This window comes from Pinus tabuliformis, chromosome J (genome assembly GCF_031772625.1).
Source record: "Pinus tabuliformis cultivar Carrire ecotype Pingquan chromosome J, CPIR1, whole genome shotgun sequence".
NCBI classification, from domain to species: domain Eukaryota; kingdom Viridiplantae; phylum Streptophyta; class Pinopsida; order Pinales; family Pinaceae; genus Pinus; species Pinus tabuliformis.
In genome coordinates this window covers 1,611,006,212-1,611,150,390 of record NC_142295.1, presented here as the reverse complement: position 1 = coordinate 1,611,150,390, position 144,179 = coordinate 1,611,006,212, and the positions used below count along the sequence as shown (strand labels likewise).

The 144,179-nt window shown below is 38.5% G+C and overlaps 1 protein-coding gene across 3 annotated transcripts; it reads right to left on the bottom strand.

The window, feature by feature from the left end:
- Window positions 1–41,153: 41,153 nt before the first annotated feature.
- EDA30 (O-fucosyltransferase family protein) lies at window positions 41,154–132,823 on the bottom strand. Of its 3 annotated transcripts, none has more exons than XR_016248241.1 (11): window positions 131,846–132,823; window positions 131,614–131,698; window positions 118,781–118,851; window positions 118,574–118,662; window positions 117,503–117,746; window positions 43,828–43,940; window positions 43,497–43,587; window positions 43,092–43,220; window positions 42,387–42,946; window positions 41,594–42,140; window positions 41,154–41,459 (listed from the first exon to the last, which is right to left on the bottom strand). XR_016248241.1 is itself a non-coding variant. In XM_089379812.1 (11 exons), exons 2-11 carry the CDS (start codon window positions 132,035–132,037, stop codon window positions 41,672–41,674), a joined length of 2,043 nt encoding a protein of 680 aa, XP_089235938.1. In that variant the 5' UTR covers window positions 132,038–132,175; window positions 132,306–132,823; the 3' UTR covers window positions 41,154–41,671. The 3 variants fall into 3 exon arrangements, 2 of the variants coding, with proteins under 2 accessions (XP_089235938.1, XP_089235937.1); XM_089379812.1 differs by having other exon boundaries at window positions 41,154–42,140; window positions 131,846–132,175; window positions 132,306–132,823; XM_089379811.1 differs by having other exon boundaries at window positions 41,154–42,140.
- Between the last annotated feature and the right edge of the window lie 11,356 nt (window positions 132,824–144,179).

Below are 144,179 nucleotides of genomic sequence, written 5' to 3'. Positions count from 1 at the left end.
ATAGTTTTAAGAGTTGTTTGGCAAAGAAGAATGAAAAAATCAATGCTAAAAAGAAAGGATTTAAGAAACCTACATTTTCCAATACTTCTAGAAGTGTTTGGGGGGATTACAGTAGGAATAAATCAACAAAGAAATTTAAATCAAGGAAGTGGACTAGTAACAAGAACTAGGAATCAGTAAATTAATGAATCTTAGAGGCCAGCAATTAAATGTTGGGGTTGTAATGAAAATCATATGTGGAGGAATTGTCAAAAAAATCCTTTTAATAAGAAGGCAACAGTGTGTAATATACAGGAGGCATCTACGGTAAATGATATTTCCTGTAACATTTCAAGATTAATGTAGTGTTGGATGATAGGCAGACTGACCATCAATCCACCGTGGTAGAGATTCAAGGTAAAATATTTAGAAAAAATGTATCTGTGTTAACTAGTATTGTCTCTAGTTTGAGTTATATTTCTCCTTTTTGTAAATGAAAAATGTAGATTCAAGAAAGAAAAACAGACTCAACATTGGTTAGTGCAATTAGTTGCAACAACCAAAAGAAGGGTTACTAAGATTAGCAAATATTGTTCAATAGACTTAAAGTGATTTCACTATAAACTTAACTTGAATATTCTACCTTTGGGATCATATGATACTCTTATTGCAATGGATTGGATAGAACAACATAGGGTAGTCTTAAATTGTTTGGAAAAAATATTTATGTGTAAATGATGAGGAGTAACTTGTATAGTAAAATGGGTTCCAAAAGCTATTTTAGTAATGAAAATATTTTCCTTAGAGGTAAAGAAATGCGCTCAAAAAGGATGTAAATTGTATGCAGTTCAGATTGAAGATCACTCCAAAAGTAATCAAAAACATTCAATAAAATATTATACATCCTAGAAAGGTATAAAGACATTTTTCCGAAGGAAATCCCAAGGCTACCTCCACAAAGAGACATAGATTTCACCATATATTTTATACCTGGAGCAGTCCCAACATCTAAATCTCCATACAAAATGATTTTTCCATAATTTTGGAACTAAAAATGTAGTTATAAGAACTGTTAGACAAGAAATATATAATACCCAGCGTGTTATCACTCGAAGAAAACCCTAGTTGTGGGGGGGGGAACTCTAAGGTAACCTCTAACCACTTTGGGATTGAAGTTAACCCCTCAATCTAGAGGGGGATCTCTCCTGAAACTCAACTACCCTAGGTCATAATGGTAGCAGGTTTGTTAAACGCTCTATGGATAGATTAATGTGGAAATTGCTAAACTTGGTTGGAATATGGGAAGAAACCATTAAGAAATGAAGTTAAATAATCTAAGTTAATCATCTTTGGAGCTTGGTTTGTAAGGATTTTGTATTCCAAAGACATGTATTTCAACAACATGCTAGACATTAATCATCTATAGCATGAAAGGAAAAAGAGGAATACACTTGGAGCTTTAAAAACAGAGCATCATAATGAGATTTAACTCATGAATTGAAAGGTGAATATTTGAATATAAGATATAGAGCATTGTGACATGAATTCTACATCTACTTACTAATTCATATGAGAATCTTAAACACTCAATGAATAACAAAAAAAGAACACGACAGTAAGAAATAGACCAAAAATGTTGAAAAATGAATCTTTGGCACAAAACCCTTGTACTTTTGTCCAAAATTTCTTCTATTAATAAAATTCACATGGTTACAATAGGTCTTATCTTCAAATTCCAACCCTATACGTTATATAAATAACAATTTTTATAGACTACGTATAAATTGTTTAAGATACAGAAATATTAAATCTCAAACCTCTTTATCTATCTATAGCTTAATAAATCCCATAATAAAGGAGATAATGTCTTACCCCAAGCAGAATTGATAAGGTGTCTCTCCAACTAAAAGTAGATTAGTTTTTTTTCTAAATATAGAAAAAATCAATTATGGCGAATTCCTAAAAAATAGGCTTCAAAGATTCCTCTGAAACTCTCAAACCGTGACACTTGTGTAAAAACTGAGAGAAGTTTTTGTTAATGGTTCGTTGTCAAAACAATTCACTTTAATATTTGAAAAAATCTTTTTTAACTTCTCGAAAACCACACCAAAATTTGATGACTAAAACAGGAAATTATTTAATATTTAAATCTGAAAAAATGGGCTGCAAATAATCCTTCGAATCTTCCAAACCATTATAGTTGTGTAAAAACTGAAAGAGGTTTTTTTAAATGAGTCTATTACCAACAAAAAAAATCTTTTGGTTTTTAAAATTGTGTTTCCAATTGTTCAGAATATGAACCCAAAGTTATTGTGTTTTACAGTGAAAAACAAAGTAAAACAATTTTTTGTCGAGTGAAAACAAAACATGTTTTGGCACCCTTTCCCTTTGACTGCTGAGTTTGTGTCATTATGTTTGAGATAATAATGTTGGTGAATAACATAATATAATGGATTAACATTGCACTATTGTTAACTCTGTACAATATAACTTCCATTGTCCAGAAACACTTGAGATTAAACGTGACAATAAATTAATCATTCATAAAAATGATTAATTAGACCACTAATTTACCAAGATGATTACCTTCCGACGACGAAAATAATCCAATGTGAAATCATGACACAACAAGTCACCTTTTTTTTAGCCAACACTCTCTTGATCAAATGCCTGCTCCTTTCCTAACATGGAATCTTTCAACACTTTGCTTTTGACATAAAATATTTGAATTTTACATTTATCGATGATACTCCAACTGTCAACGTTTAATTGGACGTCTTCACATATTTGCGTTGCTACTTTGGTTTTCAATGCTTTTTTATTTTCAAATCTACAATAGTGTTGATATTTTATATGTCAGCGCTTTAACATTGTTTTTTTATAAATCAGCGATGACACTAAAACTGTTAGTGCTTTAACATTGTTTTTTACAAATTGGCATTGACACTGAAATTATCAGCGCCTCAAAACCAATAACTAAAATTGTGATAACAATTGGCTCCACGAGGATGTTGTTGATCATAGATGGAAGCAAGAACCCCTATAGACTAGAGGCATGATCCATTGGGTTGATCCCAACTCAACAACTACAACTTGCAACCTGCACTTATTCTACAACTAAAAACCAAACTGTAATCCAAACTAAATTGAAATTAGAATTATACATGTTGCAAACTAAAATTTGAAACTGTTGAAAACTGAAACTGAAAGATATTACAAAACATTCTCAAATTGATAAGCTTATTGGCACACCAATCTATCCTAAGCTGCTGGAAAACTTTTGAATCAAATGACACTAAAATGTCAATGCAACCAGTCAACTAGTTGCTCAGATAGTATGACTTTTTTATTGTGCTTGAATCTAATGAAGAATGGCCAATATAATGGAAAAGGTTATTGATTATGGATCTGCTTCTCACAGTGGAAAATAGTTGGAAATTCAAGCTAAAACAACTCTCCATATAAATAGCTATGGGATCATAAAAGTCATATTTTGTTTGATGATGTTCAATGTATTTTGTGACTAGAATATACTACTTCGATTGTTCATATGTGCTCTCTTTATCACACCATTTCTCTAGTTGTGAATTTTCAAACTCATCCTCAAAAACATAACATTCGTCAATCAAAAAATCATAAGGCAACATTATATCCTCTTTTTTCAGCAAAAAAAGAACAAAAAATCATTCAAAGGACTAATTCTGATATTGGGAATTATGGGGTTGTAATTGAACCTCTAAGACCTCAATAACCTTCTCAATTTCTCCAGCGAATGTTTCTAAAAATATATCTTATCCTTGAAAGAACATTTGCATGAATGTAAATACATAGGTAAAAACCTTGAGAAAGATGCATCAATATGATCATCATCAAAATTGTCTCAATATTCCTTAAAACCTTCAAAAGAAACAAGAATTTTAACATACCTTGTCATCTCGATTGACTAGGCAATTGGTTCTACAGTTCAAACTCTGAATTCTAAGGACAGTAGCGCTGCCATGAAAGTTACAACTTCTAGAATCTGACAATGGAGTCGCTAGGTGAATGATGCACAACCACTTTGCGTTTGACCTTTGTTCACAATCATAAGTAAAATATGATCATTATCATTCATTCGGGATATTTGCTTGAAGCTTTCACCTCCCCAAAAACGGAGCGAAAATGTTATCACTTAGAGAAAACCATGGTTGTGTGGAAAAAATCTAAGGTAATTGATGAAAAGAAATCTTGGGGTAAGCCCAAAATCCCTTTTCATGTAAAAATCTGATCCTGGGCTTGTGGGTTATGACCCACTAAGCCTCTGCTGCGGAAACGTCTTCGGCTTTAAGCCTTTTAATTTATTAACGTGGATCTTCATTTGAATCGAGCATCACTTTAATCACCACCGCAAGCATGCAATATAGGTAATACAATACATTGCAAATGATGGATTCTAATAAAACAATATGGCGCCTCTATATACGTCGGCAGATCCACCGATCCACCCAACTCCATCAATCTCGTGCATGCAAAAACATGCGCCTCAAACAGAGCTCCAATTATATTTCCATACACGGCAATTTCCAACAAATATGCAGAAGCTTGTAACCATTCCTTTATTATATAAAACAGCATTTGAATGCTTTTAAATAACCACCACAATATTACAAAATACTAAAGTTCCAATCTGACTGATCGGGGATCGGAACTCGGCAGGATTGAATGGTCCATTCTACAGCAAACCAGATCCTTGAAGCCGAGTGTCCTTCCATTACTGCTGGCATACATTGTAACGTCTATATCCAACAGCTGGAGGCGCTTAGCCTTTATCCGTTCTCTGAGAGCGTTAACCTTTGTCGTTGCCACTGCATGACGTTCCCTAAGCTCTGCCACCGACATAGCTCGATAATTTACAGGAGCAGGAGTGTTAGTGGAGAATGCATCGAAACCCTGATTTGAACCAGCACAATTAAAAAAACCAGAGATGTTCGGTATGCAAATCAGTAAACCGAGCTCCACGTCGTATGCGAAATAATTATTTTTTTAGGGAACATAAACTTCGCATAAGGGAAGGACTCGACCATGGATCGAAATCCAAAGACCCTGCGCCCTTTACATGGATTTTAACGGTAAACTTAAACTGTAAAAACTCATGACGCAATAGACAGAAAATTGACATAATCCATAGTTTTGATTATATAAAAAAAAAACTACTGGTCTAAGGCGTTGCAGCCTTAGCCAATAAATCCACACAGCCTACATTGTATCTTCACTAGCGCGCGCCCCATCTCAAGCATACAAACATGCTTATAAAGCATTTACAAAGGCGTGAATCTGTTACAAAAATCTCTCAAAAATACATGCACGTAGATAACAATCCATCAAATCCTCTTTAAATTTGTTTTAGAGCAGATTTTCCTCCTGTTTTCCAGCTTGACTGTCCAAGTCTTCATCGCTCCTCTTGGATTCCTCTTTAAATTAGAAAAAGGTCAGATGCTCCTGCATCAGACTCCCGAGGTAAAAAAAAATTTATGACCTCCTGGTCATATTCTTATCTTGGTCTTTAGCAATTCTATCCACTGCATTCCTTCAGTAGAACTGCTTTCATAATCTTCTGTGAGCTGCAACCAACCTCTGCAGTAACAGTCTCCTTCTGTTACACGATACCTCACCAAGCCCTCCGCACTCGGTCTTTTGGCATCCTTCTGGTTCTCTTCTCTGGAACCAATTGAGCACACCTTGCTCTAGGTTGCTGCAAATCTTCTCACCTTCCGTTGTCGCCATCTGCACGACATTAAGACCACAAACTCTCCAACTTAACCAACTGTACCTCCTGCTTCTTCTTCTTTCTCTAGAATCCTTCTCCTCGCAGGAAACTTTCCCTGCTCTGATACCACTTGATGAAAAGAAATCTTGGGGTAAGCCCAAAATCCCTTTTCATGTAAAATCCTGATCCTGGGCTTGTGGGTTATGACCCACTAATCCTCTGCTGCGGAAACGTCTTCGGCTTTAAGCCTTTTAATTTATTAACATGGATCTTCATTTGAATCGAGCATCACTTTAATCACCACCGCAAGCATGCAATATAGGTAATACAATACATTGCAAATGATGGATTCTAATAAAACAATATGGCGCCTCTATATACGTCGGCAGATCCACCGATCCACCCAACTCCATCAATCTCGTGCATGCAAAAACATGCGCCTCAAACAGAGCTCCAATTATATTTCCATACACGGCAATTTCCAACAAATATGCAGAAGCTTGTAACCATTCCTTTATTATATAAAACAGCGTTTGAATGCTTTTAAATAACCACCACAATATTACAAAATACCAAAGTTCCAATCTGACTGATCGGAGATCGGAACTCGGCAGGATTGAATGGTCGATTCTACAGCAAACCAGATCCGTGAAGCCGAAGCTGATTGGTGTCCTTCCATTACTGCTGGCATACATTGTAACGTCTATATCCAACAGCTGGAGGCGCTTAGCCTTTATCCGTTCTCTGAGAGCGTTAACCTTTGCCGTTGCCACTGCATGACGTTCCCTAAGCTCTGCCACCGACATAGCTCGATAATTTACAGGAGCAGGAGTGTTAGTGGAGAATGCATCGAAACCCTGATTTGAACCAGCACAATAAAAAAAACCAGAGATGTTCGGTATGCAAATCAGTAAACCGAGCTCCACGTCGTATGCCAAATAATTATTTTTTTAGGGAACATAAACTTCGCATAAGGGAAGGACTCGACCATGGATCGAAATCCAAAGACCCTGCGCCCTTTACATGGATTTTAACGGTAAACTTAAACTGTAAAAACTCATGACGCAATAGACAGAAAATTGACATAATCCATAGTTTTGATTATATAAAAAAAAAACTACTGGTCTAAGGCGTTGCAGCCTTAGCCAATAAATCCACACAGCCTACATTGTATCTTCACTAGCGCGCGCCCCATCTCAAGCATACAAACATGCTTATAAAGCATTTACAAAGGCGTGAATCTGTTACAAAAATCTCTCAAAAATACATGCACGTAGATAACAATCCATCAAATCCTCTTTAAATCTGTTTTAGAGGAGATTTTCCTCCTGTTTTCCAGCTTGACTGTCCAAGTCTTCATCGCTCCTCTTGGATTCCTCTTTAAATTAGAAAAAGGTCAGATGCTCCTGCATCAGTAACCTCTTACCACTTTGGGATTGAAGTTGGCCCCTCAATCCAGAGGGGGATCTCTCCTCAAAATCGACTACCCTAGGTCACGATGGTAGCAGGTCTATTAAATGCTTTATGGCCATATTAATGTGGAAGTTGCTAAAATTGGTTAGAATATGGAAAGAAACCACTGGGAAATTGAGTTAAATAATCTGAGTCAAGAATATTTGGAGCTTGGTTTGTAAGGATGTTGTGTTCCAAAGGCATGTATTTCAGCAATATCTAGACATTAATCATCTATAACATGAAATAAAGAAGAGGAATACTCTCAGAACTTTAAAAATAGAGCATCATAATGAGGAATTTTGTATTTAACTCATCAACTAAAAGGTGAATATCTGAATATAATATATAGAGCATTGTAAATTGAATTCTACATCTACTTACGAATTCAGATGAGAAGCTTAGACGCTCAATGAATAACAAAGAAAGAACACAACAATAAGAAACAAACCAAAAATGTTGAAAAACGAATCTTTGGAACAAAACCCTTGTAATTATGTCCAAAAGTTCTTCTATTAATCAAATTCACATGGTTACAATAGGTTTCTCTTCAACCAGCCTTGTACATTACAGAAATGATAATCTTTATAGACTGCTTATAAACGGTTCAAGATACAAAAGGAATGAATCTCAAACCTCTTCATCTATCTATAAATTACTAAATAAAATAATAAAGGATATAATATCTAACCCTAAGTCGAATTGATGAGGTGGCTCTCCAACTAAAAGTAGATTAGGTGGGTTTCTAAATATAAAAAAATTAATTCCAACGAATTCCTGAAACAAAAGCTTCAAATATCCATTCTAAACTCTCAAATTGTGACACCTGCATAAAACATGAGAGAGGTTTTTGTTAATGGGTATATTTTCGACAAAGGCCTCTTTCGTATTTGGAAAATTATTTTTTAATTCTAGAAAGCCGCGCCCAAAGTTGATGACTAAACAAGAAATTATTTTATATTTAAATCTGAAAAAATCTGTTGCAAATAATCTTTGTAATATTCCAAACCATTACATTTGTGTAAACACTAAAATATGATTTCTTAAATGAGCCTAGTACCAACAAAAACCTCTTCTTTTTTTAATTCTTTTTCAATTGTTCGTAATCTACGCCCAAAGTTACTGTTTTTTACAATAAAAAACAGAGTTTCGTCAAGTGAAAACAAAACATGTTTTGGCACCCTTTCCCTTTGATTGATGAGTTTGTGTCATTATGTTTGAGATGTTAACCTTGTTGAATAACATCATAAAATGGATTAACCATGTGTTACCACTCAAACTAGCAGGCATCCTATAGGGGCACTTGTTAGGTCAAGAGAAACAATGGAGTATAGCCCATTGTCACCACAGCTAGAGATCCCTATTGTTTAAGGACTTTCACCAATGGGAGGAGACCTAGTATATATGGAATCACCTATGAAGGGTAGATCAATGAAATGGATAGAAAGTGATTCCAATGACCCTTTCCTAGGAGAAACTCAAATTTAGGGCTTTCTTTCTTTTTAAGCAAGGTGTAGGGTTCTCTAGGAGGGGTTGACGAGGATTTGAGGGCTAGGTTTAAGGAATATGAATTGCAAAGGATATTCCTAATCCTTAAAATCCTTATGGAACTTGGTTTCTCAGGTGGTCTTTGAAGAAGAAACGTTGATAGGACACGGCACCAAGAGGACCCCTAGATAGGTCAAGGGAATGGGATTTAACAACCAATGATATAATTGACCTAATTAGGGAGGGGAAAGGGTTCAAGGAATGAATTTTCAATGAAAGGAAATGAAAGGATCCCAGTGAGGCTCTTAGCCTAAGGGAAACCAAAGGCAAGGATTGGTCTTCGAGCTAGGGCCTGCGAAATCTCAAGATCCCACCATCAAAATCTCATGAAATTTGGAGAGCTTCTTAAGGAAACACCAGCGTAGTTCTGGACCAAAAATTGATGTATTTGGATGGCTATATTGTGAGATAATTGATTCCCTATGTGATATTTGTAGGCTAGGATTATAAAAAGATGGGAAGGTGAAAGAAATAAGCTTTAAAGAGATCACCAGAGGAGAACCAGTGATTTGTATTTTGGGAGAGATGGAGTCATGGAATATTTAGAGTTTGGATTGATTTCCACTTGTCAAGGAGGCCTAGAAGATAACTTCGTTGGGCATAAGGGCTTAAGGGAAGTAGATTCAAGGTCTTTTATACTTCGTTCAACAATATTTGGTGACTTGTAAAGACAAGGATGTCTCTAGGAAAATTCATTCATTCAAACATGGCCCAATCATGATACGACACTATTTAGAGATTTAATTTCCACAATTTCGTTCCAAGAAAAGCATCAAATTAACCCTAGAATAGCGAAAATCCCAATATCATGAATGAAAAAAAAAAAAATCAAAATAGAATTAGCATAGCACATACATGTAAGAATAACATATCCAATGACCAAGATATGCCAATCATAGAAGCTCCAAGACAAAGAAGAATAACCAAACATCAAAATTCATCAATTCATCCAAAAAGTCTCAGCCTCAAAAGATAAAGAAAATATCACATGAAGATATGATCCAATCTAAGTGATCATGAAAGAATGAACCACCTCTCATATATTTATACAATCTCCAATGAGATCAATTTAGCTAATTTTTCCTAATTTAGCCCCTCAAATAAAATAATGTGAATAATAACAACTTTTAGGTGACAAACCCACCAAACTAGATCAATAATAAAAGAGTAAAGCCTATCAATAGGGTCGAATGATCAATAACATGTGTCATTGGGCCTTAGAGGAGGCCTAATGAAGTCCATAGGTTCCATAATGTGGGATAGGACTCCCAAAAGCAATGGACAAGGGTTTGGCCCCTTGTTCTCCAAGTAATAAACATGTGGTGCTCCCAATGGGTGTGGGGGAACATAAGTAACCTCATGGGTCTCCAAATCGATCGAAGATGCTTGTAGACTATCTGTAAGGGATCAAATGGTGGTGTATGTGATGCCACATCAGCATATAGGTCTTGGGTCATATTTTAAGTACATGGTACAATTATGGGGTTGGTTGGGCATGGTGACCAGGTGCATCTTCCTCGTCCAATAGATGAACCTTGAGAAATATCTGAACATCTTTGGGGATCCATGGATTTTTTTCTACTACTATTGAGGCCCATGGCTCTTTACACACACCATACATGTGCCAATGTAGCCCTCTGGAGGGTTAGGACCCCGTATAGGGAGACCAAACCCAAAATCGAGACCATCTGTAATCTTACATAAGATCCAATGTGTCCCCACACCTTTTGGCATATCAACTCATTAAAGTAATTAAGTAAAAGATTTTACAAATCATGGAAAATAAGTGAGCACTTCATAATGGCATGCCCTTCCATAGTGGGCTTCGGGATGAGCCAATGTCTCCAAGCTCCAAAAAGGGTTAACCAATCATCTTATTAGGTGGTTTCTACTTCTAAAGAGGGTGATGTGTTCATGTTATATCCTTCAAATGGTGGTTTCATGTGATAAAGTGATGGAACGAAGTAGGGGATGAAGGGGGACAACTTGGGTCACATGCCATGGTACAAGGGTAGCTAGTAAAAGGGAAGCCCACACTTGGGTAAATGGTGTGTAGGAGGGAGCAGTTGTGATACGTGAGTTACCCCAACCTTAATTTTTCCACCCTTCTTCATATGCCTTTTTCCTTTTATTATTTTCTTTGGATAACTGCTCGAGGCTCAAAGGAATGAGAGCATGATGTGCAAAGTATAGCAGTGGGTACCCCCTTTTAAGGTGGGATAGTTCATCGCCCACCAGGGGTTGGGAAAATCATGGGTTCCTAAATGATAAAGGAGACTCATCAAGGGCCTCTAAGAACCACGGTGATGGCCATGAAAGGGGAAGAGCTCATGTAATGGCTTTTCCCCATGGGCTAAATGTGTTGGTCGCAACCATATTTTTCATTTTGTGGTACAATTTCCTATTGAATGTGGCCAATTATTATTTTTCCTTTCTTTTTAGTTACATCAATTTTTGGGGAATCATTCCAAGACAAACCCAATATGTGGGGTAAGGGGTGGGGGTGGTTGACCCTATGTGGACCCGGTGGAGGAATGTGGACCCAAGTGGGAGAAGTGGCGAAAGGGAGTATAATGAGTGTAAGGGGGATGATATGTATGAATCAAGGAGTGGGACCACACACCCAAAATCGGGGTTTCCCATGAAATACCACCCCAAAGGCTCAAAGGTCAATAAAAGAGATCCCATGGGACAAGGATTTGAGATTAAGACCATAATAGAGATATAAGGGACAAGGGCATAGACCTAGTCCACTCTTTCAGCCAAAACCCTCCATTAATTGATACCCAATAATCTCCATGATAAGTAAGTTAAACTACTCAATCAAAAAATGACAAGACATACCTTTAGGTTTGGGAAGCCTACCTTCAAACATACAATCAATACAGATGCGTGAGGGACCACATGGATAGCTCAGGTGGCGGAGAAATGGCACAATGAGCTAACTGAGGTTGCAAGGGTTTGTTGGCTTTTGGCTAAGGACCATCATGGAGAAAAAAAATATCCTATGGATATCACCCAAAAAATGGTGGGTAACACCCTACATGACTCTTAACTATGCACAATATAACTTCCATCATCCATAAACACGATATTAAACGTGACAGTAAATCAATCATTTGTTGAAATTTGGTACCGGAGGACAGGTGGTTCCCTTAGGCTTTGATCTTTGGCCTAGGGAAAAGTGTCCAAAAGAATTTAATTTTTCTCCTAAAGTGACTTTATAATTTTATAAAGTTAAATCTAATTTAAAAGTGACTTTAAGTGATAAAGTTACTAAGTCTAATTTTAAAGTGACTTTTATAAAGTCAATGAAAAATTAGAAAGGAAAAGTGACTTTGGAAATAAATGACTAAGTGGGTCTTTATTAAAGTGGGGTGAATTAAAAAAATAAAAAGTGAGATTTAAATGAGCATTTAATCTCAGTCATTGATTTAAATCTATTTCAGCCATTGGATTTAGAGATCACCCAAAAGTCACTTGGGTCACCCAAAAGTCATTTGGAGTTATATTAAGGGAGGAAAAGGAGGAAAAGATCACATTCGATTCAATTCTTTCATGAGCAGATTGGGAGAAGGAGAGCAAGAGAGCAAGAGAGATTTATGAGCAGGGAGGAGAAGGAGACAGCAGCTTGGCACACATTCCAAGGCAGCAATTGAGCAGATTTGTACAGCTGATTCAACACACAGTGAAAGGCAGATTTTGGCACAATTTTCGAGGAGAGGTTTGCACAAAAATCAAGGAGCAGTTTGCTGGTTTTTCTGCACGCAAAATGAGGGCCATACAGCAGCATTTAATGCTGAAAGTGGGCACGAAAATCGAGGAGACCGTACAGCATTTATTGCTGTCCTGTTTGCTGTAATTTCCAGTTTGCTGTGAAGCATGGGAAAAGAGATAAGTAGTAAATTTGCTTGCTGATTTTTTGCTGAAAATTTCTCACTGTAAAAGGCAATTTTCAGAAATAAAGAAGAGCTCTCAAACTGGTTTTCCCCAAAAGTTGTAGGGGGTTTTTCCAGGGTCACATTGACCAAAAATCTCAGTGTTTAAATGTGTTTTAATGGCTGTTTATTACTGCTGATTTTTATTTCTGCAATTTCCAGCATTCTGTAAAATTTCCAGAATTTGTGTTTTCAGCAAATTTATTTTTTTCAGCTTGTTAAATGTATGGTTATGGGAAAGGGCATTTAACTATATGGGAGAAATAAGGAGAAACTGAAAACCGGGGTGGGAAAACAGAAATTTCTACATCATTCATAAAAATTATTAATTACACCACTAGTTTTCCATGATGATTACCTTCCGACGACAGAAATAATCCAATGTGAAATCATGACACAGCATGTCACCATTTGTTTATCCAATGCTCGCTTGATCAAATTCCCGCTCCTTTGCTGACGTGGAATCTGTTAGCGCTTTGTTTTTGACATAAAAAATTTTGAATTTTACATTTGTTGTTGATACTCCAACTGTTAGCGTTTAATTAGTCGTCTTCACAAACTTGCGTTGCTACTTTGGTTGTCAGCACATTTTTATTTTCAAATCTACAATAGCGTTGATATTTTATCTATCAACACTTCAACATTGGTTTTTTACAAATCGGCGTTGACATTGAAATTATCATCACTATTTTTTACAAATTGGCACTAAAATTATGATAACACAGTGTGTCACCATGGGGTGAACCAGACTTATTTGTGAAGATGGATGAAACCCTTAGACTCAACATAGACTACCAATAAATCAACAAAATGACACTCAAGAAGGAGTATCCATTACCCAGGATTGATGACATGTTTGATCAGGTCAAAGGAGCTACTATCTTTTCAAAGATTCATTTAAGATCTAAATATCATTATATTAGGATCAAGGATGAAGACATTCATAAGACAGTTTTCAAGGCACGCTATAGAGGAGTTCATCATACTTCTTTTCGGACTCGTTAATGTACTAACATCATTTATGTGTCTGATGAATATTGTACTCACGCTCTATTTTTATACGGATTTGTCATTGTGTTTATTGATGACATTTTTAGTCTATTCTAAGAACAAAGAGGAAATTTAGCATTTACAAATGGTTTTCCAAACACTTGAGAAAATGAATTGCATGCTAAGTTTATCAAATGTGCATTTTACCAAACACAGATTAATTATTTAGGGCATGTTATATATGATGATGGAATTTATGTAGATATAGAGAAGATAAAGGCCATTATGGAGTGACTAGTGCCTAAGGATGTGGCTGACATGAGGTCCTTCATGACAATCACAGGTTATTATAGGAGTTTCATAGTGGGGTTTTCCAAATTAGCTTACCCAATTACTTCTTTATAGAAGAATGGAAATAAATTTAAGTGGAATCAAAATTTTGAGATATATTTGAAAAACTAAAGTGATTATTGACTACAGCTGCAATTTTAAAGCTAGATGGCCCCAACAAAGACTTTTTAGTTTGTACCAATGCTTGTAAAAAAGGGATGGGGGAAGTATTAATGCAAGAAGGTCATGTAATAAGCTATGAATCTCAAAAACTTAAATAACATTTAAAAAATTATCCAACTCATGATCTAGAATTAGCATCTATTATTCATGTCTTGAAATGTGGATGCGCTGCCTTATAGGGAAGAGAATTCTGCTAAAAAATGACAATATCAATCTTAAGTATCTTTTTGACCGACCAAACTTAAATGCTAGGAAAGCCCGATGGTTGGCATTCCTTAGTGAGTATGATTTTGAAATAATGCACATTAAAGGAAAAGAAAGCAAAATAAAAGATGCTCTTAGTAGTTGTGTTATTTCTGCAAGTAGTTGGAAAACAAATTTCACTAAAAAAGTAAGGACAGTTGTAGATTTTGATGAAGAATATGTCACAATCAAGGAGAAAAATCAAAAATCAAATTCTAGAGATGAAGAAGAAAATGATTTTTCAATTAATGAAGAGGATTTGTTGATGTATAGAGATAGAATTTATAAACCCAACTATCAAAACATAAAACTCCTTATCCTTGATGAGTTTCATAAAAATCCTACAGTTGGACATCTTGACTACTAGAAGCTAATAACCATGTTGAGGAATGACTTCTATTAGCCTAATATGAAGTCAAAAATAGTAGAATATGTAGAAAAATGTTTATAATGTCAATAGGTTAAAGTTTCCCATCAACATTCGGTTGGATTACTATAGCCTTTACCCATACCAAAGTGGAAGTGGGAGGTAATATTCATGGATTTTATCACTATTTTTCCAAAAACAAAAAAACAACATGACTCTATAATGGTTGTGGTATAAAAACCTAGTAAGGCAGCACATTTCATACCTATAAAGTCAACTTTCAAATCGTCCATTGGGTCTTGGATAGATGGTGATCGGGTGCTCTATTAAGGCACTCCTTGATGTGAAGTCACTGGTTCAAATTCCCACCCCGATCGGGGTGATATATTGGACAAGATGAAAATGTAGTCTTGCCAAGCTTACAAAAAAAAAAAACTTTCAAAGCCATTAATATAGTAAAGATATTCATGAAGGAAATATTTAGACTACATGGTATGCCTAAGACTGTAATTTCAGATTGTGATGTGAAATTTACCTCTAAGTTTTGGAAAGGTTTGTTTGAAGGAATATGTACAAACTTGAATTTTAGTACAGCTTATCATCCCCAAACTGATGGTCAAATAGAACGGACCAATCAAATCCTAGAAGACATGTTGTGAATGTATGTTATGGATAGGGCCACTAAACGGGAAGATTATTTGCATTTAGATGAATTTGCCTACAACAATAGTTATCAAACTTCCCTGAGGATGAGTCCTTTTGAAATAATGTATGGGAGATGGTGTAAAGTGCCTTTAATTTGGGATCATCATGAAGATAGGTTGGTTTTAGGGCCAGATATGTTGAGAGAAATGGAGGAAATATTCAAACAGGTGAAACAGAATCTAAAGACAACTAAGGATAGAACAACTATGCAAATTTAAAGCGAGTTCACAAAGAGTTTAATTTTGGTGACCACGTTTATATGAAATTGAAACCTAAGAACAATACTCTTAGACTTAGTAGTTATGTCAAGTTGTCACCCAAATATGTGGACCCTTTGAAGTGTTAGAAAAGATAGGTCCAATTGCCTATCAACTTTCTCTACCAGCAAGCATAAAATTTCATGATGTGTTTCAAGTGTCTTTATTAAAAACATATGTACATTATCCAGAAAAAATATGTGCATGATCCAGCTCACATAATTGATCCTAATTTTGTACAGGTAGAATCGAAGGAAGGGTTCTTGGTAGAACCTCTATGCATACTAGACCAAAGGGAAGTCATGCTTTGGAATATAATCATAGCCCAAGTCAAAATTCAGTGGAAACACTTCAACCTGAAGGAGGAAACTTGGGAGTTTGAAGATTCTTTTAAAGAAGAATATCCATCCTTATTCAAATATTGTGTTGAAGTCTAGGGCCGACACCAGGATGGTGTCAAACTTAAGTGGGGGAGGATGTGATATCCCTTGAATTAGCTTTTATTTGTGAATATTGTAGATGTCAAGTGTGTTGATGTTCAAACTTTAAGACTTAATTGGGATTGGTTTATCAGTATTGTGTTACTGATAGTTATTTTATGTAAATATGTTTTGTTAATTATTAATAAAAATCTAGAAAATAACTCTAAGACTACAAATGGTTAAAGAGAAAACTATGGACTGCAAACTAGTGGTTGGATTTAATAACCCTTGGATGATGTAAGACCTAGGCATCTAATCTGAGGATTAGATTATTTAATTATGAAAAAATTATTGATCAATAACTCTACCAAGAATACAGGATGTTTTCTTAGGAAACAAGGGAGACTGGAGCTCATTAATTAGAAAGAAACTACTTTCCACTTAATGGATAAGGGAGGAGGTCGTTACCAACTACCAATAAAATATTGAAAAAGGGTCATTCTCTGCTATACTGCAGTTAGACTCATGTGGTGCATATCTAGAGTAGAGGAGGAATAGTGGACAAAAATGGAAAAAGAAAAGAGAACTGAATTTATGCTAGTTTGTAGTCCATTAAAGTTCAATGGACTCATCCAAGAAGAAGAGTCAAGGTTGGGTCTCTACACTTTGTTATTAGTTCTATGTTATGTGTTTTTATATATAGCATAAGTGTTATTATAATGTGTGAAACTATTCTGAATGTTTCATGCAAGCAAATGAAAAAGAAGATTGAAATATATTTCTTTGAGTATTATAGAGAGAAATCTGCAGACATGTGGTTAAATGACTGAATAGAATATATTTCATATTTATTGTAAGGGTTTTACTATACAATAATAAGATAAGTAACTATTTTCTATTTGCAATAAATAAAATAATAATTAGAATTTCTAGATACATGAAAAAATGAAAAATGAGACAGATAACCACATAATTGAAACAAAATAGTTGCATAAGGGCTTCTAGCTGTTGCTTGGGTTGACATCAATGATAGACAAATTTCAACACTTGCATAATTGCATCTTGTATTGATTCTACAATGAATTTTCTTATGCCCACAATTTCTGCAAGAGTAGCAAGACCAAGAAATGTATTTTCATACCTTGGAGAGTATGATGATCTTCTGAAGTTATTTTTCCTTGGATTAGGTTCAATCCATTGTTGATCTTATTCATAATGAATGTTCATGGGAATATCAGCAGAAGTTCCTCAATCAACAATATTTTTAAAATCATTTTTAATTTCTTCCTTCAGAGGCTTGGAGCTTGTGTACTCTTTGCTTGAAGAGGCACCTTCATATCCAAGACCTATTTTATTGCCTGGAGATCTTTGGCAATGGAGACTTTTATCCAAAACTATTGAATTGTTCAAGTTCTTATTGAGCTTATCAACTTCAACCCTTAATGATACAACTTCCTATTCAAGCTTATTACAATATTATTTCTTCTTTATCTATATCTTCATTACTTTGTAAACTTTTTTTTCTTCTTCAAGATGGACCTTTAAAGAGATATTTTCTTCATCACATCTTGCAAGTAGGTTTTTCAATTCTCTAGTTTTTTTCCTGAGCTTGGCATTTTCTTTTTCATTATTCTTCAATTTTTATTTAAGATCTTCATCTTCCTATTAGGTTTTTGAATCATTCCTGAGTCTCCAGAAAGGATCTATTTTCATGTTTGGTTCTCATGTTTCTTCATCTAAATCAATGACATCTTCATCATCATTACCATTATTTTGATTTTATTGTTTTATTAAGAGAACTTCTCTTGCATTCCCTTCTTTTGTATCACTCTTCATATTAAGAACTGTTGTCTTCTTTAGAATAAATATTTTTCTTATGGAAGCTTTTATTTTCCCCAAAAGGACATCTCTTAGGAAATGGCCTATTCTGCCAAATTGAAACGTTTAAAAGGTAACTTAACTTTTTGCTTTTCGGTTCCCCTTTTGAGATTCCTAATGAAATTTGCTTCTTCTAAATCTAATTCATTGTCTAGAGTTCCTTCGACCTTGAGTTATTTGTCTCTTCTCTTCTTTATGAATTTAAAGGTTGCTTCTCTGTTTGATTGTCTGTATTTTGTATCTATTCTCATTTTGTATGTTGTAAGAGTGTTATGTAATCTGTCCATTGTCAACTTGGTCAGGTCCTTGGTTTCTTCTATGGCATATACCTTGGCATCGTATCTCAAAGGAAGTGATCTCAATACCTTTTGTACTATCAAGGGATCTTTAATTTCTTCTCCTAATCCTCTGATAGAGTTGACAACTTCATCTACTTTAAGTAAATAAGTCACAATATCTTATTTTTCATCCATTTTCAGATTTTCAAACTGAGCTCTATATTTTTGAAGTTTAACTTGTTTGACCTTATCATCACCTTCATAAACAGTTTTAATTTTATCCCAAACCTCTTTGGTTGTGGTGCATGTCATCACCTTGGACTTAATGGTTCTTGATAATCCACATTAGAGAAATTTTGAGGTCTAAAATGGGCCTCTTAAGGAATATCATAAAGTAATAGCAAAAATAATAAAACAAGATTAGATTACATCATCAAATTTGAGAGAGAGAGAAAAATAAATAAATAAATAACAAAAATAATATATATATATATATATATATATATATATATATATATATATATATATGTATGTATGCAACATGTGTACTCCTTAGATGAGGAATTAAATTTTGCTTCCAACGAGTGCTCCAGTTTGAAATTTGAGTAAAATTGCATTATATATATATATATATATATATATATATATATATATATATATATATATATATATATATATATATATATATATATATATTATTTTTTTTATTTTATTTTTCCGAAGAAGAAAATTCATAATTTCTATTATAAGAAATTACATGTTGTTGATGCCCATAGGCATATGCTGTAATGTGGTTTTCACCACTGATCAAAAAGCAAAATTTACATATAGGTACCCGCAGGGATACAGTAATAGGATCAATGTCCATCATAGTAGTGCATATTCGCTATACAAAATAGATCAAGCTGGAATATACTGAGGTATATACAAAAATATATCATGATAGTGCAAAAATTTAGATGAGGCCATTGCCTCCCTGAAGGGGACCATCAATATATGGTCTATGATAGAAACTGTGCATCCCCTCTGGATTGTGTTCCTCGATCAGCCATTCTCCTAGAGGACGATCCGCCGCTTCTTTCGAGAGCCGGTCAGCAATTGCATTTCTTTCCCTGTAGATGTGAGAAACAGTTATCTGGTCAAAATGTGTTTTGAAAAAAACAATTTCTTCCAAGATATGCTTCAAAGAATATGCATGACAAATGGATTTGTTGTTAACCCAATCAACCACAGTCTTTGAGTCCCCAAAAATTTGTAATTGTTGACAGTTTTTGGACAAGGCAAAATATAGAAGATGCCTCAGGGTCATGAGTTCAGCATGGTTGTTTGTACCCGGACCGAGTCCCAATCTCATATGAAAGTAGTGTGAGTCTGAAAGATGTAGAAGAATGCCTCCCCCACATCCTTGTCTCTGAGCTGCCCCATCAAAATATGCCCACGGCATATCTTTGTTTATGAGTTCTGGGCTGATGATCTTAGGTTGTTTCTGTTTGATTTCAATTGGAATCTCAATATATGCCGCACATATGGTAGAGGGGAGTAGGTTCCAATTTACATTGCAATTCTCAAATATGATCGCATTCCTCCTATTCCAGATATACCAGGCCACCAAGAGTGGCAAATTCCTGGGCTTTTCTGATGCCACTGCAGTCCACCACTGATCCCATGCCGCTGGTATGTCTTCCCCCTGCCAGACCGCATTTATATTTAGAGCCTGGGTGATCTGTGTCCATAATTCCCTGGTGATCGTACAGGTAAGAAATAAATGGGGGGTAGTTTCTTCCTCTTTCCTGCATAAAACGCACCATGTTGGTCCAGCAAAGGCCCTTTTCCTAAGGTTGGATCCCGTAGGGATTTTGTCTGCAAGAATGTTCCACATGAGAAGTCTTGTTCGTGGTTGGGCTTGCAGGTGCCAGATAGCGGACCACCAGCTTTTATGAGTGTCCGGATTTTTTGCTTCAATCAGTTTGTAGTATCCAAGCTTCGGCACATATTGACCAGTTTTGGATACTGCCCAGATTAGCTCATCCTCTTCCTCCCTGAGTCTGATATGTGATTCGATTAAAGCCTGTATGTAATCTTTCCATATTGTGCTCCACTCTTCTGTCAGTTGCCATTGCTGATCTGTTATCCAAGCTTGTGAGAATATGGTGGAATGTTGTTGATCACCTATCTGCGAGAGATATTTGATGCCCCTGTTGTTTAGATGTAGAACCAGCCCTTCTGGTAATATGTGTGCATTACCTGAACCAGGCCATGGATCAAAACCAATGCGGACTGAAGAGCCATTACCAATGCGCCATAAAAGATTATCTCTGATAAGAGGCATGGCGTTTAGAGTGGCCTTCCAAATCGCCGATATGCCCTGTCGGTTCCAATGAGGCCTCCGGATCCAGTCAATGATGTTCAAAGGCCATATATACTTCTGGTGAATAACTTCTGCCCAGAGACTATTCTGTTTAAGTAATAACCAGCCCTGCTTGGCAGCCAACGCTTGCGCAAAATCCGGGAGTGCTTTAAGGCCCACCCCCCCCCCCCCCCATTTCTTTGGAGTAGTAATCAAGGACCATCGAGTCCAGGCAAAAATCTTCCCTTTTTTGTTTCCATTCCAAAGGAATCTGTTGCATGTTTGTTGAATTCTATTGAGAATACCCTTTGGGATCCATGAGAGTGACATCCAGTATACTGGAGTGGCCTCAAGGACAGATTTTATAAGCATAAGCCTGCCTGCTTTGGATAGGATCTGATGATGCCAGCAGTTGATCCTCTTTTCTATTTTGAAGATGAGCCAAGACCAGTTCTCTATTTTATATCCATCTGTTTTTAGTCTAAAGCCCAGGTATTTGATGCCATCCAGCAGATTTATTTCCGGGAATGGGAATTTCTGAGTTGCCAACTGAGATTCCTGATTTGTACACCCCGCGATGGACATAGTCGATTTCCTTCTGTTGATCTCCATTCCCATAGCCTTACAGAAAAGCTGGAGAATGTCATTTAGGGCATTGGTGTCCCGAACACTCCCATTAATGGAAATAAGGATATCATCTACAAAGAGTAGATGAGTGAGGAAATAATGCTCCATGATTTTGAGTCCACTGATATCGCCATTCCTTTTAGCAGTTGCAATGAGCCTGCTTAGCCCTTCCATGACAATTAGAAAGAGGAGTGGGGATAGAGGACATCCTTGTCTGATTCCTCTGTTGATGTTGAACCGAGCGGAGGCCGAGCCATTGATGAGGATAGCGAAGGAGGCAGAAGAGATGCAGCCCATAATCCAGTTGATAAGTGTGAGGGGGAAGCCCAAATGGGTGAGTATCATCTTCAGATAGAGCCAGTTGACTTTATCAAAAGCCTTTGCAAGATAAATCTTAAGAGATATGCCTTTAAGATTCTTATGCTTTATGGAGTGTAAAGCTTCCTGGGCGGTGCCAATGGCCTCTTGAATGTGTCGATTTTGGAGAAAGGTAAATTGTTCAGCAGAAATATGAGATGACAGAATGGGCTTGATGCGATTTTCTATGATCTTGGAAATGATTTTGTAGAGGCAATTGCATAAAGATATTGGACGGAAGTCATTAAAGGATGTAGGGTCATTTGATTTAGGAACCAGGGCTATGAAGGTGTAGTTCATAGGGGGATGTATGTGCCCTGTGATCTGGCTTTCTTCAATGACCTCCAATAAGTCCTCGCCCAGCAGATCGTAAAAAGCCAGATAGAACTCCACTGGCCACCCGTCCGGCCCCGGGCTCTTATCTTTCTTGAACCATTTGAGCGTGCTTTCCAATTCCTGTTTAGTGACTGGTTGAGTGAGGTCATCCATATCCTCCTGTCCAACAAATCTAGGGAAGTGACCAGCAAGATTGATGATATCTGGAAGATTGATGGCAGTCGGTGCAGTGAATTGCCGTTTGAAATGTGATACCCCCATTTTGGCAAGTTGCTGGTGCGTAGTAGCCCATCCTTCAGGTTCACAGGGCAGTTGCCAAATAGTGTTTGAGGCCTTTCTACCATTAGCAAGGTTGTGGAAGTATTTAGTATTACAGTCCCCTGCTTTGAGCCAAATGGCTCTACTTTTTAACCTCCACAACTCCTCTTTTTCTTGTAGGATCTTAGATTTTTGTGCAACCAGATTGTTCAGTAAAGATTTAGATACCTCAGATAGGTAGCCAGTCCCCCTTTCGTCCGTCAATTGAGCTATCTGGGTTTCTGTGTCAACAAGCAGCTGTTCATCTCTGAGTCGTTTCCTTCTTGCCCAGGTCTCAGTCAATTTCTTTAGCTCATTTAGTCTGTCACAAAAATCCGCAGCTTTTCTCTGATCTCTTAGTGGAGGTTGAGATCCCCAGTATTCTGAGACCATTTTAATAAAATCCAGGTCTTGTAGGAATCCAACAAAAAATTTGAAAGGGGAGCGGGGCTTGATTTTAGCATCACTGACTTGTAGGAGGATTGGGAGATGATCAGAGAGTCCACCTGAGCTGACCCATTGTCTATACAGGGGGAATAATGGAATCAGATCCTCATGCACCAGAAACCTGTCTAGCCGTCTTCCCAGAGCTGCCTCCCCAGTTCTCTGATTGTGCCATGTTGGAACTTTCTTATTCATAGGAATATCAACAAGCCTGTATGAATCAATTAGCATACTCATCTGTTCAGAGATGGGATCAATCTGTGCATGATGTCCCCAAGATTCTCCAACGCCCAGGGAGAAGTTGAAATCACCGCCCATAACAGTAGCTCGAGTAATGTGGTTGCTTCCCAGAAAGTTTTGCCAGAAGGTCAGCCTATTCAGATTAGGGCCATAGATGTTGATAATACGAATAGGGTAACCCAGCTCACCCAAGAAGATGTCCATTCCCAGGAATCCTCTGCCCCCCCATGAGGAAAGAGGCTTGCCCTTTCTAGGGTTTATGCCAATGGCCAGACCTCCTGACCGACCACTAGCATCCATACCCTGAAATATCCAACCAGGGAGAAGGGCCTGTAGGGTTCGCACCGCCACCTCCGAGGTGCATAGGGTCTCCTGTAGGAAGAGTATGTCACATCTGGATTCATGAATCAGTCGTTTTAGAGCCAATCGCTTTTTGGGGTTGGCTAATCCCCTACAATTGAAGGAGAGCCAAATCATGGGGAACCACTTGCCAGGGGCTCAATTGCTCTAAGTGCCCGTTCAATGGTGTATTGTCGCCCCTGGGCGACATCAGCTACAGCGCTTTGAATAGCCGAGTTGATTTTTGATGGACGGCCCCTCTTAGGCTTGCGGTATCGACCTGGGGAGGAACCAAGTCCTAGCAGTCTGGTACGGGCCCGAGGTCTGAGATGGTAGGGATGCGATCCGGAGCCGGCAGGGGAGGATGAGGGATCGGGGAGGCCCTGCTCCAACTTGTGAGAGGAGGGTGTGGTGGAGAAAGTAGGGGGAGGGGGGGCAATTGTGCAGAGGATGGAAGGAAACGGTGCCGGATCAATATGAGGGGACAACAAAGAGGTGTGCATAACAGAATGCAATACTTCAGATAAATTATGAGAACATATGGGAATAGATGCATTACCCGGATGAGATGATGCAGTCTCCGCTGTCTTGGACCGGGTGCGCGGCGGTGCAGGAGTGGATGTAGCCTTCCTTCTGTTGTTGGTCTTCTTGGTGCCTTCTGATACCACATTTGCTGGAGTCTCATTATGAGTCAGATCCCCTTCCGCAGGATTGTTTTCTCCTCTGTTTTGTTCCACTGTAGGCTGTTGTCTAGGCCCTTTTGTATCCTCAGATGTCACCCCCGAAAGCAGAGGGCAGTCTTTGTACAGATGGCCGATTTTGTGGCATCTACGACATCGAAACGGGACTCCTTCATAGTCCAGCAGTTGCTTGCGCGAGAAGTGTCTGCGATGCAGGGTGATTTTCTCCTCCAGTCCTGGCCTAGTGTCAAGATGAACCAGGATGCGAGCCATGGTCATGATTCCAGTTTGCTCATAGGATTTATCATGCTCCAGGTAGGTGCCCAACGCGTCACCTATTCTCTTGAAAACTTGCGGAGTCCAGAATTGCATGGGCAAACCTGGTAGTCGAACCCATATAGGTCCAGCACCCAATTGTTCTCGCTCCGGGTCAAAAAGAGGATCCCAGCGCTTCAGCAGGACAGGTGCCAATTCAATATGCCAGTATTGGGAAAGTATCCATTGGGTATATTCTGGTCTGTGAAAGTGCAATGCAAACCAGCCCCTCGCAAGGACCCTGATAACTGGTAATTCCTTGAGGAGAGAGCCCCAAATCTCCTCTGTCCATAGTTTTAATCTTTCAACAGAATAAGTACGACCTCTTACCCGGCCGACCAGTACCTTTCGGGCATTTTCCATAGCATCCGCCATCTGAACGTCTTCACCAAATGTAAGATTAATATCCGAGTCTATTGCCCGAAGGCACTTGCCTTTTTTCAGTTTCTCCGAGCGCTTTCCAATAGGGAAATCCTTGAGAAGTTTGCGGCACGGGTCAGAAGTGTTGTGCTGTGCAGAACCCGCCGAGCGGGCAGGTAGCAGCGGCGTGTTAAAACAACCCGAGCGGATAGGGGAGCGGGGGTCGATACTGCTGGTGCCCGGATGCAATGAACGGGGGGGTCGCTGAGCACCCTGGGGGTTCGTCGGCATCAATGAAACGGATGCAGGGTTTGAGGTCTGAGTGGGCGGAGGGGGTGAAGGCAAAGAGGGCAGAGTAGGGTTCTGGAGAGGCGAATCAAATGATGGAGAAGTCTGCAGACAGGTACCCAGAAGATGGAGCGTTGCCGGCGAGAGGGGCGGACATTCGAGAGCCGGGAGATCCGCCAGGTTAACATCAGGATGTTTCTTCTTCCCCGAGCGCGGCAGTTGGGGATGTAAGGAGGAGGCAGCTGTCTCGGATACTTGTTCTTTTCCCCAGGGTTCCATGGCAGGGCGATTATTATATGCCCAAATGTCCTGTAGTGGCATGGGGTCCTCCTCGTAGTCCACGAGGTCCTCTTCGACCATATTACCTGCCAAAACAGTGATGCCCTAGACTACCGACCAGGAAACCGACCGTCAGAGAGAAAGGAATACCTGCTCGCGGGGTTCGACGGAGAAATGTAAACCGCAGGGTAAACCAGGTGCTAGGAAAACCGGGAATGGATATGGTGCGCTTGTGCCGGTCAAAGGTCCGTGATACCTGCACACTGTCTGTATACCGCCATGAAAATTAGTGAGTGCCAGGGTCGCCGCTAGGGTTAGGGTTCCGCCATATTCGCCGATCTATATATATATATATATATATATATATATATATATATATATATATATATATATATATATATAGATAATGTAATTTTACTCTAATTTCAAACTAGAGTACTCGTTGGATGCAGAATTTAATTCCTCATCTAAGGAGTACAAATGTTGCATACTTTCGATGGACACTGCTACATGAAAAAAGAGAAATACACGAAAAAAATCATGTTTTTCATGTATTTTCCATTTTTTGTGTAACAGGGTTCATCGAAAGTATGCAGCATGGGTACTCCAAAGCTGAGGAATTAAATTATATGATGCAGGAGCATCCGAGTACCTTAATGAAAAAAAAAAAAAAAAAAAAAACTAGAGAAAGAAGACACGTGGACAACCAGGCCAACCGTGAACAAAATTCAGTTAGTGAACAAATTTCAGTTAAAAATTCAGTTAAAACTGCCATGTATGTATAACGAGATATTAAGGAAGAATTTGTTCGTGCATCAAAAAAGAAAGAACCTATGCGTGTGAGGAGAGTGTAAGTAAGAGGATACAATGTAGTTGCAGGAGAATTCGTGATTAAGGCTGAGATGCCTTAAATTGTAATCGAGTTTGTATATAATGGAAATGCGTCTTATGTGAATTTATGTCTGTGTGTGTATTGTTTATAGGTTCAGGTTTATGAGTTAATTCTGTGTTACGAGTTTACTGATCCAATGATATTATTAGATTATAGAAGAAACTGTTATATTATGGATTGTCGTGTGGAGCGGCAAGTAAAATGTGCAGGTCCATTTTAGAAGAACCAGAGATCGGAATTGAATTCAATTGAATTCAACTTGTGGATTTTAATTTGAGACAACAGTGATTATATCAGTTGAGGGACAGAGTGTTGGAAGAAGGGGCCATGGACCAGGAGGGTGTAGAAGTTAAACCCGATGGTGATTGGCAGGTAGTTGTACAAGTTGCGCAAGAGTTGGAAAGGAAGTCTATTCGAGGACAATTGGAGTAGCAACGATAAGAAGAAACGGCTAAAGCACGAGTGAGACAAGTCGACGAGAAAGGACGGGCATATGGAACAGGAAGAAGAAAGACCAGTGTTGCTCGAGTGTGGATCCAGTCAGGGATTGGCAGGTTCATTGTCAATGAAAAACCCTTTGTTGCATATTTTACCTAGCTGGCACACCGTGTTGATGTTCTTGCGCCATTTGATAAGACAAAGACTTTGGGCCTTTGGGATGTGTTTTTTCTACTGTAAAAGGAGGTGGTGTCTATCCACGATTTAAAGGCAAATGCCTAAAGAGAAGCGTTTCCGATAGGCTTTGTGGGCCATAACCCACAGGCCTCAAGATCGATTTATTAGGGAAATGGGATTTTGGATCACCCCCAAAATCGTGACCCCATCATTATACATCCAACGAGTACTCACGCTCGAAATTTGAGTAAAACTGTAGGGAGATAGGTTGAAAATATGAGTCAAAAAAGGTTTCTTTATTTTTTAATATTTTTACCTTTTTATTCCAAAAATGGTGAATCAACCCCCATTGTTGACATCATCATCTTGAATCATATTAGTTCTTATAAAGTTGATTTTGGCTGTACATTTTTCTTTTGAGACCCATTTTAGACCTCAAAAATTCTTTAATGTCTGTGATGACATGAAGAGCTCTCGAATTACAGTCAAACAACTTCTTCTCATCAAAATCAGTAGGAGGATTTTTAGGAGCTTTGTAGCCATCTACAATGGAGAGCCAAACATCCACTCCTAAGCCTTCAAGTAGTTTTCCATGCAATTGCTCCATAGTGGATAATCATTTCCATAAAATACCAGAATTGACCTTGAAGAGATGCTTTCCATAAGATCCATATTTGTTCACGATCTTCCCTCTAGTGATTTGACTATTAGAGAGTAACATGCTCTAATACCAATTGTTGGAAATATTGAGAGGAGATGAATCAATATTTCACTTTTTCTTACAATTTAGTATCATAAATCATTAACCAATAACATCACATTAAGGAACACAAGATATATATATATATATATATATATATATATATATATATATATATATATATATATATATATATATATATTTATATTTATATTTATATTTATATTTCTTGAGGGAAACTATAAATTTTGGTTTATAATCTACAATTGGAAGGGCTACAACCCCAGGTTTACCAGCTCCCATTGGAAGGAGATGACAACCTCCTAAAGGAAGCTACAACTTTCTTGCCTAACACTACTATGCCACCCTTACCGAAAACAAAAACAAAAAAACAAAAAAACCTCTTAGGCTCTCATACCAGGGACAATGACCCAATTACAATAACTTTCAAACATTATTATTTCTTCTGAGCCATGTACAACTTCAGGTATGCTCATTTGTCATGTTCAATTTCCATGCTACTATGTCTCTGACTTATAATAGGAAATCTGTAAATATCTTCAGGAATACAAAGGCCAATAGCAAAAGGAGTTTATTACATACCTCATATCATTAATACTATAGTGCCTCCCCACTCACTAATGTGTCCTCAAAAGGTGCCCTTAATCTACCTTTTTTATTCTACTCAAAGAATGATATTTAACATCTCTTACAAGTCCTTCCAAATACCTCTTCAATGGTTATTTGAATAGGCTTAAAACAAGATTTAATATGTCTCGGATAAGAACCTATTGTCATTGTGACAAACACCCTCCAAAATTTTGCATACACTCAGATTTTGGAACCTACGGTAGATATTGCGATCAGTCGTTTCGTAGTCATTTCTTGGTCAGTTGATGCTTTTGAGCTCCCTTCTTGGATCGGAAGTGTTGAATTCACTTGCCCACACATGCCCAATTCGTAACAAGTGCATGAGAGCATTCTTTTACACAATATTGAACAAACATAGCACAGTCCATCAATATTGTGTATGTGCGATGTCCAATCCATGTCAACAGTCAATGCCCACTGACAACGGCAATTTCTCACATTCTAACTATGTTTTTACTTCCATTTCGATGATTTTGCAAACTGTCACTTCCGTGCACCTTTGTTTTCTTGAGTGTCTTTTTCATGTTTTCAGTTGTCACTCTCTCTTTCTTTCACTTTAATTAGTGTCATTTTCATGTGGGACTTTCCCTGCCATGTGTTACTTTCACTGTCATTCGCATATCACAAGAGTTTTTCGCACTTTATCAATTGTCGTCTCTTCGCATGTTAAGTGTCACACAATGTACATAAGCTTGTTTTGGTGGTTTTAAGAGGTTATCTTTGTGCAAATGAGCTGATCTTACCATGAAGACATCTATCGCGCTCATTTCCAAAGTTTTAAGCACTTTCACACAAGTGTCGTCACAGTCGTCGCAAAGTGTATCTTTAGTGTTGCACTTGTCGTAAAATCATCGCAAAGTTGTCACATTGAGGGAAATATGTTGTTAACGTGTTCTGGATGATCTATGTTGTTGTATAGCCATAGTGTTTCAATTGTTTGATCACAGTCAAGTCATATCATTGTTCACATCAGTATCTTCCATCCCACACTTAGCCAATTTTCAGAAATTCCCAGCAACCTAGCCTCACCCGGCGTTCCTCAACTGTGCACTACGCAGTTCCAACCCTAAAGTGGCATCCTTGTCCCTTGACACTACACAATGCGTAATTCCTACTTCCCAGGATTGTGCACTGTGCAGTTCCAGTGCTCACGCCCGTCCTTTGGCTCCTAGAATTGTGCAATCCAACACTCCAGCCTAGCCCCAACTACACACTACACAGTCTCTAAGCTCAAGTTCAAACCCTGAGTTCTTGAACTATGTAACTACACAATCACCAGACCTACTTTTCCTCCCAGAACTACGCAGCTGGCTAAAATAATGCAAAATTCCTTCATCCTTGTTAGAAAAACTATATATTGCAGAGCAATGGAACACATAAAATATATTGCAGAAATATAAACACAAAAAATGCATAAAACAAGAGACACAGATATGCGTGGTTCACCGAATTTGGGCTACGTCCACAGAGAAACAGCCAATCCTTCCTTTTATATAATCCAGCAAAAATGAAGAGATACAACCTACAACATATCCATTGTAATTCTCTCTTCGCTCTCACACAATCTCCTCTCTCTTTCTCGCTCAGAATACAGATATACAGAGATGCAATTCAATTCCCTCATATATAGCGAGGGGTTTCCTTCTGGGGAAAAAAACCCTAAATTAAACATAACTTCTGTTGTGAGATCTCCGCCTAATGAACGGCCCAGATTGACTACAAAATTACAACATTTTACAAGGCAATTTTACATCTATTTTTAGCTTCGGGGCACTACCCTCGATCCCCCGCCAGGGGGGGCTCCCAAAGATTGCAGTCGCCCCCCTGGACCCCCTTTGCAGCATACATTTTACGAGCGACGTTTCTGCCACATTACGAACTGAGCTCCAATGTGGCGATACCTCTAAATAAATAAGATAATCAGGCTCCACACCCAACAATCTCCCACTTGGAGACTAATTATAGGAACTCCACCGCTGCTTCATTTGCTAGACAATGACTCCACTTTGGCCCTGATTGTTTCTCATATTCTTCATCATAGTTGACCAATTGAAACTGAGCAAAATCTCAATTTCTCCCTGGTTACAACTTTTGTTAACATATCTACAAGATTCTTGCTAGTGTGTATATTTTCCTGCTTCAACTGTCCATCTTCCAATGTTGACCGTATGAAATGGTACTTGAGTTGTATATGATTAGTCTTGGAATGAAATGCAGATTTCTTTGCAAGATGTATGGCACTCTAGTTGTCACTGTATAACCTACCCAACTCCTGCTTCTTACCCAATTCATACAAAAACCTTTGTAACCAAATCATTTCTTTACTAGCCTTTGTAGCGGCAACATACTCTACTTCCGTTGTTGAGAGTGCAACAACACTTTGCAGTTTTGAGACCCAACTGATAGTTGTTCCACCTACAGTAAACACATACCTTGTGGTGCTCCTCTTGTTATCTCTATCACCTGCCATATCTGCGTTAACATATCCCTGTAGAGAAATGTTTGAACCACCAAAGCATAATGTTTGATTTGTGGTACCTCTCAAATACCTGAGAATCCACTTCACTACCATCCAATGTTCTTTCCCTGGATTGTTCATATACCTACTTACAATTCCCACTGCATGTGCAATATCAGGCCTTGTGCAGACCATTGCATACATTAAGCTACCAACTGTTGATGCATATGGAACTTTATACATATAATCCATTTCTTCCTGAATCTTGGGACACATTTACTTACTTAGTTTGAAATAGCTAACCAAAGGTATGCTGACTAGTTTTTCATTCTGCATATTAAACATTTTCAACACCTTTTGTATGTACTCACTCTGAGACTGTTAATTTGTGATTCTTCCTGTCTCTAGTTATTCTCATACCAAGGATTTGTTTTGCAGCACCCAAATCCTTCATTGCAAATGAGTTTGCCAATTTTCTTTTGAGCACATTTATTTCCTACATGTTAGAACCTGCAACAAGAATTTCATCTACATACAATAACAATATAATATAGTTGTCATCATTTTTCCTTTTGAGATAAACACAATGATCAGAGTGACATCTAGTATAACCTTGTTCAAACATAAACCTGTCAAATTTTAGATACCACTTCCTTGGACTCTGTTTTAAGACATACAAGCTCTGCTTCAACCTACACACTAGTTTTTCCTTCCCTTTTACCTCATATCCTTGTGGTTGTTGCATATATCTCTCTTCCTTCAAATCCCCATGGAGAAAGGTTATCTTTACATCTAACTGCTCAAGATGCAAATCTTCCGCTGCTACTAGACTTAAAATAGTTCTGATTGAAGTCATTTTAACAACAAGAGAAAATATCTCATCAAAGTCTATACCCTTTTTCTGTGCAAACCCCTTCACCACAAGTCTAGCTTTATACCTTTTTCTACCTCCATCTTCTTCCTTCAACCTGTAAACCCATTTATTCTGCAATGTTGTTTAACCTGCAGGGAACCTAACTAAGTCCCAAGTCTGGTTATGTGCTAAGGAGTCCATCTCTTCTTTCATGGCTTGCTCCCACTTCTTCCTGGTTTCTACCTACACTGCTTCTTCATAACATTCTGGTTCACCAGAATCAGTCAAAAATACATAATATAATGAAGGAGAGGATTGTTCAGGGGGTCTACTTATCTTGGTAGATCTTCTAACACCACTTTCAGGCGTTTGAGGTGATTGTTGTTGTTGTGGTTGTTGTTGTTGTTTAGGCTGTTGATCATTATGATTTTCAGGCACCATCACTTTTTCTGTGATCTCATCAAGCATTGTGTATTCTCTATTTTCTTTTTCTTGTTTCTTCGCCCGCAATTAATCCTTATACAAAACCTTTTCATTGAATATGACATCTCTACTTCTAATGATTTTGTGTTTTTCATAATCATAAAAGCGATAACCAAAATCATTAACACCATATCCAATAAAGATACATTTCTTTGATTTTTCCTCAAGCTTTGTTCTATTTTCTTTATTAATGTGGACAAAGGCTTCACAACCAAAAGTCTTTAAAAATGAGTAATTTACCTTTTTACATGTCCATGCCTCCTTTGGAATACCACCATCCAAGGAACTTGAAATCCCTATGTCTATTAGATAAACAACAGTATCTACAGCATCTGCCCAAAATTGTAGAGGCAATCATGCATGCAATCTCATGCACCTTTCACGCTCCATGATTGTCAAGTTCATCATTTCTGACACACCATTTTCCTGTGGTGTTCCTGGAACTGTCTTCTCTCTATGAATTCCATTCTCTGAACAGTGCCTATTAAACTCTTTGTTGCAATATTCACCTCCATTGTCTTATTTGAGACACTTCAACCTTTTTCCTGTCTCATCTTCAACCAAAGCTTTTCATTTCTCGAAAGTATCAAATACATTACATTTATTTCGAATACAATAAATGCAGGTTTTTATGGTTGCACATCAATAAAAGTAACATAATAACGAGAGCCACCGAGAGATGATACCTGAGCAGGTTTCCATACATCTGTATGCACAAGCTCTAATTTTTCGCTCTTCTTTTCTTTCCCAACTCTAAGGAATCTGACTCTCTTCTGTTTTTCATAAACGCAATTCTCAGAGAATTTTAAATCAACATGCTTCAAACCTGGCAACAAATTTCTGGAGTGAAGAATCTGCATCCCCTTCTCACTCATGTGCCTGAGCCTATGATGCCACAATGTCGTATCTTCTCCTGTAGAGGTTAAAGCATTAACAGAATTAGAAATACCATTGCATAAATACAATGTGCCAACCTTTTCTCCTTTTGCTATTATCGGGGCTCCTTTAGTGACCTTCCAGGTTTTATCTGTAAAAGTAGTCACACAGCCTTCACCTCGCAACTGCGCTGTTGAAATCAGGTTTTTCTTCAGATCTGGAACATGCCTTACCTCCTTCAATAGCCATTGATTTCTGTTCTAGGGTTTATCATCACCCAATTGAACCTGTCCAAAATCTCTTTGAACATAATCATGAAAATGTTTCCTATCAGGTGTAGCATGGAATGAGGCCCCTGAATCTACCACCCAGGCATCAATAATATTTTCTAATGAAATAATCAAAGCATCTTGCAACACATCACCTGTCACATTGGCTTCATGATTGTTTTCTTGTTGCACGTCTCCTTCTTTTCCCTTCCGAGACTTGCAGTCTTTCTTCAAGTGTCCTTTCTTCCCGCATTTCCAGCACACTATTCCCGATTTGGACTTGGATCTGTCTTTTCTTGACTTATTGCGATATCCTGGGCTCTTTTTTCTTTCCATTTTTCTTCCCCTAGTCTTTGCAGTCAAAGCATTACATGATGTCTCACCGGAGCTTTTCTGTCGCATTTCCTCGCTAAGGATTGCACCAACAACATCATCAAACTTTAAAGTACTAGATCCAGAGACAGAGTTACCAATGGCCATAACTAAACCATTCCAACTTTCTGGTAATGAGCACAGAAATAACAAAGCCATAATTTCATCATCAAAAGTTATCCCTATAGAACTTAATTGGCTGATAACTGTATTAAATTTATTTAAATGATCAGCAACAGATCCACCTTCTGGCATCTTCATATTAACTAAACGCTTCATAAGAAATACCTTATTTGAGGCCGAGGGTTTTTCATATAATTTGGCCAATGCCGACAATAAACCCCATGTTGTCGTTTCCTTTGAAATATTAAAGGCTACTAACACCGCTAGGCATAGCTGTATTGTTCCAAGTGCCTTTTTGTCGAGAATATCCCATTCTATGTCTGTCATACTCGTCGGCGTCTTTGTCTTTCTGCCCAATGGTAGGTACAGATCTCTATTATACAGAGAAATTTCCATTTGCATCTTCCACAGCTGGTAGTTTTGGATGTTAAATTTTTTGACCCTAAACCTACCATCTTCCATCATTGCTCCCACTCGAACCAAGAACCCTTATCTCCTACAAGTTTATCAGCCAAATAGACCTTCGGCTTTGATACCAGTGGTTAGAAAAATTATATATTACAAAGCAATGGAACACATAAAATATATTGCATAAATATAAACACAGAAAAAGCATAAAACAAGAGAGACACAGATATACGTGGTTCACCCATTTTGGGTTACGTCCACAAAGAAACAGTCAGTCCTTCCTTTTATATATTCCAGCAAAATGAAGAGATACAACCTACAGCAGATCTGTTGTAATTCCCTCTTCGTTCTCACACAATCTCCTCTCTCTTTCTCGCTCAGAATACATATATACATAGACGCAATACAATTCCCTCATATATAGTGAGCGGTTGCCTTCTAGGGAAAAAAGCCTAAATTAAACATAACTTCTATCGTCAGATATTTGCCTAATGAACGACCCAAACTGACTACGAAATTACAACATTTTACAAGGCAATTTTACATCTATTTTTAGCTTCGGGGGTGCTACCCCCGATCCCCCGTCGGGGGGGGCGCTCCCAAAGATCGCAACCGCCCCCCCTGGTCCCCCCTTGTAGTGTACATTCTACGGGCGGCGTTGTCGCCACATTATGAACTGTGGTCCCATGTAGCAATACCTCTAAATAAAGAAGATAATCAGGCTCCACACTCAACAATCCTGGCTCACTGACTCCCAAAACTATGTAATTTCTCCATCTCGCCCATTCAATATTGTGCATTCCACAGTCTCAAGGCTCAAGCCTCAACCCCGAGCTCTTGTTATGCAATTGCACAATCACCTTGGCTCCTTTGTCCTCCAGAACTACGCAGTAGGCTAATCAAGTGCCCATCCCCTCAACCTGTCACATTGAGCTCCCAGATTGTGCAGTTTTCTTCCTTAGTCCAACTTGAATTGCGCATTACATAGTCTCAAGGCTCAAGCTTCACCCCTGACAGTCTGAGTTATGCAATTGTGCAGTTAGTAAGCCTATTTTCCAGCATGTCACTCGGTTCTGACTCAATCAGTGGATCAATATGCACCATCTTAGACTAGGGTTTATAGCACTGATGTCGCCTTGTTATGAGTGGATTGCAAATGCAAGTACTCTATCATGCTATGGAAAGATGATGAAGAAGGGGATGGAGAAGGAGGACATGCTATAAGACACAAATGGAGTTGAAAAGATAAGATGATCATCATGTGAGAAGACGAAGGAATAGCGGACTATAACAGAAGATCAAGATCAAGATCACATGGAAGACTCCTCATCTTCAAGTCATAAGGAGGAGGAGGAAGAAGAACATGTACCATATTTTCAAGAAGACAAAGAAAGAAGCAACAAGAACAGCTTGGCACTGTCACATCATCATGCAGTCCATGTCATTAGTGTCATGTCATGTCTTGTCACAAGTCATCATATGCCACATCATTGTTATGGATTATATATTACCTACCCAAAATTATTGTAAAGTGGAAGTCCAAAGGAGACATTCAGAATATGAAGACTCATGTAAAGTCAAGTAGTCATAGGAAGTTAAACAATCATGAGGGTAGTCAAAGGGCCACAAGGAAAGTGAAGCATCACCTCTTGGTTATATATACACATTCATTGTATGAGCAAAGGACTTTTCACCTTGGCTCCTCCCGCAAGGCATTAGAGAGACAGACTAGTACTTTTAGGGAGAAAAGAGTGGCTCCAATGCTCCACTATTGGAGCTAATGGTGTTCATTGTATACATGTGTCTTGGAACTTTTATTTAATATCAGAAGCCGCATGGCCAGCACGTTCTTCATGCATGGATTATGAATATTTGTAAGACTATTATGTGAATGTTTGTAATCCATGTTTGTTTTCATTTGTGTTAAAGTGGTTGAACTATTTTGGTTATTTTGGTATTTATCATGTTGAGAGTGTGTTGTAATAGTTATTATCGATGTCATATCCTCGTGGACTATTCTGCGAGATATTCGACAGATCTTTCTTATTGTAATGGTTGTAATGACCATCGCTTCTTTGTGGACTATTCCGCAGAAACTTAAACCGGTTTTTCTTGTTTATGTGTGTCTCTACTAGGGTGATACTATTACCTCTCTCTTAGAGGCTCACTTCTCTCCCCCCCTTCGCAGTAAAATAAATTTGACACAAGTACGACTGAACACTCACCAGGCACACCCCCTTGCTTTTCAAAGGCACATTTGGACTCTTGTCTCTTGTTGACAATTAGAGCCAAGGCAAATTTGTAAGAATACATAGCAGTCGGGCCAATACTCCAGATGGGGCTCCTATTACAAATGGTGTGAGGTCTAATTGGGACTTCACATCAGAGAGACCCTTGGTGGACAGATTTCCAACACCGTCAACAAAACCTCAACACAGGCTGAAATGCTTCAAGATATGGCCTAGTTCAGCTTCATATGAGGCTCGGATTCTACCTAGAGAATCAACTTGGAGTAGGCCAAAATATGCCTCAGACATCAACTTCAGAACTCAAGAAGGTCCAAAATCATGACATGGGGGACCTAAGATTCTGCGTCAGAATACACCGAATTTAATCCTTAGAAAATTGCCTTGGATAAGCCTTAGACTAGTGTGAAAAATAGACCTATGAATGGGCCTCATGAGGGTTGAAAGTAGCCTCAAAATGAGCTCTTGTTCAGGCCTTAGGAAGGGCAAAGCTTGTGCCTCATTGGAGGTTGAATTGTGCTACAAGTAGGACGAAAAACTCCTTAGAAATGTGCATCAAAAACATTGTCATACACAACTTCTCAAAACAATCTTGTCCTAAGCATCATGCAGAGAAGTAATCCTTAGATTTTTTGCCTCCTTTACCAAATCTTCAACACAACTCAAGCCTCAAACTACTCGTTAATGTTCTTGGTTCAGATCCACGAATTTCATTGCTCATAATGTCCACGACTAAGATATATATATATATATATATATATATATATATATATATATATATATATATATATATATATATATATATATATATATATATATATGCATTTTGGAGTAAGGCTTTATTAGGGCTGACCTAATCCCAAAATAAAAATTTGCCGATGAAAAGACACAACTATTTGTTGGGGTCGACTTAAAGTTGATTGGGCATAAGTTAATTATCCTAACCTTAATAAAAGAATTGTCTTAACTATGATGGAAGCCAATTTGTAAGAGGAGACTTAGACTTCTTTAAAAGTCTAATTTTGTCTTTCATAATAGCTCCTTTCAATGTTGACTTGGACACACGTAGTTAGGTCAATTTGAATTACAAATTTTGACCTCCTTTTAGGGGAAGCAATGAATTGTTAGGGCCGTGAATTTGTGGGGCAAGTGCTGATGATATGCCCATCAATTTGTGGCATCAAGCTTTAAACTTGAATATCTCTTCAACCAAAAGGACTCACAAGGTGTGACACCTATCAAACAAAATGACATGACAAGGGCTACCAATCTAGAGTGTTCTTACATCCAAATTCACTAACGTATGCACGCATATCATCCAACAAATGCTGGCCCATTCACTCTTTGACATCAATGACAATTTCTTCCAACAAAAATTTATGTTATCCAAATGAGTGGCCTCAACTTGGCCCTTACCAAGTTGTGGGTTTCCATGCAATTGATTATGAAATTAGGTGTACACAACCCCAAACGCACCTGTGATGGAAGGCCAAGGTTATGGTGTACTCTCATACTAATGGATTTATTTTAGTTCTTTAGAGATTTGATCGACAATCATTTTGATGATAATGGAGATGAAGGGAAGGATAAATATATGGTTCATCTATAGCACGGGAATGATGTGTGTCTTATGTGATCTTTCCTTTCCCACCTTGGAGGATTTGTATATGGAGATAGAGTTTGGGTTTAATGTTCACTCATGAGCCCTTACAAGAAGGTGACATCCTAAATCAAGAGTCATAGATCACTCATTGAGAGTTAGTGGTATTTTACAATCATGGCACAAAGTGATCACATAGCACAGCACATGAAATAACATGAGCTGAATCTGATTTTATTGGCCTCTCGTTGAGATATTTTTATCATCCATTATCATTTAGTGAATTAGGGCAATTAGATTCTACATGATGTCATTATGTTATCTATTGTTTCGATCTGTTGTTTATTTTGAGTCTCCTCTTCTGACCTTTTTGTAAGAAAAATAAGTGGTCACACCTACATAGTTAACAACTAGGTCTAGGTTAAGTTGTATTCTAGGATGTTTGCTTCTCTTACTTCTCAAATAGCATAGGAGGCTTATTGCAATGTCTAATTGCACTCACCTAAATAGGATGGATTAGAATCTTCAGCTCTTGTAGGAAGAGATGGTGTAGGTACAACTCAGGTGCAACAAGATTGCATCCAGTCTTACATCCTTCATGAAAATCCTTATAGAACACAAGTTAAAGTTGCAAGGGGTAGAGGATGAGATTAGCCACTTGCACAAATAATTGGAGGACATTTTTGCAAAATGAAATTAGATCCCAACCTTCTCATACCTCTAGTAATTTTGTAACATTCAACTCATTGCTTGTTCATGTAGTTTCAGGCTAGGAAACATTTGGTTTTGTTTTGTCCTAGACATCAAGCGTAGGATCAATACTGAAATCTCAAGACTGAACTCTTCACATTTTGACTCTCACAAGTATTGTTATACTTCAAGCACAAATTAATTATATATATATATTGCTGGTCTACATTTTCCTGCAATTTAATTTCATTTCCAGATAAGTAAAAAAGTAAATTAACTCGCACATTCACCATAGAATACCATATTTACACACTAGTCTAATTATTTTAGGTGAGGTTACTTGTGTAGATTAGGGAAGCCTCCCATAGCCTATAGTAAGAGTTAAGCTTAAATAGTGGTGATTTCTGTCGTGGTGAATGGCCATTTATCCTATGTGCTACCACTTAGAACCTTGAAAGGACCTTGTCAAGATTGCTAAATCAATCAGTAATAAACTTTATCAGGCAACATTGGAACCACAATTATACCAATTTATAGTAAGAGTTAAGCTTAAATAGTGGTGATTTCTGTCGTGGTGAATGGCCATTTATCCTATGTGCTACCACTTAGAACCTTGAAAGGACCTTGTCAAGATTGCTAAATCAATCAGTAATAAACTTTATCAGGCAACATTGGAACCACAATTATACCAATTTAAATGAGAAATGGGAAAGAATTACTTCAGTAAAGAATAAATTGTGATATATGTTAGTGATAAAATAGCTTTAAACCTTAAATGTTAAGTCAGCATTAAGAATTTATTGTTAAACAGCATATCTTTTCTTATTAATATTCAAAATCTAGTTAGAATCTGATTTTGCTATTACATAAAAACCTGGCCCATAAATGCAACCTCAAACCATATGCATAAGCATTCAAAAAAATTCAATGAAATTGCTGTCCTCTTGAATCTTATCAATCCCTCAATGAGTTTTTAGAGTTATACTGTTTTAAAGAAATCTAACTCCATGTTTACAACTGATTTTACAATTACGTAAGTTGCCCATAAAATCAACCTTACGTCATATAAACATTGTCAGAATTTCAACAAATTTGCTTTCAATTTCAATCTTCACATTCTCTCAATTAGTTTTTAGAACGAAGATGCTCTAAAGAAATCTGGTCTTAACTTTGGCCACATCCCGATATCATACAGGCAGAAACAATCAATGAAGGAAGATAAATTTATATAACTCGGCTTTAAAATTCCATTACAACCTACATAGGACATGCATTTATTATGCTTCTTTTTAAATGGTAAATAATATAAATTTTTTATAACATAAACTAATTTTATTGAAAAACTAAGAAGAAAACGTGAAGCCTTTTTGTTATGACCGTCCCTTATTTATTTTGAGATAGTTATTTTTGCTTCAGGTCTGTCTGTTGACAGATTAAGGGTACATGCTTGCCCATGCTATTTCATAAATAACGATTCCAAACATGTTAATTGCTGGATCAGTCATGCTCATCTTAATCAGCTTTCGGTAGATAATTATGTTTCTGGATTCTGGTCCTGTAGATAGGATATTTTAAGAGGAAAGTAGTTTACTGGATTCGGAAAACAGTAGAATGGGCAAAACCTCCGCTTCCCCATATTACAGTTAATTTACATTGACTTCAACAAGTACACAAAATTGAACTTCGCACTACTCAATTACAGTCTTTTTTAGAGTCACCATCTACTAGTTACAAATAGTGTGAAGCCTGCAAAATGTAAATAATAAATCTATGATGTATTAATATGGAAATATCTACCTTACTACATACTATTACAATCACCGCATAGCCATCCACCATTTTCTATCTTCGAAATCTTGATTCCACTCCTTGCAAATCTAGATTCTAGAATTTAACAGACTGCAGCTGAAAATTAAGCAAACATTTTTCTTCCTTCTGATAGTTTTCATGTTACATCAACCCCACAGTACTCATCTTTGTACCAGGATGGAAAAATGATGGAATTGCAGACACAAGATATATTTAGTTTATATAGCATTTATATGCTTTACTTTCCTTAAAAAAGCAACTCAATAACCATCTTTATCAAAGCCTGTGCATGAAAGCAATGATATCTTCAACTTCAAGAGACACGTAGATTTATCTACCTTTCCTTGTCAATTACATTGGCCATCCAGTTGAGTATTATTTCAAAGAAACAATAAGTTCATAAAGCATCCCTACAACTTCAATATCTAAAATGCCTTAACATAGATTTCTGTATCCAGGCTTGCTACCAAAGCTGCCTCATCTCAGGATAACCAAATTTCAGTTCATAAAAAATGCCGGATATAGCCATGTAAATTCAAAGATTTCCGTGATTGAATTTTTAGCCCACAAACAAGTGAGATTGAAGAGTAAACTCAATAGCAATAGGAATTGAATTTCCATTGTATGCAAAGATGCTTGTACTCCCCTTAATAAAATTTCTCCTCCTCGGATGAATTGGGGTAAATAAACTAAAACTATATTTGTAAAAAATCAAATAAAAAACCTACCAAAAGATGACAGTCAATTTTCTTCTCTCTATATCAAAACAAGTCAGTCGGGCATTTTAATAAGAATCCCTTTTGGGAATAGACAGCTTAAACAGGAAGGCTACAAAAGTTCTCTTCAAAACACTTTATGTGCAGATTCACAACACTGGAGCACATGGCATAGAAATGTTTATCTATACTTCATTTAATAACTTGATTAATTGTGGCCTGGATAAGTAAAAAGAAGCCTTTACTGCTGGAAGGCATTCCAACTTTTAGGCTGGTTAACTTAGAAAATTGCACTCACAGCAGAAAGGTAGCTGCCACAGTAATTAAATGATACCATGAGAAATTATGTACAGTATGACTTTCAAGGCTATACAATACAAATTCTGCACGTGCTGTTTATAAGATGTGCCTAGCCAAACCTTCCTCCATTTGCAAAAACTGAGCTAGGAAACGGACATTGGAGGCTCTCATATCTGCGCATATAAACAGGAGGACCAAATAATCCTGTTTTTGGCATAAATAATAATGAAAATTACCTAGCCGAGTGCCTTCATCGGTAGGTCAAGGAAAAGAGCAAGCAGTGGCAACAATAATAAGTGTATCCTACCTGAAAATGAGTCTCACTTCTAAAGCGGAAAAACAAATCTTATGCACTGCTCCAATCTCCACAGGCTCTTTCTGTTCTTCAATCATCTAAATCCAATTCTTCATCTTGTTCTGCTGGGTGATTATCATCTGCTTTGTTACCTGTTTCTTCTGAATCACTTTCACTGACTAGATCTTGAACCTGCCCTGAATTTGCTTCAACATCTTCAGAGTCATCTTCCTCATCCTTTTCCTTTTCTAATGGAGCCATCATTCCGTGTTTCATCCACTCTGGACAAATGTCCTCACCTCCATATAATATCCGATTCTTGGGATCTCTTACTGGATTTGAATTAATAGCTGAGGCTCCAAGTGTTTTAGGAATTTGACAGGCACACTCAGGCAGAGGATGTGAAAGAAAAGAATCTGGTTTTGAATTGAGAGACATATTAACGAGGCCATTTTCACGAGTACTCCTATTTAGATGTTCACGAACAGAAATTAGCCAAGTATGGTTTGGTTTGTAAAGATGATCGCGAATATCATCCAAAAGTTTGACAACAACTTTTCTGCATTTGCATGATAAGATGCAAAAACTATATTAGAATTTGAATCAATATTAGGAACAATACATTCAAAAAGTGCCGAATAAACTTCACAGTAGTGTAATGTGAAATTTATCAGCTGAAACAAAAAACATTTAGAAACAATACATTTGAAATAATGCCTAATAAAATAATCAGTAATATAATGTGGAACTTATCAGCTTAATGTAACAGAACCAGATCTTATCAGTTGAAAGAATTATTGTTCACCTGTCAGGACGGAAGGTCTTTAGAGAAGCTGATTCATAAAGACGATGCCCCATCACCAAGCTTGCAAAATCTGGCCGACCATTCCCATCACGGTCAAATCCAGGAAAGAAAACATCTGCTTCCACGCAGACAATGTAATCAATGGCTTCCCAAAGCAACTCATGAGCTTGCATTCTCAAGTCTAAAGGGGTGGGCTCTGGCTCTTTGTCAGTCTCAGCTATCCAACCCCACCAACCCTCTATCTCATGAGGATATTTTGGCCTAGCTGCAGGTGGTGGAAGTGGTCTAGGCCGGGGACCAGCCTTTTCCCAAGCTGCAAGCCTCGCTTTCTCACTATCTGCACTTGGTGGTGGTGGTGGTGGAGATGAAGAAATGAGTGGCTCCTCTGGCCCATATATCATTGACAACTCATTGTCAGTGCAGAGAGATGTCCTGTCCACGAGATTGTTGAACATAGCACGTAGGGGAATTAGTACTCGCTGCCCACCAAAAACTTCTCCACCCGACACATAAATTATGGTGTCAGGTGGATAACCCATAGCTCGGAGAAGAATACCAACCTGTAAGAATAACCAAATTTGGACTTACTGGAGGAGCTCAGGTAAACAAAATATGAAACCTAAAATCACTGCTGACACAGGTCAATGAACATTTGCAACAGGCATTCACAATGTATAATGTGTAATTATTTAGTAATAACTGTACCTCCTCAGGCATAAGTGGGCACAAACCATTCCGGCGTTGTACTTCCGACTCAATATTAATCTCGCCTTGGACAATGCCATGTTTAATCATCCATGATCTTTTAAATTGTATAAGTTCAGTGTGAACATCCTACAACACTCACGGGTAAGCTATGTTAAAAAAAGTGTAAAAGTCAAAAAGTATGTCCAATGGCTATAACAGATACCTTCACTCTTTAAAAACTCCACTTGACTACTAAAAGAAAAAATTAAATGAGTCTAGATTTCTCGATAGCAAACAAAAATTGCTTCAAGCCTAAGAATCTATCTTAGAAGCAGGAAAACAGGGTAGCACTAACTATAACCAATGATCTAATGCCTATTCATGCATAATCCTGGAATGATGAGCATGCCCAAAATACTTCACCTGAAAAAGTTCTGCACAGCCATGATATGCTAGCGCAGCTTTCTCCAAGCCAGTATGAAATGCCAGATATGGTCGTCCAGAAGCCTGCAATCTGCAAAATGCAAACAAACTCAAACTTAAGAAAAATATAGAGCTAAGTTCACCTCAGCAATTATGACACTCATTGTACACATGTCAGGAAAAGAACATCAAAATATACACAAAGTTTCCTGATATAATCCTGGGACCTGGCCCCTGAGTACATGGTAATGCTTGTTCAAAATGCAAGGATTGGAAGCTAACTACAGGATTACAAGAAATAGAGAGTTCATTTTGGGATCCAATTTCTTACCTTTGTACAATTCTGGTACCAAGTTCCAAAATCTCTGTACGAAAACGAAGTGCATGGAAAGCCACCCGGCATCTAAGCCTCTGATATTCTGCTAGCCTAGGGGGTAGAAGGGCCTGTACACAAAAACAAAAATTACAATCAAACAAGTTAGAGTCTAACTCATGCATTAAAGTAAAGCACATTGATAAACAAAACCTTTCAATTACAAATTAATGTTTTGTTTAATTTCTTCCACCTGTGTTATGTAAGTACAAGCTCTGATAAATCCAAAGAATGTAACCGTGACTTTCTCCAGGAAGGTGTAACAAATTGTCCCTATGTTACCATGGACCTTTCAGTGTTGCAAAATAATGGACTACATAATCATAAATTGCAGTTGCTTCTTTACATGAAAGAATTTGTTGTTCCTCAGCTCTTTGATGAAAACAATTACTATGGATGTTACAAACTGGAATGGGGTCAGATAGGCCAACTCGGTGTGATTTTGGAGCCTAAAGAAAAAAAATTAAGACCTGTTACAAAATCCTTGAATCAATAAAAAAAAGCTATAAATACATTATAGATGTTAAGATCATCATACAAGCAAGGACTGGAACTTACAAGCAGCAAGTCCAGAAATAAATTTATGAAAAACTTAAATCTTGGTGAAAGATCATCAACACAATCAACTTGGATAAATTTGTCGAAGGAGCTAGTGACAGAGCTTATAGTTATTTGACTTGCAAAATGGACAAGTTCATCTGAGAGAGATTGACAAACAAGGGGAGCATCAGGCTAGGGGATAAGGCAGCCTGAATAACCCGCATATAGTACAACACCCCTCATTGAATAAGTACCTGTGCTTTCTTATTCCTATTGCTGTATAGAACTGTATAGGCTTCTATATTCAACTTTAGAACAAGCCTACTACAGTAACATATTTATGCTTCAGTATGACATTTTGCATCTTTTGCCACTGGAAAGTTCTTGGAAAGTAACAAACTATCGTAGGCCACCATGACCTCATCCTAAAGTACATACAAACTTATTCATGAAATACTTACACTAGATGTAAATGGCTAAACATGGGCAGCATACTATATGTTTGATTCCAAACTCGATTTATTAAAAAAATTGATAAATTTTCTGGAAGTAAAATATGGGTAAAATGTCCCATTTATACGTATGAACATCTTTAAGCATTTCATGTTCTACATTAATGACATTTTAAATCTGTGGAAGCCTATTTTATGGGATGGAAGAACATTTGGATCTACACAACAAGGGAGCACCCTCCAACCCCCAGTCCCCGCACTTTGCTCCCAAAGCATGCTCCTAGAGGGAGAATTCATGGAGCACCCTTGGGAGTGTGCTTCCCGAATGCTCCCTCCTGGGAGCAGATTTTGGGAGCACAGTCCCTTCTCAATAACAACGCTCCCTACCTCTATGGGGATCACTCAAAGAGCGATCCGAGAGTGATCCCTGAATGCTCCCGAGAACTAAGAAATCACTCCCCAACTGTTCCCTAAATGCTTCAGCCTGGCTAGGCAAACTTGACTTTTTTTTTTCTTTTCTTGCTTGTGGAAATGGAAGCAAAGTTCCAAAAGGTTCCTTAAGGCATAGCCAGGGTATTTGATGGATTAAAACCAGTGAAACATGAATCTCCGATCACTCGCGATTAATCACGAGTCAAACTCTGCTCTTCCCTCAAACGATCCGATTCAACTATGGGCGAGTCAAACTCGCGTTGACCGTGTTTGACTCGTGGTCAACGCGAGTTTCACTTGCGACTCACCGATTAATTGAGATTTAGGTGACTGAGGTGATTTTCAACCATCAACTCGAGGGGCACGGGTTTTAACTTTTAGGGTTCCCGCATTTTTTGTTGTGTAGTTTAGTTAGGTTAAAAATTAAAAGTCGGTCTGTAATTGACTTTTCTCACTGCTGAGGCCTATAACTCATACGTTGAGAAGGTAATAGAGGCATGGTTTCAGTTTCAATTTACTCCACGTAATAGAGTCGTAGTGTAATAGAGGCATAGAGTGCAGTGTGCTCCATTGTAGTTTCAGTGTATGCTGTTAGAAAATTATATATTACGGAGCAATGGAACAAATAAAATATTGCAGAAATATAAACACAGAAAACGCATAAAACAAGAGAGACACAGATATACGTGGTTCACCCAGTTTGGGCTACGTCCACCCCGAACAACCAGTCCTTCCTTTCTATTATCCAGCAAAATGAAGAGACACAACCTACAACAAATCCGCTATGATATCCTCTGTTTTCTCTCACAGTCTCACCTCTTTGTTTCTCGCTCACCAATACACATCTATTACACAGCTTCAAATACAATGCCCTCATACAAAGAGAGGGGTTGCCTTCTAGTGCAAAAAACCCTAAACTAAACATAAGTTCTACCGTCAGATCATCCGCCTAATGAACGGCCCAGATTGACTAGAAATTACTATACTTTTACAAGGCAAATTTACATCTGTTTTTAGCTTTGGGGGCACTGCCCCCGAGCCCCCGCCAGGGGACCACTGGCCCCCGAACCCCTCAGCCAGGGGGGATCGGCCCCCCCGGACCCCCGCGGGGGGACAAGTTCCCCCCGCACCCCCCCCGCGTGGAGGGGTGTACAAACTTCCTGGGGTATACATCCGGCTGAAACAAAGACCTCTGAACAATCATGCTCCATACACAACAATCTCCCACTTGGAGAATGATTGTAGCAACTCCACCGCTGCTTCATTTGCTAGACAATGACTCCTCTTTGGCCCTGGTTGTTTCTCATCTTCATCATCATCCCTGAAGACCAATTGAAACTGAACATGTTCTCAGTTTCTCCTTGGTTACAACTTTTGTTAGCATATCTGCAGGATTCTCGCTAGTGTGTATCTTTTCCAGCGTCAACTCTCTATCTTCCAACACTGATTGTATGAAATGGTACTTGTGTTGTATGTGTTTAGTCCTGGAATGAAATGCTGAGTTCTTTGCAAGATGAATGGCACTTTGGCTATCACTGTATAACGTGCCCATATCATGCTCCTTAACCAATTCACCCATAAACCTTTGTAACCAAATCATTTCTTTACTAGCCTCTGTAGCAGCAACATACTCTGCTTCTGTTGTTGAAAGTGCAACAACACTTTGGATTTTTGAAACCCAACTGACAGCTGTTCCACCAACAGTAAATACATATCCTGTAGTGCTCCTCTTGTTATCTCTGTCACCTGCCATATCTGCATCAACATATCCCTGTAGGGAAATGTTTGAACCACCAAAGCATAATGCTTGATTTGTCGTACCTTTCAAATATCTGAGAATCCATTTCACTGCCATCCAATGTTCCTTTCCTGGATTGTTCATGTACCTGCTTACAACTCCCACTGCATGTGCAATATCAGGCCTTGTGCAGACCATTGCATACATTAAGCTTCCAATTGTTGATGCATATGGAACTTTAGACATATAATCCATGTCTTCTTGGGTCTTTGGGCACATTTCCTTACTAAGTTTGAAATGGCTAGCAAAAGGTGTACTCACTGGTTTTGCATTGTGCACGTTACATCTTTTCAACACCTTTTGTATGTACTCATTCTGAGACAATGTTAATTTGCGATTTTTTCTGTCTCTAGTTATTCTCATACCAAGGATTTGTTTTGCAGCTCCCAAATCCTTCATTGCAAATGAATTTGCCAATTTTCTTTTGAGCACATTTATTTCCTGCATGTTAGATCCTGCAACAAGCATGTCATTTATATACAATAACAATATAATATAGCTTCCATCATTTTGCTTTTTCAGATAAACACAATGATCAGAGTGACATCTAGTATAACCTTGTTCAGACATAAACTTGTCAAATTTTAGATACCACTGCCTTGGAGCCTGTTTTAAGCCATACAAGCTCTTCTTCAACCTACACACTAGTTTCTCCTTCTCTTTCACTTCATATCCTTGTGGCTGCTGCATATATATCTCTTCCTCCAAATCCCCATGGAGAAACGTTGTCTTTACATCTAACTGCTCAAGATGAAAATCTTCAACTGCCACTAGACTTAAAATAGTTCTGATTGAAGTCATTTTAACAACAGGAGAAAATATTTCATCAAAATCAAGACCTTTCTTCTGTGCAAACCCCTTCACCACAATTCCAGCTTTGTACCTTTGTTTTCCTCCATCTTCTTCCTTCAGCCTGTAAACCCATTTATTCTGCAATGTAGTTTTACCTGCAGGCAACCTGACTAAGTCCCAAGTCTGGTTATGCATTAAGGAGTCCATCTCTTCTTCCATGGCTACCTCCCACTTCTTCCTGCTTTCAACCTACATTGCTTCTTCATAACATTTGGGTTCACCGGAATCAGCCAATGATAAATAATATAATGAAGGAGAATATCGTTCAGGGTGTCTACTTATCCTGGTAGATCTTCTAACACCACTTTCAGGTGTTTGGGGCGCCTGTTGCTGTTGTGGTGGTTGCTGCTGTTGTGGTTGTTGATTATTATTATTTTCAGGCACCTTTACTTTTTCAATGATTTCATCAAGAACTGCGTATTCCTTGTTTTCTTTTTCCTGTTTCTTTTCCTGCAACCGATTCTTATAAGCGATAACCAAAATCATTAACACCATATCCAATAAAGGTACATTTCTTTGACTTTGCCTCAAGCTTTGTTCTATTTTCTTTATCAATATGGACAAAGGCCTCACAACCAAAAGGCTTTAAAAAAGAGTAGTTTACCTTTTTACCTGTCCATGCTTCCTCCGGAACACCACCATCCAAGGAACTTGAAGGCCCTCTGTTTATTAGATAAACAGCAGTATCTACAGCATCTGCCCAAAACTGCAAAGGCAATCCTACATGCAATCTCATGCACCTTGCACGCTCCATGATTGTTCTGTACATCCTTTCTGACACACCATTTTCTTGTGGTGTTCTTGGAACTGTCTTCTCTCTGCGAATTCCATGCTCTGAACAGTACCTATCAAACTCTTTGCTACAATATTCACCTCCATTGTCTGATCTAAGACACTTCAATTTCTTTCCTGTCTCAATCTCAACCAAAGCTTTCCATTTCTTGAAAGTATCAAATACATCAGATTTATTCTTAATACAATAAATCCAAGTTTTTCTAGTTGCATCATCAATAAAAGTAACATAATAACGAGAGCCACTGAGAGATGATACTTGAGCAGGTCCCCATACATCTGTATGCACAAGCTCTAATTTTTCATTCTTCTTTTCTTTCCCAACTCTGAGAAATCTGACTCTCTTCTGTTTTCCATAAATGCAATTCTCACAGAAGTCCAAATCAACATTCTTCAAACCCGGCAACAAATTCCTTGAGTGAAGAATCTTCATCCCCTTTTCACTCGTGTCCGAGCCTATGATGCCATAATGCTGCATCTACTCCTTTGGAAGTTAAAGCATTAACAAAGCTAAAAATACCATTGCATAAATACAATGTACCAACCTTTTCGCCTTTTGCTATTACCAGGGCTCCTTTAGTGACCTTCCAAGCTTTATCTGTGAAAGTTGTCACACAACCTTCACCGCCTAACTGCCCTGTTGAAATCAGATTTTTCTTTAGATTTGGAACATGCCTTACCTCCTTTAGTAGCCATTGGTTTCCATTCTGCTGTTTTACAAGAACCTTACCCATTCCAACAATTTTACAAGGTTTATCATCACCCAAACGAACTTGTCCAAAATCTCCTTGAACATAGTCATGAAAGTATTTCTTATCAGGTGTGGCATGGAATGAGGCCCCTAAATCTACCACCCACGAATCAGTAATATTTTCGAAAGAAAGAATCAAAGCATCTTGTAACACCTCACCTGTCACATTTGCTTCATGATTGTTTTCTTGTTGTGAATCTCCTTCTTTTCCATTCCGAGATCTACAGTCTTTCTTTAGGTGTCCTTTCTTTCCGCATTTCCAGCACATTATCCCCGATTTGGACTTGGATCTGCCTTTCCTTGATTTACTACGATATCCTAAGTTCTTTCCTCTTTCCATTTTTCTTCCCCTAGACTTTGCACTCAAAGCATTTCCCGATGTCTCATCGAAGCTTTTCCATCGCGTTTCCTCGCTAAGGATAGCACCGACAACATCATCAAACTTTAAAGTACTAGATCCAGACACAGAGTTACTAATAGCCATTACTAAACCATTCCAACTTTCTGGCAATGAGCACAAGAATAACAGAGCTCTAACTTCATCATCAAAGTTTACCCCTACAGAACATAACTGACTTGTAACAGTATTAAAATCATTTAAATGATCTGCAACAGATCCACTTTCCAACATCTTCATATTAAATAACCGTTTCATAAGAAATACCTTGTTTGAGGCTAAGGGTTTTTCATATAGTTTCTCCAACGCCTTAATCAAACCCTCTGTCGTTGTTAACTTCGAAATGTTGAAGGCGACCGACGCTGCAAGGCACAATCGTATTGTTCTAAGTGCCTTTCTATCGAGAAAGTTCCATTCTTCATCTTTCATACCCGTCGACATCTTTGCTTTTCCACCCAATGGTAGCTATAGATCTTTCTGATACAGATAATCTTCCATCTGCATCTTCCACAGTGAGAAGTTTTCGCCGTTAAATTTCTCAACCCTAAACTTACCATCTTCCGCCATTGCTCCCACTCGAACGAGGAACCCTTCTTTCCTGCGAGTTTATCAGCCAAATAGACCTTCGGCTCTGATGCCAGTTGTTAGAAAATTATATATTACGGAGCAATGGAACACATAAAATATTGCAGAAATATAAACACAGAAAACGCATAAAACAAGAGAGACACAGATATACGTGGTTCACCCAGTTTGGGCTACATCCATCCCGAACAGCCAGTCCTTCCTTTCTATTATCCAGCAAAATGAAGAGACACAACTTACAACAGATCCGTTGTGATATCCTCTGTTTTCTCTCACAGTCTCACCTCTCTGTTGCTCGCTCACCAATACACATCTATTACACAGCCTCAAATACAATGCCCTCATACAAAGAGAGGGGTTGCCTTCTAGGGCAAAAAACCCTAAACGAAACATAAGTTCTACCGTCAGATCATCCGCCTAATGAACGGCCCAGATTGACTAGAAATTACTATACTTTTACAAGGTAATTTTACATCTGTTTTTAGCTTCGGGGGCGCTACCCCCGAGCCCCCGCCGGGGGACCACTGGCCCCCGGACCCCCGCAGGGGGACAAGTCCCCCCGTGTGGAGGGGTGTACAAACTTCCTGGGGTAGACATCCGGCTGAAACAAAGACCTCTGAACAATCATGCTCCACACACAACATGTGCTTGGTCAGAGATTTCAGTAGCAAACCATTATCGTATCATTTTAGCAGCAATCAAGAGATTTCAGTTACTGTTTTTTTACTAATTAGTATGCATTATTTTATAAACTTTTAGAAGCAGATGCTTCTGGTTCGAAGTAGTCACAGGTTAGGAGTCAAGACCTAGTACTTTGGATCATGTTTGGACTCATAACATATATGAGATAAGCAAAGTCTTTCGGTAGAAATCACATACGAGAAATTTTTGGCCGACACGTTTCGAACCAACAAGTGTGGTTCATCATCAAGACCAGATGAAGAGGCAGACCATGGCAAAGGGTTATTCATATATGAGATAGTTATTCATTCATGATATTTTGGACATCTATTGATATTATGCATTGTTTGGACATGGCTTTATTGAATATCAATGAAATTTTTATTTCTTTTATTTCTTTTTTCAATATATGTGTATATCTTAAATTATTGAATTCACTGATTTTTCCCCGATCCGATTAAAACTCTTTGCTCTTTTGCCTCGCCGATTTATTGCCGATTCCGAGTCAGGTAACATTGATTAAAACACTCACTCCATTTGCTCTCATTCCACTCATCATTGCTGGGGTTTTGAGTAGGCTTCCTACTACTTGTTCAGAAGCATATTTGTGGGAGCTGGAAGGGATATTGAAGGCTGCCATTTGTGGGAGCTTGGAATGGAGATTGAAGGTTACCATAGTTACATTCAACTATCATTGGAGAGCTAAAGAGGTAGGCTGTAAAGCCCATTCTTGTTTGTGTTTCCAGTGTCATAAATAAGACCTTCAAGATAACAATCATCAGAACCATGCAACGCATCAGCCCTCTCATTAATCCAACACTTTGTCATCATGATTGAGATAAAAAAGGGAGGGCATATTCTCACATTGGTGAATATGGTTCATTGCAGATTTCTAATATTCACCTGCCGACTCCACTGTTGAGGGATCAAGACAATGTATATATATGAGATGTGAACAAACTGGTGTAGGGCTCATGAGGGCCTTGTGCAGGGAGGATATATGTTATTTTTCAGAGATCCCTCAAGGAGGCTTACAAAGACCTAGACAAAGAGGATTACCAGACTGAAAAAAACCAGGAATCATATGAGTAATTTCTGGTGGATGCAAATAAAGATGATCACCAAAAAGAACCAGATTTAAATTAAGCTGTTGACCCTTCATAGTATCGCTTTCAGCTTTGAATATGGGGGTCAACAAATAAGCCAGTAAGACTTGAATCAGCCAAGTTTTTATTGTCCCTTTCGTTGATGTTGCCAATTCAAGTAGAGCCACATGAAGAACTACCTAAAGCCCCAAAAACTAGTGAAAATATGCCTTCCTTTGATTATCTCAATCATCATGACAAAGTGGCAGATTATGAGAGGACTGATGCACCTCATGGTTCTGATGATTGTTACCCTGAAGGGTCCTATTTATGAAACTGGTCATGAATAAGATGCTATGAATTTACAACTTGATTTTTGCAATGGTGGTTGCCGTGTTGGGCAGCAAGGACATCTGATAATTTTACTAATGTCCAATGAGTAACCACAAATAGCACAATGGGGCTGCCAAGTACAAAGTACCAATACACTGGAAGCACAAAATCATTCCCATAAAATAAAGACAGAAAGAAGATACAATCCTAAGAACTAAAATCTAGTAGCTGAAAAGGAAAGTGCTAATGACGAGACTGAATAAATCATGAACCATACGAAGTGATGAGTGACACAGCGCTGGCGAGATGCCATGAAAGGGTATGTAGCCTCAGTGGCCAATGGATCTACCTGCAGAAAATAAGGAGACACTTCACTCCTATAGGCCATCCACCTTTCAGCATGTCTCTCCCACCATCCAAGGTTGAAGGGAAGAAACTCGAGACAGAGGATTGTTCCAGATTACTAGAAGAAAAGCCGGTATGTGATGTATCTTGCCATCTCACTGGAGTAGCCTGACACTATTGTCTGGGAGCAGAAGTCTGCCTGCTGGAAGGATGAGCCTTGACCTGGAATCTGGATCAACAACTCTGCAAGGATCTCATCAGAAGGGGCATGAAAACCCCTTTTAGCAATCATCACACGAATCTAGGCTCTACTGGAATGTTGTGTTGGCTTTTGCCCCCTTGTATCCCTATCCGCTAGTATAACCTGAAAATAGGATGTGATCATAGGAGTGGTGTCCAGTTGGGGAGAGATCTTGAACCTGGAAGAATGGAGGCCCAATACCTCTCTCATAACAAAGCCAAACACCTCTAGCCTGGTTACCAAAACAAGGTGGAAAGAGAGATGTAGGACTCTCTAAATTGGTAATAGAGCCAATCACAAATCTTGTAGTAAATGGAGAACCGGAAAACAAAATGCACTAAAACACTGCAATTGTTTGAGTGAGGGCAGGCGCTTGTTCATTGCTGCATAGTTTTCAGAACAAGTGAGGCATCCTCCAATTCTTGCTAACTTTTCTGAGAAACGAACACACTAATTTGGTAATGATTTCTTAAATTAATTTTATTTCAGCATCTATTTCTGAGTTAAATGAAAATCATTGTCTAGATTCATGTGCTTATGTTGATCCAATTGAGCAGTATTTGGAAATTTTGTTTTGTAGGTCAACGCAACAAAATCTTGGGTTTTCGTCCTTTGTCCTAGGTAAAAATTGTAGGAATTTACAGGGTAAGTTCCTCAAACAGAACACCAAAAGACACCGCTCACAAATAGATCACAGATCAATACACCAGTACTTTTGACGTGGTTAAAGCCCTCAAAGAGGGAATCAGTCCACGGCCTGAGCCAACGCGGCCACTTCAGGCAATTTATTAATAAAAGAATGAAAATTTACATAAGCTTCTCTCATGAACGGTCAACCTACAAATGACCCTCCATGCTCTTTAAATAGAGATCATGGACCAATCGGGTGTTAAGCCACGGATCAAGTGTCGGTAATACCGAGGAGAGAATGAACCATCGGATCACTACATATCGTGACCGTCGGATTGTAAGTTACAAAATGTACATAGTAAAGAAACACACTTTACCTAACTCTATACTAGACCAAGTTATACTTAACTATTTCCTATGTGTTGGAATATCCTAACATCCCCCCTTAAGAACAACTTGGGATAGGATTGAAGGATTTACAAATATGACACAATAGGAAAAGGAAGGAGGCACTAGAGCCTATCCCCCCTTAGTGACAACTTCCTGAACTCCAACCATAAATCGAAGTTTAGTGAACTTCGCCTCTGTGAGAGCCTTTGTAAAGATGTCTGCAACTTGATCATCTGTTGAACAATATTGCACTTCAAAAACATGGTCGTGGATGAGCTTTCTGATGAAGTGCATGTGCAGTTCAACGTGTTTGCTGCGCTGATGTTGGACTGGATCTTTGCATAGTTGAATGGCACTTTGATTATCACACCAAAGTGTAGTCGGATGCTGTTGCTGAAAGCCAAACTCTGACAGGATCTGACGAAGACACAAGGCTTCCTTACTAGCTTCTACGGCACCACGATACTCTGCTTCTACTGAAGAAAGAGAAATGGCACCTTGTTTCTTGCAAGCCCATGTAATAGGTCCTGAACCAAGAGTGAACACATAACCTGCAGTAGACTTCCGATCATCACAGTCACCAGCCCAATCGGAATCAGTGAAACCAACCAATAGAGGAGATGCTTCGACACTGTAATGAATCCCAAACTGAACTGTACCTCGAACATAACAAAGTATTCTTTTAGCTGCTTTCCGATGACTTTCACGTGGGTTTTGCATAAACCGAGCAACAAGGCCAACAGCAAAGGAAAGGTCAGGACGAGTATGGGTTAGATACAAAAGTTTTCCTACAAGTTGACGGTATAAGGTAGCATCAACTTCAGGAGAAGTACAAGTGACTGGAAGTTTGACTCCAGACTGAAAGGGAGAAGGGGCTGGCTTACAATCTTCCATGTGAAAATGGCGTAGAATATCACAGGGATACTTGGACTGGGAAAGGGAAATACCTTCCTTGGTTTGCAAGACTTGAAGACCAAGAAAATAATGTAAGTGTCCTAAGTTTGTCATTTCAAACTTCCTTTTAAGGCTAGACTTCACATGGTTTATAAGGTTGGGATCACTACCAGTCAGGATAAGATCATCAACATAAAGAACAAGAATGATAAGAGACTTGCCCACTTTCTTGGTGTAGACAGTATTGTCAGAATGACACCTAGAAAAGCCATTTTCTAAAAGAAAGTTATCCATTTTGGCATACCAAGCTCGAGGAGCTTGCTTGAGACCATAAAGGGATTTCTTAAGCCGACATACAAGGCTGGAGTCTGTTTGTATAAAGCCAATAGGTTGTTCCATATAGATTTCTTCATGCAAGTCCCCATGCAAGAAGGCAGATTTAACATCCATCTGATGGACTTCCCATTTGAAAGAGGCAGCAAGGGAAAGAACAAGGCGGATAGAGTTCATTTTGGCAACAGGGGAGAAGGTTTCAGTGTAGTCAATGCCTTCAACTTGTGAAAAACCCTTAACAACAAGACAAGCTTTATGTTTATCAACTTTCCCATCTGGTCCATACTTGATTCTGTAAACCCATTTGCATCTAACAAGTTTTCGTCCCTTTGGTAGAGGAACAAGATCCCATATATCATTTGCCAATAATGAATGATATTCTTCATTCATAGCTGCTTCCCAATCTGGATGGCCTGAAGCTTCTGCAAAGGTGTCAGGATCATAATTCACTGAAGCTTGAGCTAGTAAAGAAGAGGCTCTATCAAACTGAGAACGTGTACGTCGTTGATCTGTAGGATCACCGGCAAGATCACCTGCTGCATCCCAAGTAGCACGGACCCATTTTGGAAGCTGAGGAGCTGAAGGAGGATCCTGAGAAGGTGGGGGAGGATTTTCATCCTCGCTTTCATCATCTGAAGAAGAAATATTTTCAAAAGTAGAAGAGATAGGGAGAGGTGGCACATCCGCCGAACTAGGCTCGTAGGCCGATATATTTTCAGCAAACTTTACATCTCTTCTAATGATAACATTTTTGGACTTAAGTGGAATAAGTCTATATCCTTTGACATCTTCAGAATATCCAACAAAAATACATTTTTCACTCTTAGGTTCTAAAGCTTTATGTTTCTCATCTGGAATATGGGCCCATGCTTCACTTCCAAAAACACGAAAGTGACTTACATCTGGTTTAATTGAGCTCCATGCTTCTTCTGGAGTGATATTCTTTAAAACCTTAGTAGGAGTGCGATTTATTATGTAATTTGCACAGTTAATTGCTTCTGCCCAATAATTAAGACTAAGTCCTTTAGATTGAAGCATACAATTAACCATTTCCTTTAAGGTGCGATTCTTCCTTTCAGCTACACCATTTTGTTGTGGAGTATATGGAACAGTATGTTGCATTTGAATTCCATTCTCAGTGCAAAAGTTGATGAATTTGTTGTTAACATATTCTCCGCCTTTATCAAATCTTAGCTTAAGAATTTGATGTCCAGATTGTTTTTCAACAAAGGCCTTAAAGGCCAAGAACATGTTAAATACTTCACTCTTGAGTTTTAAGAAGTATACCCAAGTGCGTCTGGAGAAATCATCAATGAAAGTTAAGAAATACTTGTAGCCAGAGAATGAAACAACTGGAAGTGGACCACATAAATCATTATGCACGAGCTGTAAAGGGGTTGAGGAGTGCCAAGAGGCACATTTTTCAAAACTGTCCCGATGATGTTTTCCGAGTACACATCCGGAACAAACGCCATCTCTGCAAGATACCATTGGAAGACCTGTCACCATATTTTCTTTAAATAGATTCTGAAGAGAGCGATAGTTTAAGTGACCAAATCGCTCATGCCAAAGTTTGCTCACTTCATCATTATGAGCAACAAATACTGAGGGAAGATTTGATGACCCAAAGTTGTGAAACTTATACAACCTTGTAGAATCATCAGCAATGCCAGTAGCTAAAATCTGTCTAGGATCTCTTAGGTCCTTAATTACAACATCGTGAGGTGAAAATTCAATGATTTTACCTTCACCTGAATGAGTTATCTGATATACAGATAGAAGGTTGCAGGATAAGGTTGGAACACATAATACATCATTAAACTGACCATTGTCTAGATGAACAGTTCCAGTCCCTACAACACTAAGAGATCTATCATCACCAACATATATATTTTTGGTGTTACAATCATTTAAAGAAAAAAACATGGCTTTGTTTTTGGCCATGTGATAAGAAGCTCCAGAATCAATGAGCCACTCATGAGAATGAGAAGAAGAAGATACATTTAGTGCATAGCCAGACCGAGATGCTTGACAACCACATGCAAAAAGTGCCATTCCTGAAGATGAAGTTGAAGTTGAAGAGTGCTCCAAATGGATGTTATGCTTCTTCATTGCTGCTTCCAAGGCTTCCATCTTCTTAAAGAATTTGGATTCTAAGTGGCCATCTCGATTACAAAAGTTGCAATGTCTATCAGTCTTCTTCCCTTTGTTTTTATTTGTCTTATCATTTTGTTGAAATGATTTTTCATTTTGAAGCTGAAATTGCTTAGGACCCTTGTTTGGTTTAGGACCATTCCTTTTAGGATACAACTTCTTAGGATTCTTTGGATTTGGTTGCTGTTGGGCGGCTAACGCTTTCTTAGAAGAGTTTCCAAGATTAAGAAGACCAAGGTGTAAGAGTTTTTCTTGTCCTCTTATTAAAGAATCACAAAAAGAATCAAAGGAAGGGGACTTGTAGTCTTGTCCTTGAGAAATGAAGGCTTCTCTTGTAGAATGGAAGGTGGAAACAAACACAGAGTAGGTTGGTCCCAACTTAGTAAGAATGGAATAGATAAGGTTACTATCTTCTTTCTCAACCTTAACACCTTCCAAGAGAAGTCTAAGGGTCTTAAACTTGGACAAAAAATCTTCAATGCAAGAAAAATTATTGGGGTCCAATGTAACCAACTCATTTTCAAGTTGATGGGCTCTAAGTTCATTTTTAATTCCAAAGACTTTAGTAATCTGTTTCATTGCTTCATCAGGAGCATCAAGTTCTGCAATATGGAATCTAAGATCTAGAGAAATAGACATCCCTATCAACCCACGTGCTTGATCTTGCCTATTTTCCCATTTAGCTGCCTTATCTTCATCTTTCGGTTTGGTCTCTTGGCCTGAGGCTATTCTGTAAAGACCTTTACTTCTAAGTAAATCCACAATGTAGGACCACCATTGGAAGTAGTTGGTGCTGTCAAGAATAACTTGGCATGGACTTTCCATTAACAGAAACTGAAGCTATAGATGCTGAAACTAAGTGTTCCAATGGAAAGATCTCGAAAAATTAGGCTATTTCAAAAAAAATGGTTCTAAAAACGACATCCGGATGAAGAAGTTATGGCTTTTTGAAGAAAATTTGATGAAGTCGCCGACAAAGTGCGAGAATGTGCGAAAATGAAAAATCCGCCCTCACAAAAAGGAGACTTGAACTCAAGACATCTACTCTCATAAATTAGCTTTGAACCAAGTGAGCTATACAAAAAGTTTGAGAGAGAGAAAGAGAGAGAGGGGGGTTGAAGCTTTGGGTTGCGTGCTTGCTTTGAGAAAGCTCTTTTTCCCTACAAAACAAAAAACACAAAACCCAACACAGACATACAAAAAAAAGAACCTTACGGCTCGAAGTTAGCTTTAGCCAGAAACTAAATATTTTCCTCAATGTTTCTGATTTTCCGAGATCACACTAAGGCGCAGCGGAAAAGAGCATACGCATGAGAAAAATCCTTCATTTCTATTTCTGATTTGCCCAGATCGCACAGAGTCGCGAGGCAAAGAGCATACGCAGAAATGAAAGGTATAGATCCGGTAATAGAAAAGGCTAAATAAACCAAAACCGAAATAAACAGAGAGAAAATAACTGCAAATAAACACTGTATACCTCCAGATCTTAAAAATGGCGCAGCTAGGGCTACCGGAAACCTTTTCGCGTGAAACGAAAGGGGTTCCTCACTAGAACAGATGCTCCCAACACAACAGAGCAGTCCTCTCGGCCCGAAAGCAGTCAGAAACAGTAGATCTAGGAAACGGTAGTCGGATGCAGTTCTACCGGCTTCAGATTTGGATCACCAACGGACGTGGCCCTCAAATAGCTCTGGTACCATGTAGGAATTTACAGGGTAAGTTCCTCAGCCAGAACACCAAAGGACATCGCTCACAAACAGATCACAGATCAATACACCAGTACTTTTGACGTGGTTAAAACCCTCAAAGAGGGAAACAGTCCACGGCCTGAGCCAACGCGGCCACTTCAGGCGATTTATTAATAAAAGAATGAAAATTTACATAAGCTTCTCTCATGAACGGTTAACCTACAAATGACCCTCCATGCTCTTTAAATAGAGATCATGGACCAATCGGGTGTTAAGCCACGGATCAAGTGTCGGTAATACCGAGGAGAGAATGAACTGTCGGATTGTAAGTTACAAAATGTACATAGTAAAGAAACACACTTTACCTAACTCTATACTAGACCAAGTTATACTTAACTATTTCCTGTGTCGGAATATCCTAACAAAAATCATGCATTCTCTGAATTGCATAATCTGTCGCACTCAATTCCTTTGTTTTCTCTAATATTTAGTAAAAATGGACACATGTTTGAATGAGAAAATTTCATGGTTGGTTTCATTGGAGATTTGATTATATAGGTGTATTTTGTAGAGACAATCAATCGCACAATTGGCTTCATTGGTTGTTAGATGTGTTGATCAAGCATAAGTGGAATCAAAGCACAGAAAAAAAAAGGGCAATATAGGTACTTCTATCACTTAGGTTTAGGATTAGATTGATAGATTCAATCCCCTTTTGGTCGGATGTCTTTCAATTCTAGGATAGGTCTAACTCTAGACTCAATAATTTGAGTTTTCAGTTTCCAATTTTTGTTGAGTTAATTGCTTCCGCATTGTGTTTATTGGCATTCAGCATAGGCTTTAGTTGATTTTGTTTTCTTTAGCAGATTGCTTGTGATTTCAAGATAACATAATGTTTTTGGACATACCAGATCATTGGGATGGGTCATCCATGAGATGCTATATGCATGTCTAGAGTCTACTTACAAGGAGAAAAGCATTTTTGTGAATTATATAGCCAAAGTGATTGGCAACAATCTCTATTGTTGTCTTTAAGTCTCAAAGTTGGAAGTGGTGTCTTGAGTTGGAGGTAGATTGCATTTGAGTTATGTCGAGTCCCAAGGCTATTTCCAGGGGGTTGATATGAGTCACTGACATGTTCCCAAAAGGGTGCTTACACATATTCATCAACTTAAAAGCACTAGGATTCTCAGCATTCTTGCAGGGGAATACAGTCCCTTTGTAATGTCCTATGGTAATTTTTACCCTTAGGGTTTTGATTCTGTCTAAGGTTTCTTCAATAAATCAGTGATACATATGCATCAATAGTTTAAAGACTGCCAACAGCAATATAAGACCACAAATAATAGGGCTGACTGCCCAATGAAACCATGAATGTATCTAATCAAGAATTCTACCAATATTGTGGCCAAGCACACTAGATTTAGGGCTTACTGCCCACTGCCCAATATTCCACCAGTGCAATTAAGACTGTCAATAGATCAATAATCTACTATATCCTACACAATACAAACAGACCACTAATAATTGCTGATTGCCCAATACACTGAACATATCCAGATTCAATAATTTCTCAGAACAGTGCTGATATACAGTATATCAAATTGTATACCAGTACCATAACTATGCTATAGTAAGCAGTGTCAATTTGCCATTTACTGTATTATTTCTAAGTTTACTGTGCAGAACCCGAATTGTTCTAGAGGTAGCCCGCGGATCTGACGCTGACTTCAGGAACCCTGCGGTTTCAACCTGCAGCCAGGCTGCGGTCTGCAGCATGCAAATCTCACTGTCTTCAATTATTCGCAGACCAAACTCCTTCACTGTCCTCAAATCAGAGCTGTCCTTACAAGCTGCAGACAGAACTCATGATATCAAACAGTCAAGAGTTTGCCCTAAACAGTGATAACATTCTGCTGCTCCTTGAACAAAGGTTGTCGCCAAGTAGTATCCAGAAGAATTGCTTCAGAACAGAGCCAAGCTTCTTCAACATGAGTTGCTGTGCCATAACAAGAAAATTGGGTGTCTAGGTAGGGTGGGATCAACTCCACCGAAACTAGACGAAAAGATGAGCTAGGGTGGGACCACCTCCATTGAAACTAATCAAATAGAAGGGGTATTAAAACCCTCAGAGCCTCAAGCTCAAGAAAATCAGAGATATTTCAATCCAAATGGATGATTCCAACTCTCTTCTATTTATAGATTCCCACAAGGGGCTTCTCAAATGTAAGGAGTTGCAATGCAACCCCAAATTTGGGCTTTTTTTGCAGCTTTGCCCCAGCTGACCGAAAATTTACCCAATGTTGTGCCAAACATTGGAAAAATTGTTTCCCCCCCTTATCAAGACTATAGCCTATGGGGTTGGATCAATGTTAATTAGGAGCAGAAATGGAAGCAAGGAGCGGGAGTGGGGAGCGACATTTTCAAAAACTACCAGGTCAGGGGCAAATCGGGAGCGAGAAATTTTATATTATATATTTTGATGCATATATGTCAACAAAAGCATGTAGAATGAAGAATTATATATAAAAAAACATAGAAACATGGATTAAAGCATATAACATAAATCATCTAAAAGTTATAATCTTCATCAACCATGTCCACAAGTTACAAGTTCTCATTTATATAGCATGTAAGGGTGCATATAACCAAAATAGCATCGAGTGCAATCCATCTCTGAACCGAAATTACATCAACAAATAGGCTCTAGATGGCCTCTAGCATCCAAAAAAATCATGCTACAACAAATAGCTACATATCATCAAAATCAATTGCCTATCTTGGAATCTTTGTCACTAATATCACCCTCTAAGCAATTAACTAAGATAGAAAAATGTAGCATGTCAAGTCAAGATTTTGTTTGAGTAATGGGTACATTTTTAATAGGGTTATCATAAAGGAGTTTGACAAACAATGTCACTAACATCAAGGTACATAGAGGGCTTGATGCTCTTGCTTAAATACGAGCCCCATGTCCTAGTACATGACAAAATCCAATGGAAACATTGCAATCCCCCCAATCCTGAAATCCTAAAAAACTGATATGTCTGCTGGATTTTGAGTGAGATCTAAAACTCTACTTTCTCCATATGAAATCCAATGAGGTCGGAACCTCTCAAACATCCTAATTCATTTCATGGTAATGTTAAAAATTTAAGTAAAAAGACGAAAATGAAAAATAATGGAGAATGTCACTTTTACTTTAAGAATTTAACATTACCATGAATTGCATAGCAATACTACGGCCATAAGCTTGAATATTAGGCTGCCCTACTAAAACACTCTTGTTTCTTTGAAAAAAAAATTGTGTTTGAAACATCTTTGTGACAAAAATTTTGTGAAAAAACCAGGGAGCGAATTCGGTGGTCAAGTGGTGTGATCATCGTGGGGTCGTGACAATAGGGGACATTACACCCTTAGTTGAAGCTAATGTTAACACCAAATTTCCCTGCACAACTTTGCGTGTTATGTTCCATCATTTGTTCATGGATACTATACAAGACCAGTTCACCATTTTAGATTTCACTATTCAGCATTCACAGTTCATTAACATTATATGGGGTAGATTCATGGAAGATCACTATTTGGCATCAATAATTCATGACTACCTCCACAATATGGGTACTTTGTTGCAGAGCTTTATTCTAACCTGACCTTGTTCTAGAGTGCAATGTATGAGTTTGGGGATTATTCAGATATCACTATTCCAAGAGAACAACAAATGTTGTGCTATTTCTAGCAGGTTTCCAGTTCATGCTTTCAGAAATCTAGCTTTAACCATTTTTCCCCATGCATTCACGCTCTGGAGGATTCATGATGGGATCAGGACAATCAGATGGGCACTTTCAGACTCCTGATTCCACTATTTTTGGTAGTTTTTACTCTTAGAAACATGATTTTTTTCAACAACAGATGATAGCATATTTGGATACTCATTGGGGAGTTCCCTCTTTTACTCAAGTTAATTTTATAGCCTAGGAGTGAAGTGCACGAGTGGTGGAGGCTATTTCTAAGTTGGAGGAAGGAGCTTCTCTTGGAGTATCCTTATTTCCACATCCCATTTATGCCAATAGATGGAGTGCATGACTTGTGGAGGCCTATTCTTAGTAAGATTTGCTCTATTATAATGAAATTTTCCTCCATTAGCTCATGTTAGCTCATGTGCCCTAGTTGAGGGTGGCTTTTCTTGAACCTATAATTATCATTAGCTCTCCTATTCTTAGTGATCATATATTTGTACACCTACAGGCCTATCCTATAGAGGCTCAAGGGTTAGTGAGAGGAAGAGATCCTTTTTGGCTAGTAAGACATTGAATGCTTGAGTTCTTGTCTTCACACCGCACTTTTCAGTTTGAGTGTGTGACAGAGCATTCATTAACAATTAAAGGTCGCTTTCATTGTACTCACATGAATTCATCCCCAAACATTGGTGAAGGAAAGTTCTTTGAAAGAGATCACATCCCCTGGACCGCTTTGCAGTAGAAGCCATTATTTCCAGGTTTTAAACAAATGTAACATCTTGATTGGCAGTTAAATTTGAATTGTTGGATGTGTCTCTTGCTTTACTTAATATTTCTGAACCAATTAACATCTTAAACTGCTCCATTTTAATTGATTTTCCAAGTCCATAAACCACAGAATTCAAGGTACTATGGTCATAATTGATAATTTCAAACTTAAAGCTTCCTGTTTTTCAATATTTTACCACAGATCTAACTCTCAAAAGCAGCTTTGCACAGCTCCCAGGGCAAAATTTATTACTAGGGGTAAATCTGCATTTTAGCTTGCTGTCCAGATTAATTTCATGCAAAGTTCAGGTCTGATTGTACATAACAGCAAGTACAATTAGCAGTTTGGAAGTGTTTTTGCTCTCCCAAGTTCATATTTTTGTTTCCAGCTTGCATAGGGATTCCCCTGAGGCTAGCAGGTAATAGCCCAAATCCAGAGGATATGCGCATGGTGACAATGGCAACCTTCCCTAGTTACCTTTTAACCAGATGGTTTTTAGTCTTAACAGTCCCAAGCAAACCATATTCGTAAATGCTGTAGATAGCAATAGGGAGATGAAAGATGCCTAGTTTATCGCCAATGCCTTCATTGATCAATCTAATTCAGTAGGCTGGGATACCATTGTCCAAGTCATCAGAAATAATGTAAAGCCTGTTGACTATTCAAGTGCAATAGATACAAGCACTAATTTCTGAAAGCTGGTAATTACTTCTGATGATGTAGATATTCTTTTAGCACTTCTGGTTTATCATTAAGCAATTACATTTCAGAAATTCAAACATAAATGCATGAGGACACAGTAAAGATCACAACGCACAAAGACAACACAAGATTTACCCTAAAAAACCCCACTTGGGGGAAATCCCAGCAACCTATTCCTTAGAGAAGTTCTTCAATTCAACAAGAGATACACCTAATACTGCTAATCAACTATGATAGTCAAACTGACCAACAATACTCTGGTCAAACCTGGTCAAACAGCCCTCTTGTCAAGTCAATCTTCTACCCAGCAAACTTGGCATTCCCTGATCTGTCTAGGCCGAAATTCGGTCTCCTAGAAACTCGGCCCTTCTGCCCAGAATTTCGGCACTGTTGAGCAGAAGTTTGACCTACAGCCCAGAATATGCCCATAAAGTCACACGTGCGAAGTTAAAGAGAGAAAGAGATGATTTCATCTTTGTTTGTCTTTCTTCATCTTCACTTGGATGCCCACAATATATCGTGTTGTGTGTGAGATCGAATGGTGCTTTGTGGAGGAGTCGAGTGCCTTGTATATAGAATTATGGCTGGCTTGAACGAGTGTCTCTTCACTGGAGCCAACTTGACAAGTTTGGAGCCAAAAATTAAAAAATTCGAAATTTTTTCTTTTGAAGCGGACATGAAGAACATGTCTTATATTAATCATTTCATCTGCAAGTTAGGGTATCAAGACAAGTTATGAAACCAAGCCCAACTGTAAGGGATCCCTCCAAGGGGAAGGCCTTCAACCATAAGATCAACAATGGAATGAAATAAAATCAAACTCTTGCTGAGAAACCTTAGGGTATGGCCCAACAAGGAGTTTTAATCCTTACCTCACACCAGCAAAGGATAAGTGAGAGATTACCCCAGACATATCCCTCCAAGTGACAAAGTTGCCTTCAAATGAATCAATCTTGATAGCCTTGTGGTAGTCTTGAATTAATCACAAAACTGCCTTTGAAAAATATGTAGAATAACCAAGAAACAAAGACTTCAAAGTCGACACCAAAGCTTCATGAAAATAAATTATATTATGGCAAAAATGATCTCAACAATTTACAACAAGAGTGAGCTCTCTATTTATAGATAAGGCTCTCGAGTCTCAACATCTCTCCCCCTTTTGCTCCTTACAAAAAGTCTAAGAGACATTAAAGAAAGGTTGACTTGTCATCCAAAAAAGCTTGAAGACTAAGTCATTACAATAATTTTATTTTACATTGCTTCAAACCCTCGAAAGGAGGTCGCATCCCATTAGAAGAAGCTCGATTTGCTTTAGGGAGGGGAAAATTTGGCCTAGAGGTCCAATGCTCCTTTTAAATTTGACTTGAAGTTGCTTGGACGAAAATTAGAAGGCCCTAGGAGGCCCAACGACTTCCTTTTCTTGTTCAATGTGCCTCTTTTTTGACCTTTTTGACCTCCAACAGATAGGGAAGGTGGATGACTCCCTCGAATTCAGTCCAAACTTACTTGTTTTGATGATTTAAGACCTCACTTTGCTTGTTTATGTGTTTTAGCCTTGGTCCATTGGAGTGACTTTGATTTCAAATGATCTTTCCTTTGCTCATGAGATGTGCCACATTGCCTCTTTTACTCCTCATAGCTTGCCCCAAGGGAAGTCAACTTTTTCAAATGAAGAAATAATGCTTGAAATGGCATTTTGAAAAGGGTGTTTGGAGTGCTTCAACTCGAGGATGATTTGACTTGACTTGGAAAGTACAATGGTCGTTATTTATGCCTTGGATGTTGGATGTTGGCTTGAGGAGCGCAAATGCATTGTGAATTGTGAGACTGCCATGAAAAATGACAACCATGACCAAGAGGTGTGCATACATAAGAGAAATGGTTTATGTGGGGAACAAAAAATGAATGCATTAGTATAGCAATGATATGGGTGTCTCCACCCTTAAATAGTGTGATCACATTTACAGGGCTCCTACAATAAGTGTTCTTTTAAGCCATGTGTCCTAATAGATCCACCTCAATGAGGCTCGCATACCAACCCGAGACATAAGTATGTCCATCAAGGTAGGGAGTTACAGCCCACTAGGGGGTAGTCAACAAAGCCATAAAACCAAGCACCATGAAGATGAACCAAAAGGACTGTTGGCACCTAATCATTGGGATTGGGTGAATATATGTAAATAATGTAAATAGTAAATAATGGAGAATAGGAATATGAAGAGACACTAGGAAGTGAAGCCCAAGAGTCTCTCCCTCCTTGTATATATCCATGAGCAATCTTAATGAAGAAACACAATTTCATTTGGGGAGTTACCTCCTGGCCTGACATGGTAGCAGAGCCAGCTCCATTTTTTTAGATTTCCTGCCTTTGTAACTCCCTCCCGTTCTTCCTATTTTGTATAACTATCGCCTTCTCTGCATCCTGTGTTGCCCTGGTGATTTCTTTGTCTTATCCCTGCAAGATTCTGTGGAAGGGGCTGAGACACAGTGGGAGTGTTGAAGGATCGATTTGTTGCATTGAGGCATTGCTTTGCCTCCTGTAAAGACTAGAGCGCGTTGCTGTGAAAAGTTGTGCTGCCCGGAGGTGCAATGGCATGAGTGGCAGAACAGAGTGGTGTCACTGGGTGCGGAAGTGTGGCGCAGCTGGAAGCGTGGTGTTGTGGTCGGCGTTGTGACTGCGACTACGTTGAGGTTTGGGATATGTTATATGTCAATTTATTTTTATGACTGTGAACCGGTATAACTACCATACCAAGTTTTTGTTGCAGCATCCATACCATCGTTCCTCATGGCTCCCTGTTGTGTTGAATTTTGTTACAAACTCACTCCAATACCACAGTTGCTCCAATACAAATTCACTCCAATACCATCGCTCTCGGTCATACAGCTCATCAAATCCACCATACGTGTTTTTAATACCTGTTGTTTTAATATATAATAGCATTGTCGACTCCCGGTTTTATCGTGACTTCTCTGCACAGTTAATACTGCCTTGGAGGTTCCACCGCCTTCTCCCTCCAATTATATATCTCCACCCCTCCGCTACCTTCATATCATAGGTAATAGCGCTCATGCCTAACACTCTCGGTTGACTACGCCTCTCAGTGATACACCCAAACCCTGTTTATGCATACGTTGTCACAGGTCCCAAGCTTGAAGCCTGTCTGTTGCATAAAAGATATAACGCGACCCCTCCTCCACTTGCCATACCATCGGTTTCTCCCTCCCACTCCTATACTGCCATCACCATACATACACCGAATTGTCCATCCACCTGTCCAGTTAATACCTCCCTTACATAACCCCTTCCCCATACAACACCTCCCCCAGTAATAACTTTGATATATTCCTCACTATTTTTTTTCCAAAGTTAAACAAAGTTTGCCACCAGAAGTGCATTTTTTTGCAGTACACATATTTTTAAATGCATTCATTGATCTCTATAGTTGGAGTAGTTCTCTCTAGGAAAGAAAACTATCCAGAATGGTCGCGGAAGATAAAATACACTCATTTTCAATGAGTTGTGGAAAGGAGTTTATGTAGGAGGAGGAGAGAATGAACCAACAAAGCCCACCTCAGATAAGGAGATTGTCATTTGGGAAAACAAGAACAACAAGGCCTATGCATTGATTGCAGCATCTGTAAATGAAGAGATGAGTTGCCATATTTCACCATTTACAAATGCTTTTGAAGCCTTACAGAAGTTGAAGGAACTTTATGACTCACACTCTGAACTTGAAGTTGTCCAATTGATGATTAAATTATTCAGTCTTGAATTAAAAAATGATGATCCTCTTGCTTTAGCATCAGAAGTAAGATCTACTATACATGATCTCAAAACCACTGATGTTCAACTAGACATTCCTCTCATAGCTTTTGTCAAGGCACTATATCCCACTTATTCAAATTATCTTGAGTCATTGCAAGCAAGTGGAAACCTCAAGGAGATTACCTTTGACTCCCTTGTGAAGAAGTTTGGTGAGGGAGAGAAGGCTTTTGGGAAGAAGACAACTCCTCAGTCTTCTGAAGTTGTGTCTTGCACATAGAGAGAAGGATCATGCTCACGATTCTTCTAGAGGAAGAGGTGGTCGAAGAGGAAGAGGAAGAAGAAATTTCAGAGGCGGGGGGGCAAACACTCTCAAGGAGAAAAGTTTGATCTTCATTGCATACATTGCAATAGAGATGGACATGATGCATCTACACGTAAGTTGCCTTGGGGCAGAATTGAACAAGAAAGAAATCAAGCAAAACGTAAAACCAATGACAAAGAAAAAGGTAAAGCACTTGAATCCGCTCACTATGTTGTGGCACATTGTAATATTGGAGTAACTGAAGACTTGTTCAATGCTTCACTTGCTTCTTTGAAAAATGATTAGTTGCTTGATTCAAGGGCAACTTGCCACATGACTTTTAGAAGAGATTTTTTTGAAGAATTTATTGACAATGTTGATGGAGCAGTATACTTTGCAGACAAATCAAAAATCAAGCCACAAGGGCTTGGCACAATCAGGCTCAAATTCCCTGGTCTTCTAGACTTTCTTCTACATGATGTTTTATATCTACCAGAGCTGAGAAGAAACTTATTGTCCTTGGTCCACATCTGCCAGCAAGGACACTCCATTCATATGTTTGATGGCAAGGTTGAGGTCAGAAAAGCATCAGATCACTCACTTGTCATGATGGGGATAAAAGAAGAAAGACTTCTGACGCTGCAAGGTACCTCTGCTCATGCACAAAATTTCCCATACACTTTTCGTTATGATGAAGGTACATTTCCATCGAGTCCTTTTATGGCATGCTAGACTTGGACACTTGAACTATGATAGCCTTCGCTTGTTGAAGAAAAATGGTGTTACTGGTTTGCCTACAATTCCTAGGAAACTTAAGCAATGTGATGCTTGTATTCTAGGAAAGCATAGCAAACAGTGTTTTCATGATTCACATTCCAGAGCACATAGAAAACTTGAACTCATTCACTCAGATTTATGTGGTCCAATGCTTGTTCCTTCTGCAAATGGAAATAAATATATGATGACATTTATTGATGACTACACCAGAATGTGTTGGATTTATTTATTGAAGAACAAATCTGATGCTTTTCAAATATTCAAGAACTTTCATACATGGATTGAAAATTATGCACAATCTCATATTGGCTCTATTCGCACTGATAATGGAAAAGAATACACTTCAAATGAATTTGAAAACTATCTTCGTTGGCATGGGATCAAACATCAAACAATTGCGCCTTATAATCCCCAACAGAATGGAGTCGCTAAAAGAATGAACAGGGCAATCTTAAACATGGTACGTTCCATGATGTTTTTCAAGAATGTAAAATTGATGTTTTGGGTTGATGCAGTTCTATGTGTTGTGTATGTAAAGAATAGATGTCCATCTAATGCTATTAGAAACAAAACTCCTTCGGTAAAGCATCTTAGGGTCTTTGGTTCCACCTGTTATCGTCTCTATGATACCTCCCAAGCATATCGTCTCTATGATGAAGTTAATAAGAAGTTTGTTGTATCTAGAGATGTAACCTTTCTTGAATCTTCCAAAGCTGACAATGTTGTTGAGCAACAGCTTGATCGCTTGGATAGATTCGAACATGCAAAATTGTTTCAAGAATTTGATAATCAGATTCCACATCTTGAAGGGGGGATTCCTATATTGGATCAATCTATGGAATATTCTTCTGAAGCACTCTCTCCCCCACATGAAGCTCCAGCCATTGATGATACTTTCAATGATGTGATCGACAGAATTAGGAGACTCAATCTTGATTCAATCCAAACTCAGTCAACTAAGCAGCCTGGGTCATCTCAGAAAGGTCCTCCAAAATGGCTGACAAAGACACTTGAATGTGTTCATCCTGATGAGGTTGGAAAGACAGGAACAAGAAATTCAACCAAATAAAATGGAGGTGATGTAGACGATTCTGATTCACTTGTTGATATGGATGTTTCTTATGATTGTGAACTGAATTTGTCTACAGATTTTGAACCAACTTCCTTAAAAGAAGTCGCTTCTCATGATGAATGGAAAGAAGTGATGCAAAAGGAGTATGATGCCTTGATAAAGAATGGCACTTGGAAGCTGGTTGATCCTCTATTGGGACAAAATCAATTGGTTGCAAGTGGGTCTACAAGAACAAGTATAAAGCTAATGGCTCACTTGACAAGCACAAAGCCAGGCTTGTGGCAAAAGGTTTTGCATAGAAGGAAGGGGTCGATTATGAGGAGACTTTTGCCCCCACAGCAAAATGGGCTACCATCCGGGCACTCTTTGCCTTGGCAACTCAGAACGGTCAGAAAGTCCATCAAGTGGATGTAAAAACTGTTGTCTTGAAAAGGAGATATGAAAGAGAATGTTTTTATGTCCCAACCAGAAGGATTTGTTGTGAAGGGCCAAGAACACAAGGTATGCAAGCTTGTAAAATCCTTGTATGGCCTCAAGCAAGAACCACGAGCCTGGCATGAAAAGTTAACTAAGCATCTTCTAAAACTCAACTTCAAACATTATGATCTTGATGATGCAACTTTGTTTGCAAGGAAGTTGGAAAAACAGATGCATATCTCGTGGTGTATGTAGATGATCTTTTATGACAAGCAACAATGATAACTACATTGCATCCATAAAGAAGAAACTGAGGAAAGGTTTTTGAAATGACTGACTTGGGCTATGTTCACTATTATCTTAGTATTGAAGTAACTCAACATCCGAAGTTTATATTCCTCTCTCAGAAGAAGAACATTGGAGATCTGTTGAATAGGTTTGGCATGGCTAAGTGCAATCCTTTGACAACTCCAATGGAACAGAACTTGAAGCTCACATCCATTGAAGGAAAAGAATTTAAGGATGCAACAAAGTATAGATAGCTTGTAGGAAGTCCCAACTACCTTACCACTACCAGACCAGACATTTCATTTGGTGTTGGAATCGTCTCCAGGTTTATGCAAAAGACTCGTGAGGGACATTGGTCTACTGCAAAAAGAGTTCTAAAGTACTTGAAGATAACTCAAGACTTTGGACTCAAGTATACACAGGTGGGTGACTTCAACTTGATTGGATACTCTGATTCAGACTTCGATGGAGACAAAGATACTAGGGTATCTACTTCAGGTTATGCTATGAGTCTTGGATCAAGAGTTGTCTCTTGGAGATTATGGAAACAATCAGTTCCAGCAGATTGCACAACAGAGGCAGAATATGTAGCAGCAGCTGAGGCAACAAAAGAAATTGTGTGGCTCAAGAAAATTTTGGAAGATTTGCAGGTGAAACAAGTGCATTCAACTCCACTCTTGATTCATAACACCTCTGCAATAAAGTTGGCCAAGAACCCAAAGTTCCATGATCGAACGAAGCATATCAATACAAAATACCATCTGATTCGACATCACGTTGAGGCCAAGACAATCCATCTACACCATTATTCCACTAATGAGCAGATTGCAAACATCTTCACCAAAGCGCTTGGAAGAGAAAAGTTTGAAAGGTTCAGAACGATGCCTGGACTCACCAACATCCCTTCAGATTAAGAATGTTGACACTTAATCATTAGAATTGTGTGAATATATGTAAATAATGGAGAGTAGGAATATGAAGAGACACTAGGAGGTGAAGCCCAAGAGTCTCTCCCTCGTATATATCCATGAGCAATCTTAATGAAGAAACACAATTTCATTTGAGGAGTTACCTCTTGGCCTGACAAGGACTGATAATAATCGTCCACCTAGGGAAACTACGACACACTTTTGTTGATTTTGTGTAGCATTGGGAGGTATTCCCGCATGCCAAAGAGGTCTCCAAGTCGGCCTAAGAAAATTAAATAAAAATTTAATTTTTGGAACATCAAGTTGACCCAGCTTATGAAATGGTGTGTCCCTTGGGTAATTTTACCCTCATTCGACCAGTATATAGATGATGTGACATTTTATTTTCTACACCAACGAAGAGCAAGAAGGATTTTCCTCATGTAAAAGAGCACAACAAGGAGCCGCCACCAAGCATGAAGGAGGTCGAGTTAGAAGGCAATAAGAGAGAGGGTCACAGGCATGTTTGATCGGAACGTTGACCAGCTTTAATTTCTGGCACCTATTTGTAGAAAAAAAATGTTGATTTGTAAACATTGCTGCAGAATGATTTCTCCTAAAGAAAAGTTGTTGGGTTTTCTCCCAAGGTTGGGTTTCCCAAGGTAAAAATATTGTCTCTATTGTGCATGGTTGTCTTTCTATGATGTTTACTATTTCCGCTAAATTTATTATTGATATTTTTTGTGTATAATTGCTCACTGTTATTAGTGGCATGAGATAAGATCATTATGTAGTAATTATCATATCAGAAAATTGTTTTTCTACTGCTCATGTTGGGATCGGGTCCCTAGGGTCAGTTTTGGGGTTAGTTAACCCAAATTTTGTATAAGTTTTTGTAAAAGATGTAAAGTCTCCGCAAAATGTGGATACAGAGCGCGCGTAGATAAGATTCAAAGGGGTCTTGACTCTTAACCCCTTGTTTGATAAGTAGTAAAGTTGGTTTTGAAACTCACCCATGGTCTGCGAATTTTGTATAAGTTTCTGTAAAAGATGTAAAGTCTCCGCGAAATGTGGATGCAGCGCGCACAGGTAGATAGGAGTCAAAGGGGTCTTAGCCCCTTGTTTGATAAGTAGTAAAGTCGGTTTTGAGACTCACCCATGATCCGCGTACCATGGTATAGTATTGAAAAGATTATATATTTGAGTCATAGCAAGTCTAGAAGTAGTAGTTGATAACTAAGAAAGCTAAGTCAAGATAGAGACTGTTCTGAGCGAGTGCTAAGGCAGGGAGGCTCTGCTTCCTGTACATAGGCAAGAATGGGAAGGCTCTTGCAGCTGAGTGCGCAAGGTAAAAGAGTCTGTAAGCTAAACATTGAACATCAATAAAGGTTGATTTTGAAGAATTACCGTGCATTTTTGTTGATTATGTTTATGTTATATTTTGTCGCTCGATGGTATGTTTTCATGAAATAATGAATGACTATTGCGCGAACCAACTAAATCTATCTTATTTATGCATGATTTAAGTAGTTATCTAGTTTCGCGAAGATAAGAGTTATTTTTGGTATGCTTTCTAATGAATTGGATAGATCTGCGCGAACTCAGATCTAGGGTTATTTATTGATGCGCTATGCAGGTTGTTGCCGAAAGGGCCAGCAGTTAGGGTTTTGTTGGTTGGCACGAACAACTCTAAACCTGGGTCAGGCCCCCCTAAGCAAACAGCTCATCTTGTAGAAAATTCAGCAACTTTTACTCTTCATCCCACATGGCCTTACAGGGCCATAAATTGCACACATTTGGGCTTACAAATGGTGTGGTCCAAAAATTTGGAGGTGCATCTACTAAAGAGGGGTAACAGGACACATGTCAATGAAGCATTTCAAGAAGCATGGCAATATTACTCAAGTGGGTTACTTCGTTCTAAGATACACTTTTCTCCCAAGCTCTAATACCAAATGTTGGTTTTAACAACTAGCGGCAAATAAACGGAGACAAGTATCAGGAAAGGGACAAGTAGTTTATACTCAAGGAACCCGTGAATGGGAGAAATTATGTCCAATCATACCAAACCTATATGTATTTCTATTGTACAATTGGTCTCTTTATATAACAATAGGTGACCATCACAACTTTGTCATAGTTAGATGTTTAGTTCAACTATACACATAGCTATCTCCACAATATGTCTATATGAATCTCTCAACTAATCTTTATTCCTAACATATCTCTTTCTTCCTCTTCTTGATTCTTATGTAGACTTCTATGCTTGGCCTACATCATTACAAAGCCATCATATAATTTAGAAATTATTCATGATTCACAAATAGGATTTAATCCTTCACATTGTCCTCCACACTCTATGATATTTGCCCACTCTAGATATACTATATGCAAGATCATTCAATGTTTTCAATGGATCTTACCTTTCTCCACTATGATCTAGATTTCTCAAGTATGTACTTTCAATTGCAATTTCAATGTCATCAACAAATTGTGCTCCTCAGTGTTCCTTCAATTGACCAACATTCTTCGATGGCTCCTCGCTTCAAACTCTTGAAAAAAACCACTTTTTACTTGGGTGTGGAACCATGTTAATATTGGTGTTATGGGTTACGGGGGAGGTTCTGTATTCACATCGCTCCTATTAAACATTAAGGGGGGGAGGGCGTGATCTAATGCTTTCTCTCCCTAACCTCATGTCCATCTTTATGGTGGATGTTATGCATGCTATTGAAATTTCCACTTAACCCAAATCTTCATTTCAAACCTCAATAAATTACTTAACACAGATTATTGCAAGTAAACTAACTAGCATTCAAATCTGAAATTTATGAGCTAACAAATCTGAAAATGCACAGTGAAAATGAACAGAAGACACACATTTATCATACATATTTGATGTTAGAAATGTAACTAGGTTCAATCTTCATAATGATCTTTGTGCTTATATCATCGTATATTTTATGTAAAAGAAAAAGAATTTTTATTACTATTATTGTATTAGATAAGCATGTTATTCATGCTTCTAGGATTTGTTGAATCAAAAAGTCAAAGTCCTAGTTGGACCTATTGTAAAGAAAAAGGAAAATAATTTTTAAATATGTAATTTGGGTCAAAAACCCCTCTAGATGCGAAGTCGACCTACCTGCCAAGTTGGCCCAGCCCCAAAAGACATGTCTATTCGCACTCCTCTGGACAGTGTAAATAGAGGATGATTTGAGCTTATTTGGACACACACAATTCACTTGATTGGTTCTGAAATTTCGCAAAAGGAGGTCGAAGTTTGATATTGAAGAAGAGTTTCTCTTGAAGTTTAATTTGTGGAAGTTCTTCCTTATCACATCTCTTGTTAAAGATTTGTTGTTAGTTTCTTGCGGATGGATTTTTTGTGTAGAAAGGAGGAGGGTTTGACTTGGCATCTAGAGGTTGAAGTTTTTCTGTGGTCTTGGATCTCGGACATCTCACTTTGATCTGATTCTATAAGAAGAGAATTTTTCTAGGTTTTTCCCCTTGGAGGGGTTTTGGCATGGCTTGGAGCCTATATCTTGTGTTCATTCTTTTTCTTGTGATCTTCATGTTTACGTTTTGATAATTGTTTGTTGAATAAGAACCTAATAAAGATTTTTAAAAGCCAACAAATTTCACAAGCAATTGTCAAAGAAAGAGAAATCTAACTTAAGTTGCAAGCCTCCTGATTTCTCAACATTTGACACATGAGATTTTTGAGCAAAGCCATTAGAAAAGCCCCGAAGAGAAAACCAGTCAAGAGAGAAATTTTATTAATGAGCTCAAAGGAAAATTTTTGAGTTTACAACAACGATAAATGCACTATACTTTCCTCATTTTTCGTGTCCAACACTATGTACTGTACAGCTTGTACAACCCTATACCTTGTTATTCCAACACTTCGAAAAAACATGCCCATAACTGTTGTACAAAACTATACAGTCTTCAAAACTATTATACAGCCTATGGAAAACCCATTGTACGTCTACCATTAATGTTGTCCTCTCCTTGGAATGCATGCCCCTTTCTTGCCTTGGGAAATGCGCCCTACCTCATGTTGCCCCTCTTCTCCTTCAGCTCTCCAAAATCTCTTTCTCTCAAAATGTGTGTCTTCACTCTCCAAAAACTCTTTTTATGTCTCATTAATACAATCATAACTAACCCTAAGATCTTCATTGGTCAAGATTAGATCTTGCCTTCCCAAGATCAATTGTTGTGATTTAATTTCAAGTTGAGATGACTTACATCACTTAAGTCACTCAACTTTATAAAAATCACTTTCTAATCATTAATATAAAAAATACTTTATAAAATCATTAATATAAAAAGCACTTCACTTTATAAAGTCACCATCTAGAGAGCGTTGCTCGGACACTTCCAGATGCTAGACACCGCCAATGCAAAAATACTTGTCTGAGTCGTAGTTTTTAAACCAAGTCGGTCTGACACAAACTCAACCTAGTTGGTCGGTTGGAACCTCTCACCGGTCCAACTCAGCTCTTAAACAGGTTCAGCGACTAGTCCATTACCGAACCTGTCGAGTTGTTCCCCGAATTGGTTGGTCCGATCGGCCGAGTCTGATATAAACCTGTCCAACTTGGCGGCGAAAAAAAAAAAGGAGGGTTGCGGACTCCAAATTTTTATTTTTTTCTGTTTTATTAAATCCTAGCCCCTCTACCCCTCTCCCATGCTTGTAAAGGTAACCCCAACCCTTCATATTTCCTCACAACTATCTCATTGCATTTGTGTGAGCATTTGTGAGCAGTTGGAGTTGGTTTTTGGAGCAGCATTGAGGAGGTTAAATGATCTAGTCTTCGCCCAATATAACCTCCAATTAAGACGCAACCAATTGCTGAACAAAAGACCTAATACAGATCCCATTGTGTTGGAAGATATTGATCCAACCTCATATTGGGTAGTGGAGACCAAACCAGCAGAGTCTGACCCTAACAAGGATATTGACCTTGATGTTGATATGGATTTAGATGCATTAGGGATTGTTCAGTTAGATGCGAATCCACTAGTCTCGGCCTCAAGTCCTTCAACAACAAGCACTTCCACTACTCAGTCACGACGCAAGAGCATAGCACGTTTATCTCAACGTGCAGCGAGTGCTAGTGCTACAACTTCTACAATTGCAATTGGAGATCTTGATGAAGAGGAGGAGCCATGGGTTGTTGAGAAAACTAGGGCAGCTAGATTAGGGTGATTTCTCTTACCTTGATAACTGCTTGTCATGTTCTTTTACTTCAATATGATGTACATGTAGTTAGCTTCTTCTTTACTTGATTATTATTGTGTTCTTATCAACAAACAGCTACCAAAACATGAAGATCAATGAAAAAAGAGGACACGGGATATTGGTTGTTAGCCAGGGCCAAAACCTCTCTCTTTGAGAGGAAAACCCACAAGAATTATTCTCCTCTTACAGAATCTTCAAATGATGAATTCCAAGACCTAAGACCCAAGACAAAGGCCGCCCCAAGACCAAGTCAACCTTCCTTCTTGATGAGCTTTCCTTACATAGCTTCTAGCAACAACCTTCAAAATTCCAACAACTTCGACCCCCAACAACAATTTCTACAACTTTGACCGAGCAACTTCAACAACTTCGACCTAGCAGCTTCAACCTTGATGCACCTTCACAAATTCGACCTTGATGCAGCTTCACAACTTCAACCTTGATGCACCTTCACAGCTTCGACCTTGGTGCACCTCCACAACTTCGACCTTGATGCACTTTCACAACTTTGACCTTGATGCAACTTCACAACTTCGACCTTGATGTAGCTTCAGAATTTCGATCTAGCAGCTTCAGAATTTCATTGCACATGAGAGAGAGATAGACCCAAAACTTCCATTCGAACTTCTTTCTTAAACTTCTTCTTCTTAAGATAGAACTCCTCTTACTCTTTCACATATCTTGGATGTGTGCTTCAAATGAGGTTGAATGCCTCTTATATATAGGATTTCCAGGGGTACGAATTGCCTTCATGACACAATTTTGACTCAAATAAATTTTTTTGACTTGTTACAAGATGCCCACTAGGGTCTTTTATATATAGCAATGACTCTATTAAATTCTTGATTCTATGATAAACCCTAGAAGCATACAATGGGTGCTTGACCTATAAATAAATTGACCTTCAGCATGAAACCCATGCTATAAATAATAATAATATTTTTTCTTTTTCTCTTTATATTAATTACATAAAATCAAGGTTACATAAGACATTATGAAGATCGAACCTAGTTACATATTCTAAGACTCCCTCTTAACTAGGGAGGTATTCATAATACATACAAGGTACATGGACATTCTCATACTGAAGAATTCTCATAAGAAGATTCGGATTGGTAAGCTATCTTTTCAGCTTATATCAGTGCATCTCATCATATCAATCAGCATTGTCATATAGCAAGGCCTTGACTAATAGCTCTATCTCTCCACTAGATTAGAGCACAATGTTGGGGAGACAAATGATTTATAGACACATTCATCATTGTCTCTCAAGGTACATACCCCATCCGGATGTTCACAAGGTATGTCCTTCTAGGACCATTCCTGTCTTAGATTACCACATCCTCAAGGAATTTCCTCTTCGACTATTCTTACCTATTGGAAGCCCTACCTCATCCTCAAAGAGTATCGGTATCAATCTCAGATGGTTAACCAATCCTCCATTCTTTCATCAAAAAGAAGACAAGAATAATGTGTCTATCTCTCAATCTCAACCAGGGAAGATCTACTCATTCCTATAAAAGGAATATACCCAAGTTCCCTCTTAACTAGGGACTTGCCCAAACTCCCTCTTGCTGAAAATAGCAACAAGAAATGCTAAAAATAGAATTGCTATAAATAGCATTTCAGGATATACTCCAACTCTGTTGGAAATAGCAAAAATTAGAAATGCTAAAAATAGCATTTCGGGATAGATTCCAATTTTAATTAGTCCCTGAATTAAAATTGAGAATTAAAATTCGAATTTGGTTTCAGCAATTGTTTGAAAAATAATTAATTAATTCATCTTGAGTTAATTAGTTGGATAAAATCAAACATGAAGTCTATGTGACAACAATTATCCCTTTGATTGAGGAAGTTATCCCTTAATTAAGGAGATAAGGATGAGTTGTATTTGAGTTGTAATTAATTAGCTCAGTTAACTGAGTTAAGTCCAGTTAAGTTAATTCCAAACAGTTGGAGGAATTAATTGTGATTTCAGTCAGTTAATGCATGCATGCATGAAGCTAGTGTTCTCCAGATAATTGAATATTCTCTCATAAATAACTCATGCATGTCAGTTCAGTCAGAGACCCAGTTGAGATCAAAGGAAGGGATAGTGTACTATCAGTTCATATAGGAAACTCATCCATGCAGAAGGAATTATCTCCTTTAGGATTACGCAATTACTACTGAGCCAAGTGAGCAATGTGAGGTGGGAATTCACACAAGTGGAAGCACTAGACCCTAGGAAAAACTGCACAAGGAAATAGGAGGCTTGGAGGGCAGAGGAGAAGGTTTGTGAGAAGCATTTGACTGTCTATGAGCAACAGAGGGATTGTACTGAGAGCAGGATAGCTTGTGAGCTAATGCTTTGTGTAATCCGGACATATTTCCACTTGTATGATAATACAGAGATTGGAGTTTTAGGCTGAGGCTTTCCCCAGAGTATTCTTCTGTGTTCATGTGTGATTGCTTTCTCATTCTCAGTTATATGTGTTCTATTTGATCTTGCTCATATTTGATTAACCTTCCGCTAAGTTTGTTGTAGAAGTAGATCTTGTATTTTGCTTTAGTATATTGCATAATCCGTTGATCTACAGTGAGAAATTCTACACCTCTTAGCTAGGGACTTGTTTTCAACAATAGTTATTTGCTCTTTGGTGGAGATCATGGTACTATTAGCTGCTTGTAGAGCTCATCCTTTTTGCATCATCATGTCATAGATGAACTTCAACTTCTTTATCATCGAGCCATCTTCTTCCAGAACTTCTTCGTAGGGCATCGGCCATCTTCTTCATCACATCCCTTCAACGAAACATAGTGTTGAACCAATAGTCATGTCATCCTTCTCTTTATCGAAAAGTGACCTTCTTGTCATCATCTGGCTATCCTTTATATTGCTACTTTTTCCAAGTAATGTTTCTTTCAGGATCTTCCATCCAGTCTTAGTTGTAGATGAACTTCTACAACCCTATTTCAATAGCCCTGTTTCAATCCCAACAAGATGCTTTCTCTTAAAAATCAAAAATGAACATCAAATCAGCAGTAGTTGTTTATGATAGCCCTTTGTCATGACATCTGCTTCTAGCAACATCAACATCCTTTCGCACAATCCATCTCCAAGACATACATTACCAAGGATCTCCTTCTCCAACATACATATCAAGGTCTTCATACCTTCTCCATGGAGATGTCATAACTAATCCTTCTTGTTATCAAATGTTGATCACTTATCTTATATCACGTGACTATAGATACATCTTTCACAAACTCTTCTTTCATCTTCTTCACATATTGCTTCCTCAGGATCTTCTATACATAGTTCCTTCATCATAGGAACCATGGTTGCCAACCACCTCATTTTCTTTATGAGGTCATATAATGTTGATTTCATCTTGTCAATATGTAGAAGAGTTCAAGGCACATTGTATTCATACCTTCATGTATCATTCATAAGGAAGAGTCCCTTCTTCTTCAATCATGCTCATGAGATAGAGCATTCAACCATTCTATCTGCAACTATATGATGACATGACTTTATCTATCTATTACCAAATATATACATACCTCTTCCTTCATGTGGTCATCTAGACTTCCTTTGGCAGCTTCCTTTCCTTGCTTGAAGATGAAAATGCTTCAACCAACTTGACATGTTTCACATCTTAGTCATCATAACATCATCCTTCTAAATTGTGGATCCCACAAAAGGTGGAATGTAGACTATTTGTGAGATGCTTCTTCTAAGTAGAGGTGAACCTTTTAACAAAGATTCCAATAGAGGATCTTAATGATCCTCATTCTAAAAATGCTAATTTCCTAATGATGAGGTGTGATAAATTGTTATTTTCCTATTTTGCTAGATGACATTCCCCAACCATATAAACTGCTTACTTCGGTTGTCCTTCTATGTTTATGATGATGTCATGTGCTATTTCCTTTCTATCAGGATCATTGCTTACGATGCCATCTCAATCACTTCTACAATGCATCCTATCATACTTGTGATGTTTTCTATCATGATTGCTATCTTCTACAAACTGAAAAGAAATAAGTATATAATGTTATCTCAGCCATAGTAAAGGTCTTTCACTTCTTCCTTCATTGACTTCTTCTTTTCAAGTTCTTTTATTTATTCAATGACATGGGCTTCAATTATTTCCTTTCTCTTCTTGTTGTCCTTCTTGAGTTTGGGACAATTCCTTTTGAAATGCCCATATTCATTACATTCATAACATCGAATCTTAGACATGTTGATTTTCTTTTGAAATCGTTTTCGAAACTTCCCTTTCTTCTTCGCCATAGTTGCATATGCTTGAATTTGTTCACATGATCCAACATCGTTCTTTGCCTTTAACCTGGTTTCTTCGATTTTGCATAATGACCATAGATCATTGAATGGGGTAGTTTCCTTCTGTCCATAGATACTTGATACAAAGTTGCTCCATTCATCTGGCAGTGCATTGAGTACAATGGTGCTCATTTCTCGATCAAACATTACTTCTTCTAGCTCTTGTAGTTGATCTCTTATTTGAGATACCCTCATAAGTTATGAGGCTACCCCTTCTTCCTTTGATATGTTCATCTTGTATAGGTCGGTTCTTAACGATATAATTTCTCCTGCAGTACTTACAGAGAATAATTCTAGCAACTTATCATAGATCTCTGTCTATGTCTTCAACTTTGCTACATAAGGAATGAGGGAATCCTTGATTGACTCAATAAGGATTCTTTGAGCTCTTATTTCTCCCTTCATATACTTTGATAGTGCTTGTGATTGCTCTTGAGAAGGTTTGGTGATTGATCTCGTGACATATTCACTAACTTCATTTTCTATGAGGATCAAATCTATTCTCTTCTTCCATGCAAGGTAATTCGATGTCCCAACAATTTTGTTGTTCTCCTTGCAGAAAGAAGTCATTGTAGATTGAGACATAAAATATAGAATACTTACTAGTCAAGTGAAGATGCTCCTTTGATGATGATATCTTCAACTAGATGCTTTCTTGAAGATGTTGACTTCCACTACCTTTTTGTAGATAATTTAAGATGCCTTCTTGATGATGATTGTTTGATGATCTTCTTTCTTCAAAAAGACAATGCTTCTTTTTCTAGATGGGGAGAGATGATTTTCTTCAAGGATGTTTAAAATAGATCCTTTCTTCAATGTGAGGGCGATCACTTTGATTCCTTTGATGATGATGAAGTGCTTCTTCATGTTTCCTTTGGATAGAATGAGAATGCTTCCAAGAATACTTCAAGAGTGTAGAGTCTTTCAAATGGAGGTGGGATCCTTGAGGTCTTCTTCTTTCCCAAGATGATAGGGTCTCTAGATGTGTTGACTAATCCTCCTTAATGCTCTTCGTTCTCCTTGATGAATTGATTCCTTGATTCTCTTCTTGTGCTCGACCCTTATGTATCCTTCTTTAATTGGATGATATTCAAGTTGCCTTTCCTTCTTGTTGTCACCTTAGCTCTGATACCATGTTGAGAAATCTAGGGCAACTAGATTAGGGTGATTTCTCTTACTTTGGTAATTGCTTGTGATGTTCTTTTACTTCAATTTGATGTACTTGTAGTTAGCTTCATCTTTACTTAATTATTATTGTGTTCTTATCATCAAACAACTACCAAAACATGAAGATCAATGAAACAAGAGGACACAAGATATCGATTGCTAGCCAGGGCCAAAACCTCTCCCTTTGAGATAACCCACAAGAATTCTTCTATTCTTATAGAATCTTCAAATGACGAATTCCAAGACCTAAGACCCAAGACAAAGACCCCTCCAATACCATGTCAACCTTCCTTCTTGATGCGCTTTCCTTACATATCTTCCATCAACAAACTTCGACCTTCTAGCAACTTCAACCCCCAGCGACAATTTTATGCACCTATGATCTAGCAACTTCACCAACTTCGACCTAGCAGTGTCACAGCTTCGACCTTGATACAACATCATAGCTTCGACCTTGATGCACTTTCACAACTTTGACCTTGATGCAACTTCACAACTTCGACCTTAATGTAGCTTCACAGCTTCGACCTTAATGCAGCTTCACAGCTTCGACCTAGCAGCTTCAGAATTTCGTTGCACATGAGAGAGAGAGAGAGAACCAAAGTTTCGATTCCAACTTCCTTCTTGAACTTCTTCTTCTTAAGATCGAACTCATCTTACTCTTTCGCATGTCTTGGATGTGTGCTTCAAATGAGGTCGAATGCCTCTTATATATAGGCTTCCCAGGGGTACGAATTGCCTTCATGAGGCCAACTTGATCTTGGAGGATCTTTTGACACAATTTTGACTCAATATATTCTTTTGACTTGTTACAAGTAGCCCAATGGAGTCTTTTATATATGACAATGACTCTATTAACTTACTAATTCTATGAAAAACCCTAGAAGCACACAATGGGTGCTTAACCTATAATAATTTGACCTTGAGCATGAAACCCATGCTATAAAATAATAATATTAATTTTTCTTTTTCTCTTTACATCAAATACATAAAATCAAGATTACAAAGACATTATGAAGAACGAACTTAGTTACATATTTCTGTTGAAGAAAGTGTAACTAGGTTCGGTATTTACAAATGTAATTTTGATCTTTGTACTTGTCAAGAAAAAGAAATATTATTTTTGTAAATTATAAGAATGAGTTTCTTGCTCATTTCATAGGTCTAGGAAAGTTAAAGAGTCAAAGAGCTCTTCTTGAGCATATATGAAATGTATATGAGTCTACCTAGTGACTAGATTAGCCCTCCAAGACCAAGCACAATCCTCCAAGACAAGCACAAAGAAGTCTGCAAGCAAAACGATAAGGAGAACAATCATGTCGGCCTCAAAATATATATATAACTATCATGTCGGCTCAATAAATAGACATAACGTTTCACACTGTAATGTCAGCTTATTTATGGAGACGTGACAACTATAAATACCCCGCTCGGGTCACCACAGGAAGCACAGAACTTTGGATTACTCTGCAATTTCGGGTGGCACAGGAAGTACAGATCTCAGATGGCACAGTGAATCTCGGACAAGTGCAAGATTACAAGAATCTCAGACAAGTGCAGGATTGCAAGAATCTCACACAAGGGTGCAGACATCTCAGATAATTACAGTGGCACAGTGATATAGTCTCATTGTGGCAGAAAAAATCTCGTTGGAAGAAACACACAATCATAACCGTAGTGATAAGGATGATCTTAGGAATCCTATTATACCACACATTGTCCTGGCATGATGAAAGGTTCCCACAGTAACACACTATCTCGGCATACATTAAGGTGTAGTCACTATCTCATTCCTGATACAGTCACAAAGGTCATGCTCTCAATGAAGGATCAGTCATGATGAGAAAGTCATGATATCAGTGAATCTACATGCAGATCTCCTATACATATTTCAATATGAAGATCTCGTTGATGGAGCAGTAGTGATGATGATCGCAGCATTAATGAAGAAGAGGATTGGTGTCTTGGTCTTGGAGTGGCCTAGAAGGTCAAGGGTCATGGTCTTGGTATTTGTCAATTGAAATCTCTATAAGAAGAATTTTGTGTGGGTTTTCCTCTCCAAAAGGGAGAGGTTTTGGCCCTGGCAGAAAGCCAACATCGTGTGTTCTTGCCTCTTTGTTTTTGGTAGCTATTTGATGAACTAAAGAAGACACACTCTAATAATAAGTGAAGATTGAATAAGACGAATAAGTTGAAACACCTCACAAATAGTTATCATGTAAAGAAGAATCACTCAAACTCTAACTGCCCCAGATTCTTTAAAAAATTCCAACACTCCCTCTTAACTAGGGAGCTATTCATAATACATACAAGGTACATGGAATTTCTTATAAGAAGACTCAGATTGGTAAACCATCTCATAAGCTATCTTTCCAGCTTGTGCATCTAATCATATTAAATAGCATTGTCATATAACAAGGCCTTGACTAACAGCTATATCTCTCCAAGAGATTAGAGCACAATGCTTGGGAGACAAATGATTTATAGATAGCTTCATCATTGTCTCACAAGGTACATACCCCATCTGGATGTTCACAAGGTATGTCCTTCTAGGACCATTCATGTCCTGGATTACCACATCCTCAAGGAATTTCCTCCTCAACTACTCTTACCTATTGGATGCCCTACCTCATCCTAGAAGAGTATTGATATCAATCTCATATTCTTACCCAATCCTCCATTCTTTCTTCATAAAGAAGACAAGAATGATGTTTTTATCTCTCCCTCTCAATAAGGGAGGATCTACTCATTCCTATAAAAGGAATATACCCAAGTTCCCTCTTAACTAGGGACTTGCCCAAGCTCCCTTTGAACTTGGGACTTGTTTTCAACAGCAGCTATCTGATCTTTGGTGGAGATCATGGTATTATTAGCTGCTTGTAGAGCTCCTCCTTTCTACATCATCATGTCATAGATGAACTTCAACTTCTTCATTCAACTTATTTATCATGGAGCCATCTTCTTCCAAAACTTCTTCGTAGGGCATCAGCCATCTTCCTCATCACTTCCCTTCAACGAAACAACTTCTTTATCATGGAGCCATCTTCTTCCAAAACTTCTTCGTAGGGCATCAGCCATCTTCCTCATCACTTCCCTTCAACGAAACAACTTCTTTATCATGGAGCCATCTTCTTCCAAAACTTCTTTGTAGGGCATCAACCATCTTCCTCATCACTTCCCTTCAACGAAACATAGTGTTGAACCAATACTCATGTCATCCTTCTCTTTATTGGAAAGTGACCTTGTCATCATCTAGCTATCCTTTATACTGCTACCTTTTCCAAGTCATGTTTCTTTCAGGATCTTCCATCCAATCTTAGTTGTAGATGAACTTCTACAACCCTCTTTCAGTAGCCCTATTTCAAACCCAACCAAATACTTTCTTTCAAAAATCAAAAATGAACATCGAATCAACATTACCTCTTTATGATGGCCCTTTGTCATGACATTTGTTTCTTGCAACATCAACATCCTTCCGCACATTGTATGAATCCATATCCAAGACATATATTACCAAGGTTCTCCTTCTCCAACATACATATCAGGTTCTTCATACTTCTCCATGGAGATGTCATAGCTAATCCTTCTTGTTATCGGATGTTGATCACTTATCTTATCTCACGTGACTTTAGATACATCTTTCACGAACTCTTATTTCATCTTCTTCACATATTGCTTCCTCGGGATCTTTTATACATAGTTCCTTCATCCTACGAACCATGGTTGCCAACCACCTCATTAACTTTATGAGGTCATATAATGTTGATTTCATCTTGTCAATATGTAGAAGAGTTCAAGGCACATTGTATTCATACCTTCATGTATCATTCATAAGAAAGAGTCCCTTCTTCTTCAATCATGCTCATGAGATAGAGTATTCAACAATTCTATCTACAACTATATGATGACATGACTTTATCAGACTATTATCTATATACATACCTCTTCCTTCATATGGTCATCTAGACTTCCCTTGGCAGTTTCCTTTCCTTGCTTGAAGATGAAAAATGCTTCAACCAACTTGACATGTTGCACATCTTTGTCATAATACCATCATCCATCTAAACTATGGATCCCACACAAGGTGGAATGTAGTCTATCTGCGAGACAACTGCTTCTTCTAAGTAGAGGTGAACCTTTTAACAAAGATTCCAATGGAGGATCTTAATGATCCTCATTCTAAAAATGCTTCTTTCCTAATGATGAGGTGTGATAAATTGTTATCTACCTATTTTGCTAGATGACTTTCTCCAACCATCTAAGTTGCTTACTTCGGTTGTCCTTCTATGTTTATGATGATGTCATGTGATATTTCCTTTCTATCATGATGACTGCTTATGATGCCATCTCAATCACTTCTACAATGCATCCTATCATACTTGTGATGTTGTCCATCATGACTTATATCTTCTACAAACTGAAAGGAGCTAAGTATATAATGTTATATCAGTCACAGTAAAGGCATTTCACTTCTTCCTTATTTGGCTTCTTCTTTTCAAGTTCTTCTATTTATTTGGTGACATGGGCTTATTTATTTCCTTTCTCTTCTTGTTGTCCTTTTTGAGTTTAGGACAATTCCTTTTGAAATGCCGATATTCATTGCATTCATAACATTGAATCTTAGACATGTCAATTTTCTTTTGAAATCGTTTTCGAAACTTCCCTTTCTTCCTTGCCATAGTTGCATATGCTTGAGTTTGTTCACTTGATCCAATGTCGTTCTTAGTCTTTAGTCTGGTTTCTTCAATTTTGCATACTAACCATAGATCATTGAATGGAGTAGTTTCCTTCTTTCCATAGATACTTGATACAAAGTTGCCCCATTCATCTGGCAGTGCAATGAGTACAATGGTGGTCATTTCTCAATCAAACATTACTTCTCCTAGCTCTTGTAGTTGATCTGTTATCTGAGATACCCTCATAAGGTATGAGGCTACCCCTTCATCCTTTGATACCTTCATCTTGTATAGTTCGGTTCTTAACGATATAATTTCTCCTGCAGTACTTACAGAGAATAATTATACCAACTTATCATAGGTCTCTTTCGATGTCTTCAATTTTGTTACAAAATGAATGAGGGAATCCTTGATTGACTCAATAAGGATTCTTTGAGCTCTTATTTCTCCTTTCATATACTTTGATAGGCTTGAGATTGCTCTTGAGAAGATTTGGTGATTGAACCCATGACATATTCACTAACTTCAATTTCTATGAGGACCAAATATATTCTCTCCTTCCATGCAAGGTAATTCGATGTCCCAACAAGTTTGTTGTCCTCCATGAAGAAAGAAGTCATTATAGAATGAGACATAAAATATAGAATACTTACTTTTCAAGTGAAGATGCTCCTTTGATGGTGATATGTTCAACTAGATGCCTTCTTGATGATGTTGACTTCCACTACTTTGTTGTTGATAATTTAAGATGCCTCCTTGATGATGATTTCTTGATGATCTTCTTTCTTCAAAAAGACAATGCTTCTTTTTCTAGATGGGGAGAGATGATTTTCTTCAAGGATGTTTGAGATGTGATCCTTTCTTCAATGTGAGGGATATCACTTTGATTCCTTTGATGATGATGAAGTGCTTCTTTATGCTTCCTTTGGATAGAATGAGAATGCTTCCAAGAATACTTCAAGAGTGTAGAGTCTTTTGAATGGAGGTGGAGTCCTTGAGGTCTTCTTCTGTTTCCAAGATGATAGGGTCTCTATATGTGTTGACTAATCCTCCTTGATGCTCTTCGTTCTCCTTGACGAATTGGTTTTCTTGATGCTCTTCTTGTGCTCGGCCCTTATGTATCCTTCTTTAATTGGATGATCTTCAAGTTGCCTTTCTTTGTTGTTGTCACCTTAGCTCTGATACCATGTTGAGAAATCTAGGGCAGCTAGATTAGGGTGATTTCTATTACATTGATAATTGCTTGTGATGTTCTTTTACTTCAATTTAATGTACTTGTAGTACACAAAACATGAAGATCAATGAAACAAGAGGACACAAGATATTGCCTACTGGCTAGGGCCAAAACCACTCATTTTGAGAGGAAAACCCATAAGAATTCTTTTCTTATAGAATCTTCAAATCACAAATTCCAAGACCTAAGACCCTCCAAGACCAAGTCAAATTTCCTTCTTAATGAGTTTTCCTTACACAGCTTCTAGCAACAAGCTTCAACCTTCCAACAACAATTTCTGCAACTTCGACCTAGCAACTTCACAGCTTCAACCTTGATGAAGCTTCATAGCTTCGACCTTGATGCAGCATCACAGCTTCGACCTTGATGCAGCTTCAACCTTGATGCAGTTTCACAACTTCAACCTTGATGCACTTTCATAGCTTCAACCTTGATGTAGCTTCAGAATTTCGACCTACCAGCTTCAAAATTTCATTGCACATGAAAACGAGAGCGAGAAAGAGAGACCCAAAACTTTGATTCCAGCTTCCTTCTTGAACTTCTTAAGATCGAACTCCTCTTGCTCTTTCGCATGTCTTGGATGTGTGCTTCAAATGAGGTTGAATGCCTCTTATATAGAGGCTTCCCAGGGACCAATTGCCTTCATGAGGCCAACTTGATCTCTTGTATGTAGGCCAACTTGATCTTGGAGGGTCTTTTGACTCAAATAAATTCTTTTGACTTGTTACAAGATACCCAATGGGGTCTTTATATATGACAATGACTCTATTAACTTCTTGATTCTATGACAAACACTAGAAGTACACAATGGGTGCTTGACCTAATAATAAATTGACCTAGAGCATGAAACCCATGCTATAAAATAATAATAATAATAAATTTTCTTTTTCTCTTTACATCAAATACATAAAATCAAGATTACATAAGACATTATGAAGACCGAACCTAGTTACATATTTCAACATGGGTTTCCCTGTTTGACTCTAATTCAGAGTCCGAGCCAAATGATGTTGCCATGTCTAGCAGTGGTGATCACTAGATCGTATTCTATATTAGTGACTTGTAGTCCTGCAGTTGTATTGTTTTGTTATAGAGGCCATTTAAATTTTAGAGCCTCCTTGGTTATGTGTTTTTGTTCTGATCTCCATATATTATATGTACTGGACAGTGCAATGGGTGCCATTTTGATATAAAAGATATATTCATGAGCATACTTTGATCATAGGTTGTCTTCTCTCTATTACTCTAATGCTTTGAGTTTGGAAACATGGATGAAAATCTTTAAAAATATGTTTTTTCATTAAAAAATAAATATTTAATGTACTTTCTACAAAGGCCGAGTCATTGGAATGAACTAGTCCGAGTCGGAGTTCACCCTCGGCCAATTGCGAGTAGGAGTCTGAGTTTTAAAACATCAGTCCAAGCTACCCCAAAAATATAACACACCCACTTAGAGAAGAAGATAATTCCAAAATATTTATCTGGATTTGTCTCCAAACCCAACACACCATCCACTTTTGTTGTAGCTACTACCTCTAAATCAAAAAGCATCCCTGCTACCTGCCTAGGAATTTGTGTTGAAGACCTATTCCGTAAACCTATGCTCCAAGGAGTCTCCTCAGACACCTGAGCATCCGTCAGTGTCACCTCATACCAACTAAGTACTTTCACAGTATTGAAAGAAGCCTCACTACCACTTTTCCCTGAAACCGACATTGAATCCAAGATCCCCTTAGATTCATCCACAAGTTGTCCCACAACCTATATGGCTGCCCTTGTCTAATGCTAAGCACTATTGTTGTATCCAAGGCCACTCCCTCTGAACATAGAAGCACTTGTCCATCCTGGAACAAAACTCTATATCCATCATCCTCCAAAGCTAATACTGAGAGCAAGTTTACCATTAGCCCTGGAACAAACAACATCCTTGCCACCTCTAGAAACCCTCCTGACTCTAGTTGGAATCTCACACATCCAACCCACTTTACTGCATGAGTAGTATTAGTCCCACAAGTCACACTGCAATTTGAGTCTGTCTCTGAAACACTGCAGAACATTGACCTCATCCCCTTCATGTGATTGGATGTTCTACTATCCACTAGCCATAACTAGAGTTGTGAAAATCGCGATAATATCGCGATAAAATGAAATAATCGCGATTTTTTCGTTGTCCCGATAAAATCGCGATAACTATACGAAATTATCGCCGGAAATTTTTTTTGCCGATTTTTATTGAAATTATCGCGATAATTTCGATTTTATTGCGATAAAAACGGAAAAAATCGCGGGGCTTCGCGGCAGCGAGGTTTTATAACGTTTTTTTGGTTTTTTGTTATGAATTCATTTGGACAGTCGCGCGCGGAGGGCAGAGAAGAGCTGGAGACCAAGCTGGAGAGGGTTTTTAGCTGAATCTAAGTGCTTAGAGGAGAAAATCAAGAGGAGACCACCGATTTCTCCATAGAAACGGTATGTGGATTAATTTTTTTTTGTTTTCATTGTTTAAAAACATTGTTTTTGTATGTTTTTCATTGTTTTTGGTTGGGTAACTTGGTATGGGCACCATTTTTCTTTTGTTTTCATTGTTTTTAAAGATTTTTTTGTATTTCTTCATTGTTTTTGGTTGGGTAACTTGGTATGACTATGGGAACCAATTTTTTTTTTGTTTTCATTGTTTTTAAATATTGTTTATGTATTTTTCATTGTTTTTGCCATTTGGTTGGGTAACTTGGGTTTGGAATGGTTGGGTAACTTGTGTTTGAAACTTTGAACTTTGGAATGGTTGTTTTAGGTTGGGTAACTTGGATTTTCAATGTACAATGTTAAAAATTAAAAATTAAAATACTAAATTGTAAATTTGTAACTTGTAATTTTGTAAATGCTAAATTGTAATCCTTATTTTCCCATAGGTTCACAACTGCACCAAAACACCATTCAAGAGTCAAGACTTCAAGTTTGCAACTTCAAAGTTCAAAAACAAACATGCCAAGGAAATTGGATCCTTTCTGGGAATATGGTGTACCTGATTCTCCGAATGATAGACTAAACTTGAGTTGCAAGTTGTGTGGCCACCCTATGTCCGGGGGGTGTACAGGTTGAAGTTTCACCTTGCAAAAATCCCTGGAAAAGATGTGGGGCCTTGTACAAATACAAATCCTGAACTTATCCAAAGAGCCATGAGAGCATTGGAAGAATTAGAGCAGACTAGACAGGCCAAAGAAGAACTCAAAAGGCAACTAAAAAGGTCAGCTGAATGAAGTGGGCCAAGTGGCACTGGTTCTACTGCAGCATCAACCAATCCGGTAGCTACCACATCATTTTTTGTTCCTCGAACCACACCTGGTTCACAGCCATCTATCAGTTCAATGCTAAAAAGAACTGAGAAAGAACAAGCTGACAAGTTGCTGGCAAAATTTCTCCTCTGGAACTGAGAAAGAACAAGCTGACAAGTTGCGTACTTGCCATCATCTCCTAGCTCAATCTGAAACTGCATGTTCTTCTCCTTTAGGTGGTTGAAATACTCCTTGATCCCGATCATATGGAAGGATGCTCCAAAATCAATATATGTTGTTGCCTATTGAACTTGCCATGCAAGTTATCAATGAGAAAAATTTCTCAAACTGAGAGGAAAACACATATACCTTAGTTGATGCAACCACATGATCCTTACTGGACTCCTCCTTATTAGGACACTTAGTGGCATAGTGCCCAAACTTGTGGCAATGGAAGCACTTGATCTTGCTCAAATCCTTCTTCTTCTCGCCCTTATGAGTGGACTCGGCCTCTCCTTGGCCCTTCTTGCCCTTGGCTTTGCTACCTTTGCCTGCAAGGGCAAAGTTCTCCTTGTCCTCTATCAAAGTTGATATCCCAGCTCTCATTCTTCTCCGGATTTCTTCTTGAACACAGTCACTCCATAGTCTTTCCTGACTGGGAATATTCTCTCTGCCACTCACTGCATCCTGGAAATTATCCCAAGACTTATGAAGTCCCAAAAGCGCAAGACTCATAAGATCATTGTTTGTTACAGTCACGCCCACTCCACGGAGCTCATCGCAAACCTGAGTGAACTTTGAAATATACGTGATGATGGGATCTCCTTTGCTCAACCAAATACTTCTTAGCTTCTCCTTGAGAGCAAGCTTCCTAGCATCACTGGAACCCTGATATAGATCTAAGATGGATTTAAACATCTCATATGTTGTCTTCTTCTCATGGAGATGAGGGATAATATGGTCTCTAATCCTCCTCGCCTTGGTGTCACTCTTGTTATGTTAGATCAACTGTTGGGCATCTTGAGGTGGAGTTATTGCCTGCCTCACATACTTGAGCACTCCATTATCTTCCAACACCACTGAGATCTGCTCCTTCCATGAGCAGAAGTTTGAGGTTCCCTCTAAACTATGATCTAACCTTAGTCCTTGGAACGCCATACTGCTATCCAAAGAACTACTCTGCTCTTCAAACTCTAACACAAGTTTTCTGCTTGATTTGCGCTCTACACTAACTAGTCAATCTCGTGTTGGTCCTTATGTTGATCTTTGCTCTGATACCATGTTAAATTTCCATGAAACTTTGCAACTACTTAAATGAATAACTGAAAATTGAACGTAGTTTACTTTCACCAAGATATAGAGTTTCTTAACAATTCATAAGCAGTGGAATAAACACCAGAGATAAAAACAACACATGCACACAACTTGTCACACTTGTTTTCTCAGGAAACCCAATAGGGAAAACCTGCTTCCTTGATGTGGTATTTTATTGATTGTGCTTGAGCAATTGGATCTATTACAAGGCAATCTGTCACTGAGAGAGCATTCTGCTTCTCCTCACAAATCTCAGCTAATACAATTGATCTCGACCTGCCTTGATCACTACTTGATCTAGACCCTCGAGCTCGCAATCGTTCCTCTACTCCCTCCTTGCCTTGCCCTTGTAATTCCTTATCCCAACTCTTATTCTCTTGCACACTTGGCAACCCTATTTCCTTACGCAAATCCCCTATTTCCTAGTGCAAGTTTGATCCCTATTTCTTAGCTCAAGTCCTCCTATTTCCTTGCACACTTCTTGCCTCCTATTTCTTAGGAAACCAACTCCTCAAGACAGCGCACAACCAATCTCTTAAATTTTAGCGCACTTGTGATCTCCTATTCCTTAGGACACAAGCTTTGTTCTCTCCACAATCAAAGATGCTCTCAAAAACTCGCAAACTGTCTTGTCTCACAAACCTTGTGCACAAAACTTATTAATTTCCTATTCCTTCGTCCTCCTCTTTATAGACCCAATTCAAAAATGCAAGGAGGCCCAATTCTATTTTAGAAGTCGAGTTTTGATTGAGATCTAACTAAGAGTTCTTTTCATCCTTTCTCCAATCAATACTAGAGTTCTTAACTCGTTCACTCTCCAATCAACATTGGATACTAACTCGTTCTTCCTTCAATCAAGACTGAAGACTAACTCACTCCAACTGAACTTGTAACTACCACCTCGTTTTGTAGTCAAACTGATGAAGACTCCACTTAATTGAAGCTCTAACTCTACGCACGCTAATTTGATTATTATTCCAATAAACTGGAAATAACTCATCCTAACTAAAGTCTGACACATGAGCTCACACTCATACTGGAAGAAGGACAATTCGAAGTCTTCACTAGCTAAGGCATAAACCAAAAGACCTTTACTCGTTACAATTTCAACACATTGAGCTAACAAATTTGAAATGAACAATAGACACATTTATCACACATATTTGACACATGAAATTTCTAAGAAAAGCACCTAGAAAAACCCCGAAGGGAAAACCAATCGAGAGAAATTTTATTAATGAGCTCGCAAGAAAAATTTTGAGTTTACAACAATAAAAACTAGCAATAAATGCAATGTACTTTCCTCATTTTTCATGCTCAACACTATGTACAACCTATATGACCATGTATCTTGTTGTTCCAACACTTCGAAAAATGAGCCCAAAGTTGTTGTACAATATTGTATGGCCTTCAAAAATGTTGCATATCCTGTGGAAAATTCGTTGTATAATCTGGCATTAATGTTGTCCACTTCCTAGAATCCATGCCCCTTTCTTTCCTTGGGAAATGCACCCTCCCTCTTGTTGCCCCTCTACTCCTTCAACTCTCCAAAATCTCTCTCTCTAAATGTGCCTCTTCACTCTCCAAAATCTCTTTTTATGTCTCCTTAAACAGTTGTAACTAGCCCTAAGATTTTCAATGGTCAAGATTGATCTTTCCCTCTCAAGATCAACTGTTGTGATTTAATATCTCATTGAGATGACTTGTATCACTTAAGTCACTCAACTTTATAAAAATCACTTTCTAGTCATTAATATAAAAAGCACTTTATAAAATCTGTTGGACACCTAATCCTAAAGGGTTAGTGTGGAATTCGAATGGACAAAAGCAGTCCAAGAGACCTTGGGATCTGAATCCCAAGAGTCACGTATTGTACTATAAATGTGTATCTTATGTTAATAAAAAAATGTACTGAATGATTTATCTTTCCTATTGTCTTGCTATCCATGTGTGTTTAACATGGTATCAGAGCCACTTGTTTTTCTGTGGCCTGTTATGTGCATGTCGGTTCTGCATCTCTGCCCATAATTCTGTGTCTGAGCTCCCGTGAATAGTGCTGGCCTTGTCCTCATTACCTGTAACGCTCCATTAATTGTGCCTGCCTGTTCTTCTGAATACAGAGTGTCATTACACCTGCGCCTCTACTGTCTGACAATTCTCTGCGCTGCATCATCCCTGACTGCAATACGTTTCTGATTTTTATTGAATGTCCTGCGCTCTCTGACTGCCAGAGACTGCGCCTCTGGAGACTGCGCCCTCAGACCATGAGTACTGCGCCCTCAGGCCATGAATAATTGGTATGCGTTTTGATATTGACTGTATTCCCTGGAACGCTGCGTTTCTGCTCCATTACCTTGATGCGTTGAAGCCTCACGTCCATTTGGATTAATCACGTCTTAGTGTCTGTCGATTTCTGAATAGTAGCGACCACAGCTACGTATTAAAAGAGCATCTCCAGTGAAAGCCATTTTCTTGTTTCACCGTGGAACTGCGTTTTTTATTGACTGTGTAATGGTTGACTGCGTTTAATGTATTGAAGCCTGGTTGTTTGAAGCAACGCAAGAAGACTGCGTTTGATGTATTGAAGCCTGTAATGATTGACTGCGTTTTTTATGGTATCATATTTCTGCTCTCGGCATCGGTTGTTGCCTTGTAATGGTGACTGCGTTTAATGGTTGACTGCGTTTTTTTTTATGGCATCGGTTCATTCAGTGCGCGCAGTTTTGAATGGTGTTTGGTACATGGTTATGCGTTGGTAATTTCGGTAAAAGTCGTGTGTTGGAGATAAAGGTGTTCTGGTTTGAATCTGAGATCGATACAAGGCCAGAATTGCTCATGCAGATTGAAATGCCCATATCACTAATTTGCCACTTTTTCGGCGATCCTGCTGCACGTCTTACATTTTCACAGCCCTCTGTACATTTAGTTAAATACAATACATGCTACTGAAGCACCACTGTTGATTCTTAGGTTTTGTGGTGCGAGACAATCAAATTGCTGCTTTTATCTCGTCTTCAGCTTTGTTTTTGACAGAGGTGTCAAAAGTCAGTCTAGTGTTGAACATCAATAAGAAACAGTTTGGCATGCTATGCCTCTGAAGGCAGATAGTGTTTACAGAGTTTACATGTGCATGCTTTTATATCTTCACCGTCTATGATCATTTCGAGCTCTTTACCTTCAATTTCAGTTCAGGAGAACGAGGCTGGAAACTACAAAAACATTGTACCGTAGTGGAGTAATAAATATACTGAGAAATCAACGAAATTTGTTCATCGATGCATCATTGTGAGAAATGATTGTTTGCAATGGATTCCCTCAACGGCAGTTATGATGTGCAGAAGATGCTGTGAGTAACGTATACAGAACAAGTCAGGCGTTGTGCTAAAACATCATCCTTTCAGATTGATTTGGTAAAGGTGATCCCTTCAATGCAAAATGTTGTGGCTGACCAGAGGCATTTCCATTTTTTTTGGGTTCTCCATATTCCTGGTTTGCCATGCTCTGCAGTCCCGCAGCTTAAAATTGTGAATCTAGTCTCATGTAAAACCATTCTTTATTATCCTCAATATACTTCTAAAATATTTGAATATCGCTTCACGAAAGTCACTGTTGTAATAAGCATTTCGCTGCTTTGTTTTTATAAATCATCATGTGAACGCTGATGCAGTGATTGTTGTTACTGTGCACTTCGATTTCCACTTGGGTATACCTTTACATATTCGGTTCCTCTTCTCGGCCCACTGGTAATCCATATGCTCCTCAGCCCCGGTCCATACACTCGTAATCTCGTTGATCAATTTTGTATCCGCTCCATATACCACCACCATCCATATACCATCGTTGTCTCATATACCACCGCTATCCAAATTACCACTGCGTTCAAATACATTCCACTGCCACTGTTTTAATTAACATGAAGGGTGTCATTTTTTTGAATTAAAGGGAAGGCTTTTGAGCTTTGTAATGACGACCTCCAGAATTTTAATGACCACCGAATGATGCTCCAGTGCGCTGCTCCAGTCCACTGCTTCAATACGTCCTCCCATACCGCCATACTTCTGTCATAATAATGCTTCGATGTGGGACCCGACTCTTGAACGCTGGTTATATACCTCCTTTATAATTACTGTCCATACATTCTAGTCATTGTTGAATGCAGTTCTGCCCTGGTGGTTGGTGCCCTGTTTGAGCGTGTGGATCTGTGAGTATATCTGTGTGTGACTGTCACAGTAAACTGTTTTCTGGAGGACCAAACTGCAATAGAGTGGATGTTACGATGGATCACTGGTCAGCATGAAAGCAATAACCGGTTGAAGGGCTCCAGCAAGAATAACCTCTCTCTTTATGTTTGCAGAAGAATGCACCAGATTTCCAATAACACCTACTGCTTCAGAGTGAATGCTGACAGATTCAGATCGCAGCATTAAAATTAAGATGGGAAGGGCATTACACTACACTATCTGATTCTTGTTTGACTCGTTTTTAAATGCAAGGGTGCGCAAGGCACCTGCTGCCGCTCGTTGGACCTTAGAATCAGTTGATTCAAGCAAATCAACCAGAGGAGGAATCCCACCTTCAATCCTAACAATATTTTTAATAGAACTATTCTCGTGACCGAGATTTGTGATGGTATCCGCAGCTCTCCGAATGACACCATTTACAGCACGTGCAGTAGAACTACTTCCGAACCTTTTTAGCAATGCCACATATATATTGATGATGTGATGTCTAGTTACAGTAATTAAGGAATAATCAGGTTGTATTGGTACAGCAAGTTTTCAAGGTTTCACAGTTGCATTTCCTTGTCACTTTGTTGTACACTATAACTCTGTCACTGGAACAATCACTTCACCTTTGATACAGTGTTTTAGCATTCAAGTGCAGTGATATCAAATACTCATATAATGTACTGATCATTTCAGTGATATCATCATAGCATCAAATTTAAGGTCTTCAACAGTAACGTAGCTTCATCATCTTATTTTTTATATGGATTGTAATTGGTGCTTGTTGGTCGCACACTGATCATTTGCTGCACACTTATAAGGATATTGCTGTGAGTAGATATTATTTTTCTGCATTAAGACAGATGGCCAGAATCAGTGAAATATTAGAGTTCTTAAAAACTCTCATACATTCCTCAGATCATGATACAGTGAGAATAAGCAAAGCTTCTCTGGTTGATATTAGAACCTGTTTGTATAATATACAAGAGAATATTGAGTTTTTGCAGCTTGAGACAAAGCTACAGCAGGAAGAATTACAGCAGTGGAGTCATCATTTTGAACCTGTTTCTGTTCAGAGGATTGAAACAGACTCCCATAAACAACAAGTCATTAATGTTACTGTTCATCCCAATAAAGCAGCAGTTGTACATGCAGATGCAGAAACTCAGTCTGCACTTCCCAAGCCCATCATCAGACCTTGGGAACAGCTTGTCCACAACAAGCACAGAACTGGTCTTGGATATGACAAGGACTTGTCCTTTCATATTCCAGACTATGCCAAGCCCATTCAGTTTCAGAGTGCTGGATTCATTCATGACAGTTCAGCTGCTCCTCATGACAGTTCAGCTCCAGCTGTTCCAGATTCTGCCCCTCTTCCACAGCAACATCAGCAACAACAACAACAAAAACAACAGATCGTGAAATGCCAACACTGTGACCGAGTTGGCCATCTGAAAGATCACTGTTTTGATCTTCATCCATGTGAGCACTGTCATAAAACCAGCCATTCTTCACACAGATGCTTCAAAAACAAACATCCTGCAAGAACAAAGATTCATCTAGGATGGATCGCTTCTTGGCAATGGGCATCAACAGCCAAGAAGATATTCCAAACACATGTCAGAACTTGTTCCAAAGTATTGAACAGTCTTGCAGTTGAGTTTTCTCCATCTTCTCACCTTGTATCTGACAGGGGGGGAAATGATGGTCATCTACAAGCTTCAAAGTCACATCAAGCGAGCCTGAGCCACAACCTGCCACACCAGTTTCAGAGTTGCAGCCAGAGACAAAGATGCCCGTGAACAGATTGAGAACACTTCCTCTAGCAGAAGACACCAGCTTCTTGCCAGTTTTGGAAGAGTTCAGGAATTGCATTAAGCATTCCAGAGTTGTTGGTTATCCTTAAACCATCACAGGTTGAGACTTCCCTTTTCAGGTTGAAGTTTTACCTTTTATGCGGGGTGAGACCTCCCTTTTATGGTTGAAGGTTTCCCTCTTTAAAACAATAGGATCACTTCCTCTAGCAGAAAACTTCAGTTTCTTGCCAGTTTTGGAAGAGTTCCGGGAACTGCACTAAGCGTTCCAGTGTTGGTGGTCATCCTTAAACCACCGCCCTTTATACCAACATTTCATAGAGCACATTCAGCCTAGTGCTGCCATGCATCTTTTGCACATTTTGTATTACAGCTCTCTTCTTGGACTCATACATAACCCTTCGGATTAAGGGGGGGAATGTTGGACACCTAATCCTAAAGGGTTAGTGTGGAATTCGAATGGACAAAAGCAGTCCAAGAGACCTTGGGATCTGAATCCCAAGAGTCACGTATTGTACTATAAATGTGTACCTTATGTTAATAAAAAAATGTACTGAATGATTTATCTTTCCTATTGTCTTGCTATCCATGTGTGTTTAACAAAATCAGGGGAGGCAAGAGCGGGAGGGGTTATCCTTCGCCTCGATGAAGAAATAGAGATGCAATTTGCATGGGGTTTGGGGAAGGCCACCAATAACCAAGCTAAATTTTTAGCCCCATGGCAAGGGTTAGAATTGGCTATCACAAGCAAAATCCGACAACCAACGTTGTATGGAGACTCGATGATAGTCGTTCAACAGGGGTGCAAACTAAAAGAGATTCCAAATCAAGTTCAATCCTCCATTTTGCAAAGAATAAGCTTACAAATAGCTAAATTTGTAAATGTTGAGTTCTATCATGTCAAGAGGCATCTCAATTCCAAAGCGAATGCATTAGAAAATACCCTCCTCAAGCAAGGCATTATGGATCAAGACGATATAAGTGGTGTGTATAAATTGTTACCATGATAATCCTATGCAAAATCCAATTATTTATTTTAATATTTTTTAAGAATCGAAGGAGGAATTATTTGAGAGGTGACCTGATAGCCTCATGCCCGATCATATTTATGGTTTATGGAGTATATTGGTGGCCACTTTTTGTTGATGGGACTTGAGTTCATGCATACATTTGGCTATCCCATGTGCTCACACGCACACTCTGGGACAGATGGTTGTTAGCTCAAAGTTTTAATAAATGAGGGAGGATGTGAAGGAGTTTTGTCTTTAAATTCGAGGAGGGGTAGGCATGCTTGAGGTACAGAGCTTTAAAGGTGATCGAAGGAATTGGCACAGATCTAGAACCGTCTGACACTAAGAATGTACAGGGCACCCAGAAGCATTAAAGATGGCGAGTTTTTATGATATGGTGGGGAGATGTATCTCAGTTTGTCAGTCGTGGACGTCTAACATTTCTTCAGCAGCAACTCGAGTCTGGTTTATTGAAGGCTATGAAGGAAAGGAGGTTTGTTGCGTCAGAATCGTCATGGAAACCTTGTCTAGCTCTGAGAAAGAGTATTTCAGCCAACACCTGGACTATCTTACAGTGGCAATGGAGTATATTTTGACTATGTTAACTAGGCAGGGGGAAATGGGGGTTGTTGAAGTTCACGCTCAAGTTACTCTGCTTAACCAAAAAATTGGCCTACTTCAGACCAAGATAGATCGATTGCAGTCAAATGTTGATATGTTTGAGCTTCATTTTACAAGTATGACACCCTCGCATGGGAATCATGTTGCTACAGTAGGCGTGAAAGTGGGCAGCGTGATGCTAGAAGTGTAATAGGCCACAAGCATACTAGTTCTGAAGAGGGAAGCCAAGGTGGTGAAAGAAATCCAAGATTTTGTGCCTCTACAACCAAGGCATATTGAAGAAGAAAGTGAAGAATTTCCAGTTGAATCTGGTTCAAACACTGCAAGCTAGTTTACCCCTTATGTTAAAGTCAAGTATTGTAAGTTTATGTTATTTTTGTTGAGAAATCTATGGCATCTAGATTAGGATGATTTCTCTTTACTCTGATAACTGCTTTTGATATTATTTACTTCAACTTGTAGTATTTATAACTAGCTTCTTCTTCTTACGATTATTATAGTGTTTTTATCATCAAACAAACTATGAAGATCAATAACACAAATGGACAAGGGATATAGGTTGCTAACCAGGGCCAAAACCTCTCTTAGAGAGGAAAACCCACAAGAATTCTTCTCTTCTTATAGAATCTTCAAATGACGAATTCTAAGACCTTTAGACCCAAAAGAAAGACCCCTCCAAGACCAAGTCAACCTTCTCTTGATGAACTTTTCTTTCACAAAGTCAACCCTAGTCAAACAATTCCAAAATTGTTGCAAATTCAAGGTTTAGGCCTACAACTTCTTGACTGCAGATTTCGGCCTTACTGCAACACCCTAATTCGTACATGTGGGTGAAATATGGTGAAATAAGTCTCCTTCTTCCTTCGCTTAGAGAGCTTCTTCTTCCTTGGTAACTCGGCTTCCAAATATGACCTTGTTGAACCCAAACTTTGACCTTTTATGATGACTGCAATTTCGGTCTTCGCTACAACAGAATGATGCCCTAATTCCTTCGCACGTGTGAGAGGATGTTGCCCAAAATAGTCTTTAAAAACTTCGATCTTTCTTCCTTTGGTTCTCCTCTTTTTTGCTTGTCCCTTTAAGTCTCTTTCTTGTCCTTTTGTACAAACTTCTTGGATGATCTTCAAATAAGGTTGAATACCATCTTATATATAGGCTTCTTGTGAGGCTCAAATAGCCCTAATAAGGCTAACTTGATCTTTGTAAGCTGACTTGTCTTCTTGCAAGCCGACTTGATCTTAGAGGGAGATTTTCGATACTTTTGACTCACGAAAAAATCTTTTTACTTGATACAAGATGCCCAATAGGGTCTATTACATAAAACAATGACTTTTTTAACTTTTTTACTCTATAACAAAACCCTAGAAGCACACAATGGGTGCTTGACCTAAAAACAATTTGACCTAGAGCATGAAAACCATCCTATAAAATAGCAATAATAATTTTATTCTCTTTTACATCAAATACATAAAATCAATAGTACATAGAATATTATGAAGACCGAACCTAGTTACATATTTCAACACTCCCTCTTATCTAGGGAGGTATTCATAATACATACATGGTACATGGACATTCTGATACTGAAGAATTCCATAAGAGGAGTCGAATTGGTAAGCCATCTCATAAGCTATTTTTTCAGCTTATATTAGTGCATCTCATCATATCAACCAGCATTGTCATATGGCAAGGCCTTGACTAACAACTCTATCTCTCCACTAGATTAGATCACAATGTTAAAGAGACAATTGATTTATAGACGCCTTCATCATTGTCTCTCAAGGCACACACCCCATCCGGATGTTCACAAGTTATGTCCTTTTAGAAGTATTCCCATCTTGGATTTACACATCCTCATGGAATCTCCTGTTTGACTACTCTTTCCTATTGGATGCCCTACCTTATCCTCAAAGAGTATCGGTATCAATCTCAAATGCTTACGCAATCCTCCATTCTTTCTTCATAATGTGAAAACAAGAATGATGTGTCTATCTCTCCCTCTCAACTAGGGAGGATCTACTTATTCCTATAAAAAGAATATACTCAAGCTCCCTCTTAACTAGGGACTTGTTTCCAACAGCAACTATATGCTCTCTGGTGGAGATCATGGTACTATCAATTGCTTGTAGGGCTCCTCCTTTATGCATTATCATGTCATGGTTGAACTTCAACTTCTTCATCATGGAGCCATCTTCTTCATAACTTCTTCTTAGGGCTTCAGCGATCTTCTACATCGCTTCCCTTCAACGAAACATAATGTGAAACCAATAGTCATGTCATCCTTCTCTTCATCGGGAAGTGACCTTCTTCGTCATCATCTAGTTATCCTTCATGCTGCTACCTTTTTCCAAGTCATGTTCCTTCTAGGTTTTCCATTCAAGTCTATGTGTACTAGTTGTAGGTGAATTTCTACAACCCTCTTTCGGTAGCCCTGTTCCAACCCAACCAGATGCTTGCTTTCAAAATCAAAAGTGAATCATTAAATCAAAATTACCTGTTTATGATGGCCCATCATCATATCAGCTTCTACAACATCAACATCTTGCATATTGTACAAATCCATCTCCAAGACATTTACTATCAAGGTTCTCCTTCTTCATCATACATATCAGGGTCTTCATACCTTCTCCATGGAGATGTCATAGCTAATCCTTCTAATTGTTATCAGATGTTGATTATTCATCTTATCTCAAGCATTGTTTTAAGAAACGGTCGTTTCGAAACCGAAACGACCTGGTTGATCCGAGTCAATAGCCAAATATATGACCCGGCCCTTGAAACGGTTCAGTTGGCCGAGTCACCCATGACTCGGCCGAGTCATTCAGTGGCTCGTGACTCGGCCAACTCGGCCGAGTCATTCAATGACTCGTGACTCAGCCAACTCGGCCGAGTCACAAACAAACGGCCCAGGCACATGTAAACAGCGTTTTATTATTTTTTTAATGGATTTTTTTTGGTTTTTTTTATTGGTTTGGACTCCAAGGAGTTGTATGAATTTGATAAATGTCATTTGGGGTCCATTTCCCCCTCCCAAACCCTATTTAACACACTCAAGTGCTCTCATTCTCTCACAGCAATCTTATGCATTTGAGTGAGAGTCTTGTTTGAGAGTTAGTGAGCAGTTCTTGAGCTTGTTTTTGGAGCAACAATGAGGAGTCTTGGAGGAGCATTGTAGCTGGAGTGAGGAGCTTCTTGGGCAGCCATTTGGAGCAGCATTGAGGAGCTGATTCTTGGAGCAAGCTTGAGGAGGCAGTTTGTGCCTGGAGGTATTTTTTTCCACCTCTATAAATCTGTTTTTGCTTAGTAAATTTTAGGTGCATATCTAGAAAGCTTAGAGAGTGTTTTTTGTCAAATAAATGAACATTGAATCAATGTTTTTTTTTTTTTTTTTCATTTTCAGATTGTTTGCTTTCATTTCCTAGTCAAAAAATGGCACCTAGAGCAAGAGATCCTGCGTGGGCATATGTTGAAATGGTTGATAGTCAAATGCAACGCAAATTTTGCCATAGGAAAATTAAGGAAGGTCCTGGTGGCATTAATAGGCTGAAACAACACTTGGCAGGGATTAGAGGCCAAATTACCCCATTAATAGGCTGAAACAACACTTGGCAGGGATTAGAGGCCAAATTACCCCATGTACCTCACTAGAAATTGGGGAGATTAGGAAGAATTTGTTGGCCAGCTTTGAGAAATTTAAAGAAGATAAGGCTAGGCAAAGAGACATACAGGCTGAAATTGGGAGGAAGAGGGAGATACAAAAAATGATGGCTACCAACCCCCACTGTGATTTTGAGGGTTCTTCCTCTATCCCTCAAACTGATACATCCAACCCTTTCCGATATGTTCCTCCCTCTTTTGGTTCTGTTCAAGATAAGGGAAAGGGTAGAATGAATTTGAAAAAGGGTGATGTGACTATCAAAAGTTATTTCACTCCCTCCTCTCCATCAGATGCACATGGTCCTGAAGTTAGTAAAACTCAAATGCAGCCCACTTTAGATGACCATTGGAAAAAAGAATTGAGGGACACTGCTTGTGAGTACACAGCTAGATGGTGGTATGATGCTGATATCCCCTTTAATGTTGCTTGTTCACCATATTATGAGCCTATGTTTGATGCCATACATGCTGCTGGAAAAGGCTTCAAAGGCCCTACTATGCATGAGCTAAGAGGGTTTCGTTTGCAGAAAGAAATTCAATCCATTAATGAGTATTTGCAAGAGTTCAGGGACTCATGGGCAAGAACAGGGTGTACCATCATGTCAGATGGATGGACTGATCAAAGAAACTGTACCATCATAAACTTTCTTGTCTTCTGCCCACAGGGAACCATGTTTTTAAAATCAGTTGATGCATCTGATAAGGTAAAAGATGGCCACTTGTTGTTTCAACTATTGGATCAGGTCGTTGAGGAGGTGGGGGTGGCTAATGTTGTTCAAATCATCACAGATAATGCCTCTAACTATGTTCTTGCTGGTAAACTGTTAGAGGAAAAACACAAGACCATCTTTTGGACCCCATGTGCTGCACATTGCATAGACCTCATGCTTGAGGATATTGGAAAATTAGATTGGGTCAAAAACACTATAGATCATGCCAAAAGCATAACAAAATTTATCTACAATCATACATTGGTTTTGAGCCTCATGAGGAAACACACTGGGGGCAAGGATATTATTAGGCCTGCCATCACTAGATTTGCTACACATTTTTTGACATTGCAATCTATGCTTTCCCAACATAGAAACTTGCAAAAGATGTTTTCCAGTGATGAATGGGAATCAAAGCAATTGGTCTAACAAACCAGAAGGCAAAGAATTGAAAAGGAAAGTCCATGAAGAAACTTTTTGGAGAAAGGCAGCAGAGATTGTGAAGCTTGTTGAGCCACTAGTTAAGGTGTTGCGGTTGGTGGATGGGGAAAGGTTGGCTATGGGCTTCATTTATGAGGCTATGGATCAAGCAAAGGAGCAAATAAAGACGGTATACAAGGATAGAGTGGCAAAGTATGGGCCCATTTGGGCAATCATTGATGAAAGATGGAACAATCAACTCCATCGCGCTATACATGCAGCTGGGTATTTTTTGAACCCACGGTATCATTATAAAGCTAAGGAGTCAGGAGCTTTGAGGGGGGAGGTCAGAGATGGACTGATTGATTACATTGATCGCATGATCCCATTGGAGTCTGATCAGCTGGAGATACACCGACAGGTCAATATCTTCAGCAATGCAGCAGGTACCTTTGGGAAGAACCTAGCAAAGATTGCAAGAGAAGCAGATGAGCCAGGTAAACAAAAATTTCAATTTTCAAATTCTTAATAGTTTTACTTTTTTTTTAAGTTTGTTAAATCGCTTATAATTTGAAAGTTAGATATAATTTGTAATTTTGTTGAGCTAACTCATTACACTCCTATGTTTTTTGCAGCACAATGGTGGGAGGCCTTTGGTGGCCATTGTCCTGAATTGCAAAGGTTTGCAATTCGTATTTTGAGTCAAACTTGCAGTGCATCTGGGTGTGAGCGCAATTGGTCTGTCTTTGAGAGGATTCACACAAAGAAGAGAAACCGTTTGGATCAAAAACGGTTAAATGATCTAGTTTATGTCCAATACAACCTTCGGCTCAGACGAAACCATTTGCTGAACAAAAGACCTGATTCAGATCCCATTGTGTTGGAAGACATTGATCCAACATCAGATTGGGTAGTGGAGAGTCGTCCCGCAGAGTTTGATCCTGATGAGGATCTTGATGTAGATTTAGATATGGAGACATCAGTTGAACTTGAACATGTTGTTCAACTTCAGCCTGTTCAGTTGAATGCAGATCCCAATCCACCAGCCTCAGTCTCACAGCCAGCAAGGACTCCAGTTGTAGGTGCTTCCTCTGCTCAGCCACGACAGAAGCGCAGCCGCATATCTACTCTATCTCAGCTTGCATCTGCTGCACAGCCTGCTAGTGGTACCACTTCTACAGTTGCAGTTGGAGATGATGATGATGAGGAGGAGCCATGGGGCCCCCTGTCTGACTCTGATGATGATGATCTAGAGATTGGTCGAGATGATCTTGGCTCCTCTGGCAGTAGCTACTAGCCAGTAGTACTAGTATTGGAGTCTGGTCACCATCACAGTTTACTTTTGTTGTAGAGGCCATTTCTAGCCTCCTTGGTTATTTGTATTTTGTTTTGAGTCTTTGATCATGTATGACAGTTGACTATGTATTGCCATTGGGTACCATTTTGATATAATGGATTGGTTCATGAGCCTACTTTGATCATATGTTGTCTTCCATCTATATTATAATGCTGTGTGTTTGGAAACATGAATGAAAATCTTTAAAATTATGTTTAAAATCTTTAAAATTATGTTTTTTTATAATAAAAAAATAAATATTTAATGTATTTTTTACAACGATCGAGTCACTGAAATCGAGCCGGCCGAGTCATTACCGTTTCGGAGTCGGAGTCGGAGTCGATCCTCGGCCGAGTCGGAGTCGGAGTCAGAGTTTTAAAACTATGATCTCAAGTGGCTATAGTTACATCTTTATGAACTCTTATTCCATCGTCTTCATATATTGTTTCCTCAAGATCTCAATACATAGTTCCTTCATTATAGGAACAATGGTTGCCAACCACCTCATATTCTTCATGAGGTCATGTAATGTTGATTCCATCATGTCATCATATAGAAGAGTTCAAGGCATATTGTATTTATGCCTTCATGTATCATTCATAAGGAAGAGTCCCTTCTTCTTCAATCATGCTCATGAGATAGAGCATTCTAACCATTCTATCTGCAATTAAGTGATGACATGGCTTTATCCATCTATCAAAGTTAACAAATATATGCATACCTCTTCCTTCATGTGATCATCTAGGCTTCCTTCAACAACTTCCCTTTCCTTGCTTGAAGATGAAAATGCTTCAACTAAATTGTCATGCTGCACTTCTCTGTCAACATACCTTCATCCTTCTAAACTGTGGATCCCACACTAGGTGGAATGTAGACTATCTATGTGACACTTGCTTCTTCTAAGTAGAGGTGAACCTTTTAACAAAGATTCCAAAGGAGGATCTTGATGATCCTTATTCTGCAAATGCTTCTTTCTAATGATGATGAGGTGTGACAAACTCTTATCTTCCTATCTTGCTAGATGACTTGTTTTAACCATTTAAATTGCTACATCGGTTATCCTTTCATGCTTCTAGAACGATGCCCTCTCAATGCTATCTACCATGACTTGCCAACTTCTATATGCTAAAAATAAACTAAATGTATGTGAGGGACCTTTTAATAGTAGAGTTCTTTTAATTCTTCCTTCTCCGATTTCTTCTCTTTTGATTCTTCTACTTCTTCGATCACATGGGTTTCACTTCTTTCCTTTTTTTTCTTGTTGCCCTTCTTGAGTTTAGGACAACTCCTTTTGAAGTGCCCATTTTCATTACATTCATAGCACTGAATCTTAAACATGTCAATTTTCTTTTGAAATCTCTTTCGAGACTCAAACTTTCTAAACCTCCCTCTCCTCCTTGTCGTAGTTGCATATGCTTGTGTTTGCTCATTTGATCCAACATCATTCTTTGCCTTTAATCTGGTTTCTTCAATCTTACATAATGACCACAGATCACTGAATAAAGTGCCTTCCTTCTTTCCATATATGCTTGATACAAAGTTACCCCATTCATCTGGTAGTGTATTGAGTACAAGAGTAGTCATCTTTGGATCTGACATTGTTTCTCCTAGCTCTTGTAGTTGATCTCTTATTTGAGATACCTTCATGAGATATGAAGCTACCCCTTCTTCCTTTGAAACTTTCATCTTGTATAATTCGGTTCTTAACAATATTATTTCTCCTACTGTACTTACAGAGAACAATTTCACCAACTTGTCATAGATTTCTTTCAATGTCTTCAACTTTGCTACATAGGAGATGAGAGAATCCTTGATCGATTCAATGAGGATTCTTTAAGCCCTTGACATACACAATAACTTCATTCTCTATAAGAATTATATCTATTCTCTTATTCCATGCAAGGTAGCTCAATGTCCCAACAAGTTTATTGTTCTCCATGCAGAAAGAAGTCATTTGGTTTGTAGATTGAGACATAAATATAAAGTACTTACTTCTGAAATGAAGATGTCTCCTTGATGATGATATCTTCTGCTAGATGTTTCCTTGATGGTCTTCTTTCTTCAAAAAGACAATGCTTCTTCATCAAGATAAGGAGAGATTTTCTTCTTCCTTCAAAAGTGCTTAAGGTGTGATCTTTTTCTTCAATATGAGGGAGATCATTTTTTACTCTTTTGATGATGATGAATTGCTTTTCTTGCTTCCTTTGGAAGATGATGTGGAATGTGGAGACTTCCCAAAATACTTCAAATGTGTAGAGTCCTTTCTTTGAATGGAGGTAGGGTCTTGAGGTCGCCTTCTTCTTTCTTTCAATATGATAGTCTTAATGATGTTGACTAGTCCTCCTTGATGCTCTTCTTCTTGTATTTGGCCCTTATGTACCCTTTCCAAAATAATGATCTTCAAGCTACCTCTTTTTGTCACCTTAGCTCTGATACCATGTTGAGAAATCTATGGCAGCTAGATTTGGATGATTTCTCTTTACTTTGAAAACTGCTTGTGATGTTATTTACTTCAACTTGTAGTATTTATAATTAGCTTCTTCTTCTTATGATTATTATGGTGTTCTTATCATCAAACAACTACCAAACTATGAAGATCAATAACACAAATGGACACAGGATATAGGTTGCTAGCCAGCGCCAAAACCTCTCCTAGAGAGGAAAACCCACAAGAATTCTTCTCTTCTTATAAAATCTTCAAATGACAAATTCCAAGACCTTTAGACCCAAAACAAAGACCCCTCAAAGACCAAGTCAACCTTCTCTTGATGAAATTTTCTTTCACAGAGTCAACCCAAGTCAAACAGTTCCAAAAATTGCTGCAACTTCAAGGTTCGAACCTACAACTTCTTGATTGCAAATTTTGGCCTTACTGCAGAAACCCTAATTCGCACGTGTGGGTGAAATATGGTGAAATAAGTCTCCTTCTTCCTTCGCTTAGAGGGCTTCCTCTTCCTTGGTAACTCAGCTTCCAAACATGACCTTATTGAACCCAAAATTTGACCTTTTTGATGACTGCAATTTCGGTCTTCACTACAACAGAATGATGCCCTAATTCCTTCGCACATGTGAGAGGATGCTACCCAAAACAGTCTTCAAAAACTTCGATCTTTCTTCCTTTCGTTCTCCTCTTTTTCGCTTGTCCCTTTAAATCTCCTTCTTGTCCTTTTGTATGAACTTCTTGGATGATCTTCAAATAAGGTTGAATACCATCTTATATATAGGCTTCTTATGAGGCTCAAATAGCCCTTATGAGGCCAACTTGATCTCTATAAGCCAACTTGTCTTCTTGCAGGCCACCTTGGTCTTGGAGGGAGATTTTTGACACTTTTGACTCACAATAAATTCTTTTGACTTGATACAAGATGCCCAATAGTGTCTATTACATATAACAATGATTTCTTTTTACTTTTTGACTCTATGAAAAAACCCTAGAAGCACACATTAGGTGTTTGACCTAAAAACAATTTCACCTGGAGCATGAAACCCATGCTATAAAATAACAATAAAAAAATTCTTTTCTCTTTTGCGTCAAATACATAAAATCAATGGTACATAGAATATTATGAAGACCGAACCTAGTTACATATTTCAACAATTTTTAGGTGTCTTTTGGAGGATTTACAAGCAATCTCAGTTTAGTAGTCCTATATGTAGACAAAGTAAGGAGAACACAAACTTTTTTTGGTCTTTTTTGAACTCAAGAGAAGAAGTTACTATTGCATATGTAAAAGGTTATGGCCTTGAAACCAGATTGCAATTAATAGAAAAAAACAACCTAATCGTTTCTTAAAAAAAAATCACTTTATAAAATCACTTATAAAGTCACCATTTAGAGAGTTTTGCTCAAACACTTCCACATGCTACGCACCACCAATGAGGAAGTACCTATCCAAGCTACCCCAAAAATCTAACACATGCGACTATCCCTATGTTAAATTGAGTATTCATCAACCCTCTCACTTCTTTATTTCAACTACGACAACAATGTTTTTAGTCAGATATTCAAACGCCAACTCTCACTTGTATTTCAATCATTGCCACTCCTAATTTTATTTGAGTTCGACATTCATAAACCTACCCTCTTCTTTTTTCATGCCATAGTCACTCTTTTAGAGGAGCTCAATATTTATAAACATACTCTTGTCTTGTATTTTAGCTTCCTTCTAAGCTACGCTCTCTTTGGTGCATTTGTGTTGAGTATTTACACACCCACACCCCTCTTATATTCGATCTCTCTTAGTGGTACTCAAGCTTCTTTCTCACTTCCGATCTCTCAACTATATTTGTGTTGGGTATTCATAAACCCACACCCCTTTTGTATTTAAGCTCTTATCAATTGAGTTTGAGCCTCTTAAATGCATGTAGCTAAGTCTTCCTATTTTATTTTCAGCAACAGTTGATCTTATTGAAGTTGGGTGCTTCTGTATCTTCTCTTGCAAGATGCTTGTTCTAACAGATAAATAAATGGCTCTATTCTTCCGACAGATTTGAGGCATGGCTAGGATAGGTATACCAATTCTCCTCCATTGGATGAGCAAGTTAGTGACAAAATTATTGTATTTCCAGCTTATGATCAATTCAATGGGAACATTCTTTTGGCAAACAAGCAATTTAGTGTTATGAGTAGCTCAAAGTTGAATCCTATACAGGATGTTTCTTCCAACACTTCTATCTCAGATGGCCATCTCAATATTGTAGCCTCCCAAATGATGATCAGTTTGGTCACAGCCCTATTCCAACAAATTATTGGATCCACTTTTATATTGAGTTGCACTATCACAAACTCACCTTCCCTTCTTCTAGCTACGATTGACTCTTCATTGAGTTGGGTACGCTTGCTCATTTTTTATACCCTCTCTTTTGTTTATGCCTTGTTACAACACTTCATTATCAGATGGACAAATCAAAAGATCATATTCCCCAAATGACACAATACAATGGTGTCATTCCTTCAAAAGTTGAATATTTCTATGTTGTTGATGGTTGAGTATTCATAAACCCTTCCACATTTGTATTGAGTTGGATCATCACAAACCCATCTATCTTATTACAACTGAGGGGGTCTCTCTATTGAGTTGGGTATGGATATGCTCACTACTTTTGTACTTTTATCATCTCTCTCCATCCTAAGGGGGTATGTTGAAATGATGGTTCACTTGTAGTTAGCATACATTATCGGAAAGTGCCCACATTATTACATTAGGTTATGGCCTAATAGTCAACCTAAACAACATTTTTTTATATTATTCTAGTTGCTCCAAGAGGCACTCTACAACCCAATATATGGGAGATGTGTAGGTGCAATGTAAGATTGTATGTCAACATTTTTTAAATGTCGGGAAAAATATATATAAAAAAAATGTCGGCTCCACATGTTTTAACTAATATTCAAATTGAAACGTATATAAATATAAAATGTAAACAAATGCCAAATAATTCCAACTGACAAGGATCTATCTCAGTCATCTTAATTTATAGAAGAAAATTTAACGAACAAAAATTAATAAATTAGATAAATATAAAGTACAAAACCATCGACTATAACCAAACCATGGGCGATAACACTTTTCTCCAAAGCTGCTTTAGCACAATCAAATCCAACAACCAAAAATGAATGGTTTAGTATGTTATAGGCTCAAGTGATTTATATATAATATTTAATTTAATAGAAATTTAAAAACAAATCATAATTTAACAACATTTTTAAAATCAATTAAGATTAATAAAAAATAGGGTAGTTAAATTTGACCATCAAAATTTAACATAGTAAAAAAATTATTATACAACTTATATGTGTGGTCCATTAAAATCATTAATATACAATATAACTATATATAACAATGATTTAATAAATGCAAATACAAATCCATTGTATATGAGGGATCCATTAAACACTTTCACAATAATTATAGTAAATAATATATCTGAAAATGTCCATCTCAATTTATAAGTGAAATTCAAAAATTATAAATAAATAAATCAAGAATTAAAAACTATAATTTATAAATGGATTAATAGTTAAAGGTTATGAGATCTTTTATCAAGATTATGAATTGAGTTCAGTTAGTCTAATTAATACATGAAATGGTTCTTTTTAGAACATATTTTGTGGTCAATTTGATTCAAAATCCAATACAAAGTTTTAAAAATCATATGTTTAAAGTTGGCATCAAAATAAATAAAAATTAAAATAATTATTAGTTATAATTATCAATAAAACATTATGAGTCGATCCAATTATATAAAATATAGCATTAATAATTATATTGATAATTATAATTAATAATTAAACCAACCAAGATCCATCCTAACTCTAGATCTACCGAGTGCCAAGAGGGACCAAATCTCTCAAGATGCAAACCCTTTTTTGAGAGAAAAGAGAATTGATCCCTCTTGGTGCTTGGTAGATCCGGAGTTAAGATGGATCTAGTTGTATAAAATTGAATCGGACATTTATGTGAGCCCATAACCCCCTTGTGGGAGAAGGCACCCCACCGTGAAATTCGTGTATAACTACACATTTTATAACCCTTTTGTATCACCATCATGGAACCATCTAGAACTAAACCCTTTGAAGCTCTAGGTGTGAGTGAATTGATGTGGAGGCTGAGGAAAGACCCGAGGTCTCATTGCTCTACTATCTGAACTACCTTGGAAATCAGTTTGTTTCTTGTTGCTTTGATCATCCGGATCAACCTGAAAGTATGATGTAATCATCCAAATTGTCCCCTAGTGAGGCAAGGTATGTTAGGATCTGAGATTTGTGTCTAAATATCTCCCTAATGAAGAGGGCTACGCATCTCTGGTCAGGATTCTGGTTAGAATATCAGAAGAAGGTAGAGAGGGATCCTCTCTATTCCCTATACAGGCAATGATATCCTCCTCTGATCTCATAGTATACGGGGCACCAAAAGATGAGGTGAATCTCTATCTTCAGCTCCTGTAAGTGGCACAATTGGCAAACCCTATCAAATCATGGTATATGGTGATCCATATCCACCCGAAGTTAGTGTGACCCAACTCAAAGTCGCCCCAATGGGATCCTGAGTGAGTGCGTCCAGTGCCTGCCAGACAATGAGGTTGTCCTGCAACTCCAAAAAGTGCTCTAGGTAGAAGGACATCTTTGAAACACGACTCACTGAGCGAGATGTCCAAATGACTTGATTGTATAACTATAGATATCCTCTCCGATGGCTTGATTCAGTATCTACTGAGTCAGTAAGAGATGTGTTGGTCCGTCAAGGGAGAAACTAAATGGAGGAAGGCACTCTAGGGAGATGGTCATCAACTGAAGGAGCCAAGATGCCTCTACGAACCATCCACGAGCACGACCTAAGGGGGTATCTAAAGCGATGGCCTCCGAAGAACAAAGTGCAAGATAGGGGTATCTCTCTCTCCCAATAGCAAAGTATCTCAAATCTCTGACTTTATGGAGGAAAGAGACCAATCCGAAAATGACCTCAAGGCAAAATACGTGCACCTCGAACTTCGCCTAAATAATGGGCTACGAAACTGTGCATTTGCAGCAGATGATATCCCAGAGAAGCAAGGTCTAGACTCTCTCTCCATCGTGGCCCAATCTAACTATAGTGTACTAGGTCCCCAAATCTCGGAACCCTAGAGGACCATGGGTCTAACAATGACCTCCATGAGGTGGAGTTTGGACGAGATGTCCTAGAACTGTTCCTGGAAGCACTGTCACTCAATGAGGGATAGGGAGTCGTAACCTTTACTAAGCCAAGTTTAGAGTGCCTATCGCATACAAAATATGGGCCCTGTGAATCGTACTCCCAAGTAGGTATAAGATGTGGTGACCTCAATCTTCGTCCTGCTGTAGTAGAAGTGTAGGTCTGCAATAAAGTTCTTCAAGGCATTGAAGATCAGAACCTTGGTTTTACCCAAGTGGACCTTCAGTTGTCGAAGGTCAAAGAAACTAGCCAAAGCATTAATTTGTCTGTGTAATCCCTCTGGAGTAGAGGCCAACAAGACCAAGTCATCAGCAAAGAGGAGCAAGGATATCAAAACATGGTGTAGTAGGGAGTCATCACCCTCCTATATGTGCCCATGTAGGAAAGATTTGGGCTCATCAATATAAATCCCAAAGAGAGTCGGAGAGAGGGGTCACCCACGCTTCACCCCAATGGTACTCTGAATGAAGTCTGAAAGACCATGGGCCATCTTAAGGCACCCCAGTATTGACTCATAGAGTCTCATGATAGCAGTTAAGAGGGTCTTTGATATGCCAATGTCATAGAGTCTCTAGAATAATGCCTCTCTTGGAACCATGTCAAAAGCTTTCCAGAAATATACAAAGCAATTGTAAACCCATGTAGAGCAACGGTGGACTTCCTCAATGATGGCTATGAGGGTGAAGATGTGATCAATCGTCTGGTAGTCTGGGTGGAATCATGCTTGTCCTCTAGCTCTGAGATGTCGCTTCAACAGTTTCTCAAATAGCTACTGGTGTAGAACTGTGGCATAAAGCTAGGAGAATGTGTGGCCCACCATGATGGTCCTGTAGTTATTTGGATCAGCACTGCTCCAAGATTTTTGGATCGGCTGGATGATGTGTCTTGTTCAGGATGGGGGGAAGCCTGAACAAACCACATGGTTAAAAATATGTGTAATATGTGACTCAAGCGGCTGTATGCCATGCTTGAAGAATTCAGCCTGAAACCCATCCTCATCAGCTGCTCCATTGGTACTCAAAGATCTGGCTGCTCTCATGATTGCCAGTTCAACACACCTGTGGGTTGGCAACTATTCATCACTACTGCAATTCAATTCTATTTCCAAGATGCTCCAGATTTTTAGATTTCAGATTTCTTCTTGCTGTGGCTTTCTTCTAGCACCATTACTTGTTGTACCACTTTACACTTTCTTTTGCAGATCTTACGGTTTCCTTATATCTTTTTTGTAAACACAATAGAGTTGCTTTTCAAGCTCTCTATGCCAATAATGCATGATGTAGACTCGGTCCAATTGATTGATTCTGCTTATGAGTAAAATGTTAATATAATTCATTCTTTCTTCTTCTAAGGAGAAGATTCCAATAATGCATGTAAAATTAAGCTTCTCTTAGCCTTGACATGCGCAAAATCAAAAGCCTCGCATCCAGGTTGGCTGCCATGTTATTACTATTCTCAAGGCCGAATGGCCACATAATTGAGACAGTCTTGAGCTCGCTTGAATTTGCAATATCTGTCTAACCTATGCAGCCGTCTTCACTTCAAAGGTATTAATATTCAAATATGCCAACAGCATATTTGTTAAATGATTCAAAGACACTTTGCAGCAGACTAAAATGCAAAGCAACAAACTGGAAGGTTGATGTCACTGGATGACTCACAACCTCCATTTATATGCATTTACAACAATCATTAATTGAAGGTGGACTCCCGTTCCAAGATTAAATCTCCCAACGCTAAGCCAGCTTTACTATTGCAACATCAACCAGGGTCAACCCAGATGAGATCAACTATCTTTCGTCTCTTCAAGCTGACTCTATCTCTGTCTAGTTAAGTTTTCACGGAAGTTGATTCAACCTCTTTTTAACTATATTAAATATTTAATGCCTCTTTACGGCCTATAATGACAATGAATACCTGTAGGCTGTTATTGGATGCTTCTGCTGGAATTTAATATATGAGCACTTGATGTAAGGCAGTATTTTTCATTTTGAATTGTATATTGTGGTTCTCTATCTTTATTCCCACAGCAGCTTGATTGTCAAATACAGTGCACTCGGTCTAAATTTCTACTTTTTAGCATCCCGGAACATTATAGAGCCTTTGAGTTATCCCAATTTGTGTAATTTATTATAACCTAAAAAGGTTCAGAATAAAGATATTTTAGCTTTTGCAATGTGCACCACATAAGTTGGTTTGAATTTACCTCTCCTTGACAGTTTTTTGTTATCTGCATACTTTCTATTACTGAAATAGTTCTTTGGTTCTTATCAGGCTACTAAAAATTTCAAGATGCATAACTTTGCAACAGAACAAGTATGGACAGTCATCAGCATGCTGACATGTTGATTCAATTTAAAGTTGTGTGTGATTGTTTCCACTTCTGCCTACCTGCAACAGTTTTGATAAGATCATTTCAATATTTAATGTTTAGCTGTGTGTGATTGTTTCCACTTCTCCCTACCTGAAACAGTTTTGATAAGATCATATCAATATTTCATGTTTACTTCCTTTATGCTTTGAATTAATCAGATTAGAAATGTGTTTCATGTTTTGTCAACTGACATTAAAAACAATGAATAGCTTTATATTCATTATACTGACCGAGCCCATTTTAAGTTTGAACAAAATATAAATAAAATTAAACACCACCAAAAATGCTATTTTGCAAAATGACCCTCAAAGAAGAATGAACATAGGAGCAACGGAAGTGAGATAGATGCATACACTTAAAAGTTAATTTCAAAAGAAGATAAGATATCAATTACAATAACACCAAGGTGACATTGTATACCTGTAAACAGCCCCCTCCAGATACGAGTAGTCCAACTGCCTTTTGCCTTCTAAGCTTTGGTAAAACCTCTCTGAGGTAAAAGTCAACAGAGGCCGAATATGCAGGCATGAAAACTGGCAACTCATTGTTCTTCCTGACAGACTTGAACCTTTTTGGCAGACTCTTCACAATTAATACATCATTTGCCAGTGCTGCAATGAACTGTTCCTCATTGTAAAGATATCCGAAACTCTTGAATTTGGAGCTGCCATTGACACAGAAAAGGATTAATGAAAACTGATGCTCGTATACCCTCTCACTTTCTTGCTAAAGAAATATTTATTGTGCTTCACAGTGTTCCACGGGGACATGTTCCCAAGGGTGGGGGGCACGGCCCCCACATTTCCCATGCTACAGGGATGGGGGGGATGCCTAGGGAAACATTTCCCAAGTGTAGGGGACGTGTTTCCCCAAAAGGGGGAAGTCTAAGCACCCCCTCTACCCCAGAAGGGGGATGCCTGGGTGCTCCCCACAAGAAATTTTGTTTATCAATCCATGAGGATAGGGAAAAAAATAAGATATAGAGCTTTGAGGAGTCTAGGACCTTGATAATTAATGATAATATTAAATTCTTAAAGTCACTTTTATTTAGAATTTTAACATTACCATTTATTGTTTCAGAATATTTGAGAGTGGTTCCAACCTCATCAGACTTCATATGGAGAAAGTAGAATTTCACATCCCATTCAGAATTCAGTAGACTTAACAGTTTCCAGGATTTCAGGATTGGCAAGATTATAGCATTTCCACTGGATTGCACAATGATGAATTTGCATGGGATGAATTGTTATTGTTGAGATTGTCTCATTATTATTTTTTTAATTTTTTAATTTTAAAGACGGTGACCCTAGGGACCCTAACGTGCCCCTGTTACTCCTGGGTTTTCCTAAAATTTGGGGGTGCTCCCACATGTCCCCCTTGTGCATCTCCCCGCACCCGCGCTCCCCCATCCCCAAAATTTGGTTGAACACAGGTGCTTTATAAAATAGAAATACATAAGCTATATATGTACTAGAAGAAAAACTGACAAACCTGATACTCTTTGTACTTGTGGTCTCTTGAAGCTCTGGAATAACAAGAGTAGCATTCAGAAGCCTAGCAATAGTGACCACATCACAAATCTGCTAAGAACAAATATTTATTTTCATGAATTTGACATTCAAGAGAGTCGTTGAAAGAAAAAACAAATAGCAAAAGAAGAGATGCCCATGTTCTATTTGATTAAACAAAAACACTCACCGATGATCTGATCTCTTGGAAGCCTCCTTGAATCTTCACAAATATAAACCCATTGTTGTACCAGCTTGCAGCTGTTAGACAGCATTGAAGATTAGTTAGGGCATTAAACAGAACTAGTAGTTAGTTCTTATAAATTCAAGTAATGTAACTTATGATATCGACTAAGTGTCTTTGGTGCAATCAAAGGTTGGACATGCAATGTTTCATCTTTGAAATAGCTATTTGATGGTTTTTCACTATTCTGGCAGCTAAAGATGGGATCTTAAGATCATTTCTGAGTTCAAAACAATTTACAAGGTTATTGTTCCGCCTTCATCTCTCTGTTCGCTCAAGTGAACAGTACTACATTCAAATCAGTTGGTAATAAATTCACTGGAACTGTGGGCCCACAAAATCATATTATCGTTTTGACTTCATCTCTCTTTTTCTCTCAAGTGGACAGTACTACATTCAAATCAGTTTCATAATAAATTCACTAACACTGGGGGCCCACAAAATCAAATTAAGCCACACATAATCTTCAAATGTTTCATAATAATTGTCATCTGTGTACTGCAAATCCATGAATGTGCGGACATCCAAGGACTCTACAGTAAACCCTTAACTGCATACAACAAGCATCTAATAAGCCTATTTTAATAAATTCAAGAAACTGCTAGATCTAGTAACATAACTTTTAGGGAGAAGCATTTTCCAAATAAAGAATGCTATCACTTCAAAAATCCCAGAATGCTTACACATTACTTTATATGTTCTGCACCTTCATAGACTCTAAAAACAATAATTAAACATTCAGATTTGAGATTTTGAATAACATAAAAATATTTCTGACTGACCTTTTAAAAATATAATCATGATTGAGTTCCAAATAATCCAGCAAATGGAATCAAGAGTGGGCTTTTAAAAGCCATCCATTATGGTTCATAAACATTTTTTCATACAGACACCACACATTCGAAGTTACGGAGTTCATCCAGGCAGCAATTATGATGCTTTCTTGGAGAGTCGTGGGCCAGGTCAGGACTACTTAGATAAAGCTATGGCGAAGGCTAGTAGAGATGGTCATTGAATCCAGACTAATGGAGGGCAGTGATGTACAGCATATAATATCAAGGCAAAAAACAGAACCAAGGAAGGGCAATCAGGATTCGGAATGCTTTGGCACTGACATATGTGTGACACAGGAGTGCCCACTCTCCTCCACACTATTTGGACTTTACATCAACAGACTTGAGGAATGGATAGATCAGAAAGGAGAGAAATGAGTAAATATAGCAAGGATCATCATAAAATCCTTCTTTATGCAAATGAATGTCATCTTGGCAGCCAGAGGACACTACACAATCTGCAAGACTGCTGGCAGGCTTTGGAGAGCTTATACAAAATAGGTGGGATGGATGTGAACACAGGTAAAACCAAGGTGCTCCTATTCTCACTCAAAACTTGAGGAATGGATAGATCAGAAAGGAGAGAAATGAGTAAATATAGCAAGGATCATCATAAAATCCTTCTTTATGCAAATGATGTCATCTTGGCAGCCAGAGGACACTACACAATCTGCAAGACTGCTGGCAGGCTTTGGAGAGCTTATACAAAATAGGTGGGATGGATGTGAACACAGGTAAAACCAAGGTGCTCCTATTCTCACTCAAAAAGGAGCCAAAGCATATCCACGTAAGTTTGAGAGGAAAAAACATGAGGTCAATCAAAATTATAAAATATCTAGGACTGGAATTTTCATGAAAGACTAAACTGGGATATGTGCATGAGAAAAAGGCTGCAGGGGTGTTTGGAAAGAGCTCTTCTCACTGCAAACTAGATGTAGAACAGCTGAAGTATGGAATTGGGATATGTTGAGTTTCCATTTCAGGCACTTATCAAACCCACTCTCCTATATGGTCCTGAGGTGTAGGGGTTGTTATCCCTCATTTGAATGAGGCCTATACTAGTGAATTTTTTCACTACCCTTGTGATTTTCATCACAAATCTAAGTTGCCGGAAACGCCTAGGTAAGTCACTGGAAACGCCGTTCGCCGAATCTGAAACTGATTATGGTACGAAATGGTACAGATACATATGGCAAACGTATTGATGCCGTTATTTAAATGCCGGATACTGCAATTGGGTTTTTTTGGTAGTTTTTGGACCATTTCCGGAAATATGGATAGCTCAAGTTGTATCTGGACTACTGTTTGGCGTTACAGCTTGAGCTTTGAAACATCTAACTCCTAAATACAACACCATCATTTTTACCTACCACTAACAATGAAGTCCCTACTTAACAACAGTAAATTAAAGAAATGGTGGTTACCTTTTCTTTGTGACTTTAAGTTTGAATGCAGATGGAAAATGTTCTTATGTTGTTATCTGTTCTATATATAGAGTTAAATTTATATGCGTCATGTGATTAAGGGGACATTGGATTGGATATTACTATTGTTATTGGTATTTTATCATCGGCAGATTTTCGAGCCAAAGAAACTTGAGGATGTTGATTGTGAAATTGCTGACATTCTCACCTCAGCATCATCAACCCTTTAATGAACCCACATTTCAAGTTTCAACAGCAGCAGCAAGTATAACAATATTAAGCATCTCTACAAAGAAGAACGAGGTTCCTCTTTTCCAACCATTCTTTTCAACTGGGCATCATAGTCCCTCTGCAGCATCATTATCCACTCAAAATGAAAGACATCAATCCCCTCCAAATAAAATGACACACCCCAACAACATATGATATGTATTCAAGTAATATCTCCACTAAAACAATAAACCGATTTTTGAGTAGTACTCAAGATTTAAAGCAGTTTCATGACAGAATGATGACTTAGTGACATGAATGATGACATATTTGATGATATGTAAAAGTAATTTATGATGGTGTTTTAACTTTTAAACTTTTAAGTTTTGAACAACCATATGAATTATGAATAATGATAGTAAACTGCCAGTACTTTTAGATATAATCTAGATTCTAAAAGATCAATGGTAATATGAAATTCTTATTTTGTTATATATGTGTGTGTGTGTGTGCAGTTTCCTGCCGTATCGTATCCAGATTTTTTGAAAATTTGTTGTATCCGTTTCAAACCCCGTATCTTTATCCATATCTGTTCCCGTATCTGTTTCAGTGCAAATTAGTCACAAATAGCTTTGGGTGGTTTGGGTGTTCACGTGATTCCATGGATTGTTGATGACATGGATGGCGATGTGCTAGAGGTTCTGATGATGCATTGCTTTGAATACTTGCTCATGTGATGGTTTAGTCTCCACCCCTTGCTAGATGATTGGATATGAGGTGGAACACCCTAGCATTTCGGGGCTGAGTAGTCATTGTATGGGCATATTTCTTTGATTGGCTTCGTCATGGCATAGAGCACTTGGTATGCTTCCCCTCTTCTACATATGACTTATCACTTGGATGGATGGGTACAAACATGGTTTGCCTTCCTTTTTCTCCAACACCCTAGCTCTTATGGATGGGTTGCTTGTGGCATGGACCATGGTTATACCTAGAGTACTCCCCTTCTTTTGCCCACATTTGGAGGAATGTACATGCTTATCATCACCTTATGCATATTTTGATGAGGCAGCCCTTCTCCTTGATGACTTGATTGGATTCTTCATGACTTGGCATGTGATTTATTGATTATTTGACTCATTCTTCCACATTACACATCTCCTTGTTCATTTTTGGTCAACACATGCCACCTTAGAGGCTTGCTTTGCACATATGTTGAGGCATCTTTATTAAAAAGGGGTCATCCCTTCTTTTCATGGAGATGATTGAGTGTTATTGACATTCATGATTCCACATGTTGAGGCATTGTAACAAGGATCCACTTGCTTGATTTAAGGATGATGTCCACTTTGGAAGTCACTTTGCACATCTTCTCATCCACCTTGGGAGATGCCACAAGTCCCTTGAGTAGGTTCTTCATGGTTTCACGACCTATTTTGAGAAGACATCCATCTTCACGAAGGTTGCTTGCATTTATAGTTGAAGATGTCCCATGTTGGAGAAGATCTAGGAGGTTCAAAACACTAGATCTAGGGTTCCTAGCTTGAGAAGCAATTATATTATGATGAAGTGCCCAAATTTCTGCCAAATCAATCCCATTAAATGTAGAGTTCCTATGGGATTTCCAAAATCTGGTCATAATAGAAATTCCGAAGAAAATTGATGTAGTTATCGTGCTTTAAAAATTCTGCCATGGGAAAATTCTCACCACATTTTGACCACTTGTTTGAGAAACACCCCACCATTTTTGCTTGAGCATTTTGGTTATTTGGGGGGATCATTATTGATATATGCCCATGGTGAAGAGTGCCCTTGCTCTTGAGGCCACATGGCCCCTATTTTTATGTATCTATTAGAGGCCATCCATTCTTGGGAGCTTCTATTCATTGCCTATTGGGACATTTCACCTTGGAGAATTACAAATCCACCTTGGAGATCTAGTAGGTTTCATTGCCTACTTTGAGGAGTTGGTTGTGATCTATCAACTTAGAGGCCTTTGGAAGCTAGATGTTGCACCTTTGAACTGTCTCCTTACTTGTTTGATAGGGACATCCCAATCTCTTGGACATATTTTTGTTGGATACTTGTACATGTGGCCTTGGCCACTTCATTATTTTATGTATTGTTAATTAATAAGTTGAGGAAATATTTCTTCACCCCTCCCTAGGCAAAATCTAGGGTTTCGCATGACATATTATTATTTTATTGCAAAGGAAGCTGAGCCAAACTCTATATAAAGAGTATCCCTTCCTCATTTGTAATCATTGTTGGAATTTTGAAGCTTCCCCCTCCTTGGAGCTTAATGGATATATCTTTCTTGGAGCATATGTGATGTATAAGGGTTCTTTCTTCATTCAATGCATAATAATTTGGTACTTAAAAGGCTGGCATTTGGTGATGTTTCTTCTACATATACTAGCAACTTGATCCATTTGAAGGGTAAACTCTACCAGTTGGAAGGGGTTTTGCATGTGAGGTAACTCCTCCCCATTTCTCCGTTGTTAGTTTAGTAACTGTTTATTGATTCATTGCTATGTCTATCCTCTTAAAACCCTAGCAAGGTAATTAATTTCAATTACTAGATTAAAGTTGAGTTCTCTAGTTGAAGTTAGATCCTTTTTGGTCTCTTCCTTGTAGAAATTCTGCATTAGATTACAGAAAGATTAGTGTGTTGGTATCGAGACTTTTGGCCCTACTTCCATTGCCAACATATAAAAAGATAACCCTCCATAGATACCCCTTGACTCCATTGCCCTTGTTGGATTGGGAATCTCCACTTCCTTCTATCAAACTTTTATTTCCTAAAATACAAAAAAAAAAATCATTTTTACTAAAGCTACTCTCATATCACCTTGTGCATCACAGATTAGCTTTGATAATCCTACTAGGAATACCCTCCTTGAGCCAAAGGAGAGCCAACCTACAACAAAAAGGATAGGTTACTTACGTGACAATGGTGACTGTCCTAGTAGTTCCCTCTTAACTTGTACATTGTGTATTAGGGCTTTTATGATCAAGTACAAGTTGGAAGTTAACAGGGGCCTAAGTAGTAAGCACAACCAAGGCTCATTAGAATCAGCCATAAAGGGTGCAGATTCCAGAAGCACTTGCTGTATTTCACCCAGGTTCAGTTCCAAACATGCCCAGACACGAAAAAGATAGTTGAAGTGAGATTACTTCCTTGCTGCAATTGATTGACACTTTTTTTCCACTGACTAACTCAAATTAGGTTTTCAATTAATGCTCCTGATTTCTGTCTGTTCAAGTGGAAGATAAATAAAGTCATCCAGGATATAATTTGACAAACACAACACCTAACCAATTGTATAGCCCTTCTTGACCAAATATAATTTTTTATAGTACCAAAAAGAAAAAACCTTAAATGTAATGATTATCTTTTTCTGTACCTGCACTTTTGTGAGCCAATATGCTGCATGAGCTAGTCATGTTAGTATGTCATGTTATAAGTGCTGATTAAGCAGAGGGCTGTTTCTAGAAAGTCTAAAAAAGGAGGTTAAGGAAGATATAGATTGTACTTCCACGGTCCACCCGCATTGTATGTTTATAAAATATAAATAGGCATGTAACCTAGTACATGGGTGTGAATGGGCCTGCTTCTGCCCTAAATTTTTCCATTTTCAATCTGTGAAGGAACAAACTACTTCACCTGCAATACAATAAAATGCCAATTTGCAATTAAAAATTTGTTTCTCTAGTGTCGTAAAACATGCTGCAGTTATTTCATGTTCTGAATTGAGATCAAACATATTATCAAATCCATGGTGACCGACCACTCTTGCCATATGCTATGGCTACAGCTACGACCATACAATATACATAAATGAAAATATACCCAAATAACTAGTATACGACAATAAATTTTATGCTATGAAACCATCAACAGTAACTCTTCATTGTGAGTGTTCACCAATGCATCTGCCTCTTGCCTGACTACACTATCTCTAAAACCACACATCTTTCCAAACAAAACACACAATGTCTATATGCAACATAAAAGGTTACAACTTTTAACGATAGTCGTTAATTTCACTTCATTACACCTATTACTAACTAATCCTAACCCTACAGCTACTCTCTATGAAAATTAAGCATCCCACCTAATCACATAATCTCTCATTCTTTAACTTCTACCTTCTACTCTGTGACCGTCCTGCCATCTTTACAAGTCCACTTTGAAGTTGATCATGCAGTATGTGTTTTCATAAAATTGTGTTAAAGGTTGATGGCTTTCAGACTTATATTGATCTTGGTTCTTATGCTTCCCTGATTCAACAAAGTCATCAACAAAATATTCTTTAAACTCTCATCATGCCTTGCATTGCTCATCCTCCATTTCTGTTACCATCTCTCAAAGAATTCAACAAATAGAATCTTCTGCTACAATTTACTCTCTCCTCAATGGCTTTAATTATCAGCAAAAGCCTTGTATTCATGGAAATGGACTCCAATCCTGTATCAACACTATGAAGGACCAGTTTGCGCAGTTTCTAACATTGAGAGTATGAGCTCAGCATCTCAGAGATGTTAAATTTATGTGGGATTGTAAAGAATGGATCAGATCATCATCTGGAAACTCACATCTTACTGTTTACAAATACCTAGTGATAATCCATTGTGTTCCTGCTTGTGCTCACAATTTCTAGCTTTCCTCTACAACTTCCATGGCCTCACATAAAAGTTTTTCCTTGAAATATATGAGCAAGATAGCCAACCCACAACTTCATTCTTCAGTATGCTTTTATGTCTGCTATGGATGACTTCATATGGAGATTTCTCTTTCTTTATAGCAGGTATTTTACATCCTGAAATGAAAGATCCTGTGAGTGACTTGATATTGAGGCTTCTTTTAATTTGCAGCAGATATTTTTCATCCAGAATTGAGAGGCTCTGGTGAGGGATAATGTGGACTCCCCACTTCAACCAAGTTGATAATGTTTTCAGCCTTTGGGTAAATTCTCATTCTTTACGTCCCTCTTTAACCTATAATCTTTCAACATTCACTGTATTATCTCCCCAACTCACACTTGATGATCAAAGCCCTAATCCACATGGTGCAACCCAAGGGGGAACTAATAGGACAGACCCCACTGTCACCTAAGCAACCTATCCTCTCACTTTTGGTTGGCCATTCAACTCAAGCGGGGTATCCCTAGGTGTTCAGATTATTGCAGCTATAACAATGAAGCTTAAAGGTGATGTGAAGAGATAGCTCTAGCAAAACAATATTTTTGTCTTATTGTAGCATAATGAGAATAAAAGGGTTGATGGAAGATAGGAAACTGGTGCCTATCATTTATGGGCCAATGGAGGCAAGAGGACAAGCCAAAAAGAGCAATTCATGAATGGTTAAGACACATAGAGCTGTTACACATGCCACAATAAGCCCTAACTTGTTAAATGATGAAGAAATGTCCATCAACTACGAGAGTTGACTGCAGCATTCGACTGGTCAAGCAATTAGACCAAAGCAATCAATTAGTGCTCAGAATAAGGCAGAATTCAAAGAGTTAGTTACGCACCCTCACACTCTAAGTGGACCTCATCTTCCTTGCTTCAAGGGAGTTGCTTACATGTTGGTGCTATATATAATATGACTGAGTCAATCTATGTTTAAAAATGTGAGATATTATTGAATTTAGTCTTCTGTGATCCATATCATGTATATTGAGAAATGTTTTCGACAATAATCACATCAAAATTCATTTGTCGATGCGTTTCAAACCAGCAAGTGTGGTTTCGAATCTTGCCCTGACGATGAACCACACTTGCTGGTTCGAAACGCGTCGATAAATGAATAATGTGAGATATGTTCTGTATGGAAATATTCAGTTTCTTACACTTCCATGTAATGGTGTCTTTAGACACCACCTCTTCTTGGAATATCTAAGCTCTTTGATCTGACTAATTCCCTAGTTCTCCAAAAAGTTCAGAGAAAATCATAGCATGACACAAGGAAAATGTGGCCAGAGAATTTGATATAAGGACATTTGTTTTATGCAGTATTTCATGGGTTGAGAGGTGTGGCAAAGTCCAGGTGATATCTTCCTCAGACAGGGTAAGTATGCTATAGAGATTCTAAAGATATTTGAAATGATAGACTGTAAACCCATGGCTACTCCTATGGTGGCAAATCTAAAGCCACTTATTGATTCAGATTCAAATTTGATTAATCCATCTATGTACGAGTGGTTAATAGGTCCCCTCACATATCTGGTAATTTGGTAAATACCAAACCTAATGTTTGTTTTGCTATCAACACCTTGAGCATATATCTGGTGGAGCCCAAGCAAGTTTATTGGGTTGCTATAAGCTCTGATGCTTGAAGGGCACAATGGGTTTTGGATTGAGTTATATTTATGATGGAGAGTTGGTGTTGCATGGTAATTGGGTAGGTAGAGCTAGTGACAGGTGGAGCACTTCAAGGTGTTGCTTCAATTTAGGTTTTGGGTATGGTTTCCTAGTCTAGTGGGAAGCAAGCTTCAGTGGCACTTAGCTAAATATATGCAGAGTATATGGTAACCAGCTCTGCTAGTTGTGAAGCCATCTAGCTTTGCAACTTATCAACAAAGTTAACAGATCAAACTTTAAACACTACCATGATTTACTATGACAATCAGAGTTGTATCACCAATCTGAGGATATAGCATTCCACAATTGGTCCAAGCATATTGAGATCAAGTACCACTTCACCAGAGACAAGATCCAATAGGGCACAGTTGTTCTTTAGTGCATTCCTACAAATCAAAAGGTTGCAAATATTCTGACCAAGCCCCTAGGAAAGGGGGAAGTTCAAGATGTTTGGGGAAAGGCTTGGAGTCATCGAGGACACTTTCCTCACCAAGAGAGAGAGTTAGTTTTTACATATGTGTAGCTCAAACAGTGTTCGAACTATGGTACCTTCATCTTCTAGTAGAGTAGACAATAGCAGCAGTATGCCCTCCTCCAGCAATTCTGTACAACAGTTAATGGAGGCACAGGAGCATTTATGGAGGAGAGAGAGATAGAGAGCATATGTGTGTACCATCCTCAGGTCAGTTCTAGTGTGGATGTTTTTCCATATTCAGCAGTTCAGTTATATTTCTGGGTTTTTCTTTAGTTAGTAGTTGTATGCACAATTGGTTCAAAGGTGTGATTCCTTAGTGAGATGCTCATGCATGTGGATTCTCAATCTTAGGGTACAAGGATGTATGTTTGCATGCCTTAGTCTATCTCCAATGGAGGCACATTTCACTTGGCTAATATATCCAACATTAGGAAGGTGCAATAAGGTTAGGGTTTGATATATTCAGTTGGCATGTTGTTGTGCATGTGTCCAGATTCATTGTACCTTTTCTTATTCCTAGTCTATAAAGGAGAAGCAAGAAACACTACTATGGTGGTTCAAGTGTTCGAATTTTTCAGCTACAACGTTTTAGTTTAAATTACCAGATTTAATACAAAAACACCAATGCGGTTTTGAGAGTTCAGATCTGCATGTTTGTTGTTCATGTTATCAGCAGTATGTGTTAGTATTTTAATGTATTCTATAGCTGTTATGTTGATTGGTGTTTTCACTTTTTACCTATCTAAAATTTTAGATTAAATTCATGAGTGCAGAATCTGCTTACCATGGTCTGATTTTGACAGGACCACTCGAATCCCCATATCCATGTGTCCCCAACATGCGACTTAGAGAGTGGAGTGGAAGTGATAGACATGGCTGTTGGGTTGAACTTAGGGAACCAGGATTTCAAGAAGAAGCTAGCTCTTCCTTAAGACCACAAACCACTCTCTAAGATATCTTCTTATCTTAAGAAGTGCAGCTAGATATTACAAAATTGCATGTAGTCAACCAATTTTATGCTAAATCCTAAATTTGGTATCATCCAAGAGCTGTGTGTAATGGGACTAGTAACTAGCAATTAGGGGGTTATATATTAGAGCTACGGCTTTGCCTGCTAAAAAATTTCGATGACCAAGGGGACTGTGTTTGCACAGTTGGGGCTTGGGATTGTTTCCTTATATCAAAGTCAGTTAGTACGAAGCAGAGAAAATCCAATGATGAAAGAATTTGTCAAGGTTGAGAAACCCAATGAGACTCCATGACATAATAATTAAATTGGTCAACAGGTTAATGCCTTTCTTGGAGAGTTCACCACCTTCATCGGGACTCTTAAAAGTGGTCATTTTGAATAGCAAATGCTATCAACCTGTTCCAGCGACATGTTGTCTCTTCTAAGCTACCAACTACATATCCTATCGGGCAATTCACACTTTTATGCTACTACAGAGCCCCTGCAGCCATTGAGTACACTCACCTTATGTATAACTTCTGTTCAGTGCTTCTTCTAATGCTGATCTCATTCTTCTAGCAGGCTGTCGTAATGAATGCAACTGATGTTTTTCTTAATTCAAACATATGTTCCCTTGCTAGTACTGCCATGCCATTACACGATGTCTGATTTGTTATCCTTGAGGCAGGATTAAAGGGAGATACAAATTTTGGTTTGTTTCTGCACCATTTTGTAAGCTTTTGTTGTTGCAAGCTCCATATTTCAATGGATCCACTATGTAACCAAACCATCTAGTTCCATTAAGTTTGCAGAGTATCCCTCATGTTTCATGTCAGGGTTTCAATAAGTTATTTTCTTAACTTACTGTTTTTACTTTTATTTCTTTAATGGACTCAAGAACTCTTTACCTCTTCCTCATATGATTTTGGCTGAGAATACCACGGAGTTCTGAGCAATATGCTGCTAACCATGCAAGAACAAATAAGATTTGTAAAAGAATGGTATAATCACATAATGTTTAATTCAGCATATTCAATGTGATAATGAGAATTTATAAGCTGTCAGCAATCTAATATCAATATTGGTTATCACTTATTTGCCAATGGTACCATGGTTCAGTGGCAAAGAGAATGGCACGCCAACCCACCCACCAAAGTTCAATTCTTCCCAAGGCAAGAATCAGTGGTTGGGGCCCTATGCAAACCTTGGGTGATTTTGATGGAAGTGCACCCCTCCATTTCAGCAGCTTATCCAAATGAAAGCTCTTGCATTTAGTGCTTCTCTCTGTGTAGCCTGTGTCAGCAATTAAAACTGAGCTGCTTGTGATGCCTAACATATTCAGGCCAATTGCAATGCTTTGGGGATTAACGGAAACACTTTCCTAGAATAACAAATACTGGGTATTTAAATATTGTTAGCATGCAAGGGTCCCATTCCTCCAAAAATAATTGAGGATATTACTTAGATATCAACAACTTTTGCCCCAAGTGGTAACATTCACTGCTTATACTGACACAATGTCTTGCACCATTTTAATCAATAAAGGCAATAAAACATTCCTTTACTAGGAATTGTCTCAGACACGTGTGAAGATTCACAATATCTTATCATTTCACCGACTATATTGAAGCAAAGCAAGAGGCAGTCAAGTGCAACAAGAAAAGCCACAACTATGTCATGTTCAGAATATGACATGAAGATTTAGACGTTATCTACATTACCTTTTCTTTTTGGATATTGCTTCAAGAAACATGCCCCTGGGTCAGGTACTGCACCTCTTAATGGACTTCCTTCAGCTTAGGAGTCTGGTTTAAGGGGTATCCATTCCTCCAGATTCACCCTGAACATGCACTCAGCTTCATATATTTTGTGGCATGCTATTAGGGAGGGACAGTCCACTGCAAGAATTAAACCCTGTTGGATGGCTTAATAGTCAATCAATCTCACCAGTGAACCAAGGCCCCATTGGCAATATATTGCTTAACGGAATGTCATGATTATCGTAACTGCATTTTAGGTTTCTGAAACTTCACATTGACTCACAGTATGTCTTTCTACGGCAAGTAATTTGTTGTCCCACGTTATAACAAACTAAATGACAGATGAAACTTACCCAATCTCACTTGCTCATTTTTGCATGTCAGGGTTAGATAATTCCGTGATGTAAGTTTCCTTCGGCATTTCTAGGTCGGTAGCATATTCAATTGAACTGAGGGACAGTAACTTGCAATAAAAAAGTGTAAGATATTTATTCTTGCAAAGCATAAAATCCCTTTCCATCTGATTACTCAAACAAGATGGACCTTGACATCAACTGTGTTGCCCTGATACTAAAGGTGGTTATCATGCATCCATTACCGCCAACCTACCTGGGTTATCATAAAAACAAGGGACTTCACCCCTGGCGGTCTTCCATTCTGACCCAAATTGCATACTGCAATTGATTATCACTATTCGTAGTAATAGTAATGGCGAGCTGCAAAGGAAAACAGAGCTGTAATGGGAGAAAAGGAACCTACCCGGATATTTGCCTCGTGGATTTGCATAGGGCTGTAATGATTCAAGTGATTTTATTGGACCCCATAGTTTCCTGTATTGGGAACTCTGCAATAAAACACAACACTTCAGCGCATCAGTGCACTCGAGCAATTGAAAAACGATGAGTACTACCATGTATGCTTCCAAACCCAAAACAGCCAAGTTCAATGTTCCTGCAATTGAAAAAAATGTGTTTGATGATCACATTCATACCTGATTGTTTACCCTGTGATGAAACTCCTCGTTCTCAACCACGGGACGCCAGTTGAAAATTGTCAAGATAGGAGTGTATTGGACGAGATCTGCAGAGGAGTAGTTCGCCAGTATAAAATGTGTAGCAAGAGAAAGCACCGATAACACCAGCCCAACGAGGACTATCCATCTGAACTTTGATTTGAATACCATCTCTCTCGGACTACAAAATCACAAACTATAGTAATAGTAATATGGGTATTGGAGAATATGATTATTCGATGAAGACTCGATCTTTCCCAGCTCAAGCATTGTTACCATCAGGACACGTGTTGGAGATGGATTAAATGCCTGGATTGTTTGTGAAGAATTTGTTAGAGATCATATCATGCAACCTCAATCTCTGAAAATGAATCAACTTGAGAGTTATTGGACACGCATATGTGTATATAAGGTATATTTCAACAGATCTGAGACATACATAGGCAACAAGAACAGTCAGAAACTGGATCTCACTCTTTGACAAGCAAGCAAGATGCTAATTTGAGTAAAACCCAAGTGGAAAACATGACAGAATGGGCTCAAGCCCAGCTGTCTGTTCACACAATCCCACCAAGGAAAGATTTGAAAGGAGGACATTTGCCGAGCAAATTTAGCGAAGTAAAACTGGAACTTTTGTAGTTGTGTTTGCTTCCTAAAAGGCCCCCATTTTCCGATTCCCATGAACTCGAAGCCCAAGTTTGACGGCCTGTGTGTATTTTCAATGATGGTCAAGAATTAAACTCATATTCATCCATTTCACATGCCACACTAAATACATGTCCCCCACTGATAATAGGAGGCATGCTCATTGCCACATGACCGGGAGACTGCACAATTTTGAGAAAGAAAATCCTTGAAAAGCGGTGGAGATCAGGTTCATATATTCAATGACTTGCGCTTCCTCTTTTCACACCCCATTCCCTAATTGCGTTTCCTTTCATGTAATTCAATTCATTCAGGTTTAGGGTTCAAAACTCATCCGATGTTATCAGACATCCACGTTTTCATTGTTGCTTTCGCATTTTGTAATTTCATTTTCTATAATGAAATTAGATTAAATTTTAACGTTAACAAAACTAGTTATAAATTATATTTATATGTATATGGAATTTGAAAATTTACAGTATAAAATTGAAATATTACATTTTCTAGTGGGCGGAGATATCCACATCAGCGTTTAGAAAATATTTATATGTGCTTATACAAATCACCTTGAGATTTTGGCGGAGATATCTACATCAGCGTTTAGAAAATATTTACATGTGCTTATACAAATCACCTTGAGATTTTGCTTTAGAGATAAATTATTTGAAAGTCTATCGGTTAAAAATAGTTTATAAGACTTATTGGAATTTTGCTTATTGAGAAATTATTTGAAAGTCTATCAGTTAAAAATAGTTTATAAGACTTATTGTTTTTTCATCTCTTTGATGTATTTGGTTTTTTTTTCTTGTGAAGCTTCAAAATAAATGCTCGCAGTTTCTGGTGAAGCTTCATACAAAATAAATGCTCGCAGTTTCTGGTGAAGCTTCAAAATAAATGCTCGCAGTTTCTGGTGAAGCTTCAAAATAAATACTCCCAACTTCTAGACAAACCCTAGCTAAATACATTATCACAAAAACTAATTGCTAAGGTATTGGCATAATTTTCCTTATTACTTTTTCAAATATAAATTTTTTGAAAATATAATTTACATAAATTTATTTTATTTTTATTATAAATCAGTTATATTTTTTAATAAAATTGTTTCTTTCTTATACTAAATATAATAAAATTGTTTTTTCCTATACTAAATGTAATAAAATCGTTTTCTTCCCTATACTAAACATAATTTTAAAGTTTTCATTGAAAATTTGGTACACACCAATTAGATATTTTCATTATTAAATATTTTATATAAATTTGGTACATTAACAATTAGATATTTTCATTATTGAATATTTTATTTACTAGTTTATAGTACTACTTTATTATATTTCTAAAAGTATAATGTTAATGAAATTTTGTAACAGTAAATATATTTTATAAATATGAAAAATAAGTATATATAATTAAGGGATTGGAATATTTATTTACTAGTTTATAAGATTGTTTTATTATATTTCTAAAAGTGTAATGTTAATGAAATTTTATAAAGGTAAATATATTTTATAAATATGAAAAATAAATATATATAATTAAGAGATTGGAATATTTATTTACTAGTTTAAGTACTACTTTATTATATTTTTAAAACTACTTTATTATATTTTTAAAAGTATAAAGTTAATGAAGTTTTGTAATGGTAAATATATTTTATAAATATGAAAAATAAGTATATATAATTAACTGATTGGAATATTTATTTACTAGTTTATATATTAGTTTATAGTACTACTTTATTATATTTCTAAAGTATAATGTTAATGAAATTTTGTAATGGTAAATATATTTTATAAATATGAAAAATAAGTATATATAATTAAGGGATTGGAATATTTATAGTATATTGTTCATCTAATATTTTTTATTCTATTTGGTATTTTGTTTTTGCTAATTCACATCAACATTGTTAGGGAAAGTCCTTTACACATGGTAATATTTTATCTTTTTAAATTGTGTTTCTTTTTTTCTTGTTTTAAATACTACTTAGCTTCAATTCTAAATTTATATGTAAGAAATAGAGTAATAATATTTTCTTTACTCTAAATTTATATGTAAGAAATAGAGTAATAATCTTTTCTTTATTGATATCAATATAAAATTGTGTTCAATTAACTTGATGCCATGACAATGGTTAAAGATTAAATAATCAATGTTTTTAAATACAATGCATTTCCCTTTAAAGATTCTTCAATGACATGTCTATTAGTTGGAGGCAGTGGTTGTATTAAAAGAGGATGACATTGGATGATTTTAACCATCCGATCATTTGGAGTGGTTTAACTCTCATGCAAGTTTAACATTGAATGGTGCAGATTAAAAGGGAGGACAACGAATAAACACATCCCCACCATTTAATTAAGAAGCTCCCTTCCAATTCCAAAATATATGTAGTTTTAACTCTCATGCAAGTTTAACATTGAATGGTGCATATTAAAAGGGAGGACAACGAATAAACACATCCCCACCATTTAATTAAGAAGCTCCCTTCCAACTCCAAAATATACATGCCTATGACGTAAAAATTCTAATAGTTGTCTCAAAGTTGCTTTATTACATGTCTAATTCATTGTTTCTATCCAATGAGGCACCATAATTTGCATTAAGTACCATTATGAATGTTGGAAAGTACTTAGTTGTTTCCCAACTAGGTTTAAACTGTGTGTGTGTGTGTGTGTGATGAATTATTTCAAGTGGTTGACTGCTTTAAGCTTTATGTAGTAGATATTGTGATTGATCCTTCCTGTTAGTTATCTTTGCTTCATAGCTTAGTCCACATCCTTATCTATTCAAACATCGTAATTAGTGCTAAGAAGTTTACTTTAAGTACAATCCAAAAAAAGTATATGTGATTTCCTCTCAAGGCTTTCCTTGGAAACTTTTAATTTTATTTTTATTCTAAAGCAAAGTAAAACCAACCACATCCAACCTCACACAATGACTATTACATTTAAAGCAATAACTTGACAAGTCAGTGAAATTCCTAGAAAACCTAGTCACTGTTTATTTCATGGTTATTCACCCCCAAGTAGCTACCACTCATATTAATGGCTAGTGCCTCATGAGATTTTTAGGACCAAAACAAGCCTAACTATAGTCAGTGAACCAGGTGCCATTTATATACTTAATCCAAAGATAGATTTCAACCTTAACTTGATTTTAGAACCCTTTTTTCCTCCCTAACTAGGTCATCACTAAGGTTATCCATGGTTAGATCACTCACAGGTTCCAAATCAATTGAGCTTATGTTGACGGTGCTGGACCCGCCAACATGTCAAGGGGATCTCCCCAGTAAGAAGTCCCAATTATACCTCAGACCGTTTGGTGTAGGAGTCCCAAAAGTGGGTCGTAAGGTAATGCCTTGACCGCGATGTCGCACAAAGGCAAGTAAGATAACTTTGTCAGTAGCAAGGGTGTGACCGCTGCAATGAGTCAGGGAAGATGCATGAAAGGTTCTAACACAAATGGGGTGAGATGAGTGCGCCCCTTGACAACCTATATCAATACTCAGCTGGGAAGGGAACACACGAGCAAAGATGCATCACAAGCTGGAAAGCAGAATAGTCGACAATCCAAAGTGATGGTTAAACCAACAACACATTTGCAACAAGATTCTTATAATTGCATACGAATCAGTTCATACACAAATACGTAAGTTAAACAACATATATCATTAAGGCAACCGGAACAATCCAACTACAATAACAACATATGCATGAAAATGTGTTGGCTCTTATTATATAAAGAAGTGTAAGTTCCAATCATATAATACATCCATGTAAACCTGCTAGCCCCATCAGTGAAACATTATAGCCACATCCGCCTGCTCCTCCAAAGAGATGTACTAGCTCCGTGCAGTGGAGAAGCCAAGGTGCATTACAATATTGTCCAAGCTTTCTTCAAGGTAGTCTTAATAGAAGCTTGGCTAACCAAAAGCCCATACAATGAGTTATGAGGGACTATTTATAGAAAAGGGTGGGGTGACCCTTGACATTCCCCTTTGTGACCATTCAACTACCCTCATGACTCTTCACCTACTCTATGACTGTTACATCCACTATTGAGACTTGACTTACACTTGACATGACTCAACATTACAATGCACATGTACCCATGTGAACAATGGCTTGAACAAGCCAAACTAGACATCATTCTGACTTAGACAACTATAGAAGTCCAACTACTCGACATCCTCATGTTGATCAACAGTAACATATCGATGCCAAGATTGGTAGTGCTTGATAGTGTTTGTGTGTTCTACTATGACATCCATCTGAAACCTGAACCTTGCCTCCATAGCATCCGGGTACACTGCTCGGGCTCCTCTGTCCAACTCGTCTGAAAGCATGTGCATCATTGTCTTCAATGTGGCCGAACCAGCAACATACTTGCACATGATGTCTGCACTAATAGGCAAGTCTGGGTTGGTGGCGGTGCGCATCAACTCGTCGAAGTACGAGTCAAGCTCCTGTCAAACCTGCTTCTTTGTCTTCGCTTGGGTGAGAGTCCCAAGTGATGGGATCGCATGAGTGTGCACTATAACATCCATGCTCTTGAATACTCGTGCATGGGAAGCATGTATGCTAGTGATGAGCTGCAGTAGGTCTTCATAGTTTCGGATCTGACTTCGGATACGTGCTTACAGCTCGACCGCATTGGCCCTCATTATCTTTCGCAAGTGAAGTGGGGCTCCCTTGTACTTCATCATCCATGCTTGCATGTTATCAACAACAGCATGTATGTTCTTCAAAATGCGTGCTCTTCTCACACATCGTTGCTTCCATCCATGGAGATGAACGACTGCTTAGTGCACGGTACCAAACTTGGAGTACAATGCTCGCATAACTGTGTCAAGGGACAATACTTCATCTAGTATTGGCTTCTTCAATTAAGCTCGGGCGGACATTGTCACCAAGTATCCTCCTTTCTTGGCCACATGTAGTTCCTTCGCCATTCGCTCATTCTTAGCTATGAGGAAACAAACACTTGAGCTAGTGGCTTCGACATACACTCTAGTTGCATCGGCCAAAGCAGTTGGATGCTTGTGCACATCAGTCACGATCACTTGTTCTTCAACTTGCGCAGGAGATGTTTGGTCCTCCAGAGTTGGTACTCTATGAGACTGCACAACTCTGTGATGAGATTCGTCAAAGGAGATGTTGTGCACCTCTGCTTCTGGCTGACCACCAAGGATCTTAGTGCCTCCTTGGTCATTCGAGACTTGCTCATCATCTAGATGCATTGAAGCAGGTGAGTCAACCTCTTTGTGGTGAGGCATGAGGTCGGTGTCCTGTTCCAACTCCTACTGCTCCATGTCTGCATCCAACTGTTCAAGTGCCTATTCTATCTCATGAGAAAAGTCTTGCCCCTACGATGGTTCACCATGTTCGCCTGATGCCAGCTATTCAGATGAATCAACTACTTGTACAGGTGTTGCTTCGTCTATCTGCACATGATGCACCCCTTCCTGTATTCGTTGATGTTGCGCTTCCTTCTCCTGTTGGCGCAGCTATTGTTCTTTCTAGAGTTGCTCCCTCAGCTCATGCAACTCCTTCTCTGCTTCTTCCATTCTCTTCTTATCCCTCTGCCTTCATGTGATGCGCTTGTTGCGCTACTACCTCTTTTCCTGAATAGCCATAGTTGCTTGCTCTACAAGTGGATCTGCTCGAAACTTGCAGCTTTGCTCTCCTCCATGCGGTCGACAATCTTCCTCTTCCCTTTGTCGCACCCATGTATGCTTGGCTCTGCTGCCTATGTTGCTGTTGGTGCTCTCGGTGATGCTGCTTCATGCTGCTTTGCTAACCACTCTACGACGAAGCCGACCTGTTTATTGGATCCGGAGGAATTGTAGCAATACCTCCATGAGCCTTCCTCGACCCAACGAAATGCCTAATGGATCCAGCTGAATTGAACTCTCATGCAATGATCCTTCACAATGTAATGTGGGCCATACAGGTTGAAGCTTCAAAGGTCAAATGGGTACTTCTTCATCCATTATGCTTCGACATCCACTTGCTTGATACTCCGGATCTCATATAACCCAATCTGCAACGGAAGAGTGGGTCAAGGTGCCTTCTTCTTCTGTTGTAGTCTAGTTGTCAATCCTACCAAGTTGTGATATGCTACTTTCTACATCAGAAGTACGTCCAAGGCAAACTTTGGCAGAACATGAGGAGGCTTCTCCGCACTAAACATTCGGATGAAAGTGTCGGTCGGTGAGACACACCAATCTGCAATGCCTAACAATGCCTCCATTGCTTCCTTTGACATGCAGGGTGGATCCTGTTCGAATATCATCCTATATACTGGGGTGAAAAAATGGTCGGACAACCATATGATTACTCCTTTAAAACTACATTCGGACAACAACTTGAAATACTTGTTCACAACAGTCTCTGCAGGTGACCATGCCCACTCCAAGCCCGAGAACTCATGTTGGGCACAAACTGCATCTAGGATGTAGGCGGACATATAAATCTCTGCATGCATACCCTCGGGTGACTGTCGAGCCTTCATGACTTGTTCCTTCAGCTGATGAGCCAGTATGTTGGACCAGTTGCATGGTCTTCCTTCTCTAGCTAATTGGTCCAATGTGATCACCCAACTTTGAGGAAAGGTTTCAGTGCTCGCTTGTCCAATCAGTCAACATGCGAATATGACCAAGTATTGGTATGCCTTCCTCAATATCTTTGTCTTGTAAATCTGGTTGGGTGTCATCCTAAAATGAGTTGGCTCCTTTACCTAATCCTTCAGAATGTCTCTGGAGTTACCTCTACTACTGGGCAAGCTGAATGGAGGACTCATGACAGTCACGGGCTCTGACATCTGATACATCTCATCATAATCTCGTGCCCAGAAGGTTGCAAGCTTCGTCCCACTAACACTACTCAAGGTCATCGTCTCGGGATCAGTGTGAGAGACGATCCAGTGAATCATGTCCGCGCATAGGAACACGGGATATGTACATGCAATTTGGTACAAGCCAGACTGACAGTCTTCGAGGTCTTCCCCAAAAGTGCCTGCGAATGTTTCATTAACCTCTTGCCACTTCATTTTGATGTCCTTGTCTAGATACAACTTCGTATCTTCATAAATTAGCAGACTAGAGGACACCTGCTCAACTGCTGCTCCAACTGCAACTCCATCAGTGTCCTGTGATCTTGTTCTCTTAGAAGCCATTGAGACAGATGAACACCTGAAAGATCTGGAAACAAGCAGCATGCATGGCAAGAAATATGTCAGTGGAAACAAAGCAAATCCGGGGAAGGACACAACACATACCTGGGAAACTGATGAGCAAGATTGCACAAATTTTACTGGGAGGCTGGGTGATTGGCTGCCAGAACTGTGTAAAAGGCAGTCTGGGTTATCTGGGAGGCAGGACTAGCTACTGGATTTGTGAAATGTGCAATCCAGTCAGGCCGCTAGCTATTGGGATTGTGCAATTCGCAATTCCAGCTGGGAAGAACTGTTGGCCCAAGGTCAGATTTGCGCAATTTCTTGGGCCAAGCAGCCATTGTCCTCCAAAAATGCGTAAAACAGTCCTGGAGGCCAGTGTTGGGCAGGAATGCACATTTCTGGAGAGGAAGGTGAGCCTTCCTTCCCTAGATTGCGCAATGCAACCTTAGTGAAGACAGAGTCTGGGCCAAGGTTGGCCCAACTCACCGACGGGCAACTGAAAGCAAATAAGACAGTGAATGCATGGCAACACTAAGTGATATCAAAAGTGATTGATAGTGCATGCAAAACATGAATGAAAGATTCAGCAAACATATCAACACACGTGTGGGTGAGGCAGTTCTTCAGTTCGGCGAACGTCCGTGCAAAACAGTTTCATGCATGCGACAACAGTGAGATAGCAACGAAAAATGAAATATAGCTAGGACAAGCTAGTATACATGTAAATGATAGCAGGCATTCAAATAAATCAAGGAAACAACATTTACACAGGCGAATACATAAAAATCGATAGAAATGCTGAAAAAGACAAGTTGAGGCCACTTACCCATGAATAGCTGAGTTGGATGTGTCGAAGAGTCCTGGATGTGTTGTGGGATGTCAAAGCTCCAAGATCGATGTGAATGAATGAACTTTGATGCATCGAATAAATAAGTTTGGTCTCATGATGCGCATGCCACAAATCTAGGAAAAAGCGACACTTGGAGTGAAACTTCTAAAACAACTTTGCATGTAACCCCCCGTTGCTAAAAATAGCTCCTTGAATTACGGAATGCCTTTTGCATGTTGTCTCTTGCTATTCTGGAAAGAGCAAGTCATGCATGCATGCAAGTCAAGTCTCCTTGGTCTCGGATGGAACTGGTCAACCGGAATGTTCATGCATGCAGTTGTTTAACTGCTTGGGAAAAATGCACATTCCTGGCTGGGAGCTAGGCTGACTGCCCAAGAGGATTGCACAATTTCTGGGCAGAGCAGTTGACTGCTGCCCAGATTTGCACAAATCCTGGGCTGAACATCCCTGTTGGGGAAATTTCCGCAAATCCTGTTAGGAGTGCTCGCTGGCAAGATTGAGCAATCCTGGAGCCCAACAAGATGCCATAGAGGATTACACAATTCTTGGAGGGAAGGCTCATTGCCCTCTAGAAATGCGCAATTTTCTAGGGGAATTTGTTAAGCCTGCAGCTGGACCAAGTCTGGGTGAACAACCTGTGAGGGGAATGGATCAACTGTGATCGACAAGCTGCCTTTGTGCGAGGAAAACAATGAAGCTTGAGTACTTGACGAAGCAAGACAAACTGCTGTGAAATGTTGGTAGGGAAGCTCCAAAACAGGCTAAGGAAAAATTTTGGAGGGTGGTTGTAGTCTCTACAACACTTGGCAACACACTGGTAGAACTCCAGCTCTCTCAATGGACCTTGTTCGTGAAAATCCAGTCTAACACCTCCGGAAGTATTGTTCAGTTCTCAACTCATCTTGGTTTCACACTAACTTGATTATAAGATGCAGCATCTCCTAAACTCTTGGTTGATTGATAAACATTCCAAGCCAAGGAAACACAGTTGTTTTGATTGGGGTTGAGGGGTGTATAGGTGCACAAGCAATATAGTCATCAAAGTCTTAGGTTCATCTCTATTGTTGCTCCACTGTCAGCAGGCCTGGACAGTACCCTGGTGGAGTCACATAGGAACACAAGCATGGCTCCACTGCTAGCGAGCTTGGTCACTACCCTGATGGAGTTACTTGCATCACCTCCCTGCGCAGGAAGCCTTTCTATTCTTTCGCCTTATTCATTTTTCATTTTGATTTTTTTTTACTTTTCATTTTTCACTGTGCATAACAACTATTCATTTCAGAGGCGAAAGAGGGATCCCAACTTATTGAGAGCAGAATAGGTTGTTCCAGTAGGGAAGTAATTTATTGTATCTCTGACGTGCCTGTTAAGGTTTTCCCCCTCACCTTACTCTACTTGACTGAGATGACAAGGGTTAACCCAAAAACAACCGACTAGAGAAGGTGACACTAGTTAGCGTGCAAACGTTGTGTTATCACCAAGGTTCACTTCAAACAGTACGTATTTTCCTTCGACGTATCATGGACTAAGAGTAACAAGCTCATAGTACAAAGGCAAGATGATAGATAACCAAGTAGCGATAGTTGTACAAGCCCTCCTGTACTTTACCTATCTTTCTTCAAGAGTCATATATGGCTTCATGCAAGACTAACCTACGAACGAAATAAACGAACTAACAAACATCAAAGCAAAGCAAAAGCAGAAGTGAAAGTTAAAGCAAAGCAAATAAGCAAGCAAGCAAGCAAATAGACCAGCAAACAAAGCGTGTAAGCAAACAAGCATGCAAGCAAACAACTGAAAGCAAACACTACTCCTACCCCTTCACTAATGGTGCATGGGTCTGATCATCACGTGAAGTGATACTTCCAATGCAACCACCAACGCATTGGTAGACCCATGTTGGTGAAGGCTTGGTCTGCAAGCAACCCGGTTGTGCGAACTAGAAAGCAAGAAAGATATAACAATGAAGACAACCACACTTTTTGTTTCAAAGTGCCCATGGGACATAAGTGAGTGCATGTGCATGATAGGAAGTTTGTGGACTTACCATGGTGTTGTGTGACAATACGTGCAACTTTGAAGCATACGCACACTCTTGACTGTGACATGCAAGCAAACGAAAGAAAGAAACAAAGATAACTTGCATTGCGAATGAGTGCTTGCAACATAAGAATCCTCCAATGCATGAGCAATGGGATTGTGCAGTTCAAGTGGAAGAAGTTTGATCTGTGTGTGAGACGAATCTTCAATGCATACTGATGAGTGATGAGGATTCTTGGGTCATTGAACAATTTCATGATAGGAAGTGGGACTAACCCCAAGAGAGCGAGGCCCTGACATAACCATCAACTCAGGCTGAAGTGCCTCGATAGTCTTGGGTGTCTCAACTTCATCATCAGGTATATCATCATAAACGGGTGGCTTCGAAATTTCAACTGCGATAGAGTCATGATCGTGATCAAAGATGGAAGTAAATGGATCACAACCGTCATGATCAGAAAAATCAATGAATTCTTCGGCATCCTCATGATCAGATGAACCAAATAGAGGGGTAGATGGAAAGCGAACAAACTCATCCTTTGTATCTCCAGAAAAGATATATGAAGGATCAAATGGATCTTCAAGAGTAACTTATCCTCTCTGTTGTTGAATGATGGACCAACATCCTTGAGTCCTGCAAGTGATCAACAATGGGTGCATCTGCGGATGAAAACACACATGCAAAATCATGGATGGCAGGTTCACCAAAGAGGCTAGGAAAGAATAGAGGGGGCTCGAATGGAAGGGAGTCATCCTTCACCGAGTGTTGATGCTAAAAATCCCACTCATACTCTTCATGAATGACAACGCATGTTGGTTGTGCAACACCAACTCTGTCAATGAGTTTCTCCTCGTTCACAACAAGTGAAGAGTTTGGAATGGAGATTCTTGAAGTGTGTATGCAAGCAGCAAACCAACCTATCTGTCAGAAAACTCATCTTCCTCATGAAGCATGGAAAGAAAGTTATGTAAGTGCTCAGGCCAGGCCACTTCGCCTTCACCATCATACATGTGAGTGGAAAAGAGATTGAAAAGCTTCCTCGTGATGGAGACATCTTCACGATTCGAAAAACACTGTAGGGGAAGAAGAGTGCAAGACTCCATGAAAGATGTGCAGAGGTTCAAAATTGGACGAGAGGACACAACTTGTCATCACGCCCTCCTTTTAGCGCCATCAATGTTGACAGTATTGGACCCGCCAACATGTCAAGGGGATCTCCCCAGTAAGAAGTCCCAATTAGACCTCAGACCATTTGGTGTAGGAGTCACAACAGTGGGTCGTAAGGTAATGCCTTGACCGCGATGTCACACAGAGGCAAGTAAGATAACTCTGTCAATAGCAAGCGTGTGACGTTGCAGTGAGTCAGGGAAGATGCATGAAACGTTCTAACACAAAGGGGGTGACATAAGTGTGCCCCTTGACAACTTGTATCAGTACTCAGCTAGGAAGGGAACACACGAGCGAACATGCATCACAAGATGGAAAGCAGAACAGTTGACAATCCAAAGTGATGGTTAAACCAACAACACATTTGCAACAAGATTCTTATAATTGCATACGAATCAATTCATACACAAATACGTAAGTTAAACAACATATAT

Coding starts and splice junctions, on each gene's coding strand:
- EDA30 (XM_089379811.1), bottom strand. CDS start 132,037: ATGGTATTCAAATCAAAGTTCAGATGGATAGTCCTCGTTGGGCTGGTG. Junction 131,699..131,845: donor ATCACAGGGTAAACAATCAG/GTATGAATGTGA, acceptor GTTTTATTGCAG/AGTTCCCAATACAGGAAACT. Junction 118,663..118,780: donor TCCAAGAGATCAGATCATCG/GTGAGTGTTTTT, acceptor TGTTCTTAGCAG/ATTTGTGATGTGGTCACTAT.